Source organism: Tachypleus tridentatus, chromosome 1, assembly GCF_004210375.1.
Source record: "Tachypleus tridentatus isolate NWPU-2018 chromosome 1, ASM421037v1, whole genome shotgun sequence".
NCBI lineage: Eukaryota > Metazoa > Arthropoda > Merostomata > Xiphosura > Limulidae > Tachypleus > Tachypleus tridentatus.
In genome coordinates this window covers 154005492-154126797 of record NC_134825.1, presented here as the reverse complement: position 1 = coordinate 154126797, position 121306 = coordinate 154005492, and the positions used below count along the sequence as shown (strand labels likewise).

The 121306-nt window shown below is 32.0% G+C and overlaps 1 protein-coding gene across 1 annotated transcript; it reads right to left on the bottom strand.

The window, feature by feature from the left end:
- Positions 1 to 13717: 13717 nt before the first annotated feature.
- On the bottom strand, positions 13718 to 95537 carry LOC143255946 (potassium channel subfamily K member 13-like). Its single transcript, XM_076512452.1, is given in 3 exon segments — positions 13718 to 14296; positions 14299 to 14673; positions 94655 to 95537. Coding segments are annotated over 3 exon segments (1266 nt in total). The 5' UTR covers positions 94995 to 95537; the 3' UTR covers positions 13718 to 13745.
- Between the last annotated feature and the right edge of the window lie 25769 nt (positions 95538 to 121306).

The following is a 121306-nucleotide window of genomic DNA, read 5'->3' as shown; positions in this document are numbered from 1 at the left end:
GGACATAGAGCGACCACCATCGGTACAGACGCCAATGCACTTAGTCCAGTCTAAGTTGTTTTCACACAGAAAAGTGTCAAGGATTTCAAACAAGTCTTGAGCCTTTGTACTTGCACGGATATTTTTACAAACGAGAAGATCTTCCACAATTTTATCACAATCCACGAACCATGTGTAGCAAATCAAATGAGCATCTTTGTTACTATCCATCGCCTCATCTAGCTGTAACCTGAATTCCTTTCCATTTCGTTTTTCAATTAGCTGATTGTTGAGGTCTTCAGCAATGTGTTGGATTCTATGACTGATAGTGTTATTGTATAAAGGCACCTTTTAAAGCAATCTTCCCACAGATTCACCAACCATAAGTTCACTATATTCACTGCAGCCGGTAAAATTAGTTCTTTTGTAATGGTGTGAGGTTTTTTTACATTTTTCAACTCTATATGCCACCTTGTAGGATGCTAGCAAAACATTGCTTGGTATTGATGGCTGTTTCAAAAATGTACCTTTTTGTTTTTTCAATTCTTTTAACTTTTTGGTAAAATAATCATAGGATTTACTAAACATGTTAGGATGACTGGTCTTTAAGTGGCGTTTTAGTTAACTTGGGAGCATGCACTCTGAAGCCAAAACGTTTAGACATAATACACACTCTTCATGATTGACATCTACCGAAGTAAAATCAAAACCTAGATAACTATCGTCATATTTCCGATTTTCCGTTTCTTCACAACTTTCCATTAGTCTGTGATTTGCCATCCTTTTCTTTACTCCCATACTTCTTATTAATGTTTAAATAATCCTTCCATTTTTATGCACAAGGACTAAAAATAAAATAATTCGCTAGACCTCGCATACACTTGATCCTTCAGTAATTTCGATTATTGACGGATCCGGAGAGTTGATAGGCATTCACATACAAAATCTAGGAAACTAGAAAGTTTGAGAAGTTACTGGCGTAGCCGAAAGTACAAGTAAACAAAAGCATATCTCAAACATTTTAAAACGTCATCGAAAGGAATGTAGCGCTATATATTGTTAAAACTGTGAACTACTTCGAGCTAGTAGTTCGCGCGGTGTCCAACAGATGTCGATATCGCTGTATTTCCCTCGAAAATATGAAATATTCCGAGGGCTTACAGTTTGAGAACCATTGGATTAGCTGATTCATAAAACTTCTTATCTTTCTGATTACATTACTAACAGTTAAAACAGTTGCTTCGAAAGTCAGCCATTGAAAAAAATTAGCATTTTTCATTTTCTAAACTGTAGAACAGAGTTTTATAGATGTTTAAGGAGAATTGTTTGGTTGACATATGAACAGCAAAAAGAAGCACTGTGACCCTTACTTTCCAAGCGTTACTCCTATGGCACATACTCCTTTATGGTCCTTATAAAAATGAAATTATCATATAAATTATTATGGAATCGATAATTTGTTGCTAGCGTTGATGGTAACCTGAAACCATTAATATGAAAATACGGTGGACGATCTGATAATATGGTTCTGGAATAATCTTACGAAAATGAAAGCAATCACAGACTGAAGTAAGCATACTTTGTGCGGTTAGATACAACATACGTGCACGCAAGTCTAATACACAGAAGTACCAAAGAATATAAAATACTTTCAATACAGTTGCAGTAAAGATGCTTGAGTTGATGTTCTTCTCGCGTTTGTGCTGCCATCTAGGGGTCACGAAGTCTCATTATCTTGGGTAAACACATATCTGTAGGGATGTCTGCCTACTTATAACGCTAAAAACCGGATTTCAATACCCGAGTGTAGCAGAGTACAAATAACACACTGTGTAGCTTTGTGCTTCATTCTAAACAAACAATTCCAAAAATAAGTAACAAAGTATTACACATTCTACAGTACATGTCAATTTCCTATGCTAAATTAAAGATCAACTTTCTTATTGCACTTCAGGAAAAATAGTACCCTGATAGGCCAACATCTGACATAATTTCATAGATCTTATTTACTTACAGAACTTTCCTGAACGAACTTGCAATGCTGTGCATAAGTCGATGCAACCTTATGCTATAATTCCATGTGAAATTAATTGAGTCCAATAGTCTGTTAGCTTTGTAGCATTTTCCCCGACGTTCAAAAATAACGTTCAGCTAACGTTAACCTAAATATATAAATATTTGGTGTTTATCCGTGTCAGTCAGGTTTCATGACTCTTAGATGGCAGGACAAAAGACAGAAGCACATCAACTCAAAGCATATTGTTCGTCATGATGCTTGTTTGTTTTTAAATTTCGCGCAAAGCTACACGAGAACTATCTGCGCTAGCCGTCCCTAATGTAGCAGTGTAAGAGAGAGAAGGCAGCTAGTCATCACCACCCACCGCCAAAATCTTGGGCTACTTTTTTACCAACGAATAATGGGATTGACCGTCACATTATAACGCCCCCACGGCTGAAAGGGCGAGCATGTTTGACGCGACGGGGATTCAAACCCGCAACCCTCAGATTACGAGTCGAACGCCTTAACCCACCTGCCTATGTCGGGCCTCGTCATGATGTTAAAAGTAATTTCACATCGCTTAGTACTTCTGCTACATTAAACAGATGTGCATTTTGTATCTGACAACACAAAATGTGACATGTCTGGATAATTATGACTTGTTTTAATCTGTGATTACTTTCATTTTTGTGAGATTGTTCCAGCAGGTGGTGTTTGAGGGCGTGATTAACACTGATACTGTTTCTTAAGGCCCGTTTGTTCATATTTAATTGCGTTCTTGAATGTCATGTGCGTATACAAAAGCATGTACAATGTTTTAGACGAATAAGGAAAACAAATGGTTTGGCATAGAGATGCATATGATTCGGTAATGGTAGAAGTAATGGGCTTATACCACATTGAGAAGGGAACATGTGTTTTGTATTTTAATAAGGATTGCACAGAATGTTTCGGTACAGTGCCGAACTGATACTTTAATAACAATGTGATTGTTTCACTTAGAGAGACATCAGCTTACTTGGATAATCAAGCAACACCAAACGATTTTGGTTTGATTTGTTTTGAATTGCACTCAAAACTACACGAAAGCTATCTGTTCTCGCTGTCCTTAATTTAGTAGTGTAAGACTAGTTATCTCTGCCCACTCCCAATTCTTGGGCTACTCTTTTACCAACAAATAGTGGTATTGACCATCACATTGTAATGCCCCAACAGATGAAAGGGCGAACATGTTTGGTGCGACGGTGATTCGAATCCGCGACCCTCAGATCACGAGTCGAGTAATTTATCCATCTGGCCATGCCGGGCATCGTCAAATGAGAAACCAGTATTTTTATTGGTGTTCAGCGAAGAAATAAATTTTAGTTGTATTATTTCTCAAGCAGAAAAGTATCCATCTAATTTGATTCATTTATTTAAAACAATTAGATAAGCGTTATAATGTACAGGTCAATAATTTACAGACGTATCTAGAAGAAAGGTCAATAACTTACTAAAGTATCTAGGAGAAAGGTCAACAATGTACTGACGTATCTGGAAGAAAGGTCAACGACGTACTGACTATGTAAAAGAAAGATCAATAACTTACTGACGTATATAGAAAAAAGGTCAATATCGTACTGACGTATCTAGAAAAAAGTTAATAACTGACTGACTGTGTAGAAAAGGTCAACAACTTACTGATGTATCTAGAAGAAACGCTAATAACTTACTGACGTATCTAGAAGAAAGGTTAATAACTTGCTGACGTACCTAGAAGAAAGGTCAGTAATGTACTGACGTATCTAGAAGAAAGGTCAATATTGTACTGACGTATCTAGAAGAAAGATCAATAACTTACTGAGCATGTAGAAGAAAGATCAATAACTTACTGATGTATCTGGAATAAAGGTTAATAACTTACTGATGTATCTAGAAGAAAGGTTAATAACTTACTGACGTATCTGGAATAAAGGTTAATAACTTACTGATGTATCTAGAAGAAAGGTTAATAACTTACTGACGTATCTGGAATAAAGGTCAATAACTTACTGATGTATCTGGAAGAAAGGTTAATAACTTACTGATGTATATGGAAGAAAAGTCAACCTTTCAAAAGCGCTCGGGTTATAGGGTTTTTATCATATTGTATGAAAAATTATTGAACCTACGTGTTTTTCTGACATCATGAAAGTATATATTAGTTTGTTCCTGTTTAGACCATTTGATTAGGGTATTTTAGTGTTTTGTTTAGTTTGTATAATTAAGGCGTTGTTTAGTTTGTTCCTGTTTAAACCATTTGATTAGGGTGTATTTTAGTTTTTTGTTTAGTTTGTCTAATTAAGGCGTTGTTTAGTTTTAGTTTGTTCCTGTTTAAACCATATGATTAGGGTGTATTTTAGTTTTTTTGTTTAGTTCGTCTGATTAAGGCATTATTTAGTTTGTTCCTGTTTAGACCATTTAATTAGGGTATTTTAGTTTTTTTGTTTAGTTCGTCTAATTAAGGCGTTGTTTAGTTTGTTCCTGTTTAGACCATTTGATTAGGGTATTTTAGTTTTTTGTTTAGCTCGTCTGATTAAGGCTTTGTTTGTTTGTTCCTGTTTGGACCATTTGATTAGGGCGTATTTTAGTTTTTTTTTTTGTTTAGTTCGTTTGATTAAGGCGTTGTTTAGTTTGTTCCTGTTTACTCCATTTGATTAGGGTGTAATTTAGTTTTTCTCTGATCAGAATATATTTTAGTCTGTTCTTGTTTAGTTCATCTGCTTTATTTCAGTTATGTTTTATATTCGTTACGATTAGTTTTATTTTGCCTGGGGTTTTACCGTTCTGTTTAGTTCATTACATATTTTTCCATTACCCCTACTTAGTTCAGTTTCCTTTCAGAGTTTGGAAACAGTTTTATTTTATTATTTTAACTCTTCCTGTGTACAGCTTCGTTTCTGTATAAAGTTTTAAGTTTGTGCTAACACGCATCAATTTTAGTTTTGTGTTCAGTTTAAATTCAGTGTTATTTTAATATTACATTACGTTAGGGTTTTCTTCTTTAATATCACAATGTAATTGTTGACCGTAGTTGTGAAATTTGTATAAACATTTTTACGTTTAATTTCGACTTTACATTTCATTTGTCTGTGTTTTGATTATGTAACTTTGAATTCGTTTTTAGTTTAATTTTAATATCCAGTTTAAATTCAGTTATGCTACATCAGTTTATGACTTTATTCAATTGTACCTGATTTAATGTTGGCATTCTTACTGTTTTTGTTTCGATTTTTTATACGAGTTCATTTAATTCGTTCTCTTTATTTTTAAACCTAGCGGTTTGTTGACGTAGCTTTATTTATTTAAACTTCTACATTTGTCTAGTTAAGTTTACTTAATTTCATTATTGAATTTTATTACAAATTAGATATTTTTGTTTTACTATTTGTGTTTTAGGGTAAAAACCCAAAGCGACGAACGTTTATGTTTAACGTAAAAAGTTGATCATTTAACGATTAATTTTAAGGTTGTGATCTGGAAATATATTGTGATGGATTGTTATAGTTTAAACGGTTGCTAATTTCATCAGATATGTTTTTCTAAATTTTTGTGCATATATTTTGGACTGTTATTTAGTAACATCCTTATAAACAGGATGCGGAAACAATTTAAATTTTCCTTAATTCTGTAACTTAGATGAATGTTACGTACAACATTGATTGTCCTGCAGACTTTCTACCTGTTAAGCCCTTCAAGTGCAGTGATACTCGTCATGAAAACTGGCACAAAGGATTCTAAAAGTTATTAAAATCAGGAGATTACCGCTCACGAATAAGTATAGTGGTGTGATCGTTGATGTAACATAGAATTGTGGGATACTGCACACTAAGACGTGTTTTTCTCTCTACTGTCATAACAGCTAAAACTTAGAAGAAAACTAGACAAGTCAAGAATTATCTTTTGTAAGGAAAACTGGCCACAAAATCATGGGAGTTTACACACGACAACAAATAAAAAACTGTGTTGTCACTAACACCAGTATGTAGGATCTTCAATAATTGTAATACAAGTTATTTCAGAGAAATGTTTGTTTGTTTGTTTTGGAATTTCGCACAAAGCTACTCGAGGGCTATCTGTGCTAGCCGTCCCTTATTTAGCAGTGTAAGACTAGAGGGAAGGCAGCTAGTCATCACCACCCACCGCCAACTCTTGGGCTACTCTTTTACCAACGAATAGTGGGATTTACCGTCACATTATACGCCCCCACGGCTGGGAGGGCCAGCATGTTTAGGGCGACTCGGGCGCGAACCCGCGACCCTCGGATTACGAGTCGCACGCCTCACGCGCTTGGCCATGCCAGGCCGACTTCAGAGAAAGAAAAATAATGAAAATAATTTTAAATAAATTAGCTGAGTTCCCGAGGTTGAATTATCTAAAAGCCAATTAAGGGCGGAGATAGCTGACTTTATTTTAACTGTAATTTATGTTAAATCGAAGTATTTAACACCTATAAAAGAAAGCTGCTGTATTCAGTATATGCATTATCTATATTAAATAAACCAAAACTATGAGTTTGAAATTCACAATTCACTGTGAACATAATCGATACATGAAGTTTTCGCGTAAACTGAATTTTGGCATCTTATAAGCGCTAAATATTTTAAGCGAACAAAATTGTAAAAAAGCATATAAAATATTATGTAACTTAATTAACTATTTATCAATAAATTAATCTATCATAGGAATATATCAGTTTGTTCGTATGCCTAATAGTCATCAAACCTACTTCTGATGAATAATTTTCAATATTAATTTGTTTTTCTTTCTCTCCTTAAAAATCAAACTGTCATTAAATAATTTTAATTTTCTAAATCAGTGTTTGATAAAGTAAAGATTCACAGGCCTACCGGCACTACACTTAATACTGGTGATCAAATATACTTTGAATTTGAACTGGAAAAAAGGTATTCTTATCAATTTACCCCAGCCTGTGTCTTATTTAAACAAATTATTCATTAATAAAACGTACGATACAAATATTTTGCTTCATCTCTTGTTCGTTTCTTACTAAAAAAAAAAGAGCCAATTCATAGAATGTTCTATATGCCGCATAATAATTTATAGTTTTCTGAGGAAACAATGGACGACTTGTCTTCGAAAAGTACAGTATAGTAAATTTAGTGTTTCAGCTTCTCGGGAAGCTTGCAGGGTTAAAATAGACGCCATTGTAGTTTCTGACTACCATTTTTTGACTGTGTATTGTTAATTACCATTGGTTCAGAAATGTAATTTAGTACCACGTCACTTTCATTGAAGACAGCAGAATTTAATAGACAAATTTCTACAGGCTCAGACTTCGTTAAGTGGGATCCATAGACTCACATTAGTTGTAAATTTTGAAATGCAATTTTTATTATACTTATAATGTAAATATTTCTTCGTGCTTAGTCGTAACTTGAGCAAAGTTTTATTATTATTTAAAATTATGCTTTGCTATAGGATTGGATTACGTTTAATAACAGTGTGGTGCAACTTGGGTGGGAAGTGTCACCCATGGGGTTGATAGCACCTCATGGATTTTATTTTAGGTTATGATGCTCAGACAGTTACATTTTTACACTTTCTTTACTCAAGTGCTCCCCCCAATGGCACAGCGACATGTTTGTCAACTTACAACGCAAGAAACCAGGTTTCGATAACCGTGGTGGGTAGCGAACAGATACCCCACTGTGTACTTTTGTGGTTAATTATAAACAAACAAGCACACACACAATATGTTACTTCCAGGTTACTTTATTAAGCCACTTCATCTCCACAATAACAGCCGAAAATTGATATTTTAGGTTCTACACTGGTGATTTCTCATTTACGCCAGAGTCCAGCATGGCCAGGTGGCTAAGGCACTCGACTCGTAATCTGAGGGTCGCGGGTTTGAATCTTCATCACACCAAACATGCTAGCTCTTTCAACCGTAGGGGAGCTATAATTCGTTGGTAAAAGAGTAGCCCAAGAGTTGGCGGTGGGGGATGATGACTAGTTGCCTTCCCTCTAGTATTACACTGCTAAATTAGGACGGCTAGCGCAGATAGCTCTCGTATAGCTTTGTGCGAAATTCAAACCATTTCCATCAGGCCTATTATGCCCATAATGGTTACACAGCTGCATCAGAATTGCAGCGAAACTTGAAACAATTTCCAAAATTTAAAATTTCCGCTTCTATTTTTACCTTTTCATTGAAAGTATTTATCATGTGATAATTCAACTTATCCATATATATATATATGCTAATTTAATCGTGAAAGGTTAATGTTTAATTTTTATCAGTGGTTTGACTGTATATTTTTTTAATTCACAGTTAATCTGAGCTCCATACTATAATTTGAATTTATGCTATTTAGGTTTATTATTCAGTTTATTAATTTTAACACAAAGTTTCTTAATGGATTATCTGTGCTGTTCTTATCATGGAGAATCAAACCATTATAAGTCCTTAAACTCACCACTGACTCAGAGGTGTGTTAGAAAAGACTGTTGAACGTAACAAGGATCACACAATTCAGTAAAATTTAACATGGACCAATAAATAATCATTTAAAAAAATCTTAAGATACGGCACGGTTTATAAAAGTAAAAACTGATATACCTATATTATGAGTTTAGCACTCCGTAGTTGTAGATGCGTCCAAAGAATGTACGTTAGTTCTTAGACAATTGCTTGAGAAAATTCTGTCACGGTAAATGCATATTATACGATTTTCTTGTTTTGTACATGCAAACAAAAACAGTATTTTGTATTTTATGGTAAAACTACTACGATCATCAGCCACCTTCCCTTATTTTGAACTAGAGGTGAAAGCAGCACTCACCAATAGCTTTTGTAACACACCTGATGCTTAACATTAGACAAATTTTTGTTGTGTTACACGAATTCGAATCTAGCTTGCCAGCTTCGAAATACATACCTGCAAGTTCTAACACAGGTCTAGCTTATAGCTAGTTCTTATAAACAAGTGGTGTATTACGACAAACTATTCAGATGTTGACGACGGAAGACTTTCGAAACGTCGTCCTCTACACTCGTGTCTCCACAACAGGCAGTTGACGTCCATTCTACAAAGTTTCATCATGAACTCTCTGACTAAACAATCTATCAAAGAACATTCAGGTGTTGGCTTCTCCGTTAAAACAAGATGTAGTGAACATTTACAGTTTCGACTAAAACTGCGTTTTGAAAGAGGATGCAACGAAAACCATGTCATATAAATAGGAGCGTATATATACATATACATATATATATACAGTTAAATTACGTAACCTTGATTCAGCGTTAATTATTTCAGCTTGGTTTGGCAAACGCACAAAACTATTCAGCTATCCAGTGAATATCGTGAATAGCCTAGGAGTTAGCACGGTCAGACTATGAATTCGATTGTTGATTCTTGGCTACTTGTTAAACAACGCAACACGTTCCACTCTTTAGAGTTATGGTTGTGCTACAAGAATGACGGTTAAACAACTATACAGTCAGTTAAGAATAGGCCAAGATTTAGCAGAGAATCTTATCGGCTAGTTGCACTACTTCTAATCCATCGGTTCAAAATCTGAGACAGACATACGCAAATGACACTTATGTAGTTTACATAAAATTACTAGAAAAAAAAACACCTAAGAAGACCGCGCACAGTGCTAGGCACTGCGCTTTATGGATGTTTATAAAAGTTACTCTACAGTGAAAGACAAAATAATTAATTCTAGTTTTTAGGCTGAGTTTCCTAAGGATATCACCAATCAAATTATTGTTTCATCAATAATACAGCCGACAGTAGCATCTTCTCACAAATATTTAAAAGAACCGAGAGTCACAACGGTCACATCTTATTAGTTTTATATTATTGGGTCATCTCTCCCAGTGATTAGCTTTTTGAATACGGTCTAACGAATTGGTTATTCCCTTAGAATTTCTTGCAGCGTCTGAGCAGTCCGTTGCCTTTGGATGTTTTGTTTGTTTAGAATTTCGCGCAAAGATACACAGGGACTATCTGCACTAGTCGTCCTTAATTTAGCAGTAAAGACTTTAGGGAAAGTAGCTAGTCATCACAATCCACCGCCACCTATTGAGCTATTCTTTTACCAAAGAACAGGGGGACTGACATTATAACCCCGCACAGTTGAAAGGGCAAGCATGTTTAGAAGTGAGGGGATTCAGATTGCGAGTCGAGCGCCCTAACCGCCTGACCCTTGGAATAGTTACTTGTTGTCTTTAAGGTAATATTTCTGTGACATTTTGTTTAATCAAAATCTAAATACTCTTGTGTGATCTAATTCGTCCTCGTTATTCAAAATATAAGTCATATATTTTATGTATTTTACTTAATTTATTGTTATATGTTTCATATAATGAAAAATGTAACATTTTAGATTTATTTCGCACTAGAACAACTTGTTTTCGGTATACCAAATGAAATTGTTTTTTCTTTCCGCAGAGAAATTTATAATAAATTACATGATAGGAAACTACTGTTCCTTCCAATTATCTGTTTCTCCTTCGTGTATTTTATCGCCATCTTTAAAAATATAAGGAATTTCTGTTGGTCTGTTTCATGTTTGCAAGCACTGTCTTATAAACGAAGCTACTCGACGGCACAAGCAGGTAGTAATATGCAGTTTATTTTTAGTGTGTACACATGTTCAGCCATTTTTATAAAATAATTATCACTCGAAATAGTCTGTTCTCTATCTTCATATTATTACTCATAAAAATTGTTTAGTTAACCCTTTGTTGTATTTGAAATATACTTATGTTTAGTTGATTGGGATTATAGCATGTAAATGTTATAGTTCAAACTGTATCGGTTTTCGTTTCTTGCTTCTCTAACGACGAAGTCTAGAAGTAAATTATTCATTATGTCATGACAAACAAGATTTTTTATATTTATTATAAAACGAGTTTAGGTTTCACATAAATATATTTTTCAGTTCTTTCCTGGATGGTTTATTTTGTGAATTGTTTGTGATTCTATTTATCAACTGTAGAAGTAAGGTTCCATATGCCGCTCGTCATGTTTTTTGTATTTGTTATGAATTTATTGTTTTTTTAACGGAATAATCACAGAAGGATACTCACACAGCTATAATTACTTATTTCTAAATTTTTAAGTAGCTGTAAAATAGGCTGACATTTTTGTAAACGAGTTTCTTCCAGCCAAGGTATTAAGTATGAATAACATTAGTAACTGTTTTGTGAAATAAAAAAAGCCTTTTGGAACCATGTTTTTAAACCAAATATGAAACATTTAGTATATATATATATTACTTTTATTTATATCTGTATATGAGCAGAAAGAACGTAATTGATAATTAGTTCAAATACTGCACGCAGTTCCTGGACGAACAGGTTTCATTGGCAGACTGTACATTTCAGTTATTGGATTCTGCCTTTGAACAAAAAATACTATCTGCTCTTAAAAAAATGACAGTACGAAAGGGTTCTCTATATTGTACTACTCATAATCTGGGCTTCTCTGTTATTATATCAAACATAATTACCTTGTACAGTTTCGGGATGAAGAATTAAAGTATTAGACTTTCTTTGTGCTGAAAGAATTGGTAAAAAATATATTACTTTAAAACATCTTTTAAGGAAACATATGTGAACAGTTTTCTTAAAACAATTCATGTCACAACATGTCTTGATATTCATTTACGTTTAAATATTTTTTTTTTTTCAAAATCCTAATTTTAAGTTATTTGCATTGCAAATGAAACATAATTTCTGGCTTTTTTAAAGTAAAATCTTTGTTGATACAACAATTCTTCAATGAAACACACATCTAATGTAAGAACTAAAATGTCAAAGGACTTTGAAATTTCAAGTTAGTTTATTTACCTGTTTCATTAGGTAGATATTAAGAGTGTTTTTCGCAAAATGAAACCAACAAAACACAAATAAACGGACATATTCGTCCAAACAAAACACTTTAATAAGCGTTGGTCCATATGAAATACTTGACATGAAGTGTGTGTTGATATATACTTTCAATAGGATTTCTGCTACAAGTAAATTACGTACCTATTTCTCATATTCGACTTTACGTATGTAATATCAATGCCTTAATTAACCTTAATTATTTAGTATTGCAAAGAATCTTTAATCCTCGAGGCAAACAGTATATGTTTAGTTATCACGTTAGTATGTTGAATTAGCACATGCATTGCTTTAGTGGTTTTTTTTTTTCATCTAATACCAGAGAAAAATGTGTCTATAAATTTAGTGAAAGAATAAAAATGGATAAAACAACTACGGGTGAAAGAAAGACAATGTAGCAAATAGTTCAGCCAAACGCCTACCCCTTACCGCATCTTTTGACCGTTTTCATTGTTTTCGTGTTTCATAATATTATCTCGTTCTGGCTTCGTTTCTTTGTAACTTGTATCATAGCAACATTTTGGAAATGACGTTCACGATGTTTTGTAATGTTCGGAAAATAAATATATGGTAGTTTAACTAAATAAAATCTGAAAATGTTAATACTTATATACACAGGTATTAGTGTAAATAATAAACTAACAAACTCTACTTTGAAATGTTCACATTCAGTTCATAATTTCATACGCAGTAAATGAACAATATATTAAGTTTCTCAGTAGAGTTTTGAAAGGGTTAAACACCGTATGAGTGATTTATAAATATATCCTTCACAAACATCGGGATGCCATTGGTTTGATTTTTCTACCACACTAAATGCCATTAATAGCACCTGTACACACAACAATGCGTATTTTGTAATTCAAATACATCCTGGAGTAGAACGAGTCTTTTACTTGGCACTTTGTATGTTGAAATGCTTCCATTTCAATCTCAAGTGGTGCTTGGTAGAAATGGTCTTGCTGTACAATAAACTGTAAAATATATCTTTCTATGTTTTTATTTTCATTAATTATAAGATATAGTAAGAGCTGGAAATAACAGGAGTTAACTCAGCTCAGCTGATAGTGATATAAATATTTATTGATAAAGATATACGAGAGAAAACTTGTGGCATATAATAAAAACTAAAAAAATGGACACACTGAACATTTGTTTTTACAGTGAAGCTCTTTTCTTAGTGAAGCGGGAAGAAGTCACATGCCTGAGTAACCTGAGTTTATCTTACAGAACACGACTGTCGTTCTATGAACTTGTTTCCAGTTAGAAAAGGGGTTCTTTCGAAGACAGTCGGTAGAGCATATTTGACGATAGTCTATCAGGATAGAAAACAGTGTTTTACGTAAAAGCGTATAAGTTGAATAATAGGGTATTTTGCTCTGACTACTAAATCCATCGATTTTCTATGTCAGCATCTCAGTGTTCAACTGTCGATCTCATAATGGCTGGTACTGCTGTGGATGGTTGATCACTAGGCTATTATACTTGTAGAAGGCGTTTGTAAATACAGCAGATTTTTTTGTTTCTTGATATTTTAAAACCGACGTCTGATAATAATTTTGTTCTGTGTGATTATTTCTATTGAAAGTTATTTCCCAAGCCATTTTCTTCATATTTTGAATGTCAGGTCTAGTAGTTAAACACTTAGTGTATTCAAAATCATTTATTAAAATATTAACAAGTTATTTGGCTTTTCTTAGCATCTCCAGGAACGTTAGCCAATACAAAAAAATGTATTCATGTCAAGATTACTATGACAATCAGTCACCAAGTGCTTGTACCCTCGGATTGTGTTAAGACAGTATCAAGTAGATACCTTAAAAAACGTATGATTATGCGATGTTCTGTGCATAAACACAGCAACTAAGTTCTCTTAAGTATTTAGGCTAAGTTCTCCCCGAGTTTCCTAGAAGCAATAGCCAAAGGTCCGACACTTCCAGGTTTGAACTCCTCCACTGATGGTCTAGGTGGAAGAATGATGGCGCGGCCACGAAGAGCTGATTCGTGAAGTTCCTTCTGCATCACAGCCAGTGAAACTTTGTTAGACTTGAGAAAATCCTGCATAGAAATCATCTCATCAGAATTCCTTCGCTCTCCTTCGCTATCGTAGGTTGAGTCTGGTTCGTTGATTTCCGCCGCTGTTTTAGGAGGAGCCGTTCTATTGGTTTGTTTAAGGTGTTCTGGGGTAATAGCATTTCTGCGTCCTCGAGAGATGGGAGGCCTGATTTGAGCTTTAGATTTTCTAAGGCTGGAGCAGCGACAGTCCAATTTCTTGATAACCCAGTTGAGAAACTGTTTGATAACTATAGAGATAACGTTGAAGAGACTGTACATGAAACAAGAACCACATACTATGAAGATAAAGTTTCCTAGCCGGTACCACTCCACATTGTTATAATGTGGCTGCTGGCTTGAAACGTAGTCTCCAAATCAATTGTAGCAAAAGCTACGAAACAGAAGTAAAGACTTTCGAAGTAAGTCCAGTTTTCCACAGGTGAATAAAGCGCAGAGGCACAAATGGCCAAAAATACACATCCCAAGAAAAGATATAACATAACCCAGTATACAGAAGGCTTCCATTGGTCCAAATTATCTTCATAAGAAATCTGCGAGTCTCTCCGATCTCCCCCGAACATACCTTTACGTCGTAATTCCATCTCATGGAAGTATCTGAGAATATAAGCAAGAAACGTAATAATTCTTTCCAGAAACAGGTTGAAAAAGAGAAATGCACCTGAACACCCAAGAAATCCGTAAAGAATCACCAAGATTTTCCCTTCTATCGTTTGAGGTGTAGTCATTCCAAAACCTATAAATAGCATGGATAATAATTATTGAAGATATTCACGATTTTTAAGCACATAAACATTAATTATAATAATCTATAATCACAACCACACAATTAAATAATCGATTAGATGAATATGATTAACAAAAAGTAAAAAAGTTAAAAATAAAAGGAAAACTGAGATATTATTTTTCTCATTTATTTCACTGTAACGTGAAATCTTTTACATAATATTAGATACTTTTGAAAATGTAAAATAAGGACAGTATTTTTAGATGAATACTTAACTAATGCAATTTAATTCAAAAGTCTAAACCTCAAATTCAATTAACAACAGACTAATATCACGTTTCATACAAAGTTATCATTTGGGCACTTTCGATCGGTAATGAATTTAAAACTCTGTTGCAGAATATTTGGTGCAAAATTTATGATTATTAACTATTAAAATTAATATAGAATTGTAATTAATAGTATCAAATACATCAGAAAATAAGACAGACAGATAAACAACAGCCTTTCTCTAGTTATTTTTCACATGATTAATAAATGAAATTATATACCAGAATAGCCAATATTGTTAAATGAATATTAAACAAAAGTGACATACATGACGCTAATGATAACTGTTATAAAGAGTTAGAACCTGCAATTTTAGGAAAGCTGCATCTTATTCCTCACAAAGAAAAAATTAACTTCTGGAAAAGGCTGGCTCTTGGCTTTTTTTTTAATTGCGATTAAACTTTTTTTGTAATTAACGTATTCAGCAAATACACTACAAAATATTTTCGAGAAGTATTTTAAATCAAAATTCATAAGCTAGATAACATTCTTAAGGAAATATTGTTGCATTATTAAATTATGAATGGTATTAACAGTTTTACCAAATAATTTTCAATAAATTGGTATAATATAACCTGTCAAAGACAAAAAAAAATCTGGACAAAACGCACGGGCCAACTTCATATAGAAACCTAATTACAAAGAACTAAAGTTTTAGAAATGCTATTGAAGGTATCTCTATTTCAAATATAAGATTTTTACGTGACAGAAGAAAATGATAATTATAATAAGCATATACAGATAAATATATACAAAAATACTTGCACTTGGTGAACGTTCAATCTATTTCGTCAGGTTAATGTAATGACATTTAGTTGTTACTTTGGAATAAATTTATTAAAATTGAATGATTTGGGGAATTCTATGATATCTTATCGAAAGAAAACTGTTTATAGTATCAAAGAAAACATTTAATTACTACATAATTAGTGATTGGCTTATTTTAATTAATTATATCTTCTTATCCTCTAAATGTAAATTACACGAGTTGATATTACATTTGAAAGTTATTTAATTAATTTGAACAAAATATTCAATTAGTAGAAAGAAAAATAGTCTACTTAAAAACCATTAAAATTAATAAAATCTGTGATTCATGCAAAATGAAATAAGTTAATTGAAATATACGAAAATAAACTATTAACGGTCTAGTGGTCAAATATAAATAAACATGTTTGAATAAAGAGAAAATATAATCAGTTTTTATATTTAGAAAGAAATAACAAATTCGAAATTGTAACTGGTAGGAAAGTATATTGTAAGAGCTTCAAACAAAATATCTTGGAAGTTTCTGTGTGATATCCAGAATACACACTGCTGGCCCTTCAAACAAAATATCTTGGAAGTTTCTGTGTGATATCCAGAATACACACTGCTGGCCCTTCAAACAAAATATCTTGGAAGTTTCTGTGTGATATCCAGAATACACACTGCTGGCCCTTCAAACAAAATATCTTGGAAGTTTCTGTGTGATATCCAGAATACACACTGCTGGCCCTTCAAACAAAATATCTTGGAAGTTTCTGTGTGATATCCAGAATACACACTGCTGGCCCTTCAAACAAAATATCTTGGAAGTTTCTGTGTGATATCCAGAATACACACTGCTGGCCCTTCAAACAAAATATCTTGGAAGTTTCTGTGTGATATCCAGAATACACACTGCTGGCCCTTCAAACAAAATATCTTGGAAGTTTCTGTGTGATATCCAGAATACACACTGCTGGCCCTTCAAACAAAATATCTTGGAAGTTTCTGTGTGATATCCAGAATACACACTGCTGGCCCTTCAAACAAAATATCTTGGAAGTTTCTGTGTGATATCCAGAATACACACTGCTGGCCCTTCAAACAAAATATCTTGGAAGTTTCTGTGTGATATCCAGAATACACACTGCTGGCCCTTCAAACAAAATATCTTGGAAGTTTCTGTGTGATATCCAGAATACACACTGTTGGCCAAAATCTTAAGGCCAATGAACATAAAGAAAATAATATGCATTTTGCGTTGTTAGACTCAACCACTTATTTGAGAAGAGCTTCGAAAAATGAAAATAAGAAAAGGGAAAATAAAAATAAAACTTTTTTAGCATTTAATGGGGAAAATGTAAATACTATGAAATTAGCCTAAATACTAGCTGGTCAAAAGTTTAAGATTATACTGATTTGTGTCCAAGCATTAGCGTTGTCAACATCTCCCACGGACATCTCCTGTGTTACATTGAGTAAAAACATTGCAAAGGCTAAAACGTTGACAGAGTTTGAACGTGGCAGAATTGTCGATCTGCAAAAGCAAGGTCTCTTTCAACGTGCTATCGCTTGTGAGATTGGGCGTAGTAAAACTGCTGTTGCAAATTTCTTAAAAGACCCTGAGGGATACGGAAGGAGAATTTGAAGTGGTTGGTCCAAGAAAATTTCGCCGGCGTTGAGCAGGAAGATTCGACGGGTTGTCCGGCAAGACACCAGCCGATCGTCGAACCAGATTAAGGCCCTTATGGACGCAGAATGCAGCTCAAAACAATAAGACATCTACGAAAAAGGCTTTAAAACAGTAAATATCTTCAAAGGCCACGCCTCTTTCCACACCAAGAAACAGCTCGGTTAAACTTTGCTGAGAAGCACCAAACATGGGACATAGAAAAGTGGAAGAAGGTTTTGTTCTCTGATGAGAAAAAAATTAACCTGGATGGTTCAGATGGCTTCCAACGTTACTGGCACGATAAGGATATCCCACCGGAGACATTTTCTACATGACACAATGGAGGAAGTTCCACCATGATCTGAGGTGCTTTCTCCTTTCATGGAACAATGGAGCTTCAGGTTATACAGGGTCGTCAAACAGCAGCTGGCTATTGGCATGTTGAAGGCCCTCGCTTGTGTGTAAATGACTGAATCTTTCAGTAGGACAACGCTGCAATCTAATGTGCTCGCAGAATAAAGTAATTTTTCATGACGAATAACGTGATTTTTTTGGACCATTCAGCGTGTTCGCCCGAACTGAAAATGTTTGGGGTGGAAGAAACATTAATAACTTACTAATGTATCTGGAATAAAGGATAATAACTTACTGACGTATCTAGAAGAAAGGTCATTGACGTAATGACGTAACTAGAAGAAAGGTCAATAACTTACTGAAGTATCAAGGAGAAAGGTCAACAATGTACTGATGTATCTGGGAGAAAGATCAAAGACGTACTGACTATGTAAAAGAAAGATCAATAACTTACTGACGTATCTAGAAGAAAGTTCAATATCGTACTGACGTATCTAGAAGAAACGTTAATAACTTACTGACGTATCTAGAAGAAAGGTTAATAACTTGCTGACGTACCTAGAAGAAAGGTCAGTAATGTACTGACGTATCTAGAAGAAAGGTCAATATTGTACTGACGTATCTAGAAGAAAGATCAATAACTTACTGATGTATCTGGAATAAAGGTTAATAACTTACTGATGTATCTAGAAGAAAGGTTAATAACTTACTGACGTATCTGGAATAAAGGTCAATAACTTACTGATGTATCTAGAAGAAAGGCCAACCTTTCAAAAGCGCTTGGGTTATGGGTTTTTTATCATATTGTATGAAAAATTATTGAACCTACGTGTTTTTCTGACATCGTGAAAGTATATATTAGTTTGTTCCTGTTTAAACCATTTAATTAGGGTATTTTAGTGTTTTTGTTTAGTTTGTCTAATTAAGGCGTTGTTTAGTTTGTTCCTGTTTAGACCATTTAATAAGGTAATTTAGTGTTTTTGTTTAGTTCGTCTGATTAAGGCGTTGTTTAGTTTGTTCCTGTTTAGACCATTTGATTAGGGTATTTTAGTTTTTATGTTTAGTTCGTCTGATTAAGGCGTTGTTTAGTTTGTTCCTGTTTAGACCATTTGATTAGGGTATTTTAGTTTTTTGTTTAGTTCGTCTAATTAAGGCATTGTTTAGTTTGTTCCTGTTTAAACCATTTGATTAGGGTGTATTTTAGTTTTTTTGTTTAGTTCGTCTGATTAAGGCGTTTTTTAGTTTGTTCCTGTTTAGTCCATTTGATTAGGGTATATTTTAGTTTTTATGTTTAGTTCGTCTAATTAAGGCGTTGTTTAGTTTGTTCTTGTTTAAACCATTTGATTAGGGTGTGGTTTAGTTTTTTTGTTTAGTTCGTCTGATTAAGGCATTGTTTAGTTTGTTCCTGTTTAGACCATTTGATTAGGGTATATTTTAGTTTTTTGTTTAGTTCGTCTGATTAAGGCGTTTTTTAGTTTGTTCCTGTTTAGTCCGTTTGATTAGGGTGTATTTTAGTTTTTATGTTTAGTTCGTTTAATTAAGGCGTTTTTTAGTTTGTTCCTGTTTAGACCATTTAATTAGGGTGTATTTTAGTGTTTTTGTTTAGTTCGTCTGATTAAGGCGTTGTTTAGTTTGTTCCTGTTTAGACCATTTGATTAGGGTATATTTTAGTTTTTTTGTTTAGTTCGTCTGATTAAGGCGTTTTTTAGTTTGCTCCTGTTTAGTCCATTTGATTAGGGTGTATTTTAGTTTTTATGTTTAGTTCGTCTAATTAAGGCGTTGTTTAGTTTGTTCCTGTTTAGACCATTTGATTAGGGTATTTTAGTTTTTTTGTTTAGCTCGTCTGATTAAGGCTTTGTTAGTTTGTTCCTGTTTGGACCATTTGATTAGGGTGTATTTTAGTTTTTTTTTTTTGTTTAGTTCGTCTGATTAAGGCGTTGTTTAGTTTGTTCCTGTTTAGACCATTTGATTAGGGTATTTTAGTTTTTTTGTTTAGCTCGTCTGATTAAGGCTTTGTTAGTTTGTTCCTGTTTGGACCATTTGATTAGGGTGTATTTTAGTTTTTTTGTTTAGTTTGTTTGATTAAGGCATTGTTTAGTTTGTTCCTGTTTAGTCCATTTGATTAGGGTGTATTTTAGTTTTTTCTGATTAGAATATATTTTAGTTTGTTCTTGTTTAGTTCATCTGCTTTATTTCAGTTATGTTTTATATTCGTTACGATTAGTTTTATTCTGCCTGGGGTTTTACCGTTCTGTTTAGTTCATTACATGTTTTCCCATTACACTTATTTAATTCAGTTTCCTTTCAGATTTTGTAAACAGTTATATTTTATTATTTTATCTCTTCCTGTGTTTTGTTTCTGTATAAAGTGTTAAGTTTGTGCTAACACGCATAAATTTTAGTTTTGTGTTGAGTTTAAATTCAGTTATGCTACATCAGTTTATGACTTTATTGAATTGTACCTGATTTAATGTTGGCATTCTTATTGTTTTTGCTTCGATTTTTATACGTGTTCATTTAATTCGTTCTCTTTATTTTTAAACCTAGTGGTTTGTTGACGTAGCTTTATTTATTTAAACTTCTACATTTGTCTAGTTAAGTTTACTTAATTTATTTATTGAATTTTATTACAAATTAGGTATTTTTGTTTTACTATTTGTGTCTTAGGGTAAAAACCCAAAGCGACGAACGTTTATGTTTAACGTAAAAAGTTGATCATTTAACGATTAATTTTAAGGTTGTGATCTAGAAATATGTTGTGATGGATTGTTATAGTTTAAACGGTTGCTAATTTTATCAGATATGTTATTCTAAATTTTTGTGCATATATTTTGGACTGTTATTTAGTAACATCCTTATAAACAGGATGTGAATGTTTGAAGTTATTCGCAATGACGGCCGTGCTACTCACTACTGAGACCTCTTGTTAGACATTTCTTACCTTGTTTAGGACTTCTTTTTTGGCATGGTCTTAATCTCTTGACCAGCTATTATTTAGGCTAATTTCATTATGTTCGCATTTTCCCTATTAAATGCTAAAAAAGGTTTCTATTTTCCCTTTCCTTATTTTCATCTTTCGAAGCTTTACTCAAATAAGTGGTTGAGTCTAACAACGCAAAATGCATATTTTTCTTTATGTTCATTGGCCTTAAGATTTTAGCCAGCAGTGTATATAATTTTGAAATAGCTTTTGTGCAACAAAAATCAGCCATTTATAAATAGTTAATGAAATGATTTATTTCAATACGAATATGTTTTAAATAGAAATATCTTTTTAACTTTTTCTTTAGTTGATGAAATTTTAGAATTATCATTATCAAATGGTTAAAATTAGAAAAATATAATCACTATTTTCATTAATAAAGTTTAGTAAACAATTTGGCTTAAACATAAATACGTATAGGAATACAACTATGTAAGTTATTCTTGAAACGTCTTTACATATTTGGGTATAAAATCCTCAACATGTCTTTATTACACTAATATTTCCAGTTATAAGCCAAAAATTAATTAATGAAAGCCTATACTAGAAAAGTCAATATAGTAATTTGATTCTTACTTTAGGTCTTATACAACAAAAATAAATTTTGGGAGGCATTTCTACCACGTACATTTTTATCAGTTACCAGAAAGCTTAATAGCAACCAAAATTATTTGATTTGGAATAACAATCCACACATTATGTATACGTTCTTTCTATTAAAACTGTCACAAAACACTAAGATTTATGTTCAAATCTTTCACTATGTCTATTGAAATTACAACAGAAGAATATCCTCACCACACACACATTGGTTCAGCAGTAAGTCTGGAGGCTCAAACTGCTAAAATCGAGATAGCCCATTGTGTATCTTTATGCTTAACAACAGACTAACAGAAAATCCATATAAAAAGAAAAGAAGAGGGAATCCTCACTAGCTGCGACATTTGAAGTTCTTTTAAGCAGAATAAGAGTAAATTAATACGTGATACCTTTGTTTCTCATTTAATTAGTTGTATTTTTGTGCTCCAGCAGTACAAATTGTATATTCGATTTAATTTTGTTACTTATCAGAATCTCTGCCAACCTACCCTAAAACTGAAATTCTTTGAGGCAGGATTTAAGTTAATTAAGCTATGGAATATTGAACGTGGTGATATACACCAATGGAAAGCGTTTGGCCTCTTGAGAGGGGGAGGTCTCATAGATTATTTTACTCTAATTCTGTCTACAATACTTTCAAGTGCCTTGGCTATTCAGGATTCCTCATTGTTTTTATTGGCAATTGCCTATTTGCATATCTGTTTGGGAAAACAGATGTGTAAAATTTAAGTTTTAAGTTTTACATCTCCATAAACTTGAGAATCAGCAGTTACTTTCAAAATTTTTAAGCTAAAAAAGAAGAACATTTTGTGTCAGAAATGTAATAGAATACAAATCATTAAGAAGGAATGAAATTAATTTAGATATTTTATATAGATTTCAAATAATGGAGTATATAATTGGAATGGAAGTGTTTATCAACCAGACAAAATTACAGGTGAGTAAAATAAAGAATGCTACCAGAAGTGTTGAATGTGGTTGAAAAACATGACTCAAGGTTAAGTGTGGTTGAAGAACATGACCAAGAAGTTGAATGTGGTTGAAGAACATGACCGAAAGGTTGAATGGTAGTTAAAGGAACGTGACTGAAAGGTTGATAAGTGTGAACAAAATGTTTGCTTATGGTTGAATAACAGAAGTTTATAAAGATATAGTGGGTGCAAAGAATATCATTTTAAAGGTTGAGATTAAAACTTAAAAGGTACAGACAACAAGATATCTGTATCAGAGCTCATGAGAAGCAGTTAATATTAGGCTTCCAACTGGAATCTGAACTGGGAATGAGTCACTTACCGTAAGTACAAGTTCAACATGAGATACTTTAACTTTTACATTCTATAAGTAAACAAAATTTACATTTAACTCTCATTATAGAAGTAAAATTATCTTAAACACCAGATGAAAAACTAAGTACTTATCCAAAGCAACACTATTGTTTGCACTATTGAAACATATCGCACTACATCATCTATATAAATAATACGCTTGCGTTTGTCTGATCGAGAAATTTGCGAGAAATGTTTAGCTAACAAAAAACAAAAAACCACACAAACAGATATAGTAGTTCTGAATCCGGTTTCTGTTTAATTAAACTTTTTAATGCAACGAGAATGTTAAACAATGACACAATATCATTTTCAACAGGTGACGACTGTGTTTGACTGGCTTCGACTTCAACTTTTTTGTTCTTTTATTTACAAAGTATTTCACACAACACTTAATCCGCATGCAATTTCCTTTAAAACTGTATATTACACTGAATATTTTTTTTTTTTTTTTGGTTTTGAGAACTTATTTAGGCCTAAAATATGCGTGTGCAGTTCGTTAAAAACCGTGTGATTGTAACTTTGTGATCATGCACTCAGAAGTTTTTACATATTCAGCAAAATTTTCCTTGATCGCAATTTACATTTATTTTACTTTGAAATAATCCAGCTTCCGTTTCTTTCAAAGTATGCTATACACATCTTTTATCTACTTTTATTCTGTTTTTTAGTTTCTTTGTTTCAAATGGTTAAACAGTGTCATACACTAAGTCCACACAACTGTTTTATACTCGTCAGACAAACAAACGGACATAGGCGTAACGTTATTAAATAAAGCCATACGTCACATAAACAAAAACGTATGTGACGTATGACTTTATTTAATAACGTTACGCCTATGTCCGTTTGTTTGTCTGACGAGATATAATATTTTTATACAGAGCAGGACTTATCCTTATCGATCTAAACAGACGATGTCTACAACAAAGCGGAACATAAATGCCGGATGTAAAAATTATAGAATAATCGAGCGAAAGACATTAAAACTACCGTAAATGTTCTGCGGATCGCGGCTAGTTCATAAATACAACTCGTCTTTAACACCAAGTGATTCACAAAAAAACATTCTTATCTTACATACTCATAGATAATTCAGCCGATTATACTGACAAAGTAGCGTGATAAGCATATTAAAAGTTATTTGAAAATTTTAAATGAATAAGTGAAATAAACTTACACAAACGACACTCCAAAATAACAACAACTATGCAACCTGCTCTTTTTAATGGAGTAGAAATGAGAAGGTGCCTTGTGTTATCTTCATGAACTTGGTATACATGTATAATTCATTTTCCGTTCTTCCACCCCAAATGCCTCAGAGACCAGGAACTGACACGTGATAAGCTTATGGATGTTCTCAAAGTAAAGAGTTCAATAAATGTTGTTGAACTATCAATAGAGCTTGAAATGATTAAAGTTACTAATAACAAAGTAAATTCAGTACTGTTGAAAAAATTACAAAAAACAACAACTGACGTATATTACAAAGGTAAAAATGATAAACATCACACTATCAAGTCACACCGTGACTATAAAATCCCATGGTTTTTTCTCGACAATTACTTAGCATCTACGACTGAGGTCTCAGAAAAAGTGGAATCACTGAGATAAGAGAGATGTCGTGTTATATGAATGGCAAGTGTACCGTTAAGATCAAGATAAGTAAGATAAGATGAAGTTTTACAATATTTGTATGTGTAAGAAATGAAAATGCATGCTTTAAAGAGAAAGTTTAAAACATTAAGCTAACATACCTAGCATCCTTCCTCATATTTTAAGGTAAATATTAATGAATTTTTCTTTTAGCGAGAAGAAAACCTTACTGTTAGTAATACTAAAATGGTAGGATGATGCAGTTAGACGTGGTTAATACACGAGTCTGCAATGGTTTTAAAATCTCAAAAGTTTTACATATTTTACAGTATTTTCTGTCAGCTGTATCCGAAAATCGTATCCATTTTTCTTTATCATGTATATATTTTTTACAAGACGTCATATGGACTTTTACATAAATGAATTACTTTCATTGAAATTGGGTTACACTCTTTTTATGCTTAAAAGTTTGACAACCACTGACTATAGATTTCTCTAGACCAATCGCGACGTGAGAGTCTTATTGATCGTTCTAGAAGCCAAACATAATAACAATAGAAAATGTTTATCGTAATAAAGGAAATAATAATTTGATCAACGTAAGAGTTTTTCTTCCCTCGATTTATAAGAACTCCTTACGAAATATTATTTTCAAATTCTGCGTAGCTGAATTGTGGAAAATGTGTTGTTAAAATCAAAACAACCTTTATGAAGTTTAAATTCACAGCCTGTTTTATCTTTATACCTATCCAATAGTGGGGGATATTATTGTTAATAATAACAACTAGAATAAAGAAATCTGCTAATAACCATATCGTTTATCTAGTTATAAAAATAAACTTACAAGAGAATCAAGAAAGAAGCCCCCCAGTGACATAGTGATATGTCTGCGGACTTACAACCCTTGAAACCTCTACCTCTTTGTGCTTAATTACAAATAAACAAGCCAAGAAAGATGATTAGAAAAAATATGCATTTTTAAACAGAGAAAACTTTGGAAATACATTATAAAACACATTGATAAATTTATACAAAATATTATAAAGACTGGTCAATACCAACTATTATAAATATTTTTTTACGTCGGCCAGTTTTGTGTATTTTTATATAATGTTAGATTGCACGTTACTAATAAATATTCCTGAATGTGTGTGTATTTCTCATAATAAAGTCACATCTGGCTATCCGTTGTGTCCATCGAGAGGATTCGAGCCCCTAATTCTAGCATTATAAATTCGAAAATTTACCGCTGTCTCACCGGGAGACAAATATAGTTGAACTGTTGTAAAAGTGCACTATTATGATTGCGACTTGGTTACTGCTAAGCACAAAAGCTACCCACTAGGCTATCTCTGCCCACCAGAAGTATCACAAATTTATTTTTAATGTTGGAACCCACAGACCTGCCGTTGAGCCACTAGGAACATTTTGAGTGTTATGAAACAAATCGAAGAGAGAAATACTTTGACATTTTGAAAACATTGTATCGTGCACGAAATGCGAATTTGTAATTATTTATATTACAATTTACAGTGAAAGTTGAAAGAAACGCCTGAGGATGCTTTTACTGATGTGATAGCGAACAGGTTATCGCTTTCATTTGTTTACTTAGGTTTATGGAAAAATACGTTTTCCATCATTTCTCCTCTACTCATGACAAGTAATATAATGACGAAGGAACGGTGCCAGACAGGGTTACTTTAAAGTAGCTCTAAACTAATTATCTAAGTGGCTAGACACGTGAATAACACATGCTGATATCTGAGTGATCCGTCAACTGTAAAGGTCTGTGAAAACAGTAGAAAGAGACCACGGCAGAGAAACCTTGATCACATAACACAGGGTTCTCAGACCTCGTGATTCGAGCAGATGAAAGTGTAACAGTGTAACGTCAAGCACGTTCAACTTGTCAGTGCTATCTGATAGAAATGCAAGTGGAAGAACAAGCGAAGTGATAAAAACTGTTATACGTTTACGTTCAGACCTTTCTTATTAACAAATCAGCACTGCCATGAACTCAGACAAGGTTCATAAACCAACACTTTCAATCAAATCATCGAGTTCATTTTATTGGTATTATTATATTCATATTTCGTGATTTACTAGAAAATGTAAAGGAATGACTAAAGAGCACAATAGTCACATATATTAAGAAAAACGACAAGTTTATGTTAAAAAATGAATTGAATTTTAAATAAAGTTTATAAAGTTATTATTTTGCTAAATATCTAAAAAATAGATTTATTTAAACCTTATCACACGAATTATTGTCAGCTAGAAACCGTCGATAAAACTTTGCAACTCAGAGTAAAAGTGACGTCACAACAAAGGTTAACGATTTTTCTTATTACTGTCAGTCTGGTCCATAATCAGGGACTGATAAGTCCATGGTACAAACAGTAAATCAGCGGTAAGCATAAAGGCTCATTACGCTCATAACCGGATTTCGATACCCGCATAGGCTTTGCGCGTAACAACAGTAAACAAACTCTTTGAACAAATGTTTGTATGGAGCAACTTCGCACGCATTTCATTATATGTCTAATCAAACACAATAAAAATTCTTAAACAAAGGAGTCAAAATATTGATTGGGTGTTTTGTTAAATTTCAATAACAAAAATCAAAGTTGCATACTTTCGCTGGCAAATTATTCACCCTGTGGAGATTTGAATAATTACACTTTTATTTATTTTCTGGGAAGAAATTAGACAAAGACAGTCCTATAAATTTTCTGCTCAAGTTTCTTTTTGTCTCTAGAGTGCTGGTGCAATTGTAGTAGTTAATGCCTTTGTCCAACAGTAAGCCTGACATAAGGGTATTAGGATTTTGAAATTATGTATCAAACAAGGTAGCTTGACGATATTAGTAAGTGCAGTACTTTAATATTCAAAACTGTGATCATAATATTTTATTGTTTAACGTAAGTGGTTTCCTCACACGATTATATTGTTTTTTTTTTCAGTTTTATCTCTATTCACAATGTTTAATATATTACGTATTTCTCTGCAACGAAACATTTATATTTATAACATCATTTATAACTATGCTGTCTGATTTAGACTAAAGTAATAGTTCTATGAGTTAAAAGGAATAACTCAGTTATTAAGAGATTAACCCTAAAATATCACAACAATGTTTGAGTCTATTTGTGATATTGAATTGTTTGATACTTATTTCAACAATATACCGAAACGTTGTCGTCTAACACTTGTGTTTCTACAACAGTTTCCGTACATTCAATTGAAACTCAGTGTCTTAATTCAATAGTTTATCTACTGAGTTACACACAGCTTTTCCATCTTTTCCTATCTATCTGCCTACCCATCTCCAAATAATTGGGTGTTTCGATAAATAACTCGAGGGAGCAAGTCGGCACTTGCTATAAATTATTGACGATATATTTAAGTAAAAATCATTCAGCAAAATGTATTTTTATTTGTCTATCTTCAAATCTTCTTGTCGCTTCAAAAATTGGAATTTTTTAGACATAATTATATATTCAAAGTGGGTCTTTGTGATAAAGAAATTCAGTGGTTAGGACGTACATGTGGTTAGAGTTTGTTTACTGAGAAATGCATTGTAATTTTTATCGGTTTTCGGGGAAATACACTGACTAAACAAAACGGATCGTCATAATTTTTTTTTTAATAACTGCTTATTTAACGAAAAACTTGAGTAAAACACAGCGTTTAAAAATATATAGTATTGTAGTTGTCCGTCTTATAGAAGAAACAGAACTAGGATTCTCACTATTTTTCTAACTACAATTTTATTTCGCACAATTGGAAATGCTATAAAAAGAATTTGAACAGAATAAAGAAAATTGCTTTTTTCTCGTGTGGTATGTATGCTTGTCACAAACTTTAAAGCTGCTTTAAATATGTATATCTTTAGTTTGTTTTTTTTAATTTTTAGTATGTTTGTTGCAGAGGATTACACTAATCCTGCTTAGGGTTTGTAAGTTTATGCAATAATCATTTCCTTTCTTATGTAATAGGCTTTTATGCAAAAAAGACTTAAATGTTGCAAGTAGAAGCCTAGTTTTGATTAATTAGAAAAGATAGTTACTATTGCAATAATGCTAAGTTTAGGTATGTTTTTGTTGCCATTGAAGTTTTATAAGGAGCGTGTAAGCTTTTAGAAATCAGTTAGCTCTAACTAAAGAGCTGCACCCAGACTGAGATGGCACAGATCTTGGAAGTTTAACAGTAGATTGTGGTGTAAATAGCAGGCCTCAGGAGACCAAGCCAGAATTGCTGAAGGATTAATGGTGCAGTAAATGAAAGATATCTGTAGAATGTAGCCCTCAAAACCTGCTCCAGCAGGATTAGGGGCTGCATGAACAAGTTTTAGCAAGCCACTGTAGAGCGCGTATCCAGTCAACATGAACAGGCTCCACGAGGCTAGACTTAGGTCCAGGATATCAATTAAAGCTCTTGTACTAACCCCAAGGAACCGAACGGCATTTGCCCAGAAACACGTCATCTTGGCTTTGAGCAACTGACTCGGGCACTGTCCACATATGAAAACATTTTCTGTGCATCTTCAACTGATCGACACGTGAGGGTCTGGAAACCTAAATAAAAGCAATATTCAGCATCTAGCATTGTTTTTCATGATTCCTTTAGGAGTAGCTTAATCATAGACTGTGTTGGAAGTTACTTGTAGAGTCGTAATATGGGATGATGACTAGACGGTCCCTGACAGAAAGGCGCTATCGGGATGAGATTCCTCTGACTGCTGTTCGCCTTTTAGTTAGTGCTGCCAGGGATTAAACGGTGTATCACCAGGATTCACCCACCACTAGCATCACGCATCAATGTTTCAATATGAAGGAATAGAGATACTAGACCGGTCTCCCAACTTAATTAACATAAATGTGATTGAGGATGCGTGGGACTTGCTAGCGAGAACTTTTAGAGACAGACAACCAGCTACTACAACTGTCCAAGAGCTCAGAGCTACCCTCTTCCAAAAATGGACAATGCTTTAACAGTAAATTATTCTAAGTTTCATCTATAGTATGGGGAACAGATACAAGGAAATAATAAATAATAGACAAGGACTCAGCTGCTACTAAAACTCAGTTTATTAAGTTTTGTTTTTATTAAAGATTTTTATGCAGCCAAATATTGTCTTTTTCATTAATTTCGCTTTTTGTTACTTGAAAAATGAATTTTTTACTTGCTTGCATTATTTACCTGTGATATTTGTAACTAAGATTTCGTCCATATTGACGCCTCTCTGTATTTTAATCTTTAATTTCTGTGAGTAGTGAGTGCACACACATATGTGTGTCTGTGTCTGTATATTAGACGTTTGTGAACCAAGTAAAAAAATATTTGCTCTGGAAATCTGTTTGAGTAGGACCTGTGAGAATATAAGTATGATGACATTTGGAAGCAGCAAAGCCATTGGCCTCGGTTATAAGCGTTTTTCTGGAGATGATGACGCGTTACGAAAAATACGAATTTTGTACTCAAACTAAAGAAACTAGTCACAACTAAATATATTCAATTTTGCTCAAAAGGTTGTAAATGTTTCAAAACGAGTAACCTACCAACATTGCTTTAACACTACTTTGAAAACTGTTAGTGCTCAGTTTTTGACAAATATTAAGTTAAGAATCAATAGTTCCTTACGTTTACTGTAGAAAATTGAGAGCCACTCAGTTTTAGTTACCGTCAGAGTTGTGATACCAAGGAAAGTGTAACTGGAAATCATACCTTACGTCATTGTACTACCTGGTATTAGTGCGCTAGCTCCCTCTATTTCAAATAAGCTGAACCAAGAAACCCGAGATGAAATAAGATAAAACTTACAATACCAAATATTTTTAATATACAACATATATAATAAGCGTTGTTTTTGCTTGCATTTTCTTAAAACTTCTCACATTGAACTAACCACCGGCTTTCAACGGTTGATATTTTTCAAGACCAGTCTTGAACTTATTTACTCTATACAATAACTAACCACCAGCTTTCAACGGTTGATATTTTTCAAGACTAGTCTTGAACTTATTTACTCTATACAATAACTAACCACCAGCTTTCAACGGTTGATATTTTTCAAGACCAGTCTTGAACTAATTTACTCTATACAATAACTAATTACAGGTTTCTAGGGTTCATAATTTGTCAAGACCTGTATTTAATTAATCGATTCCTAGCATTGAAATAAGCGCCATATTTCTACGCTTTGTATTTTGTCAAGATCAGATCTTAGCTGACTGACTTCTAACATTGAAATAAATACCAAACTTCTACAGCTTATATTTTGTCATGACTCATAATTAACTAATTGACTACTAATATTGAACTAAATTCCATTTTTCTATTATTGTTATTTTTTTTCAACCTTCTGACTTCAAACTGCTTGCTTTTTCCGTCTAAGTTTATTCACCGACTCACATATACACATGTTTGAGTTGCCGTCGTCAGATGAGGGAAAAACACGTTTTTTTGTTCACAAGACAAGCATACCAATATTTATATGTTTGGCTGAAGATGGCAACCACCTGTGTCAGTGCTGCTGTTCGTATTTCAGAAAGGACAGTATACGTTATATAAACACACGAAAGTGAAATTCAATAGTAAAAATAAATAAATAAAAGTTTAAAGCTATACATTTACTTTTCTTAGCCTTTAAGTATCATTTTATGACTATGTAACATTAGATCATATCATTTTATTAATTTAAAAATATAATTATGTACCTGTAGTCTGTCTTTTAACCTACTTCTGGTAATATAATGAAGTTAAGTTTAATACAAATAAGATGAGAGAGATTTCTTAACATATTCCCGAGTATGTTTGAAACTCTATTACTTTACTAATTGTAAGATTAAACTGACACGTAAAATTAGGCATTAGATATGGTTTCTCTTAAAGAAAGAAATTGTCCTAAATGCTTTATCAAATTAAGACCTTAAACTCCATAAGAATAGTTTTCTTTCTTAATACTTATAAAAGTTTATTCTGTATTTTATGTTGTCGTCTAGCAGCCAGGAAGAACATATAACACAAAAAATAATCTTAGCCTATCTCTAAAAAAATATCTTTCGTCTGAACCAATGAATCAGTTGATTGTTTCAAACATAGGATCTCACCTATGTATTTAATATATATTACATCTTACCTATGTATTTAATATGTATTACATCTCACCTATGTATTTAATATATATTACATCTTACCTATGTATTTAATATGTATTACATCTCACCTATGTATTTAATATGTATTTTATCTCACCTATGTATTTAATATATATTACATCTCACCTATGTATTTAATATAAATTACACTTCACCTATGTATTTAATATAAATTACATTTCACCTATGTATTTAATATATATTACATCTCACCTATGTATTTAATATAAATTACATTTCACCTATGTATTTAATATGTATTACATCTCACCTATGTATTTAATATAAATTACATTTCACCTATGTATTTAATATATATTACATCTCACCTATATATTTAATATAAATTACACTTCACCTATGTATTTAATATAAATTACATTTCACCTATGTATTTAATATAAATTACATTTCACCTATGTATTTAATATAAATTACATTTCACCCATGTATTTAATATAAATTACATTTCACCTATGTATTTTAATATGTATTACATTTCACCTATGTATTTAATATAAATTACATTTCACCTATGTATTTTTTATATATTACATTTCACCTATGTATTTAATATAAATTACATTTCACCTATGTATTTTAATATATAAATTACATTTCACCTATGTATTTAATATAAATTACATTTCACCTATGTATTTAATATATATTACATCTCACCTATGTATTTAATATAAATTACATTTCACCTATGTATTTAATATAAATTACACTTCACCTATGTATTTAATATAAATTACATTTCACTATGTATTTAATATAAATTACATTTCACCCATGTATTTAATATAAATTACATTTCACCTATGTATTTAATATTTATTTCATATGTAATATTACATTTCACCTATGTATTTAATATAAATTACATTTCACCTATGTATTTAATATAAATTACATTTCACCTATGTATTTAATATAAATTACATTTCACCTATGTATTTAATATAAATTACATTTCACCTATGTATTAATATATATATTACATTCACCTATGTATTTAATATAAATTACATTTCACCTATGTATTTAATATATAATTACACTTCACCTATGTATTTAATATAAATTACATTTCACCTATGTATTTAATATATATTACATTTCACCTATGTATTTAATATAAATTACATTTCACCTATATTATTTAATATGTATTACATTTCACCTATGTATTTAATATAAATTACATTTCACCTATGTATTTAATATAAATTACACTTCACCTATGTATTTAATATAAATTACATTTCACCTAATATGTATGTATTTAATATAAATTACATTTCACCTATGTATTTAATATAAATTACATTTCACCTATGTATTTAATATATATTACATTTCACCTATGTGTTTATTATATATTACATTTCACCTATGTATTTAATATATATTACATTTCACCTATGTATTTAATATAAATTACATTTTCACCTATGTATTTAATATAAATTACATTTCACCTATGTATTTAATATAAATTACATTTCACCTATGTATTTAATATATAAATTACATTTCACCTATGTATTTAATATATTACATGTATTTAATATTTACATTTCCTATGTATTTAATATAAATTTTCACCTATGTATTTAATATGTATTTAATATAAATTACATTTCACCTATGTATTTAATATAAGTTACATTTCACCTATGTATTTATTTATATATTACATGTGTATGTATTTAATATAAATTACATTTCACCTATGTATTTAATATATATTACATTTCACCTATGTATTTAATATAAATTACATTTCACCTATGTATTTATATATATTACATTTCACCTATGTATTTAATATAAATTACATTTCACCTATGTATTTAATATATGTATTACATTTCACCTATGTATTTAATATAAATTACATTTCACCTATGTATTTAATATATATTACATCTCACCTATGTATTTAATATAAATTACATTTCACCTATATTATTTAATATGTATTACATTTCACCTATGTATTTAATATAAATTACATTTCACCTATGTATTTAATATATATTACATCTCACCTATATATTTATATATAAATTACTATGTATTTTTCACCTATGTATTTAATATAAATTACATTTCACCTATGTATTTAATATAAATTACATTTCACCTATGTATTTAATATATATTACATCTCACCTATGTATTTAATATAAATTACATTTCACCTATGTATTTAATATAAATTACATTTCACCTATGTATTTAATTATAAATTACATTTCACCTATTACATTATTTATTACACTTCACCTATATACATTTATTACATTTCACCTATGTATTTAATATAAATTACATTTCACCTAATATGTATTTTATATATATTACATTTCACCTATGTATTTAATATAAATTACTACTTCACCTATGTATTTAATATAAATTACATTTCACCTATGTATTTAATATAAATTACATTTCACCTATGTATTTAATTATATATTACATTTCACCTATGTATTTAATTATAAATTACACTTCACCTATGTATTTAATATAAATTACATTTCACCTATGTATTTAATATATAATTACATTTCACCTATGTATTTAATATAAATTACACTTCACCTATGTACATTTTTAATATAAATTACATTTCACATTTATGTATTTAATATATTTATGTATTTAATATAAATTACATTTCACCTATGTATTTAATATAAATTACATTTCACCTATGTATTTATATAAATTACATTTCACCTATGTATTTAATATAAATTACATTTCACCTATGTAATTTATTATCACCTATGTATTATATTTTACCTATGTATTTAATATAAATTACATTTCACCTATGTATTTAATATAAATTACATTTCACCTATGTATTTAATATAAATTACATTTCACCTATGTATTTAATATAAATTACATTTCACCTATGTATTTAATATAAATTACATTTCACCTATGTATTTAATATAAATTACATTTCACCTATGTATTTAATATAATTACATTTCACCTATGTATTTAATATAAATTACATTTCACCTATGTATTTAATATAAATTACATTTCACCTATGTATTTAATATAAATTACATTTCACCTATGTATTTAATATATAAATTACATTTCACCTATGTATTTAATATAAATTACATTTCACCTATGTATTTAATATAAATTACATTTCACCTATGTATTTAATATAAATTACATTTCACCTATGTATTTAATATAAATTACATTTCACCTATAAATTGTTTATAATATATTACATTTCACCTATGTATTTAATATAAATTACATTTCACCTATGTATTTAATATAAATTACATTTCACCTATGTATTTAATATAAATTACATTTCACCTATGTATTTATATATAAATTACATTTCACCTATGTATTTAATATAAATTACATTTCACCTATGTATTTAATATAAATTACATTTCACCTATGTATTTAATATAAATTACATTTCACCTATGTATTTAATATAAATTACATTTCACCTATGTATTTAATATGTAATTACATTTCACCTATGTTTATTATAATATAAATTACATTTCACCTATGTATTTAATATAAATTACATTTCACCTATGTATTTAATATGTATTACACTTCACCTGTATTTAATATAAATTACATTTCACCTATGTATTTAATATGTATTACACTTCACCTATGTATTTAATATAAATTACATTTCACCTATGTATTTAATATAAATTACATTTCACCTGTGTATTTAATATACATTTCACCTATTACACTTCACCTATGTATTTATAAATTATAAATTATAAATTTTCACCTGTATGTATTTATTATAATTAAATTACACTTCACCTATGTATGTTTAATTTATATAAATTACATTTCACCTATGTATTTATTTCACCTATGTAATTACATTTCACCTATGTATTTAATATAAATTACATTTCACTATGTATGTATTTAATATAAATTACATTTCACCTATGTATTTAATATAAATTACATTTCACCTATGTATTTAATATAAATTACATTTCACCTATGTATTTAATATGTATTACACTTCACTATGTATTTAATATAAATTACATGTATTTAATATAAATTACGTTTCACTATGTATTTAATATAAATTACATTTCACTATGTATTTAATATAATTACATTTCACTATGTATTTAATATAAATTACATTTCACCTATGTATTTAATATAAATTACATTTCACCTATGTATTTAATATATTACGTTTACATGTATTTAATATAAATTTCACCTATGTATTTAATATATAATTACACTTCACCTATGTATTTAATATATTACATTACATCTCACCTATGTATTTAATATAAATTACATTTCACCTATGTATTTAATATAAATTACATTTCACCTATGTATTTAATATAAATTACATTTCACCTATGTATTTAATATAAATTACACTTCACCTATGTATTTAATATATTACATTTCACTATGTATTTAATATTTCACCTATGTATTTTATAAATTATTTCATATACATATTCACCTATGTATTTTTAATTATAATGTATTTACATTTCACTTCACCTATGTATTTAATATAAATTACATTTCACTATGTATTTATTATATGTATTTAATATAAATTACATTTCACCTATGTGTTTAATATAAATTACATTTCACCTATGTATTTAATATAAATTACACTTCACCTATGTATTTAATATAAATTACACTTCACCTATGTATTTAATATATATTACACTTCACCTATGTATTTATTATATATAATTACACTTCACCTATGTGTTTAATATAAATTACATTTCACCTATGTGTTTAATATAAATTACACTTCACCTATGTATTTAATATAAATTACACTTCACCTATGTATTTAATATATATTACACTTCACCTATGTATTTAATATAAATTACATTTCACCTATGTATTTAATATATATTACACTTCACTATGTTTTTAATATGTATTACACTTCACCTATGTATTTAATATAAATTACACTTCACCTATGTATTTAATATATATTACATCTCACCTATGTATTTAATATAAATTACATTTCACCTATGTATTTAATATGTATTACATCTCACCTATGTATTTAATATATATTACATCTCACCTATGTATTCCTGTGGCTTTTTTATCGTCATTTTAAACTTTTTACCCACTTTTAAACATTTCTCTTTAGTACTTGTTTGTTTTCTAATATGACCCTCTTTAATATTATACTAAAACTCTGATCTGTCTTTCTTTCATTTTGTATGGGTGTCACTGATATCGTTTTCTTTGTTTTCCATCTCATACATACACTGTTTTCAGTCAAACTTTAATTATTTTTATTTTATTTTGTTTGACTATCCTTGCTTTGTATTTATTTTATTTTTTCTTTAAATGTTACGTGGTGCCACGAATAAGTTTCTTATACGTTGTATGTGATTTTTTTATAAATCACAGCGGTAAGTCGTCAAATTTACAACCCTAAAATCAGGGGTTCAATTCCCCTCGGTCTTATAAGAAAAACACACTTCTTTATTATATACATATTTGCAAGTTAACACGTGTTCGTAATTTATCCTTCTTGTATTAATACGTTTATTTAATTTCATACCTGTTCATGAATCTCTATTAATGTTGTACTGCACTCTTCACATGTTTCATTATTCTGTTTTTCTGGATATAAATATTGTAAATTTGCTTGTAATTTTGAATGTGTTTTGAAAGTGTTTTTTTTTTTTCATGTACAACATTCTACTTTTATATTCCTACCGTTGTTGGAGACGTCTGTCAGATGTTTCACTCTCACTTTTCAGATATTCCCCCTGATATGTTTGTTTATTTTAGAAGTAAAACACATTGGACTATCTGCCGTGTGCATCGAGGAGAATCAGACCCGGATTTTTAGCATTGTAAGTCTGCTGCCCATCTGGAAGAACTCTGATGGATCTCACTTTAAGTCTTTAAATGTGCTCATCGTGTTTCTCATCGTAATTTCTTAGATATGATTTTGAGACGGCTCTCCTTAATAATTAGTTTTGTATGTCTAACGTATTTTTCCTTTAATTTCTTATATTTCTTTTTTAATTTCTCAGTTTCTTCTCTGATATGACTTTCGTACGTTAGAAGGTTTCCAGATATGTCTCTTCTTAATTTTCCTTTTCATGTTTGTTGTTCTTGTAAAGCAACGCTTAAACTCCAGGTTTGATTTCCCACGGTGGACACAACAGACAATACAATGTGATTTTCACTAAAAAAAAGCAACTACATTGGCCTGACTGTGCTTTACCAACCGTAAGTATTAAAAACATAATTTTCGTTTTATAAGGCCTCATTTGTGCCGCTGAATCACCAAGCCTTCTTTTTATGAGTCTTGTGTAAGTGCTTCATGGACTCGTGGATTTTGCTCACGTGTCTTTGATATATACATGTTTTCACTTTGTCGTGTTTATTTTTTTCATCGATGTTGAATATTTGGATGTTTATTTGGTGTACCTCTCACTGACTTTTGTACGAATTTTGGTAAATTTTCATTTTATCATGTTGATCTCACTTAGCTTGTTCCATATATTTTTTCAATGTTTTTGGTTAAGTCTGTTTTTTTCGTTTTTAAATATTTCAATTGTGCTTTTATATTAGATTTTTAAATAAGTAATTTTCGTTCAGACCTTTGTCATGCTTTTCTTGACCTTTTAGCTATCACATGTATTTCCATGCTGTTGTCGGATGAATCTCCCAGTGTCTTTTCTTATTCTTTGAAAGATTTTCTTGTTTATTTTTTACCTTTTATAATTCTTTGACATATCTCCCTTTTATTATGTTGGTCGTTCTTAGACGTTTCTCTGTTTAATGTTATTTCCTTAGTGCCACAGCAGTATGTCTGCGGACTTATACCCGTGGTGAGCAGAGTACAGATAACCCTCCCTGTAACTTTGGGCTTAACAACAACTGTTTAATGTGTATAATTTTCTCTGAAGGTTATTGGTTATTATCTTTAACTATGTTTCCGATTTATGTTTTCCATTTATATTCGAGTGTTTATCGAATTGCAACACTAATAATAATTATAACCATTTTTACAACTTTCGTTATAACACAATGATCGAACTTATCTGACATTTTGGTGCGACATTATGCGACTTATTTTGCATAATTTAAGGTTTAAGGAGATAACGTTTCTCCTTTCTGTGACGCACGTAGAATAGATTCAGGTTTAAGCTATACAATTACGTTAATGATCTCCAAAATGAACAGTTGAGGAATAAATCGAAAGATACGTTAGCTGCACAAACTATAGTAACTATTTCGAATCCACAACGATTGATTTTAACCACATAACTCAGGTTAACTAAGTTTTTTGTGGCCATATAAGACTTTAATTATATTATACTTAATTCCAAAGAGAATATTGTCACGTGGCACACGCTAAAGAAGTTTTATGTCTGTGAAGTTCATAGTAATTTGAACCAAACATGAAAGAGTAAATAAGCAGATCTACCTACCTTGCTGTTTTACCAAAGCTGGAAGTTTTAAGCTTTATTTAAATATCACAATACTTCAAAGTTGCTTAAAAAGAAAGAGATGAATATCGTTATTATTTCAATATCGATTATAAGTGAAAAACAGGGTTATGATATTAAATGACATGCTTTAAAACTTTGGATTTAACAGTTGAAGTGGTAGATTTGTTAAGTGTTGTTAAACATTATCTACTGTTTACAAAGTGTAGTGCTTAAAATATCTCCAGCTACTCATTCAACCAATATACACAAACTGGTGAAGAAGGTTTCTCTTTAAACCCACTTCAGAAAACCTGTGGTCACATGTTCAAGAAAAATAAAAGCATAGAGTGAAAATATTTTGATTCAAATGAATTTCAGCCTTCAAAAAAATAAATAAAAAATCATTTCATTTATTCATTCATACAAAACTTCTATATTTAACTACGAGGTGGAATAAAGATTGACAAACAACTGCAGATGTTTCCCTTCAAGAAACATAAACTTCCAAGATATTCCGCAAGAGAACTGTCACGTTTGTTTATAAATAGTATACTCAACCGTGGTGTAAACAATTGTATGATATAACCCGAACGTGACAGAACAAGTCAGTGGGCGTTCTTGACTTTAGTACCACGGGAAAAAACAAACAAACGCAAATTGACCACTGTAGTTAAAGAAGTGTCTGCGTCAAACTTTGTTTTTGACACGTTTAGTCTTTCAGCACTCACGATTTGTTCGATCGAGTGTCTGTTGTTAAACGTAAACTTACACAGTGGGCTGTCTGTAATGTACTTCCTACGAATATCAAAATCCTGATTTTAGAGGTATGATCCTTTGGAGATGACTTTGAGTCATTGGAGGGCAGTTACTTATGTCTATGAACACCAGAAATGTAATTCATTTAAGTATGTTTAAGCTGGCTTTAACAACTGAATTTTCAAACTTTGAGGTGTGAACTACTACGTAATTAAATTCAGTAATTCGTGCTCATTAACATTAAGATGCGTTTGTTAGCTTTTCAAAGCTTAAGGTCTTATATAGACCTGCTAGTTTTTTTGCACATTTCACTTACTAGCATAGTAAAAGTCGTTTCACGAGGAAATCATATTTTTCTTGTTATGGTAGTAAAAACACTTATGTTCAAGTTGTTTCATGGGGTTTGTAGATGTAACTTGTTTGGATAATAAAAACATCATATGCAAGTTATTTCCTTTGATTTGCACATTTCTCTTGTTAGGGTGCTAAAACAGAGGTGTGGCCAAGTTATTTCATAAGGTTTGCACATTACACTTGTTAGAAAGTAAAAACAGTTGGGTACGAGTTGTTTCATGAGGTTTGCAGATTTAACTTGTTGAGATAATAAAAACAGTTATATCCAAGTTACTTTCTTTGGTTTGCACATTTCTCTTGTCAGAGTAGTAAAAATAGTTGCGTACAAGTTGTTTCATGAGGATTACAAACGTTAAAAGTTTATTTATTTTTGGATATTCTAAAAAAAAACAAACTATTTAAGGGTTGTCTGCGTTAACTGTTTCTACGTTTGAAGAAAGAGACTAAAGCTAGTTAACAGCATTTAATTGGTGTATTTTAGCATGACTGTCACCCTTATAACGCATTCGTTGTCTTAAAATGTAAAGAGCAATTTTTAATTGTGTTTTGGGGCAACGAAATCAGACTGTTGGATTCACAAATCCATAGTCCACCATACTAATGGGCCACGATCGGGCCTGCTAGGGTATTAAGAATATATATATATACACACATAGTATATAATAGTACTCTCTGTTGTACATGTATGTGTGTTTTCTTACAGCAAAGCCACATCGGGCTATTTGCTGAGTCCACAGGTATGGATGGATCTTTATCCAACTTGGTATAGAGGTTTGTTAGGTCCGTGCGGGGATACAAAAAATATTCACTTTTGCATTTTGCATGTTGCGGTTTTATGGATGCTTTTGCGTTTTCTTATACTATCTCGTCCCCTGTTGATTAATGTTCACTAAGTTTTATGTTTTGCGGTTTTTTACGGGTGTTTTTAAATGAAGCAACTTTTCACGTCCTAAGATAACCTTTCATTAGCAACGAATTTGCATAACTTCCGTCCAGGGGCGGGTACTCCTCTTAATATATAATATATAACATTACTCATGCAATGCATGATGACATGTATCACTAGCTGCAGAGCCACATGGTGATATTCGGTAGAAACATTGGCTTATAGCACTCCAGAGAAAGATATTTTATATTTTTAGGGAAATCTGATTGCTTGACATTTATAAACTAATCAATCACATGATTATAACCACTTTCTGTCGCACACGTTTTTGTGAAACAATAAATCTTTATCTTCAATCACAGAAAAAAATGAAAAAAGTATTTTTTCGTGTTAGTTATAGAGTTTATTGAGGAAAGAAACAGGACTAAAAACTGAAACGTGTCTCGAAATTTCAAGTACAGGTTTTCTATAAGATGTTTTTCTTGACTGACCCCGTGGCCAGTTGTACATAGAAACAATAATTAACCTTTTAAAGTAAATACTTATAAAGAATAAACTTCGTTTATCTTTTAACGTGATAATAAACTGACTTGAATGAGATGTCCATTTGACTCGTTTCAAAGAGATATTTGAATTATTTGACTTTGTGACTCGATCAAAAATTAAACTTTACAATTTGATTATTGCAGCGTGACTAGACTAATTTTTTCGAAAATGGGCCGAAGGCAGTCTTCAGGGGGTCATCTGTTTCAATCACTCTTATCTCATTATACAGTAACTAGTGATGTGGTGGTCAGAACACAGATAGCCTTTTGTGTAGCTTTGTGCTCAATGACAAACAACAACAATAAATATAAAATTAAACAAAAATCAATATTTTGAAGATTATTTGTTGCCCCATACGTAGTAACATTGTAAAAGTTGTTTCTATTGAGGTAGAAATAAATAATCAAGATAAAAAAATCGCACATAAACCGCTGTGATAAAATTAAGTTGAAATAAAGGAGAAGGGATAAAGATTAATGATCTTGATAAAACACTTAGTCAGAATCGAAAAGTTGTATATAACGTTATAACATATGGATGCGTAGAGAATAAACCGTTTTTTAGATTTTGAACATATTTTAAAGACGCAGAAGGTTTTACAATAAACCGACAGTTGTCGTAGATTACTATAACCAACAAACAAACAGCCTGATACACAAAACTAAGACTCTTTTCAAACATTCGAAATGTCTCAGATTGATCATACAATGACATAATGTATCGTTTTTGACTAGAATCCCTGGATCTTAACCGAATAAAGGTCTGTGGAATGAATATTCTTACTCCTCATAATAAATGGAAATTTTTCTAAGAATTGGTTACAATCACAGAAGGCCCGTGAGATTTGTACCACTCCTAGGTCATGCTATTAAATGGGATTCTTATAACAAAAGTAACAGCTTAATATATGAAATAGTGTTTGATTAGACTTTTGGCAAATTACAGTCTTTTGAATTCTTCAGGAAGGCGAAGTTCATAATACTTTTAAACAGAAATAAAGTGTTAGCACAACCTTATCCCAAAGTTGGAAAAGCATTAAAAGGTATTTTTACTTTTTGGAGCTACGTATTAATACAAATTCGTCTTGCAACATAAGATCTTCAAATAATCTCCAAAACAACTTCCGAGAATCGACAAGAAAGCTGTATTTCATGGTATGGATATACTACACATAATACTTTCACGGTGCTGCCACGTGTTTGGATATTAACGATATATAATATAGAGAGGATTAATGAGATATAATCTGTTAGAGGTCGTTCTCTTCGTGTATCAAATCACAAAATATAACGACAAGCAAAAATGAGATATTTTTTTTATATTCGTTTCTCCTTTCTAACATTAAGCTTCAAAACAGAATTCATCGGAGAACACTGAAAGTCAAGGTAGTTAAGAATAAACGTCCGTTGTGATATGTTTATTATTATGAAAATGCTTATTGAGAAACGCTATGATAAATGTATCTACTAATTAATACTGTAATGGCGCTTCTTGATGAAAAAGATGTAATAAAGGATTTATAATTATTAAGATTTATATATGTTACGTACATAATTCTGTAAATATTGCTCATGCTCGCTTACATAATCAAAGGGTCATAAAATGATTAAAGATTTCTTTGAAATTCCTGGTTATAATTAAACTGACATCCTCTGTAAACAAAATAATTAACATCCAACATATGATACTTAAGCAATTGTACAGCCTCTTTAAGTATAGAATATTGTTCTTCGCTTACTTTATCATATAGAACACATAGGATGTTTTCTCTCCTAGTTTATGATGTGCAGAATTTAAGCTAATGTCTTACGTATTTCATAATATACAATATATAGGCTGTTCTTTTATCTCTCTGGGATAGACCGTATAGACTTTCTCCTAAAATGGGATACCCAACATGTAAGTTGTATTCTTGTCTATTTATGAAATAAAGCTGCTCTTCCTTGTCCTATTTTGTGATATATGACATCCAAGGTGTCCTTCCCCCTAAACTTTGATGTACATAAAAGATGTTTCTCTCCGATTTCTTGATGTGCGTAACGTACTTGTTTTCTCGTCTATTATTATGATAGATGTCATGTGAGGTGACTTAACTATATTCTGATATACGAAAATACGCTGAGTTTTATTCTTATGTTGCAATGTATACATGTAGATAATTTTGTATTCTACTGTTTGGTACACATATCTAAATTTTATTTTAATTTTTTTCACAAAGGTCGTTTTTTCACATAGGTTCTTTTCTATTCTAAAGAATTCAGATTTGGATTTGGTTCTTCCTGGAGAATAAAACAAACTTTGGTAGCTCAATAATATTAGCTCTTTGGTTTGTTTCTTTACTTGAATCACACATCTTGTTAGTCCTAGCAAGTTTTTGAAAATCTAATAGCAATAACAAAACCTGCAAAACATCAACTCGAGAGAGCAGTCATTTTTAGTAGGTCACAGTAGTTGATCTGGAAACTTTCAAAATTTAAATGAAATACTTTTAACTGTTTTAGTGCATTCTAATCGAAATTAAAAGTTTGGATTTTCCTCTTCTTGTCTTAGAAATTCTCGAATGTTCTGCAGTGCTGAGTTGAAGCGTGATGAATAATAGAATAAAAATTGAAAAACGTTAATATCATTGTTACTTTTCCTTAGATACTAAGTAATATTCAAAACGAAGAATATTCATATGTTTGGAAGAAATGAGCTAAAATATTTCGTATTAAAAATACTGGAGTTGTGAAAATAAAATATAAATTCTGAGAACAATTGTGAGAATTGATATGATATTAGGGTATGAAAGTAAACTGTTGTTATGATGTTAAGGTATAAAAGTAAAAACTGTTGTTATGATGTTAAGATATAAAGGTAAACTGTTGTTATAGTGTTAAGGTATAAAAACAAATTGTTGTTATGATGTTTAGGTATAAAGGTAAACTGTTGTTATGGTGTTAAGGTATAAAAACAAATTGTTGTTATGATGTTTAGGTATAAAGGTAAACTGTTGTTATGGTGTTAAGGTATGAAAGTAAACAGTGTTGTTATTATGTTTAGGTATAAAAGTAAACAGTGTTGTTATTATGTTTAGGTATAAAGGTAAACAGTGTTGTTATTATGTTTAGGTATAAAAGTAAACAGTGTTGTTATTATGTTTAGGTACAAAGGTAAACAGTGTTGTTATTATGTTTATATATAAAAGTAAACTGTTGTTATGATGTTAAGGTATAAAAGTAAACTGTTGTTATAATGTTAAGGTATAAAAGTAAACTGTTGTTATGGTGTTAATGTATAAAAACAAATTGTTGTTATGATGTTAAGGTATAAAAGTAAACAGTGTTGTTATTATGTTTAGGTATAAAAGTAAACAGTGTTGTTATTATGTTAAGGTATAAAAGTAAACAGTTGTTATGATGTTTAGGTATAAAAGTAAACTGTTGTTTGTTATGGTGTTTGTATAAAAGTAAACAAAGTTGTTGTTATGATGTTAAGGTATAAAAGTAAACTGTTGTTATGATGTTGTTACTGTTGTTATGATGTTAAGGTAAATAAAAGTAAACTGTTGTTATGATGTTAAGGTATAAAAGTAAACAGTTGTTATGATGTTAAGGTATAAAAGTAAACTGTTGTTATGATGTTAAGATATAAAAGTAAACTGTTGTTATGGTGTTAATGTATAAAAACAAATTGTTGTTATGATATTAAGGTATAAAAATAAACTGTTGTTATGATGTTAAGGTATAAAAGTAAACTGTTGTTATGATGTTAAGGTATAAAAGTAAACTGTTGTTATAATGTTAAGGTATAAAAGTAAACAGTTGTTATGGTGTTAAGGTATAAAAGTAAACTGTTGTTATGGTGTTAATGTATAAAAACAAATTGTTGTTATGATGTTAAGGTATAAAAGTAAACTGTTGTTATGATGTTAAGGTATAAAAGTAAACTGTTGTTATGATGTTAAGGTATAAAAGTAAACAGTTGTTATGATGTTAAGGTATAAAAGTAAACTGTTGTTATGATGTTAAGATATAAAAGTAAACTGTTGTTATGGTGTTAATGTATAAAAACAAATTGTTGTTATGATATTAAGGTATAAAAATAAACTGTTGTTATGATGTTAAGGTATAAAAGTAAACTGTTGTTATGGTGTTAATGTATAAAAACAAATTGTTGTTATGATGTTAAGGTATAAAAGTAAACAGTGTTGTTATTATGTTTAGGTATAAAGGTAAACTGTTGTTATGGTGTTAAGGTATAAAAGTAAACAGTGTTATTATTATGTTTAGGTATAAAAGTAAACAGTGTTGTTATTATGTTTAGGTATAAAAGGTAAACAGTGTTGTTATTATGTTTAGGTATAAAAGTAAACAGTGTTGTTATTATGTTTAGGTATAAAGGTAAACTGTTGTTATGATGTTAAGGTATAAAAGTAAACTGTTGTTATGATGTTAAGGTATAAAAGTAAACTGTTGTTATAATGTTAAGGTATAAAAGTAAACTGTTGTTATGATGTTAAGGTATAAAAGTAAACTGTTGTTATGATATTGAGGTATAAAAGTAAACTCTTGTTATGATGTTAAGGTATAAAAGTAAACTGTTGTTATGTTGTTAAGGTGTAAAAGTAAACTGTTGTTATGATATTGAGGTATAAAAGTAAACTGTTGTTATGGTGTTAAGGGATAAAAGTAAACTGTTGTTATGATGTTAAGGTATAAAAGTAAACAGTGTTGTTATTATGTTTAGGTATAAAAATAAACAGTGTTGTTATTATGTTTAGGTATAAAAGTAAACAGTGTTGTTATGGTGTTTAGGTATAAAAGTAAACAGTGCTGTTATGATATTAAGGTATAAAAGTAAACAGTGTTGTTATGGTGTTTAGGTATAAAAGTAAACAGTGCTGTTATGATATTAAGGTATAAAAGTAAACAGTGTTGTTATGGTGTTTAGGTATAAAAGTAAACAGTGCTGTTATGATATTAAGGTATAAAAGTAAACAGGGTTGTTATGGTGTTTAGGTATAAAAGTAAACAGTGCTGTTATGATATTAAGGTATAAAAGTAAACAGTGTTGTTATGGTGTTTAGGTATAAAAGTAAACAGTGTTGTTATTATGTTTAGATATAAAAGTAAACAGTGTTGTTATTATGTTTAGGTATAAAAGTAAACAGTGCTGTTATGATATTAAGGTATAAAAGTAAACAGTGTTGTTATTATGTTTAGGTATAAAAGTAAACAGTGTTGTTATTATGTTTAGGTATAAAAGTAAACAGTGTTGTTATGGTGTTTAGGTTTTTATAAAGGTAAATGAAAGAAGAGCATCCATTTAAGATTTTTTTTAATTTAAAAAAATATAAAAGTTGTATTTTTGTACACATTTCCATTAAATAGTAAAGAATACAAGCCAATAAAAGTAGGAGGTAATGTTAAAATTGTAATTTCATGGAAGTGAGTTCTACAGCTTTTATTACAAACTGCCACCTGCTAGGGCTGTCAATTAAAGTTTTGTTAAAATTATTGCCTCATGAAATAGTTTAAAACCTTCAAACTACGAATAACATACTCATGATACATTAGGTACCATCTTCTTCACATATTCAGTTGTTCAGTGTTAGTTCCAACGCTTAACAATGTCCGTTCAAATACCCATGATGGCTTAACAAAAAAAAAAAAAAAAACAAATTTTCTTGCTGTGTCCCTTGGAGCTGCGATAAATAACGGAACTCTCCAATTTTCAATCTTGTCTCAAATGATACTAAAGAATAAGTCGTTAAGGCTTTCATTCGTTATATATGTTTGTTGGTTTCTTTTCTGAACTTTGATGTGATGCAGCAAAACAATTATTCAGGGACTCCCACAAACTGTGATTACTCGCCAATACTTCTGACGCTTTAGCTGCCCTATTTGTAAACCAGTAAGCTGCAGTAACTTAAAAATTCAGTATACGAAATTTCTTATGGTAAAGTTCTAGCGATCGGATTGTTACGGTTAGTAGTCTATACCATCATGTAAATCTAATTATTAGACACTAATTACTCATCTATCGTCATCTACAGGTAAACCCTGGAAAAAAAATAAGTGATGGTGAAAGCTGGGAGGCCTGGCATGGCCAAGCGCTATAAGGCACGCGCTCGTAATCTGAGGGTCGCGGGTTCGCATCCGAGTCGCGCTAAACATGCTCGCCCTCTCAGTCGTGGGGGCGTTATAATGTTACGGTCAATCCCACTTTTCGTTGGTAAAAGAGTAGCCCAAGAGTTGGCTGTGGGCAATGATGACTAGCTACCTTCCAGCTACGGAAAGCTGGGATTCGAAACCCAGTTTTCATAAAAGTGAGGTTGACATGCTCATTTGGAGTCACCTAATTTATTTATATGCCAGCGAGAAAGCTACGTAGATTTTATCAAAGTTTAGGTTGACTTGGCTAAATGTGTCACCACTTAGATGAGTTTAGAAGGCTGGTTTTATCTTTACGCCTATATTTTATAATTGTCCCCCTTTTATCTCGGGTTATATTATATGGAACGATGGACTATTATGTTCTATATGACTACTATGATCATTAATTCTTCATATGGTAAACACCGTAAATAGTATTTTACCTCTCAACCACTGGCTATAGATTTCTTCAGACCAATCGCGACGCGAGAGTCTTATCCATCGTTCTAGAACCCAAACATAATAAATATTATATTTAACAAAATGTTCATTGTGATAAACGAAATAATAATTTTATCTGAGTAAGAGTTTTCCTTTGCGATCAGTAAAAAATCATTGCATGATAAAGAAAAATGAATATAATTTTCGAAATCTGGGTAGCTTAATTATGAAAGATTAGAGTTATTAAAACCAAAACAACTTTTGTAAAGTTTAAATTCGCAGACCTGTGTAATCAGACACAAACACACTCCACTCTGAAGTTGAGATCTATCTATAAGAGACCATCATGATTTGAAAATAGACCAAAACTAAAATGGGACATGAACAACACGCAAGAAAAAGAAAGATGAAATAAACAATCTACATCCACTTAACTGTTGTTGGTGCTTTTGAATTTCGTTTGCAGTTTGCAAACAGTTTGCGTTTGGAACACCCTTACCATCAGACCATGCCAAACTTCACCTAAATGACAATATACTAGGTAAACCTAGCACAAAATTTAGTAAAACCAGTATATTCCTCTTGATAGCACTGAAATAAATTATTTGGTTTGAGACCTAATTAGTTAGGTCACAGACAGTTGTATAATACACTAACCTCTCTATCAAGACGATCCAGGAATTAATCAGACCACTATGACTGCAGCATGACTTCATTAAAAACAGTAGCAAACTACGGCATAAAATAGTAATTTGTATATATGAATAATAGCAGTAGCTAATTCATAATAGTTAGACATCAGTGACCGCAAAGACAAGTCAGACAAGCTATCAGCGCTAGCCGTCCCTAATTTAGCAGTGTAAGACTAGAGGGAAAGCAGCTAGTCATCACCACCCGCCGCCAACTCTTGGGCTACTCTTTTACCAATAAATAGTGGGACTGACCGTCACATTATAACGTCCTCACGACCGTAAAGGCGAGCATGTTTGGTGCGACAAGGATGCGAACCCGTGACCCTCAGATTACGAGTCGCACGCCTTGACCCACCTGGCCATGCTGGGCCGACCCTTCAGCTCACACTTTTCAATCATACTTGTAACTGGTAAAGAGTAGCACACGAACTGGCTATGGGCGGCGTTCACCAGCTAACTGCATTTCCTCTAGTCTTTCGTTGTTAGTTTAGGAATCGCAGGGTTGCGGTTTCTCTCGGTGGACATAGCAGATAGCTCGATGTGGCGTTGGTATAAAAAAACACGCATAAGTACAAGCAGCAACACTCTTGAATAGCATTAGGAAGATGGTCATTGTGATAAACTAGCTCTTATTGAACATTAACCCTTATAGTAAACTAACTCTACTTGAATATTAATCTTATTTATTATCGTGAACAGTATCAGGTGATCCTATAATTACAACACTATGATTCCATTGGAAAAAAGAAATTATATTATTGGTTAGGATCAGATACACCAGATTACGAGTAAATAAATTATGGAGAAGTTCTGAGTAACCAATTTAAGGAAAAACTGAATTTTACGACAGTTTAGTGGACATCCTGTGGCTTAGCAGCAAGCCTGAGAGCTTATAACAGTAAAGAATGGGTTTTACTATCCGTAGTGTATATATTACAGATACCCCGTTTGAAGAATACTTCTATTTATAAGCATTATTGTTTTCTCTGCCAGTGCAAATGTCGTTCATTGGTTCGTGGTTACACTTGAGCCTTTGTTTGTGTATTTAATGTCACGTTGTTTTCATATAAGTGTTAAAATCGTAAATAACCTGGAAATTTAGCTTAAATTCATAGACTCACCTTTTCATCTGTCAATTGAATAAAGACGTGTACTTATTGATATGTGTTTCATTTCGTTAAAATTAGTTCTTTTTATTATAGTCTAATCATATACATATACCGAATACACTTAAAGTCTTACCTTCTATATATACCGAATACACTTAAAGTCTTACCTTCTAAATATACCGAATACACTTAAAAAGTCTTACCTTCTAAATATAACAAATACACTTTTAAAGTCTTACCTTCTCAATATACTGAATACATTTAAAGTCTTACCTTCTAAATATACCAAACACACTTTTAAAGTCTTAACTTCTAAATATACCAAATACATTTAAAGAATCTTCTTCAGCTTAGGCATATCGCCGCAGACATCCTTCACATTACATTTTAGATAAACGGACATTTCTCATGATTGCGTCTAAACTTCGAAAATGGAAAATATCATTATGAACAAATAATAGGAATAGTGTCAATATGTACATAATTTATATGAAGTATATCAAACAGAGATACGTTTTGACCAAAAACTTGTTTAACAAACCAAATTAGCAGAAAGACAATCAACGTGTATTTGAACATGTTCTAACAAAGTAGTGCCCTAACAGATAGTAACTTTGAAACATTGTCCCTAAATATTTTGATTGTTTTTTGTATGATGTTGAAGGCGCAGATAGCCCTTGAGTATCTTTGCTTGAAATTCAAAATCAAACAAATAAACAATGATGTTGAATTTTATGTTGTTCATTTCACTTAAGTAACAATAACACATATCTTGATGTCAGAACGAACCGACGTATCAGTGCTGACAGAACTGATAACTTTATGTCTGAATGAACCAACGTATCAGTGCTGACAGAACTAATAATCTGATGTCTTAAAGAACCAACGTATCAGTGCAAAAAAGACTTCATAACCTGATGCCTACTGGTGTCTGAATGAACCAACGTATAATTACTGATGGAATTGATCATTTGATGTCTGAAAGAACCAACGTATCGTTACTGATGGAATTGATCATTTGATGTCTGAAAGAACCAACGTATCAGTGCAAACAGACTTCATAAACTAACAATCGTAACATTGTTAAAGTTCCAAAGAAAATGAGTTTATATAGATACGAAAAGAAAATATTCTAAAAATTTTGTAGATGTTTGTTATAACTTTCTCAAGAATTGTTTCAAATTATGAAATTAAGTAAACTTTCCATAACTAAGTGTAAACTATCTCACATTAAAAAAATTCACTTTTTTAAGTACATGTTTCTTCACCACGAATTTATAATGTACATAGAATAGAACTGCATTAAATGTCTTACTGTTTTAAAGAAATAAAACTATCATATTTTGGTAGTTAAGAAAGGCACACAATTTTGTAACGTCCTTTGCAATACATGAAATTAAGCTTTAATATAATTTCTAAATCTTCCAAAATTTATTGTCCTTTTTTCATGGACGCTGTATTAAATTTAAACTTCAAAAGATTTCCCAGGAAAACATGGTGTTGTTAATTTCATTCATTTAGATTTATGGTTGAAACTCCAATTAGTTATAACAAAATTTGTTTTGGTTAGGAAATGTTTAAAATAAGATATTAGCATAAACGCTTGTTTAATTTATAATAATGTTTTAATAACGTTATTAAATTTTACAAATTAAAGACTTACAACACGTAAAGACAATGATTTTTTATAATCATCTACAATTATTCTTCATCATTCATAAAATGTACCAAGTATCTCTTCATCTTCACGTCCAACAATAAAAATTCAATATTTATTAGCATGAGGAATTTAAAGCTTTGAAAAAAATGGACTTCGATAGCAAGTAAAACGGAGACGTCTTATAGGGTTTCAGAAGGTGGCTAACTTCTCACTAAGGTAATCTATCATTCTTCACAAACTAACCGATTTACTCTGTTGATAACACTAAAGAAATATTCATCCTTGCAGTGAATTACGTTTAGGAAAATCCCATAAACTGTTTACTGTATGAATATATTGGCGTTTCTGAGAATCCCCGGGAAATGTCAGAATATAATTACAACTTTTAAATCCCGACTCCAGGGTTTATCTTATTCAGGTTTGACATATTTCATGATGCCCTTTCATGACAGATCATATGTTAGAAACTGTGAATTTAAAGGTCATAATGTAATGGTTGCTGTATTTATTTAAATAAAGTATCTAGAGAAAATATCAAATAGGGCAGTCCGTTCAAAAGCACGAATATGAAAAACATAAATCTTACATGCAATAATTTACAATATGTAATGGATTTACGTAAAAGGTTTCGCTTGTCTGTTAGAAATAACGAATATATAATAGAATATTTTTGTCTGTTTGTTGTTAAGTCCAAAACTATACAATGAGCTATCTATGCTGCCCCCACTGCAAGTATCAAAACACAACTTTTAGTATTATAACTTCTCAGACGTAACGCTGAGTTACAGTGGGCCAATAAATTATCTACCAGTTCCCTTTAATGTCTCCATCAATCCGTGTGCTTAACTGCATATTAAAAATAAACTTCATTCAAACACTCTTCATTTTAGCTATTCGGAAATTAAATGTATATACATATGACATTATTTTCTAACCTGATTTTTTTCATGCCTTTTGTTGGATCATATACATAAGGTTTGGACATCCTGTACAAAATTCTACCTGATGATAAAAATTACTATTTTTTTGTTATTCAAACCTTCACCACAGTAAAAAAAACAAACATAAAACATGAAGTATTTTTATGTTTAACTATTTTTAAATAATGTGAATGAATAAATATGTTACTATCTAGAGTATTTTACACTAAAAATGATTTATATTAGAGACAGATGTTCAGTGGCACAAATCCATCTATGATTTAATCTACTCTGGAATATAATTTTCTAACGTAATTTATTTACTGATCTTTTCTATATTACAAATATGTTGAGAGATATCTTCTTTGTTCCTGTAATATATTCATTTAAACTGACAGAAAGAGAAATAAACAGAAAAATAAACAAAGACTTATAGGTAGATAGATAACAAGATCAATGGACGAATGTGGTTTCTACTTTTGCAGTCACCTCCAAAACCTAGGGTACATTTTATAATTCCACAAAGCAGCTTGTACCCTGGGATCTTTCAGTTGATGCAGCGTTTTCTGTTTAATTTGTTTTTGTTTCGGTTTGTCTTTGAGTTAAAATAAACTACTATAACTAGTCAGAGATTTGGATTTGCTGTTTTTAAAGCAGTTCTTCCTTATGATTTTACTTGTTCTACTATTTAACTTCATTAAAATGTATCTATTTTCACTTCAATAATCAATATACACATTTATATCACATAAGAAAATAAATAGACATAATAAAATTACTCTGAACGTAAAATCTCAAGAATGTTTCTGTATACTAAACTATCGACGTTTCTGAATCCAGTTTTTTTAATAATTTAAATTTACCATTTGTTTGGTTTAAAATCTCTTCATTGTTTTCATTATTTAAATGAAGATCAATTTACTATATTTTTCACTGACTTCTCTATTTATAAATCATGGAGAATAAAGAAAACGGATTTTCTCTTTTCTCTAGTAAATAAAAATAAAAAATGAGGTTAATTTAGAATAATTTTAAATTCTCTTCGACGTTGTTATCTTTATTAGATTTTATCGTGGTTTAAAGAAATACAGAGAAATTAAAGCGCTGATATACACATTTGAAAATAATTGCAATTATAATTCGAACTGGTTGGTTTATGAAATACACGTTCGAAATGACGAGTTTTGAAATTGGTTAGTTTATTATTTAGAAATATATCATTCAATCCACTTTTTTTGGAGAAGTGAAAATAAAGTGTTTCTACTGACTCAATGAACTTCCTTTCAAGCAAATTGTGTGAAATCATTTTGAAAAATTACCTATCAAAGTCTTACGAGGCTCTAATATCTGAAATAAAACTGTTCATTTGATCCGGAATCAATACTTTACCTTTTAATGATAAAAAATGATTGAAGACGTTTCCAAACTGTTATTAGTTCACAACATTTCTCTTTCTACTTTCTTTGAATCAGTACTAAAGGCTTTCCCAAATACACTTAAACTAATATTATTCCGTGATCTGACCATGATAGATAGATGAATAGATAGAGGCCTTTACGAACGAAAACAAAAATAAGAAAATATATGAATAAGTTAATGCAGTTGTTTCTTCAGTTAGTAAACAATCTTACAGAGACCACAATTAGTTCTTATAAGCTTGCCTTCTAAAGGCGGTGGGCGTTTCTTGCTATTGGAGTATATGTGAACTTTAAGATCAAAACAGTAGAATTTAATAAGACTGATGTATTTTAAACATTAGAAAAAGTTCGAAAGATACTTTAATCTTGGACTCGTATTGCTATTGGACACTTTAACAAATTTCTGAGAGCTCAAGACTCGACTATTTATTCTACTTCGTTTGAATCTAAAACACATTTATAGAATTTTATAGAAATTTTATAAAAAATTTTTATAGAAATGGAATAAATTCCAGAATATAGATTTTTTCCATACCTGTACTTTACATCATCAATAAATATATTACGTTAAATATTCTTAATTTTAGAGTCTAATCTTCCTAACCGATTTAAGACATTTTTTATAAATGTGTTTTATAATTAAAACCTATAAAAATGGACAATATTTGCTTTAACTTTGGAAGACAATTTTCTTCCCAGTACACATACATATAAATTGTACACATTCCTCTAACTAGCGTTTCAACTACGTCTTTCTGAATTATTTGATTGGTCTAACGCATAGCTTTACAACGAGCTTATATGTGTTTTGTTTACGGTGGGGAATCATACCTCGGGCTTTAACACTTTAACAGTTATAAAAAATACCACTGACCCATGGGAGAAACATCTGTGCGAAAGAAGTTGAAAGCGTAAAATAACTTAAATGTAGTGTGAAACAATGTTCATCAAGACAAGTGTTCACACCCAACACCTGAGTCAACTTTCAGCTTCATCTGAAATTATCATTAGTATATTTATTATGATTTACTTGAGAAGCAAAGCTAAAGTTTGTAGAAAGTTACTCACACAGTAAATGATAAATCGTGAAATTTCTTCAAGTTTATACCTGTTTTTATTAATATGGAAGTTTGTTTTTTTACTTTTTTCCTGAATGAAAAGGAAGAAGAACAGCAGATGAGTTTGTTATTGATCACAAAGTTAAATAACGGACTATCTGCACTTTGCTCATCGCGGGAGTAGTTTGTTATTAATCACAAAGTTAAATAACGGACTATCTGCACTTTGCTCATCGCGGGAGTAGTTTGTTATTAATCACAAAGTTAAATAACGGACTATCTGCACTTTGCTCATCGCGGGAGTAGTTTGTTATTAATCACAAAATTAAATAACGGACTATCTGCACTTTGCTCATCGCGGGAGTAGTTTGTTATTAATCACAAAGTTAAATAACGGACTATCTGCACTTTGCTCATCGCGGGAGTAGTTTGTTATTAATCACAAAGTTAAATAACGGACTATCTACACTTTGCTCATCGCGGGAGTAGTTTGTTATTAATCACAAAATTAAATAACGGACTATCTGCACTTTGCTCATCGCGGGAGTAGTTTGTTATTAATCACAAAGTTAAATAACGGACTATCTACACTTTGCTCATCGCGGGAGTAGTTTGTTATTAATCACAAAATTAAATAACGGACTATCTGCACTTTGCTCATCGCGGGAGTAGTTTGTTATTAATCACAAAATTAAATAACGGACTATCTGCACTTTGCTCATCGCGGGAGTAGTTTGTTATTAATCACAAAATTAAATAACGAACTATCTGCACTTTGCTCATCGCGGGAGTCGAAACTTAATTTTTAGCTCTATATGCCCAAAGTGGAGGTGAATTGTGAAAAAAAAGTGAATACAGACGCTAAATGTACTCCTTCATTTTGATACAAACAAAGGCTGATTTCTACTTCTTCCAATGTTGTTGTTTTCTTCTGTTATTACTTCTCAACTTGTTTTCTTCTGGACTTGTTCTTCAATTTTTCTTTACAGCTCTTTGAGTTCTTCTTCTACACATACAACTTTGTTTCTCGTCCTCTAGACTATTCTTCGTTTCTTCTTACTTTCCAGATGCTTGTTTTCTTCTTCTTCATATCAATTCTGTTTCTCGTCCTCTAGTCTATTCTTCGTTTCTTCTTACTTTCCAGATGCTTGTTTTCTTCTTCTTCATATCAATTCTGTTTCTCGTCCTCTAGACTATTCTTCGTTTCTTCTTACTTTCCAGCTTGTTTTTCTTCATATCATTTCTCTTTCACGTCCTCTAGATCGTTCTTCGTTTCTTCTTACTTTCCAGATGTTTGTTTTCTTCTTCTATATATACAACTTTGTTTCTCGTCCTCGAGACCTGTTCTTTGTTTCTTCTTACTTTCCAACTGTTTGTTTTCTTCTTCTTCATATAAATTCTGTTTCTCGTCCTCTAGACCATTCTTTGTTTCTTCTTACTTTCCAGATGTTTGTTTTCTTCTTCTATATATACAACTTTGTTTCTCGTCCTCGAGACCTGTTCTTTGTTTCTTCTTACTTTCCAGCTGTTTGTTTTCTTCTACATATCAACTTTGTTTATCGTCCTCTGGTTCTGTTTTTCGTTTCTTATTATTTTCCAGATGTTTGTTTTCTTCTTCTACATATCAAATGTGGTTCTCGTCATCTAGACCTGTTATTCATTTCTTCTTATTTTCTAGAAGTTTGTTTTCTTCTTTGTGAACATTTATGTAATCATGTTGGAAACTACTCATGCATGTTCTGTAAAGTTGTCTAATCACTGAATGATTCAGATTATGTCGCATTATAGGGAAGTAATTGACATCGTACACATGTAATAATTTTATGCCACTTGTTAACTCTGTTTTATGTAAAACTACTTATATCACTAGTTAAAGTTAAAATGTAGGTAACAGAAACTTGTCGAACATCCTCTAAAGTCTCTCATTTTATTTGGATATTGATCTGTTAACCGTTAACGGTTTCAATTATTCAATCTGAGCTTTGAAAGCTCTACAAAACATAAGAACGTATTTTTCGGATATGTTTTTCGCCAAATTTGTTCCTCCAAATAAAATGCTATAAAACCATACGCAAACCTTTGCATAGTTGTAACTACTGGTATTGTGTTTCTGCACACTGAGTTATATTATACGTACACATATTAAACTGTACTCCAACGGCTAGCTTAGAGGCTTATATTACCAAAAGTTTGGGGATTTTTGCGATGGGCACAAGGCAGATAACCCATTATGCAGTTTTGTGCCTAACAGCAAATACTTCTAAATACTATCACAAGTACTAAATAACTCAGAACAATAGAATATGTATCACGTTTTCAAATTTAGGGTTAAGAATTTCACACTTCGCTTCTTCCTGCGCAGTCGCCATGTTGTTATTGATATGACCAACCTTGGCGCCACCTTGTGAACAGAAACTCGATAGTGCTCGTTGCAAGTTCTAAAAAGTTTCAGCATCGCTGCTTTCAACGTTGTTGTAGCATTTAAATCTAGTATGAATAATTTCGGAACACTTTGTATATATTTACACGGTCAAGTTATATTTTTTATATCAGATTTTGAGTAGTACTGTAAACAACAAAACCAGAACTTAAAGAATGAAGGAAAACTTAGTTTATCTTTGTAAAAAATAAACAACTATTATCGATAAAAATGGACTTATTTTGAGAACATGAACTACTATAGTTATTGACAATTATTAAACAGCGATGTGTGTTTATTGTTCAGCCATCAGTGCTGTGGTCACTACTGGTATCGAAACCTGATTTTTAGCACTATAAACTCTCAGACTTCCCGTTAAACTGTCGGAGGAGGAAGAGGTGATCCACGCAATCTTATTTAATTAGCTAATAAATCAACCACTAAAGGCCACGCGGAAGGGAATTTCACAAGGTGCAGAGCAGGTTTCATTGTTTTTGCTAAACTGTTTTACATCTCTTTGAATGTCTCTCTCTTCTTGTTTTACATAGATGTATACACACACACATTCATCTATCTATATAACTGTCTATAACATTTCGCCGGATAAGTTAAAATACAGTTTTATAACTTACTTCTTTAAGGCCCCTCTTGGCCTAATGATTAGCGTGTTGAGTTGCGGGATCGTATATACCAAGGTTACAGACGTAATGTCGTTTAATACACTCGGCAGTTTCATTTGTGAACATATTTTAAATCTCGACATTCCGTTAAAAGTTGTGCTTAGGGCAGTGGATGATGCTGACTAGCTTTATTCCTTCTGTACAGTTTAGAACGGCTAAAACCAAACTCCAGAGTCTAACCTGGTCGTTTAGCTTTCGTGTAACATGAGATACTTCTCAGGTTCAGAATTCCAACTCTGGTGTTTCTTGTTGTTCATTGAAAACTTAGTTCTGCATAATTTAAAACGTGAGGTTAGTTTTAATTATTTTCTTATTTTTTCTACACGGGTTAGGACTATGTTTTAATGTAAACTAAAGCTTTGCCAAGTTGTTCATTAATAATCTTTGTAATAAAAATATATGAACAATTAATTACTACTTACTACACGGTTTGAGGATATGCTGGAGGCATATCTAGAATTGCTGATGAATTAATTTAGGGATTGACTGTTCAGGAGATATGTTTGTACGTTTTATCTCGAAGTTACACGACAGAGTATCAGCTCCCTATCCATCTGTGAGAATCTAACTCCAGATTTAAGCGTTGTAAGAGATAAAGCTTATCGCGGACCCACTGGGGAAATGCTATGTGTAAGATATGTTAGTTCTTGTTCCGTAAGTTTAAGCAACGAATGTATACTTTCTACCCGACACTGTTTTACTTTCATGGTTTGAAGTACGTAAAATAAAGTTAGGGATAGAATAAAAGAAACCTAGAAAGCGATACTACGTTCAGGAAGATGTAGTGTAATGGACTTTTATTTTCGTCATTGACTTCTTTGCTTCAGACCCTCCACTAGCACTGCAGACTTACAACACTAGAAATCGGGTTTCAAGTCCTGTGGTATACAGCGCACAGATAACTCTCTGTGTTTCCTTGCGCTTAATTACAAATAAACAAATCTTTCTTTCAGTTCATTTAAATAGAAGTAAAGATTATCTAACAAATTAAGTCGGATACAAGTTTGTGGTGCACAATCATGCATTATATATATATATAATGTTATATATAAGTTGAAGTTAAAAGAAAAAAACACAAGTAGAAGGTATTAAAGAAGAAAAAAAACACAAAGAGAAAAAATATCACAAGCATGAACATGCAACGTTAAAAAGAAACATTAATAGGTTTGCGGCTCACAACTCTTTGCTTAGCAATGTCGTAGATTTATCAAAACATGTACAACGACGCTAAATCCCCGGAGACATAAAACAACAATCAAGCGTCACTACCGCAAAACAAACCAATTAAAGCTATTTGTTTCTATTGTTATCTTCAAGTAGGTAAATCTTGCCTTAATAATGCATGTATCATTGTTGTCTTTTACAAATACATAACTTTCTTTATCTCATCAACCTAGTAATTTACGGCTCCTAATAATGTTTAACTAATGCCATAAATCATCCAAACACCTAAAATCATTTTCCAATGTTAATGGTTAGTAAATGATTATACACCGAAACCAAACAAATTCCTTACATTATACCAAAATGTGTAAGATTCTTTATTAATTTATTTTGCTTTCCAAACGGCATTGATCAGCTGTAAATTCGGTGAAACTAGTCTTCAGTAATAGAAGTAGAGAATCAAAAATAGATTAGGTCTCTACGTTATCTTTTTTTTCTCAACCGACATTAGGTGGGGAAAAGAAATTCATACAGAAGTAAGTACCCACTTAGTTCTCTGAATAATAACGGATAATTTATGTTACACGATATTAATAATGAGGAAATAAGTATACATAAAAACAAATATATAACTTATTGAAATTTTTGTTACATAATATCTTGATTTTCATGTTGATCATACACATAGTAACTAGCACGAAGTGTAGTTCGACTAACGACTAGAAAAATATCATAATTTTAAACATCACCAACTGTTCAGGATGTAGTGATGTAAGTATTAGGAGTTCTAACAAAACATTGACATCAGGCCTAACGATTTATGTTGCATATCGATGATTATTTGCAGACACTAGATTGTTTATTAAGTTTAGCAACACCTGCTGGATCCTTTACTCACCAAACCACTACCTTACACATTTTTTAGGCTAATCTCAACAATGAAATCAAATATTATTCAGCATACCGTTATTACGTAACAGCTGTTAAAACAGGGAGCAATCACAGTAAAAGAAAAAGCCATTTTCTTCAGTTCGTCTTTAGAATTTCTGATAAGACCCGTTGATGACAAATAATGTTAATTTTTGTGTTTGAGTGAAACACAAACAGATAAATTTAAATATGAAAAATTATCAATTTTTAAGTTCAAAAGTTAAACCCGGAAGGTTTGGATAATAAATCCAAAGGTCCAGATTATCTCCTCAGCAATTACTAGAAATGAACTTTAACCAGGTATTAATACTTTCAGTCTCAGTGGCACTTTATAGGCACGTTATCACAACAATAATGTTTCAAAAATTAGGCGAGGAATAACAATCAGCAGTAAACGTCACTATAAGGGTTTTATTCAACCCTTGGAACCGAATAACAGAAGTTCCACTTTTGTATTGCGCCCACAGTCAAATGTTATTATCGTTAGTTCTGGTCGATGTACTTCTCCCGCGTCGTCTTAAAAAATTAGTCCTCCATGATTTGACAGAAGCCAACATTAGAGCAAGACAAGACTTTTGCACTTCTCTGCACTCTCGTGAACGTAACTCACCGTTTTTGGACAGGTTAGTGACTACAGATGGAAAAGGGATATTTTATAAAAAATGTTAAGTTCCGCAGACAGTGCAGGTAATGGACCTCCACCTTAGGAAAGTCTTGTTAAGCGTTTGGTGGGATATTGTTGGTGTGATCCACTTTGAGTTGCTGCCACTCAATGTAATGATTACATTAGACTTCTATTGTCAACAGATAGAACGCTTGAATGTTACACTGAAAGAAAAGAAGCCTGCTTTGATCAGTAGTAAAGGTATTGTGTAACACCAGGATAATACTCGGCCCCATCACAGTAAGGATCACTTACTGCAAAGATTGAAGAGCTAGATTGAGAAAACGTCCACATACTCCTTTTTCTCCAGACCTTGCCCCATCTGATTATCATCTGTTCCAAAGTTTGTTGAACTATCTTGACAGAAAAGAGCTTGGAACACATGAAGATGTCAAAACTACCCTCTCTATATTCTTTCTCCTCCGAACCCACACCAATTTTATAGAAATGACATTCAGAAGCTTGTGAACCACTGGCAGGGAGTAATTAATACTTATGGAACATACATTATTGATTAAATAACATTAAAAGCATTTGAAATTCTTTCTCTTTTTCTGAACCTAAAATCGGACATTACTTAAAGGATGACCTGATATATTGATTAATAAATGAAACTCATGTTATACTAACTTATAACTAGATTTTATTATTTTCATCTAAGTTTAATCCTGATGTATTTTTACGTTTAATTGACTGTTATAACAATACGTGTTTCATCTAAGCATTGCTTAATTTTTCAAATATTATTCGGTTAAACCCAAGATATCAACGTGTTAGTTGTTAAATTTAGATTATTTGTCATTATTATGCCTATCTTTAGTGTGATTGGATTTTAATGTACAGTCGTTTATTTTATTTTACTGAATAAACTTTGAACCGTTTCTTCTTACTAAAATGACTTAAGTGTCTCAGACAGATGGTTTCTTCACAAAGCATGTCAGTTTGTTGTTTCCTCTAAGTCTATATTAAATTACATTAGGGTAATTGAATGCAACTGTTAGTCCAGATGTTAGTTTTTTCACTCAACATTTTTAAGACAAATAGTTCACTTTACTTGCACTCCACTTCTTATTAGTACTCGAGTCAGTATACTCGAAATTGATTAAGAAGGACAGAATATGTTAAATATAACTTAAAGATTATTTGCTGCTACGAATAGCGAAACTTGTCAAGTGTTAGTCCCTGAAAACCAAAGTTGGTTTCGTGTAACTGGCATGATATCTTGGTTAGGGCACCAGACTTGCAACTAGCGGTTCGTGGGGTCAAAACTCGTTGTCAAACAGTTTATTGCTTTCCGTTATGGACATGTTATACTGTGACGATCAATCCTACTATTCTTTGATAAAGATTATTTCAAGAGTTGGCGGTGGGTGATGGTGTTGACTAGCTGCAGTCCTTCCAGTCTACCACTGATAAATTAGGAACGGCTAGCGCAAATAGCCTTCAAGTAGCTTAGCGCAAAATTCGAACAAACAAAGAATACATCAATTTCAGTTTTGATTCTAAGATAATTAGCGATATTTGGTATTATGATCTATACTTGGTTCAGTAATTTTTATAGTTTTTTTATTCAACAGTCAGTGTAAAAGAAATTTTGAAAAATATTGAAATTAATAATTTTTGCTTGAGATAGAGCAGATTTTGTGGATTTGTTTGTAGTTAAGCACCATGTTCCACAAAGGGCTAACTATGCTCTGTCCACCGCAAGTATCGAAACCCTGTTTATAGCGTTGTAACTCCATTAACATGCCGCTGTGCTACTCGGGAAGCGAAATACCTCGAAAGCGCCAATGGTAATATGCACTATTAACTGTAAAATTCATTGTATTTTTCTTTATAATTCGTACGTTATTGGAGATTATGTAATAAAAATTAAAGGTGACAAATCCACAAAAACTTTGGTTAATAAATAATTTAGAAATTCTGTTTTAAAAAAAAGCCAATTAAATCCATTGTTATTTGCCTTATTTAAAACAACAGTGCAAAATAGTGCTGTATTTTTCGTTTTAACCTTTTTTTTAAGAAACTTATTCAACCTAATTTAAATGTTATTCATCTAAATTAGTTTCGGTTTATGTGTAAAAAAATAAGAGCACTTTATTCATACAAAGACTAACAAACGTTTTTGCACTATTCTACTATAGAATATTCACATCAAACCTTTCCGTTAACTAAACAAATTCTCAGCCTACATAAAACACTAACCTTTCTAACAATGTATATATATGTTTCCTTATAGTAAAGCCACATCGGGCTATTTGCTGAGTCCACCGAAGGGAATCGAACCGCTGATTTTAGGGTTGCAAATCCTTAGACTTACCGCTATACCAGCGGAGGACTTCTAATAATGGCTCTGTTCTTAACCATGTAATACTACACATGATTCGTTTATGATCATGTACTAACCGAACATTTTATTTCAATCTAATTTTATCTTTCGCCATTTGTCAAAACTGAAATTTTGTCTCATCTCAAGAAAACCTATTCGGTGTTTTGTATTTATACACAATCTTGATTGCAAAATACGTATACACTTAATTCACTAAAAAGTAAATGTTTAAATATACATATATATAATTTTTCGAAATGAGTTATCTGGGTAAAAATTCTCTTCTTTTGGCTACAAATACGTGTTTGACATGAAATCATTTAGTGCGTGCATACCTTCAACATGAATGTTAAGTTCATCACAGTATTGATTTTTCTGACACCGAAGAGATATGTGAAACATGGCGTAACCGTGCAATGGTTAACAACTCGCTCTGAGTGAATATGATATTTTAATTTCTTTCACAAATATTTTCGGCAACTCTGTAATTATAATACTTTACAATGCAAAATTTTAAGCAAATAACCACTTGTTTTTCAAAATTTTTCAAAATTTCTCGTAAACACATATATAACTGTATTCACAGTTACATGGAACAGTGTATACAATAATATTATTAAATATCGATAGCCTAACTTACAAACATTAAGACAATAATATTGTTAAATATCGATAGCCTAACTAACAAACATTAAGACAATAATATTGTTAAATATCGACAACCTAACTTACAAACATTAAGACAATAATATTGTTAAATATCGACAGCCTAACTAACAAACATTAAGGTAATAATATTGTTAAATATCGACAGCCTAACTAACAAACATTAAAATAATAATATTGTTAAATATCGACAGCCTAACTAACAAATATTAAGACAATAATATTGTGAAATATCGACAACTTAACTAACAAACATTAAGATAATAATATTGTTAAATATCGACAGCCTAACTAACAAACATTAAGACAATAATATTGTGAAATATCGACAATCTAACTAACAAACATTAAGATAATAATATTGTTAAATATCGACAGCCTAACTAACAAACATTAAGACAATAATATTGTTAAATATCGACAGCTTAACTAACAAACATTAAGACAATAATATTGTTAAATATCGACAACCTAACTTACAAACATTAAGACAATAATATTGTTAAATATCGACAACCTAACTTACAAACATTAAGACAATAATATTGTTAAATATCGACAGCCTAACTAACAAACATTAAGGTAATAATATTGTTAAATATCGGCAGCATAACTAACAAACATTAAGACAATAATATTGTTAAATATCGACAACCTAACTAACAAACATTAAGTTAATAATATTGTTAAATATCGACAGCCTAACTAACAAACATTAAGATAATAATATTGTTAAATATCGACAACCTAATTAACAAACATTAAAACAATAATATTGTTAAATATCGACAACCTAACTAACAAACATTAATACAATAATATTGTTAAATATCGGCAGCCTAACTAACAAACATTAAGGTAATAATATTGTTAAATATCGGCAGCCTAACTAACAAACATTAAAATAATAATATTGTTAAATATCGACAACCTAACTAACAAACATTAAAATAATAATATTGTTAAATATCCACAGCCTAACTAACAAACATTAAGACAATAATATTGTGAAATATCGACAACCAAACTAACAAACATTAAGATAATAATAATATTAAATGTCGACAACCTAACGAACAAACATTAAGATAATAATATTGTTAAATATCGACAACCTAACTAACAAACATTAAGACAATAATATTGTTAAATATCGACAGCCTAACTAACAAACATTAAGACAATAATATTGTGAAATATCGACAATCTAACTAACAAACATTAAGATAATAATATTGTTAAATATCGACAGCCTAACTAACAAACATTAATACAATAATATTGTGAAATATCGACAACCTAACTAACAAACATTAAGATAATAATAATATTAAATGTCGACAACCTAACTAACAAACATTAAGATAATAATATTGTTAAATATCGACAACCTAACTAACAAACATTAAGACAATAATATTGTTAAATATCGACAGCCTAACTAACAAACATTAAGACAATAATATTGTGAAATATCGACGACCTAACTAACAAACATTAAGATAATAATATTGTTAAATATCGGCAGCCTAACTAACAAACATTAAGATAATAATATTGTTAAATATCGACAGCGTAACTAACAAACATTAAAAAACTCTTTATTCTTCTAGTATACCTTTATTTTTTTGTTCTGGTCCAGGAACTTCTGATGGTGACAGTTATAACTACTGACACGGGAAGAATAGGGTGTATAAAAAGTCAGTCATAAATGCAAACTGATTAGTGTTAATAACTGAACATAAAAGTAAATGAGAATATAAAATATTGTCCAATCTTTAAATATATCTTACCCCAAGAAAGATGATAAAGCTATATTAAAAGTATCCGAAACATTTTCATATAAACGACTCTTGGAAAGTACAAACCATAGAGCTAACAAAGGTAGACAGTCTTGGTTTTGACCAATCGCCCGAAGTCTCCAAAACGTTTACAGTGAAAACAAAGACTTTTTGAAAAACAGTGCTTTGTGCTTAATTATAAACAAACAAACAAAACAAACGTATCACGTTATTTGTAGCATATTGCACTGTTTTTCAAAGAGTCTTTGTCTTCAATTTAAACGTTTTGGGTTTCGATACCCGTGGTGGGCAGAGCACAGATAGCCCATTGTGCTCTGTCCACCACGAATATCGAAACCCGGTTTTCAGAGTTAAGTCCACAGACATACCACTGTGCCACTGGGGGGAAACGTGACACCTTAACAATAAAAAAATACATAAACGTGAACGTTTGAGGATTCAACTTTATAAGGTTCTGTCAACTGGGAAAGTCCCTCCTCCAACTTCAAGAGGTAGACCATTTATCACTTTGGATCATCCTCTCAGTACACCTGTCCTTCTGTGTGTCTCTTCAACATCTATCATCGTCTTTAAATTTTTTCAAACAGTTTTTTTTTTGTATTGAATATTAAACAAATATTTGAATCATATGTAAGTTATCAAAAATTGAAAATATTAAGGTAACCGGCTTGGAACTGGCTATTCACAATGTTCTAGTAAATCTCTTGTACAAATTTGGTTACTGTGTAGACTGCCAAAGTTTACTAAATGCCAAATATAGAACGTTAACGCTGTCATCGAACAGACAAAACCTACACTCGATATATGTGTGTTTTACCATTTATTTGGAAAAGGAAATGTATCTTCTTTGCAACTGATTATTCGGATACACCATTTGGCAACTGTACACTTCTTGCAAGTACTACAGATGTTTTCTAGAGAGCAATCCTTAACTACAAATCTATGACGTACCTTCAGCTCACATCCATAAGTACATCAGCCACATTATTAAACGATATATCATATTTCACTGCCAACCTTGAATCCTGCAACATCAAGATAAGCCCTAAACTAAAATAAAACTCACAGACTTGAGAAATTCAGGCCACTGCACAACAAAGAATTACTTGCAGAATCTTTACCATACGACATGTGATTGTAATAAACTTTATCTTAAAGCATTATATTCAGACATATATCCAGGATATTGATAGATAATCGTAGAAAGGTCTTATATTCTGTACTAACTATTTATTTCAGTAATTTCTGATTACACATTTTAGCTTGCACATCATAAACTTTCTCTTGATAGAATGCATGTCTGTGTTCCAATTATATCATACAAAAACTTGCTACTCCAGTTTTGTACATAGAGCGAGTTTAAGATAGTGGCCTAACACGACGTAAAAAGTAAAATGACACTATTTTGCTGAAACTCTAACCTTTTGTCACATTATATTTATAATGAGTGCTATAAACTAAAATGCAATCGTCATGGGATCAAGTATTGATATATATGTAACTACATTAAAAAAACAGTTGTTATTTGTTAACATATTAAAAATTTTAAAGGATTTCAAACTGATTTGTTTAAATTTCTCTGGAAAGAGGCCTTAGAAAATAAAACTTTCAAAACAGTTAAAAATCGAATTTGTTATATAGAGGAAAACGTTGAATTTAATATAGAGAAATGGAATTTTTAAAATACAACAAATTACTTTAATTACAGCTGCATAGAAACTAATGACAATGTCTACAATTGAAACAGATCTAATTACTGACATAAATTAACCACTTACTTTAATTTCCGCAAAACTTCCTGCTTAGCGGCATATGTGAAAATATGAAACTAGTTTAGATCGTCACGCAAAGCAATAAAAACGTGGCCAAGCCACTTGATTTTAGTAGTAACACGAAACGTTATATGAAACTTCCTATGACACTGATCAAGTTAGAAGTCTTGTATTATTATAGTTTTCGTTCAAATATATACAGTTTTCTTTTTACCTCAGTATCCTCTCCTCACATTTCTTATTGTAATTTACATTATAATTTATTTTCATTAAATTTTTGCTTATTAACCCATCATTCCATTTAGAGATTTTATGCTTTCTTGTTTCGCATTATTAGTCCATTACCATTCGTTATATTATGAAAACACCTTTCATTTTATGAACTGTTTCTTCTCTTACGTTATTAACCCACTCTCTCTTAATAATATTATATCTCTTCTAAATCACCCTGTTATTACTTTTTCTTATTAGCTTCTTTGCCTCAGTGCTATTATACATGTTATCTTTTACCTTATACAGCTCTGTCAGGTTACTTCCATCCCCTCTTATTACCTATTTTTACGTACTGTATTTTACCTGTTAACGTTTCAAAGCGACAGTTCTAATCACCTTTACCAATTACATTTGTTACAAACTGAGATCTGGAAAAATGATTTTATTAATAACACGAGATTTAGAACTGTTTACTTTGAAGATAAACACTGTGTGTGTGATAATCATGTGGGGTCTGGAAAACTGATTTTGTTCACATCATGAAATTCATAACTCTTTATTTTATAGATAAAACTGTGTGTGTGTAATGATCATTTATGGACTAGAGATTCCGAATTCTTTACTTTGACAGTAAAAAAAAAAACCGTATGTGTCCCAAACCCACCTAAAATCTGATTAACTTGTGAGTTTTACAACACTAAGTTTAGACTTGTTTACATCAAACTGCTGTGACATTTACGTTTGCTCACATTAGAAACCTAAATGGATGGTAGAATGACAGCGTTATAAGATTGAGATATACATGTACTTGCCAGCATTCACTTATTTGTTCAGTTAATATCGGCATTTAACTGTAATATAAGGGCAGTACTTGACGGTATCCATCTAATCGATGGATCTATGCATATATTCACTCAGCCACTGGAATATTGTCTGTCGGTATCTATCCAATTACTGGAGCGATAGACGTATTCACACAGCCAATGGAACACTGTCATTCGGTATCTGTCCCTCAAAAGAGGATGTAATTGTGGATTTTCATTCAAATTTATGGAACACTGGTTATTAGTATTAAACCAGCTGCTAAACGGCAACTGTCAGTATTTTCACAAAAGAGGACGACGCCTGTCATTATCCACCAAACAACAAAACAATGGCTGTCAATATCAACCCAAATTCTGGAACAGTAACTGTCAGTATTTCCATAACCACGAAATTAAACTATGTTTTGTTCATACAAAAGAAAATTACAAAAAATACGTTTCAAACCACAAACAAAAGTGCGTTTTATTATATTTATGTACTCAGAAACCTTCATTTACAATGTAAGGATATCTAGTTATACCTTCCACTTTATGCAACAAAAATATCGTGTTAGTTATAGAATGAAAGGAAAATCGTGTTCTCGTATTCTTGGGTCAAATACGTGTGAAGTAGAACGTGAAGCCATTTAAGGCAATGTTTACATGGTGAAAAATACAATATATATATCATTCACAATAATTATTTTATTACGTCGAATGAAAAATGTACCATTTACGACGATAATTTTATAGTGTTAAACTCGAAATATGCAATTTAGAAAAATTCCTTTGTTACGTAAAACGCAAAATTTACCTTTTCTTAAAAATGACTCGTATAAAGCAAGAAGCGTACCGTTTTTCACTTGGCTTATGACGTGAAACATAAAAGGTACAGTTCTTAACAGTTTTTATGACGTAAAATGCAAAAGATACCATATTAACTATCTGTATATGGGAATTATCAAATTATAAATTTATGATTTATATTGAGCTTTTGGATATTACAATTCATCTAAATAATTAAGGGGGTGTATTCGAGTGTATGTGACCGCCATAACTCCGAGAGGAAAAAGCCTATAATCTGAAATTTTGCAATCATACTAAGTGGACCCTGAAGTTATGCATCTAGGTATTATTACTTATCCACGTCCATACACGTGTGCTCATGCGCTTCCTTTATTGAGGTAAGCGAGGGAAAAACCACATAAGAAAGAGCCTGTGGCTTACTTAGCACCAAGAATAAAAACATAGAAATCTAAAACTTTGCACTTATAATAAAAAGACCCTGAGGATGTGTACCTGGGTATTATTACTTATCTATGTGCGTGGGCGTGTCTGTCTCTCTATGTGACCGTCATAACACCAAGAGGACAAAACCTAGAAACCTGAAATTATGCACCCATACTAAGCGGATCCTGAGGGTGTGCATCGAGATATTATTACTTATCTTATGCGTGCGTATCCTTTTAATGAGGCACGTTAATAAAAAGCCACATAGAAAATAAACGGCTTCTTATATTACAAAAAGAACTCATATACAGACAAACACGCACGTGAGTGTGCTGTGTGTACGTATGTCTCTGCGTATGTGTGCCCTCCATAGTTTTACACAAAAAAAAGTTTTTAATTTTGTAGTTTGTATATTTCATTTTATATTTTCAGCACATAGCTCTTAACAATAATATTATGTTATACTTTTATTCCTAAGCACCATGATATAAAAGTCATTTCTGAAGCTCATTGTTACCCAAACGCACTGGCTTTTCTATATATCAGGAGTTTATTTTATAATAACATTATTATAGAGTATGTTTATATGTCTGTCTGTGAGTTATTTGGGAAAATACCTAATATCGTCTAAGATGAAGCACTGCAGCAGTAAAAATATAAATATAAATGTGAAATATTTAACGCAACGATAAGGTTCTTTGATAGCAAATAATTCTTAATTTACTGCACTTTCTTTACGGCTTTTTTATTTTACTGAAAAATAAAAATGTTTAAAATATTTTTACTGTTTTCAATGTTACAATAAGTCCAGAATACATTGACATAGTCATTTAGAATATACCAACTTAATATCCTGGGCGATTTCTTTCCAGCGTCAATATCATTCGAAACATCTTAAACTCGCTTTGATAACGTTTTGACCTTTCAATGGGAAATCTTTCAGGGCCACATTTCTTCATTGCTTTTCAAGTGTTAGCTGAGCTTTTATCATTGTTCAGGTGAGCATTAGAATTGTTGTGAGAAGCGTTTCAAGCGAGGTCCTTTATCTATTTCTCGAAAATTCATAATACTTTCTAACAGGAATGTTATCGCAAAATTGCGAGAACTGAAAACTAGTTTTATTCTTTCCTTAGCGTGTCTTAGAAATATAGCAAAAACAAAATTAAAAGCTATATATTTAATGCGTCGAATCATTGATCAACTTGGAATAATTATTTAAAAGTTGAAAAAGACATAATGTGTTTTATGAAGGTTTACTTGTTTCACAACAATTAGAAATTGTATTAAATGTTTTACAACGGTATCAGGATGCTAATAAATGTTCTAAAACAGTGAAGTTTTGCTAATAAATGTATATAACAGCACAGTTATGCCAATAGGTGTTTTACAACAGTAATAATAGAGTAATAAGTGTGTTACAACCTCACAATCTGGCTAATTAATTCCAGAGTAAGCTATAGTTTGATTCAATTATTCTGTTTGTTTTAAATTTGTGCTTTACGCAAAGTATTGTTGTAAGTATAATTTTAGAGGAGGTTACTTTAAATTAATTCATAGAATCATATTACATATAATTCTAAATGATGAAATATGTAATTAAGTTCACAGCGTCTACTGGTTATCTTACGAATGAGGATTATTTATCCAATGAATGATAATTATCATTTTAAAATTCACACGTTTCAAATGTTTTTCCCCTTCCCAAAAAACGCCCAAAAAAACTGTTAGACTTCAGATACAATGTAACTTTCTACTGCTTTTAACAAATTTATGATTATTTAAATATTCTAAGAAGTAACGTAACAAATGTTTATCAAATGTAACACGTGATAAGTAATTGTACCACAAGTTGATTAATAATAATACAGAGGCTGACTTTATAGACGGATCTATAAAGTGTAACAGAGGTTGATTAAAGTAACATAAGTTAACTGGATTCAAGTAAACAAATGAAGTATTATATACTGATATCACTTCGAAAATACAAGCGAAAAACAATAGATAACTAAAAATATCTAATAAGTAAAATAATGAAGGGTAATTGAAAGTACATGGTTCACACTATAAGCATAAACTTGATATGAAACATGTATTTGAATTTTTCTATGTTTCTAAACTACTTAAGTAGAAAACTAAGAAATAATTTGGTGTTTAAATAAGGCATCTCAAAGTAGTGGTAATCAGTTTGTTAAAATTTTAAATATTTTAAAATGTTATTAATATTTAATAAAACCAGAAATCGTTAAGAAATGACAATTTGTCTAATATAATCTGAAAATATTAATAAAGGATAAGTAATTTGAGAAAACCTGAACCATTTAAAAAAACTATAATCATTTTAACGAATCTGAAGACACAAGAAATGATCTGATGAATTAAAGTCTTTGGGAGAAAGTAAGATGTTCTAAAGACCCAAGGAAAAAAATGAGAAAACTGACAAAATCTAAAACATCGTGTAGTTAGTAAGACAAAGACAAACAAGCAACGTTGTTCACCCACTTAAAGAGGACTAAGATAGCCAAAGATGTCTTAGTGCTATTTGTGGAGCATTGTACGAGCTTCAAGCTGACTAGAGAGCCCCGCATACATCCTCGCTAATTATGTCAAGGTTAACACAAACATATTAATTTGGTTTACTGCAGTTCGTTTTACTTAAGTGGAAAGACTTTCTAATGAAGGGTAAACAAAATAAGATAACGTCCAAATTTAAATAATTGGATTCCAATATCACAGACAAGAAACTGAAATATCTAATTCAGAAGACAAAAGAGAATACATTGAATATTGTGAGTTGGCAAAAAGAAAGAAAAAAGAAATCTCACAGCTGAGAAAGAAAAATGGTGTATTTATTAGATTTAGCTCTAGCTAAAGAAATGAACGAAAACTGAAAGGCGTGGAAAAGAAAGTCGTGTATAACTACGCAGAAAAATATTGCTAAATTAAACTTACATTGGACAAAAAAGTAAAAATGTATTAGCAAAGAAAACAAGAAGCGAATGGAAATCTTTGTGAAGTAGCTTCATTGCCAGAGAAGTACAATAAATTTTAAATACCTCTAAATAAATTAGATTTAATGCTAAATAATTAAGAGATTGATATTTTAAACAGAGATCGAAAATTTTCATTTTGTTCAACAAAAGGTTTGAAAAGAATATCACAACTGAAATTGAAACAGATTTGAAAAAAATAAATGATGAAAAAACACATATTTATAGATGTGAGGTCTGTACTTTGTTAAATAATTTTCAATTTAAGGTTAATAACAAATATGATTTTGTAATTTTGCAAAGATTGAAGGAATGATATGTTGTCATTTGCAAAACAGATAAAGGTGGACAAATTGTAATTCTTAATAAAAATTATTACTTTTCTAAAGTTTAAAAAAAGGTTTTTATAAGAATATTAAAGTTAATGCTATAAATGTGTGTGATTTTCTTATAGCAAAGCCATATCGGGCTATCTGCTGAGTCCACCGAGAGAAATCGAACCCCTGATTTTAGCGTCGTAAATCCGTAGACTTACCGCTGTACCAGCGAAGAAATAATGTTATAACAAAACTTCATGATATAGTTAAAGAATAATTAAGAATTATATAACTGTAACATCTCATGAAAAGGGACAGTTTAACTCCAAGCAACTTTATTTTATTATATTATATGCCTTACCTAAAGTTCACAAAATGTGTAACAGTTTCAGACCTATTGCATCCGATTCTAAGTTTTAAGGGATAAAACGAATATACTGTTAAGAATTCATTCGAATTTATGGAAAGAACTGAGCGTATAATGTTATATCAAAAAGATACTTTAATGTCGTTTGATATTAGGTCAATGTTTACCAAAGTACCTTTTAAAAAAGCTATTGCACGTTTCGAAAAAAAACTGAAAGAAAATAAACTTGGTTTTACAAATAATTGCTATAATTAACTTTGTAGAAGTATGTGCTGATCTGTGTTTTTCAGATTAATTAGAGTGTGTATGTGTGTGTCTGTGTTTTCTTATAGCAAAGCCACATCGGGCTATCTGCTGAGTTCACCAAGGTGAATCAAACCTCTGATTTTATCAGTGTAGATCCGGAAACTTACAGCTGTACCAGCAGGGGACAAATAATTAGAAAGTTTATAAACAGAACAAAAGTTAAGCTGTGGATTTTCTTTTATTTCGATTATTATGTGATTTATTTATGGACAGTTTTAAAAGTGAAGCGCTGGAAGAAGCGGATAAAAACCTAAGTATGATTAGAATACGTCGATGACACATTTTTGATTTGACGACATGGTAAAGACGAGCTAGTTACTTTTACTAATTACCTTATTAGCAATGATAATTCCATAAGATTCAATTATGAAATTGAGACAAATGGTTGTTTACCTTTTTTGGATGGCTTAGGGCAGTGATTCGCAACCTTTTTTATGCCCTGCACCCCTTAAAAAATTTTAATATGTTCTCGCATCCCTCACAGTAATTATTTATTTAGGAATAAAGGTGAAGGTGGCCAAAACAAATGTTATCTCGCATCCCTAGTTGGGAACCACTGGCTTAGTGAGTAAAAATAAATTAGATACTACCATTTACCTCAAACCTTTTTCTGTAATCATTCCACCATATCACATTAAGGCTCAAAGAAAACACTACTGCTTCTCACTCGTATCTGAATAGGATACTAAAATTATGTTGTAAACAGGATGATATAAATAATGAGTTATTATTAATGAAACACACAGTTGTAGTTTGTTTGTATTGTTAACATACACAAAGCACTGTATATGCTCTGCCCATCACAGATATCGAAACCTGGTTACTGGCAGTAAGTTTGCAGACATACCACTGTACCATTGGGGGGAGGCATGTAGTAACATATTTTAATCCTGATGTTGTTAACAGAAGTGTTAAGAAAGTAAGAAACATAAAAAAACTGTTAAGTTAAAACTATTTGCTGAAAGGGTAAAAAAAGAATGTTCGATACTATCATTTATATCAGGCTTATCCTATCAAATAATAAAAAGTAAAAACAAATGAATATTCTTTCGATATATAAACCTATAAACATGGTTGCCAGATTCTTAATACAGTTGAATATAAAATATATTTAATGGAAAAATCTGGTATGTATAAGATATGATGTGAATACAAAATAACTCATATAGGACAAACTAGAAGAAATTTAAAATTTAGAATTAATGAACACAAAAGAAATGTGAAAAAATAATATCCATATTTCCTCTTAAGCAGAACACATCAGTGAAACTAACCATACAATTCAATGGGAAAAAAATTGATATTTTAGCACAACCTCGAAATTTAATTAGTGTGAAAAAATGTGAATCTATTGAGATAATTAAATATAAAAAGTAAGTTTAACTTATTAGATAAGGATAATGGACCAGATGGAAATGTTGTTAGTAAATGGTGCGAAATTCTTTAATATGTAAATCTTTTCTGTGGTAATTGTATAAATATGGGTTATATTGTGCAAAACATTGCACTCCTGAAGATAACGCATTTATATACGTCGAAACGTAGTGTATGAGACTATATCTCAGGACGGCTGATATGGATGTGTTTGTGTGTGTGTGTGTTTGTAATAATTTTGTATACATATATATATATATGTGTAAATATTAACTCTTATGATATTTCTTTCTGTGTTTCTTTTTAATTATTAACGGCCGTGTATATATCCTTTTATATATTTCTCATTATTGTGTCATGTTAATTTTGTATATTGTGTGTTTAACTTGTTAACTCTGTATATATCTAATTATATGTATGTATATATTTTCCTCATTTCATTAATTTGGTTTCATTTTTTCCTTTTTTGATTTTCATTTGTATTTTCTTAATTTTGCGTTTTTTATTTTTTTTTTATATACGCGATGTGTATATATATATATACACGTGTATTTCTTTCTGCGGTGTATATATATGTAACGTTTTTGTTTGTTTTCTCTCACACTGTATATATGTACAGTGTATATCTCTAATGTGTTTTTTTAAAAACTTGCCATGTTCTTTTGTTATGTTTTCATTGCTGTAAATAAATCCAAATTGGTTTATGTGTGTTTGTTTTCTTATATTAACCACATTAGGCTGTCTGTCGAGTCCACCGAGGGATATGGGTATTAACACTTTTACTAACAAAGCAGCGAACAACGTTTCGACCTTCTTAGATCATCTTCAGATTAACAAAGAGAGAGTTTCCAACTGATCGTTGCCTGGCAACGCCCCCTATGATCCGTACCAGTTAAATGTTAGGTTATTAATTTGTGTAGGTTCAAAGGCGTTCCTTTATATTGATTTGATTTTGGTTTTAGTTGTTGTATAAGTAGGGCTTTTTTGATTTTGGGTTTGCTTATATTTGTTTCCCTACTCGTCATGACGAGTGTATGAAACTGGTTTCCAGTCTCTTCGGACGTTTTAATCTTGTATAGTAACTTACTGATGTTTTAGTACTTTTAAGACAGGGAACTGTTTTATTTTTAGAATTGTGTATTGAATATCTCTTGTTTTGTAAAAAAAATCAACCATGAGTATTTTTTTAAACTGGAAAGATTGTTTGATAGATAGATAGGTAAGTAGGTAGATTGAAGTTAGAATATTCTTAAAGTTAAATATGTTATACTGAAACGTGTGCAAACTGGTGATATTGCAACTGTATCCAGTGAATAAAACATAAATTTGCTTTGTGTGATATGCTGTCCCACATAACTCTTAGCTGAGTGTGTAATAACAGTTTAAGTATACAAAGAAACAACCAATATCCCGTAGACTACAAGTACAAACTCGATACTTTAGTATCACTACTGACCAGTTATTTAGTAATTAGTATTGAGTTATTGTAACTCGAATTTTAGAGTTTTTTTTTGGCATGATTATCTTGGTAAAAGTAATTGTACGCAACAGTCCAAAAATTCTCGTATATCTGTTTTTGTAACACAGAGAGATTCTTAATATTTTCTGCATTAGATAAACCCACAATTTAATTGTGAGTCGAAAACTTGTAAAATTGTAACTGTATAGAACGAACGTTATTTGAATAAATTTTATTGTACAATTTTATAAAGAAGTCTCCAAGTTTAATTCTTGTAGAGTGGATATGAGACGTGGTTTCATTTTTATTTAGTGTATTGTTTAGCTTCGAAATTATATGTTAATTATAATTGAGATACTGTCAGTGAAAACTGTAATGTCCGTAGAAAGAAATGGAACTAATGAAAGAAATAATTCATTTCAATAATTGTTTTTGATATAGAAGAATTATTAAGTTAACTCTTAGCTTATTTTTAAATTAATTTTTTATTTATTTATTCTTGTTTTATTATACCAATAGATTAAGTTTTACGTATATCAAATGTATTTGATTTTATGTTTTATTCTCGATCTCAGACTTATAATTATAATTAACAACTCTGGTTTTTCATGTTTCATGCATAGCTAAGTGATAATACGCTAGCATCAACTTGCATGAAACTAAAGCTATCCAAAAGAAGACCTTTTTTCTCAACGAGTATTTCAACCAGCTCATAAAGCTAATTTCTTGTAATAAACTTAGCAGAACAAAAACATTTATTTTCTTGAAAATAACAGTTTTCAAACTAATTTCCTTCTCTAAACCACAAAATAAAATTGTCCAAAACATTTTAACTCTGAACAAAGTAATATTGTTTATTAAGCTTGAAACTGCAGTTGATAGTTGTTAAATAAAACACTTGCTTTATGACGTAAAGGCAAAGTCTAAACGTTTTTATTAATTTACAACAAAATAAAATTAAAGTTTAATATTTATACTGACTAAACATCATGTTTGACTCTTGAGAAAGCTCTGAAAAAGCACGCTTACTCTCACGACTGATGTACTTTGTAGCACATTCATTACCAATTTATATCTTTGTAATATAATACCAATTGGATTAAGCAGACATTGCTTTATGAAGATTGGAATCCTACTTTGTGAAATCATTACTATCAAAGAAACGGGAAAATATACAAACAACAGTAACATACTTTACAAAACTGGCTCTTAAATGAAGAGAAGGGTATACAAACATAATTAACGTACTTACAAAACCACGACTGTTATATCAAGAGAATGGTACACAAACATCATTGAACTTATGCAATTTCTTGGCAATTTCTTTGGTTCGTGACCTTCTTCACAGAATATGCTCGCCCCTTCAGTCATGAGGATGTTATAGATAAATTGATTAATTATTATAAATTAAATACCACTGTTCGTTGGTAACATAGTAGCCCACGAGTTAAGGGTGGGTGGTAATGACTAATTGCCTTCCCTATAGTGTTACATTGCTAAATTAAGGATGGCTAACGCAGATAGTTCTCGTGTAACTGTGCGCAAAATTCAAAAGAAACAAACAAAAATAGCATAGAGTTAACTTCTGCTTGTTTAAAAGCTATATTAATTTACACCAATAAATAACGTCGTTAGGATTTCGCAATTAATTTTTTGTAACAATTAAAAAAGAGAACTACATAAGTAAGGTCACTTTGGTTCTAAATGACTTACTAATGAACTGAAACGTAACATCCGAGCCCTAATTCTTATACATAGTATCCTAGGTATATGCAATTCTAGAACACAATATTAAAAACAAATATGAAATATAGTTGCTGGAGTTATCTTAAAGTTGGTCTACAGCGGCTCAGCGGTACGTCTGAAGGCTTATGATACTAAAAATCGGGTTTAGATACACGCTACGGGGAGAGCATAGATTGCCAGTCGTGTAGTTTTGAGCTTAATAGGCAATATTTTAAGATTTATATCCAAAAGATAAATAGTAGCAATAACTTAACAAAGTTTAAACAGAAATAAAGTGTTCAAAGTATATTAATTTCTTGTTCTAATCCACTGCGAAAAACACGTTTTTTATAACATTCGTTTCTTTATTTGTACAGTGTTTGTTAGTCCCCAGTAGTATGACTCGTTATGAGACAAGGCTAAACGTTTTATGAGAAATCTGCTATTTTCGCACCATGCCTTTGCTAAAAAACACGTACTAAGATAGGACATGTATTTTTGGTTTTGTTATCTACCTATGTTACGCTTGCCTATTGATTGATATTCCTTCCAAGATTATTCAACTCACTTCCTGAAAGCAGAACGACATATTAATAAAGTAACATAACTTGTGGAGAGCTGTGTAAATTCTTTAACTGCGAGACCTGCAGTAATTAAGATGGTTGAAAATATTTTAAGCTATGAAAACGTTCCTATTACGTACAATTTTGCACTTAGAATTCAAATGTTTTTGGAAGAATGAGCTTTATATAAAAAAAAGACCCACGAGCCTTGTTTTGTCAGAACAACTGGAAAGTTTTATGAAGAATAAAATAAACGAGGTTTGTTTCATTGTTTTTTAAATCTTTTATAGTAAAACACGAAGTTATGCACTCCCACCTCGACCGCCAAGTCTCTCTCTCTGGTGTTTGGGTATATATATTTTGTATACCCAGGAAGATCAGGTACATCAGACCTCTTCCTCCTTCCATTACATTGTTGGAATGGACTGATTAATATGTAATAATATCAACTTTAAACTGGTCCTTTTCAGGGCAATGTTCATTTATATTTTTCTTTTTCTTAAGTCTAGTACGTTGGTGGCTGTTTTATTTTTTAGCATTATTTTATTAATTATTATTATTTAAATTTGATTTTATCTAAAGATCAGATGTACAAATTTAACGGGGAGAGGTGTTGGAAGCAATAGCACCCTGGATATTGATATGTAATACTGTGAATTTATCCATGTTTAACAGAGTTCATGATGTATGTTAACATTTGAGGTAGGTATTTCTCAATGTTTTTCATAATTATTTTAATGATTATATCTATTAGACTATTTTCATTATTTGGATTTGTGTATTCTGTCAATATTTCAGAAAAGGTGGAAGTAATGGCATTGATTAGTGTGTTATCAATATTCATAGGTGTAGTTTTGTGTCTTCAGTTGTTTTAGGTAAATCTTCATAACTTGTTGATGGTTTTTTCTGCATGAATGATGTTTTCTTGACTACTGCAGCATACGAGGTTTATTGTGTATTTGTGTTTTCTGGTACTTGAGTGGTAGTTGGTTTTGATGGTTCGTGAATTTTGTTTGTTTGTGGCTTGTTCGTGTTTGGATTTTTAAGTTCGTATAAGTGTGTCTTAATTGATTTGTATCTCTGTCATCTTTTATAATTTGTCGTGTGTTCTTTCCCACAATTGCAGCATTTAGGTTTGGGGTTTAGTTTGGTACATTGAGATATGTGGTGATTTTCTCCAAAGCGTGCAGTTGCTTGGCATGCTGCTGCTACATGTCCAAACCTTTGGTAGCAATGTATTACAACCATTGATGGTGTTTTGGTTTGATCTACTGTGTACTTGTGATACCACTTTGTGATACCATTATTTATTAGCTGGGTTATGTCTTGGGTATTTTCTGTAACTACTTTAATTAGATTAGTTGGTTTTTCAGTTATATTAGAAATTATTCGTTCCACTGAAACGTGTTTTATGTTTAATTCATCCTTAATATCCTCTATGTCAATAGATTGGTGCAACCCCCTGATTACTAAATATTTGGGTGTTGGTCTAGCTACAGGTAAGTGTATAGTTATGTTTCCTGTTTTAAAAGCGTCTGAAGGCCATTCTTTCAGTCATCTATTTAAGTCAGCGGGTTCCTGTCCTCACCGCCAAGTATTTGTTTGTTTGCTTGTTTTTGAATTTCGCGCAAAGCTACACGAGGGCTAATGGCGCTAGTTGTCTCTACTTTAGTAGTGAAAACTAGAAGGAAGGTAAGCCAGTCATAATCACCCACCGCCAACTCTTGTATTGCTTTTTCCAACGAATAGTGAGATTGATCGTCACTTTATAACGACCCCACTACTGAAAGGCGAACATGTTTGGTGTGACAGGGATTCGATCTGAGTCCAACATATTTTCAAGATGCAGCACATTGTAAAAGTAGTAAACACTACTGTTAAAGTCTGAGATAAGCATTTTATTTACTGCTAATGAGGACTTAGTATTCTGGAATTTCAGTTTTTCTTGGTGTAGTAGCTTAGTTGAGTAAAATATTTGTCCAGCAAGCAGTCTCGAGCTAAATCCTACGCCATCTAATTTTTTCCTTCTTCAGAATATTTCTATTTTAATTTAAAGTTTAATAAAAAAACTATGGTTGGAATCGAAGCCATTTGTTTCTTTAAACTGTAATGTCTCAGCCTAGCATTAAAGTTTATTTCTATCTGATCTTACACTGTAATAAGAGAAGTGTTTTATTTCATTTCTAGCGTACCTAAAATGGATTTGTTTGTTTTTAATGTTCACGCAAAGCTACACAAAAGCTATCTGCGCTAGTCGTTCCTAAATTAGGAGTGTAAGAGTAAAGGAAAGGCACCTAGTCATACTATCCACCGCCAACTATTGAACTACTCTTTTGCCAACGGATAGTGGGATGATCGACACATTATAACTTCCCTAAAGCTATAGAGTGCACATCTTAAACCATGATTCTTTAAAGCTTTTGTGTAATTCTGTGCTATTTTTGTATAAGATATCAATGGCATTTGATATATAAAAATTATTAGCCTTTCAGAAAGTTACTCAGAAACTTAGTTCAAACCAACACTGGTTATTGAACTATCTGGTCACATAAAAAGATACTTAGAAATTATTTATACATTTTAACATTTTTTTTTAATTGTTGCTGTTCTTATGCACGTGATATTTTCTAGCAAAAGGGCTTTTACCATTGTTATTCAAAAAAGAATTATTAACAGGTCACTTAAATAATTTAAAAAGAACCATTAATAGGAAGCTCATATAATGCAATAAGAACCATTTATGGGACACTCAAATAATTTCAAAATATCATTAACAGAACGCTCAAATAATTGAAAAATAATTCTTAATAGGACGTTTATATGACACAAAAACAACCATAAAGATGTCGTTCAAAAACTTCATTTGATTTCTGTTGTAAATAAACATCTGTTACTTTACTTCATAATTATTTCCTCAACTTCAAACTTATTATAACTTTTAAATATATTATCAACGTTTAAATGAATAATTTTATTCAATGTGCACATTGAAACACTTTTATAGTTGAAAGCAAGACGAGTTGCATGAAAATGATACATTTTTGAAACGCTGTACCACCACAGTGTTGAATATTATAGCACAAACTTTATCTTACAATAGTCACGATTTATCTGATAGTTTATTGTAAATTAAAGTCCAAACGTCTATCATATTAGCATAAACAGAAATGACTGTTACCAGTAATACTGCCTCTAGTTGCAACTCACGGAGAAGATCGTAATCGCTCTTTAACAACAAAAGCTAACAATCTGGCGTTTAGTTTAAGATCTTTCTTGTCCAATGGATCCCTCATAATGCCCTATATTATAACCGCACTGAAACAAACAACCAAAATTCTTTTGATTTTCCTCGCTCAACTGTCGAGTTCCTAATAAACGCAATGACAAAACCAACTGTATTTCGTAAAATAACTGCATTATGTATGTTTTTAAAGATTACATTCTCTATTCTGCCTCTTACTGTTTCCACCCAACATGGCCAGGTGGGATGGCGCCCATCTTGCAACCTCAGAGTCGCGGGTTCGGATATCCGTCCCACCAGATAAGCAGACGTTATTAAGTGACGGTCAATCCTACTATTCGCTTTGTAAAAGAGTGTTCCAAGAGTTGCCGATGGATGATGATGACTAGCTACCTTCCCTTTAGTCTTTCACCAGTAAATTAGAGACGGCTATCGCAGGTAGCCCTCGTGTAGCTTTGCACAAAATTCAAAAGAAACCAAACTCTTACCATTTCTTCCCAAACATAAGAGCATATAATAGCACTTTAATCACACCATGTCTATTATATCTAGGGTACTAGACGGCGCTACAGAAGAGAAAGGTGTTCGAAAGATAAACTGTTATACTGTTATGGACTTTCGAATATTATCTAATATTAATGTAAAATAACAAAATAATAGCTAGATTTAGTAAGATTGGTAAATAAAAATAATGGGGTTAAAGTTTAATCAAAAGTAAGTGGTGTAATTTGTACTACGACGTTAGATTAACCGTAGGACGTGTAAAGGAATTTTTACTAGTTTTAAGTTACGTTGTGATTCATCTTACTTGTGAACTGTAAAACAGGTTAAATGCATTGTTTTATTAACTAAATCCGATCTGAGGACTAGTTAATTATCTTTTCGTGTTTTAAGGAGTATTTTCAATGCTCGAAGTAGAGTGTGACTCGCAGTACGAACATCCCACTTCCCTAAATTGGCATTCCCTCCTCCTACTTCTCGTGCACGATCACCCCGTTGCAATGTGTAATTACTGACCACATTATCCCGTATAAAATGAGCAAAGCTTACGAATTTTTCAATGTACTAGTGCATAGTGCCATAGTTAGTCGCTATATCGTAATGGACTAATTAAGCCTCCTCTTTCCATTCACCCTCACGTCTCGTACGTTCTGTCACGTCTGTGCTACAAGTTTAATACGCATTTAAAACTGCTTTAACTTCAAAAGTTGCCAGAAATATTAAATTTCTAACTTGTTTGAAAAATAAACTTTTATTTTAAAAAAATTATTATGCTCGCGCAGTGTCGTTTTTTGTAAATTTTGTACCTTTTGTACTCTTGGTGCTTATCTGGTACAACAATATTGTACTTTTGAAATTAATATTTAGCAATATTTAATAAAAAAGATTGGTTTCGAAGGTTAGTAGGTTACGCCTGTAACACAGCCAACTCTGAAATCAATTGCTGCTGATATACTTGTGAGAACAGTTTATTCATTGTAGTGAGTCAGGCAGGACTTTAACAGCTTTCGGGATACTTTATATGCTTCTTGTTTATGTGTATGTATACTTTTCTTTCTTACTATAAACTAAGTAACAAAATATTAACCATTGAAAAGTGGATCACGAGAAAAACGCATAGTTGAATGTAACGTCGAAAGGCCTACATCACGTTCATGTTCGGCGTCTGTAACTCACGAAAGAAATATTCATGAACACTGTAAACACACTGATACAAACATCTGGAAACCAACACCCAACGCCTCTGTACCCGATTTTGATATGACTGACATCACTAAGTGTTGGTAGATATGAACAGTTTGAAGAAAAACTGCTTGAATATGAATGACTTTACACAAGACAATGTAAACTTGGTTGTCATGTGTATAAGAATATTTCAACGTTAGGTGCTAACAAAACGTAAGGCTTAGGTTTATGCCGTAAATGGCAACAAAGAAACAAGAGTTAAGGAATAGAGTATTGAAACACAATAAGAGCACTGCACACAAAAAGAAATCACTTATGCAGCTTCCAAAACAGCATTGAAAAACATGTTAGCCAAACAGAAACACTCGTGCCTAAATTCTATTTGTTGTGTATTAGAAACTGTTTACAGTTTTTGCAAAGCTGAAAGTCCATTTACTGACTTGCCTAGTTTTGTAGATCTTCAAGTACTCGATGGAATTGACATAGATGTGACTACTGTTCTGCAGATATCATTGTTAATATTTCTAAAGCTATCAGAGAGAGAAATAAGTGACTTTAAAAATAAGCAAAATACTCAAGGTTGGTATAATAATCGACGAATCGTCATCAGTTATTAAAAACACATCTTAATTATTTGCACCAAGTGCAGTTTCCAGGAGTATCTGCAACCACGAGTGTGTTTTTAGATCTTGTTGAGATTGAAATAAATACTGCTGCATAATTTGTGTCAGCTCCACTGACGAGACTGAATAACCTTGGTTTTATTAAAGAGTAATTTGTCTTCTTGTTGGGTGACAGTTTGCTCTTGACAGTGCATCAAATATGTCAGGCAGAAAATCTGGTGTTGCAACTAATTTACTAGAAATATTTCCGTGTCTGATTGTATAGTACTGTGCAAATCGATATTTGCTGTCCAAGGTGCGTCATAAGAAAATGTTATTTGATAAGCCATACAGCCAAAAAACCGTAATTAACTAAAACACTGTGCATCTTCGTTGAACATGCAGTTGCTAAAGCGTGGGCATACGTTAGGAGTCGAGAGGGTGGCATCTAGTGTTCGCCCTGTCAGGGCTGTATGACGGTATTTTCCAGCATTTTAGTAACTTTGAAATTACTGGTAATTACCTTAAATGCAAATCATTACAGAGAACTTAATTACGAAGGTTTTACTGATATTTCGTTTGTAAGCAATATGGGTTTAATGTTGGGTGCACTCACAGAGTTGGAAGATTTGTCGCTGGAACTACAAAAACATACAAACTAACTGATCGAAAGCATCGAATATTTCAATCCATTATCAACAACCCGGGAGAATAACTGACGACAGCACAGGATGCTGCAAATACACTAGATTTTGTAGTGTAACTTAGCACACTTCACAGAAGATCAAGGCCCTCTATCACCAGTAAATTTATAAATCACTTGTGGATAAACTTGCTATGAGGATGTTTTGAATCGGAATCGGTAGCTTTACATTAAAAAAAAATAATATTTGAAAACAGTAACGATGTTATATTTAAGGAAATGATGAAATATTAGATCACACAAAGTGGTCCATTAATCCTGATATTTGCTTTGGTGATAAAACCGTTCTCTGTCTGAGGGAACGTTTTCAAGTATCAATGAACGATTCATTGCAAGGGTTTCGACAATTCACAGATGATAAAGGACAAACAATCCCATCAAAATTAAAACCGTTGCTGTCTGTGTTAGTTCAGCTACATGAACACTAATCTTACTACTTCAGGTCTGCTTTTCACCAGGCTAACTGGACCACCTTATCTAATCTTCAAGCCTGAGGAGTATGTGAAAATGTGTATCCAAAAGGGAGGGCGCAACGCAGATTAGACAGCTTGCGAAGCGTGGAATTTTAAGACTAATATTCTATCGGGTTATGAATTGCTTTATTAATTGTTTTAAAAGTAAGATAACGTACTTGAGTTTTTTTATTTTCTTAAACAAACTTTTCTTGTTGCTCAATGATTTGTGTGCTTTTGCTAATAAAATACTTGTTTTACTTTCAGGAATTTGAAAACAAAAGTTTTAATGAGGAAAAGAGCTTCCAAACTTCGAAGTACGAGACAATGTAATCGTATGTAGAACCTGCTTCATTGCAGCTGTAACTAAAACATTAAATATATTAATATTTCCACCCTTTGAATGCATCGTTTTAATAATGTTGAAAGTAAAATCATAACACATAAGATGTGCAGACTAGAAGAATTATGCATCTTTATTAAGAATTCCAAACAATGAAAAATGTTAGTACACTCTAAAGGTTAGGCTTAACATAAGCGTTAGGCTTAGCATTAGTAGCAACAGGTTATTGTACCCACTCTTCGAGCAAATTATTATCTTGTGTACTTGATTTTAATCTACATCCATTAATTTAAGTTAAGTTTATGGGTAGGATATAAATCAGTCTAAATGCATTGCATTATTACTATTAATTATATTACGTAAAAATCAGATAAAGTAAAAACTGGTTATTTGTCAATTCTATAAAATTAAATATGAACTTAAGTTAAGTTTATGGGTAGGATATAAATCAGTCTAAATGCATTGCATTATTACTATTAATTATATTACGTAAAAATCAGATAAAGTAAAAACTGGTTATTTGTCAATTCTATAAAATTAAACATGAACTTAATTGCTTTAGTGTGAAAAAAAGCAGTGATAAACACTAATATATTTTACTCTAAAGCGTTAGGCTTAACATTAGTGGCAATAGGTTATTGGTTTTACATTTACTGATGATTAATGTTGATTATTTATTTCCAGGCCACAAATACAATAGTTAATATTGGTGTTGGAGAAAGGCATTCCAGTTTTTATAGGTGTAATAGGTGCAATGAGCTGGTTTTATTTCGGAATTTGAAACTGGTACGTACTTTTACGGAAGCTAGTACTAATAATAGTAATGAAGATGTATAATTTTGTGCAGCATTTCAGATTGAAGGAGAAATTGGAGTTTATCCTGATTAAAGTATAGGCAATGGATAAAGAGAAGGGTAAGCTGTGGGAAATGGCAGAACGATTTCAAGAGGAGTTTAAGGTTTTAGATTCAAAGGATACATCAGCTAAGAGTAATATCATTAAAGAAGCCAGAGACAGCATGAAAACTAAAAGCGCTGAATTTAATTGCAACTTGTTTATTCTAATGAGCTTCTGCTGATGAGGAACTATTAGTGCAAAAGAAAACAAAAGGGTCAGAGAAGGATGTGGATGATAAACTTAAGGAGGTTATAGTTATTGGTGATTCCTTGAAAATAAATAATATAAATAGAATAGTTTGTGAGGTTAATAGGAAAAAAATAATAAGATTATGTTATCCAGAGACACAGATGGAGGATATAGCTAACAAAGCAAGAGATTTGATGAAAACGGCTACAGTGCTGCAGTTTTCGTTGTGTACTTAGGGACTAATTAAATAGGGAAAGGTAGGTCATAGAGGCTAATTAATGAGTACAGTGGGTTGATAGAGGCATTTAAAGAAAATGGCCATTGTTTAATCGTGTTAGAGATACTCTTGAATTAATTGTGAAGACGAAATTATGAGTAGGTCACTAGGAATAAATTTTAGTCTTAGGTTAATATGTATGAGCAGATAGGTTGGTTGGATTTGTGGGGTCAGTTTAATGTGAGAAATTCATTTTTTGGTATGGATGGTTTGCACTTAACTAGGGTAGGGAGCAACTTCTTTTTAAGAGCTATTAATTCAGCTGTAAGTTAAGATTTGAACAAGAGTAAAAAAGTGTTGAGTACCAGGATAAACTAAATACAAGAAGGATATACAGAAAGGTTTAGCATAGGAAATTAATACAGAAGTGTATGGAATAAAACAGATGTCTTTAGGGCATTGGTAGGATGGAGGATTTTTATATAATGGAAATAATTGAAACGTGGTTAAACATGGATGATTTTGATAGCAAAATGTATTTTATATACTCGGTTATAGGCTATTTAATATGGATAGAGTACTTAAGAGAGGAGAAGGCATGGCTTTGTATGTAAAATGCGAGTAACATCTTGAAGTTGAAGGTATCGAAGATAACAGCAAGAAGATTGAATCTATTTGGGTTTATATTGACAGATAAAAAGAGAAAAGGTTTTTAGTCGGAATACTTTACAGGTCATTAGATGATACTGATGAATTTAGTGAGAAACTTTACAGAGCGATTAAGATTTCACCTGTTAATGAGGTCATAAATATTGATTAATTTAATCTCGGACATATAAATTTGGACATGTTAGAATCAAACCATGAGAATGAAATATTTATGAAAAGTGTTGAAGACAGTTTTATTCATCAACTGATCAAGGAACCTACTGGAATATTAGAAACGATGTTATTTTAGATTTATTTTTAACTTCTAATACAAAAATTACTGAGAGGATGGAAACTGGGGAACATGTGAATGTAAGGGATCATTGCTCCATTAGGTTTCACGTTTTGCTGTATATATAGATCTGGAATAAGAATTGTTTTTCAAATTTCCAAAAGAAAAAATCTGAAGGGACTTGACAAGAATCATCCGTTGGGGACACTGATTAAATGTGAACATATTTAATTATTCAATATAAATATATTAGTCATACAAAGAAAAGAGTGGATGCAAGTAAAAAATCAGGTTGGTTCACAATGGGTAAAAAAGATACAATTAAAGCGTAATAAATTTTAAAAAATAAATGGATTGGTATGAAATGAGATTCAGAAGATTACAGAAAATCAAGAAAGTTAATGAAACAAGAAATTTGGGCATCACAAAGAATATTGTTTCTGGAAAACTAAACATTAACAGTAAGGATTTACTTAAGTACATTAAGGATAAAGAAAATACTAGGATGGAGGTAGGACCCTTGAAGGATAATAAAGAGTGACTAATATCTAATGAATGTTAAGTGGTTAGGTAATCAACTTTTGTGTTTTTCGGTTTTTACTAGGGAAGATTTAGGCAGTATTTCTTATCTTGAACAGTTTATAGGATCGGACAATAAGAATGCATTAGTCCTGAGGCTGTTAAGAAAAATTAAGAAGTTTAAAAAATAATAAGACTCCTAGGCAAGATAGCATTTTCCCTAGGGTTTTGAAGCAGGTTAAAGATTGGATATGTGAGCCATTTGCTACTATTGAATATCACTTGCTATCATTGAATGGAGGATAGGTGCCAAGGGAGTGGACGTTAGCTAATGTCATTTCTCTTTTTTATAGGGAGGTAACAAACATTGCCCAAATAATTACAGATCCATTAGTCTTACATTATTTGTGGGAAAAGTTTTGGAAAGTCTGATAAATTATTGCTTTGAAAAGTAGCTTAACAAAGTTTAGAATGTTATTATGTCGCCGACATAATTTCACAAAGGGAACATTTTGTTTTACAAATCTTCTGACATTCTTTGAAAGAGTGACTGCTGGTATAGATGAGGATAAGGGTGTAGATTTGGTTTATCTGAATTTTCAGAAGACCCGTGACAAGGTGCCACATAAAAGGCTAGTAAAATAATACGATTGTGGGGGATAATTAGATGTGGCTGGATAGAAGGAAGCCGAGGGTCTTCTAAACAAAGTTCAGTGAAACTGGATTAATATCATAAATAAAGTTCCTCAGGCCTCATTCTCGGAACCTTCGCCCTTTTCTTATTTACATCAGTGACATAGATGAAGGAATGGTCAAAAAGTTGCTTAAAGTTACAGATGAAATCTTGGGTGTCGCTGTCTGTGACAATGTTACTGCTTTTCAAAATAATTTAGATCATTTAATGAGTTGGACAAATAAAAAACAGGTGGGTTTTAATTATAATAAATGCAAAATAATGCATGCTAGTTATCATAATTTGAATTATAATTATAATTTAGATAAGGATAACCTTAACAATGCCATGAAAGAAATAAATCTTGGTATAATGATTGATCACTCTCTTCCAAGCAGTGGTAGAGCGAATAAGATTTTATGTTGTGCCTATAGAAATATTAAATACAAGTCTAAAGATATTACAATTTCATTGTATGGGTCATTGGTTAGGCCACGTTTGGAGTATCGTGCACTGTCTTGGACTCCTTACCTCAGTAAAGATATTAAATTGCTGGAAAGGGTTCAGAGGATGCTTTCTATAACAATGACCGAGATGAAGGATTTGTCATTTGAGAAGATACTAATATATCTGAAATGTTTTTTTCTTGAAACAGATGAGTTAGAAAGGATTTGATTGATGTGTTTATTAAGATTGTAGAGATAGTTGACTGTGTTGCTTCACCATTTTGTCATATTTAATGGTGGAAATAGTAGGACTAGAAACACAGATATAAATCTTGGAGATGTAGGAACCATCTTTAGATAAGACAGTTTTATTTTTGTAACAGAGTGGCTCACCTTTGAAAGCGTTGCTTTCAGAAGTTGTGGAGGCAGCATGTTTAAGTAAGTTTTAAAAAAAAGCTTGATATACGTATGATAATGACTGATTTTAAGATTTTTAATAGTGTTAGTTTATTTTAGAAGATGTAACAGTCGGGATGGATCAATAGATCCATAGTCATCCCTAAACATTATATGATATCCACTTTCGTTGGCGTGTTCCTGAACATAACTTACTGAGTAATGTAAGACACAAAATGACAATATTTTTCAGCTTTGGTTTTTTTGTTAGATATTTGGGGAATATATGGTTACTTAAACATTAAGAAACGTAATAATAAATAGTTTTGTTCGCAAACATACTTAAAGTAACGTAAAACACTGAGAAGTGTAATGGTTCTCAACTTCTTTGTAAACATACCTAACATAAAACACTTATTGATCTAAATATTCTCAACTGTATTAAAGGTAAAGTGAAACAATAAGCTATGTGACTGTTTTAAGTTTAGTCTGCAAACATACTTGAACTATTAAACAACACGACTTTTTAAGTTTACATTGTAAAATATACAAAGATAAATTATTAAGATTTGTGATATTTTATAATACTGTCAGTAAAGATACTTAAACATATTGAATGAATTAAGGTAACCTAAAAACCTTGACGTTTCCAATTAATTCTGTAAGTATAAAGTATCTTTAAACAAGCGACCACTTTATTTTATAACACGCTAGGTAATTTAATGGTTAATGAACTATTCTTACCAAACAGGTAGCATAAAACACTTACTGGTCTGTAAATATACGGTAATATCAAACACTAAGTGACGAAATGGTTTCCATGTCTGTGTAAACAGAATGCTACGTAAACAATAATTAACGTAATAATTTGCAATTGCGTCTGTAATTATACTTAATATATCCTAAATAATTAAGTAACGTAATAACTAATATAAAGTAATTTGTGACCTAATTACTTTTAGTTTACTTTTTAAATATAATTAATATAACCTATTACATTAAGTGATATGAATGTATCAATAAACATATACAATAAGAAAAACACACAGTAAACCAAAACACTAAGTGACATTATTTTTCTGAGATTTGTCTGTAAACAAAAGTAACATTAAACTCTTAATACTTTTGGATTACTCTGTAAACATACTATAAACTTAATATATAAAATGGCATAAAGGTTTTACGTTTAATCTCTAACGATACTTAATGTAACCTAAATCACTGACTGATATTATTGTTTTTAATTTAGTCTGTAAACACATTAATATAACCTAAAACACCGACTGACGTTATGGTTATAACCTAGTCCATAAACATACTTAATTTAACCTAAATTACTGACTGACGTTATGGTTATAACCTAGTCCATAAACATACTTAATTTAACCTAAATTACTGACTGACGTTATGGCTCTTAACTTAGTTTATTGTTTGTTTGTTTCTGAGTTTCGCGCAAAGTTACTCGAGGGCTATCTGCTCTAGCTGTTCCTAATTTATAAGTGAAAGACTAGAAAAAAGGCAGCTAGTCATCACTACCCACCGCCAACTCTTGAGCTACTCTTTTACGAACGAATAGTGGGAGTGACCGTCACATAATAACGCCCCCACGGCTGAAAAGGCGAGCATGTTTGGTGCGACGGGGATGCGAACTGGCGACCCTCAGATTACGAGTCGCACGCCTTAACCAATTTGGCCATGCCGGGCCGATTTAGCCTATAAACATACTTAAAGTAACCTAAAACACTGACAGATCTTGTGATTCTTAAAATAGTCTATAAACAAACTTAAAATAACTTAAATACTGACTGACGTTATGGTTTTTAATTTAGTCTCTAAACATACTTAAAGTAGTCTAAAACATTGACTGACGTTATGGTTCTCAATTTAGTCTGTAACACATTGATATAACCTAAAACAATGACTGACGTAATATTTTTAATTTAGTCTGTAAACATACTTAAAGTAGCCTAAAACACTGACAGATCTTGTGATTCTTAAAATAGTCTATAAACAAACTTAAATTAACCTAAAACACTAAATGACGTTATGGTTCTTAATTTAGTCTATAAACATACTTAAAATAACCTAAATACTGACTGACGTTATGGTTTTTAATTTAGTTTATAAACACACTTAAGTAATCTAAAACATTGACTGGAGTTATGGTTCTTAATTTAGTTTGTAAACACATTAATATAACCTAAAACAATGGCTTCGCTATGGTTTTTAATTTAGTCTCTAAACCTACTTACAGTAACCTAAAACACTGAATGGCGTTATAGTTCTTAATTTAGTCTCTAAACATACTTAAAGTGATCTAAAACATTGAGTGGCGTTATGGTTTTTAATTTTTTTAGTTTATAAACAAACTTAAAGTTAACATAATCCCTTAACGATCTAATGGTCGTCAGTTTTATTTGTAAATCTTCAACACTGTTTAACATAATGTCGTTACAGTTTGTCTGTAAATGTACATAGAATATTGTAAAATATTAAATGATGTAATATTTTCTACTTTTCTTTTAAAAAAACGTAAAATAGCCTGAAATAATATATGATCTAACGGTTTTAGTTTTGTTTGTTAAATGCAGTAAGCTAACACACTAAGTGATGAAACAATTTTGAAGATTATTCATAAGCTCTCACTAACATAAAGCAGCTAGTGAGCTTACAGTTTATAATTTATTCTGTATGATTGAGGTGATATCAAACACTTTGTTGTGTAATGATTTGTACTTTAAAATTCAGGCAGAGTTAACATTACCAAAACATTAGGGGATGTAATGTTGTCAGGTTGTTTTTCTTTATACGTATGGTAAAATAAAACTGTAGTTGACCTATGAATAAACGTACACGTAATATTTCATAGAGATGCTTAAGGCACTACTTATGGTACTGTTCTCATGGGCTGTGTTGTTTTACTAGAAGTAACATTAACATAGATACTTATACCTTGCAATTAAAAAGCAAAATAAACACAATTTGACATAAAATCTGAACCAGCAACAATAGAAACTTTAATTTTTGTTGAAAAATAGATACAAACTTTTCAAGCGTACCAACTCAATATTTTTTTCCGTAAATTAAATTGAAAATAACTACAGTAAATTTATACCTTAATGTGTAGAAATCAAATTTCAGGCTTTTTGTTGTTCAGAACAAAGCGGCGCAATGTGCTATTTATTTTGTGCTTGTTACAAATAAGGCCCGGCATGATCAGATGGTTAAGGCAAACGACTCGTAATCTGAGGATCACGGGTTTGAATCCCTGTCGCGCCAAACATGCTCGCTCTTCCAGCCGTGGGGGCATCATAATGTGACAGTCAATCTCACTATTCGTTGGTAAAAGCGTAGCTCAAGAGTTGGCGGTAGGTGGTGAGGACTAGCTGCCTTCCCTCTAGTCTCACACTGCAAAATTAGGGAAGGCTAGCGCAGATAGCCCTCTAGCCCTCTTGTAGCTTTGCGCGAAATTGAGAAACAAACAAACAAATACTACAAATATCTAAATCCGGTTTCTGGCTTTATAGGCCTTCATACTTACTACTCAGCCACTTGAGGTCGGGGGGAGCAAATTATACTCGTAAATAAATCTTCATATTCTAAATAAAACTATTTGAATCCCTGATCATAACATAAAGTATAAGTTGCATTCATAGTTTATTAATAATATATTGCTAAAGTTTTGACATGTTGACATTAGTATAATGGTCTTTTGTTGTATAGTTTGATGAAATATATGAAATTTAAAAATTTTGATCAATGTAAAGTAAAAGTGATATATCAGTTTTAACAAAATGGTTACTTCAACTACTGTGTCTCTCTGATTATCACTGAGGTTATATCTGATACATATGCATACGTATCTTTATTTAAATCTACTGCAATGCATAATAATATCTGTTTGAACTCATAAAAACGTTGCTATAAACTGATAATATGTTTACGTTATGTAAAAGTTTACATTTTAAGTGTTTACAAACTGTTTGTTGTTTTTTTCATTCACCCAGAACTACACGATGGCTATCTGTGCTAACCGTTCCTAATTTAGTAGTGTAACACTAAATGGAAGGCAGCTAGTCATCACCACCCGTTACCAACTCTTGGGTTACGCTTTTACCAACGAATAGTGAGATTGACCGTAACATTATAATGACCCCACGGCTGGAAGAGCGAGCATGTTTGATGTGACGGGGATTCGAACTCACAGCCCTCAGATTACGAGTCGATCACCCTAACCACCTGGCCATGCCGGGCATATTTACAAACTAAGTTCTGAAATTTATTTATATCCGGTAGGTTTATAAATTGTATATAATCTATCAGGTTTAGAAAATTATTAAAAACGTACTTTGTAAATATGTTTTTAACCTCTTAAAATAAATAAATAAATATATATATTTAAATATAAATGTATACATATTAAATATTTAATATCTGTTTGTACACGTATATAACATTACTTATTTCCAATTCTAATCTACCAATGTTAGTAATCGCTAATATAATAACGCAGAATACACACATATATATATAATACATTTGCCAGTGCTAGTGATTAATATCAGAACGAACAATATATATGTACATATATAATACATTAGCCACTGATAAACAACGATAGCTGTTAATATACTCACCAATAGTTGACACAACGGTTCCAACAAAGTAGAAAGCTCCAGACATATCCCAACGAGGACGTTTATTCACTAATCCAGCCTGCGAAGCGTATCCAAATTCCTGCAGTAGCTCTTCCAGGTCGGTCTTGTTCACTGTTTCATTGTACTTGACCCAAAAATTGGCCAGTACCTTTTTGTAATGCTGGCGGCTAAGTTGCTCGTGCCCACTTTCTGCGAAGTGGAAGGCTACTGCTCCAAACAGCATATATACCACCATACAAATAGCAAGTAGAAGAAAACGCGCGTTGTCCTCGTGCAGATGAATGATTTTACAACAGCCCCGTTTTGTCTGGGCCATCATAGCTCTAGGCCTGGCCTTACAGTTCAAATAAATATAAATTATACATTTCTCACGAACGGACAGATATCCAACTGTTAATAGAAGGTCGTGTAAAGAGAACCTTTTCCATTTTTTGAACACTTTGGTGCAACTAAGAAATCTCAGGGCACTTGGTTTGGAAACACTAGTGGAAACAGTAATTCCTTTTAGCTTGCCGACACCGATTAAAACTCTGCATGGCCATACTCACTTGATAGAATATAATTCAAATGGTAGAAAGGGTGACATTTTTCTGGGGTTGAAGAATCCCTAAGATGCATTACTTTCAACAAGACGAGTAATACTCTGTTGCAAATTATCTCTGAAAAGGAAGCAAGAAACTGCTTTTGTTGAACTTTAACTCTTGTTTGCCAAGTGCATGTGAAGTTGAATGTTAGAGCCATATAGCACGCTCGAGTGGAGATTACTTGCCCACTAGTCATGCTTGCTAACTGTCTAGTATACTGAAAAAAATATTCAGTTTCATGTCAACAAGTTCATGCAACCACGTGCTGTTCTTCAGACTCGTCCTCAGCTCACTCTGACTGACTAAGTTGTTGTCGCTTGTGGCTCAGGAGTTTCGATCTCAGCGCCTCTACACGACTACACGAGAATTTCTGTCAATCGATCAAGATTCGAAAGGCCGAAAGAAACAAATATTTTCCTGTGCTGATTCAGAGTGAAGCAGAGAAGAGGTATGGTTAGAGGTTAGCAGAGTTTGAAGAGACAACTCTGTAGTCAGTTTTACTTAAAGTGTTTCATCTATCTAATGGGAGTCATCTGGTCTTCTCTTTTGTCGGAATAAAAAATATGCAGTTGTTCTTATAAACTGGGCTAGTCTTTCAGATAACACTTTACACATTAAAGTGATAAAAATATGCCTTGAAGCTACTCTCATTACAACGTTGAAATAATTCGATTAACGTTAGAAATCTCACCTACATTACTCGTAATTCACTTAACTTTACTACCAAGCTATATTATTTAAATATGAGGTATATATTTAGAAGACTTCTAAGACTTTTTTGTAGAATATGGAATGTAATGAAGTAATACTGTTTTATGGCTACTATCTAACTGTATGTTATTAACTGATCATTATCCGCCTGGACACGATTTAGTTAAATAAAACATTTAATGGCCAAATAACTACGTGTTATTAACTAACTATATGGATGTCAATTTCTCCCCATCATAATGTGTTATCATGACCGACCTTTGATCTTCGGTGTTAACAATTGGCCACAATTCCATGTTAACTTTTCTGCTAACTACTTAATGGGTATCTAATATTCCTCCTATGTCAATATGCAATTTATATAGTTTCACGTGATCAAAATATAATGACAAATAAAAGCATCTTGCCAACATTTGACTATTACTATGAAATTAGCTGGTCCATGTATGACTATTTCTTAACGATCTGCCATCAGCAGACAGAATATTATTTGAATTGTTACTGTCCGCCCATAGGTAAACTTAAAGAGCCAATTACTGATTACGTCTAAGCAGCTGACTCATAATCTTACCACAATCAGACGAACCAGGAAACAAAAGAAAGGATATATTTTTGAACTATTTCACCAGAAATCAGTAAAGATATTGTTAAAATCAGTCCATAATATTTAAGCAGATATGAAAACACAACACTGTTTTAATACACAGATGCTTAGACATTAGTTTTATGTTAATAAAGTGAACTACAGTTCAATGCTGTTTGGAGACAAGGCTGAATGAACAATTTGTGTTTTCATAATCAGGCAAAACGAAAAGTCACTGTGATAAGAACCAGACTGAAGAAACAGTTATTGTTTTGAGAACCAGATAGAACCAAAAAGAACGAACAGTCATTGTTTAAGAACCGAAAAGAACGAACAGTCATTGTTTAAGAACCAAAAAGAACGAACAGTCATTGTTTCAAGAACCAAGACACGAGTTGTAATTATCGCGAGAGTTTATTTTCGGTTCAATAAATATATTTTTTATGAAACATACAGATGTAAGATATCTTAATGTTTCTAATAAACTTAACTATGACTGTTTTTTATGGTTAATAATCAGTATAACTCATACAAAACTAATGTTTTAACCAACTCACACTATTATCATTCAAATTTTCATCTTGTTTGTATACTGTCATATGTAAATTTTTTACCATTTTTAACAAGCAGATATGGTGGATCTTTATTGGTCGAATAAGTCACATGATGTACCATTATTATTTTAGCCAGCTTTCGTTACATTCTTGATGACGAGAAACCCACTTGAAATAAAAATGTATCTCAGAACGCCTGATGAGTATTAGCAACCATACCAGCCGTTCTGAGATACATTTTCGTTACATTTCTCTATTGCTTCAATACAGTAAGCGGACCCCTACTCTCCACAAAAACACAGTATATCAACCTATCGGTAATGTGAAAGTTAAAATTTCAATATTTCAATAAACTAGAAGAAATATTTCATACTTGTTTGAACCAACAAATATATAGGATATTGGTATGGTGTGAAAGTCTATTCCAAGCTGGCGAAGCATTGTTTTTTGTTTGTTTTTGAATTTCGCACAAAGCTACACGAGGGCTATCTGCGCTAGCCGTCCCTAATTTAGCAGTGTAAGACTAGAGGGAAGGCAGCTAGTCATCACCACCCACCGCCAACTCTTGGGCTACTCTTTTACCAACGAATAGTGGGATTAACCGTCACATTATACACCCCCACGGTAATTTATTAAAACTATTTCCAGACAATTATGAAAACATTAATAAATTACTCTGGTTGTTGTCTGGTAATGGTTTTGATAAATAACTGTGGCTTTTTTCTAGTAATGGTTTTAATAAATTACTCTTGTTGTTGTCTAGTAATGGTTTTAATAAATTACTGTGGCTGTTGTCTAGTAATGGTTTTAATAAATTATTGTGGCTGTTGTCTAGTAATGGTTTTAATAAATCACTGTAGCTCTTGTCTAGCAATGATTTTAATAAATTACTGTGGCTGTTGTCTTGTAATGGTTTTAGTAAATTACTGTGGCTTTTGTCTAGTAATTGTTTTAATAAATTACTCTGGTTGTTGTCTAGTAATGGTTTAATAAATTACTGTGGCTGTTGTCTAGTAATGGTTTTAATAAATTACTGTGGTTGATCTCTAGTAATGATTTTAATAAATTACTGTGGCTGTTGTCTAGTAATGGTGTTAATATATTACTGTGGCTGTTGTCTAGTAATAGTTTTAATAAATTACTGTGGCTGTTGTCTAGTACTGGTTTTGATAAATTACTGTGGCTGTTGTCTAGTAATGGTTTTAATAAATTACTGTGGGTGTTGTCTAGTAATAGTTTTGATAAATTACTGTGGCTGTTGTCTAGTAATGGTTTTGATAAATTACTGTGGCTGTTGTCTAGTAATGGTTTTAATAAATTACTGTGGGTGTTGTCTAGTAATGGTTTTAATAAATTACTGTGGCTGTTGTCTAGAAATTGTTTTAATAAATTATTGTGGGTGTTGTCTAGTAATGGTTTTAATAAATCACTGTAGCTCTTGTCTATCAATGATTTTAATAAATTACTGTGGTTGATCTCTAGTAATAATTTTAATAAATTACTGTGGCTGTTGTCTAGTAATGGTGTTAATAAATTATTGTGGCTGTTGTCTAGTAATGGTTTTAATAAATTACTGTGGCTGTTGTCTAGTAATGGTTTTAATAAATTACTCTGGTTGTTGTCTAGTTATGGTTTTAATAAATTACTGTGGCTTTTCTAGTAATGGTTTTAATAAATTACTCTGGTTGTTGTCTAGTAATGGTTTTAATAAATTACTGTGGCTGTCGTCTAGTAATGATTTTAATAAATTACTGTGGCTGTTGTCTAGTAATAATTTTGATAAATTACTGTGGCCGTTGTTTATTAATGGTTTTAATAAATTACTGTGGCTGTTGTCTAGTAATGGTTTTAATAAATTACTCTGGTTGTTGTCTAGTTATGGTTTTAATAAATTACTGTGGCTGTTGTCTAGTAATGGTTTTAATAAATTACTGTGGCTGTTGTCTAGTAATGGTTTTAATAAATTACTGTAGCTGTTGTCTAGAAATTGTTTTAATAAATTATTGTGGCTGTTATCTAGTAATGGTTTTAATAAATTACTGTGGCTGTTATCTAGTAATGGTTTTAATAAATTACTGTGGCTGTTGTCTATTAATGGTTTTAAGAAATTACTGTAGCCGTTGTCTATTAATGGTTTTAAGAAATTACTGTGGCCGTTGTTTATTAATGGTTTTAATAAATTACTGTGGCTGTTGTCTAGTAATGGTTTTAATAAATTAATCTGGTTGTTTTCTAGTAATGGTTTTAATAATATTACTCTGGTTGTTGTCTAGTGATGGTTTTAATAAATTACTTTGGCTGTTGTCGTTTGTTGTAACAATTGAAGAATATCTCTGTTGCTTTAATAAACTCACATGATCATATTAACCACCAATGTATCAGACATTGACTATATCAGTAAATAAATATTGTAGTTTATCACACTATTTATCAAACGTTATATTACTTAATTTACTGAACCAATTTACAATTAAAAAGATGTTGATGCAGCTTTAGCGGTATACATTTGTGAAATATGTCATCTCGTTTGCCAGTCCAACTTTCCGTATAATATGGTATCAAAAATGATGATTCATGAAAGTGCTTATATAGTGTATTAACCAAAATACCTTCCCACCCCGTGCGAATATTGGAGCATGCTCTGATAAACTAAATTGAGTATTTAGCATTTCACAGCTAAGAATCGCAAATCACATGCCAGCACAAGTACTTCACACGGAAGACTCCAAAATGGTAGACTTCATCAGCGGACGTTAACATGTAAGTCTCTCATAACAATCTTGAAAGTACAGTTTGAGCTGTCATGTTTCCTTGAACACCGAAACTGAGATGAAGAATAATAGAAATAAATCACATAAAGTGATGAATCTCTGAGATTATTATTTCCTTCACGTTTGATATTAACATGAAGAATTATTTTTTCGTTTTTTTTTTATTTCGCGCAAAACTACAAGAGGGCTATCTGTGCAAGTCGTCCCTAAGACTACAAGGAAGGCAGCTAATTATCACCATCATCTCTTAGGCTAGCTTTTACCAATGAATAGTATGATTGACCGGTACATTATTATGCCCCCACGGTTGCAAGGTTGTTTCGTAAGACAGGGATTCGAACCCGCGACCCTCGGATAACGAGTCGAGCGCCTTAACCACCTGGCCAGAAAAAAATATAGAGGCATGTTTGTACTTGGTCTAATGAAGAAAACTATAAATCCATTGTTTTATTAGGCCTTTCTGGATAATATTTTTCTGTTTAAATGTTACGAATAATAAATTAAATCTCCTTCTTTTCCCATAATGTCCTAATTGTTTACCAGTTAATTTTGCAGACAAGATTTTTTTCCAGAAGAGAGGAGGATGATATCTCTGTAGGACGGAGATTCGAACTCATAATCCTCCGATTGGCAGTTGAGCGTCGTTACTACCAGACCGTCGACTTTAAATGGAAATAGCGTTCAAAATATTTCTTGGCCATCTAAACGTTGACATTTCTTACGTTGATATAGTTGAGCTTATTGGATCATTTTGGAATTCTAAATGAAAGAATATATCTTGAACTGTTGCTACACTTGACGTTCTTTTTTAAGGAGAGTATTGGGTGGACTTATAGGACGTTAGATGTGAAATGTTAATTTAAGAGGTGAGGTTGTGATTAACGTCTAATGTAAGCCCATTCTTGTTAAAATATAAGTGAAACACAACATTCTCTTTTCCAAGTATGCTGTCCAAAAGCATTCAGTAGTACAAAATGGGTAACAAGATAATCTTTGAACTCAGTAGTAATAGTGAAACATGACAACATACATTGTTGAACTTCTAAAGCTGTTATTACTATACAAGTAAATCGAATAAAATGAAATCAAAAATACATAAAAATATCATTGCAAAAATACATAAACAATAATTAAAGATGTCAATCTCTATAACTTCCTTGTTAAGAACGTTAGGTTGTCATCTACATATGTCTCGGTGTACGGAGGTATGAAATTATTTTGTGTTTTTAAGTGTTTCTACAGCTAATGACATATTTCTGATACAGTAAATAGTACTTTAACAGATGACTTTTATATAAGGTATTGTGATATTCGTTACGATGTTGCATTAGTTTAAAATGTTCCAGTATTAGAGCATATTAAACTAGGCCTGGCATGGCCAAGAGTGTTAAGGCGTTCGACTCGTAATCCGAAGGTCGCGGATTCAAATACAGGACGCACTAAACATGCTCGCCCTTTCAGCAGTGGGGGCGTTATAATGTAACGGTCAATCCCACGGTGGGTGGTGCTGACTAGCTGCCCTCCCTCTAGTCTTATGCTGCTAAATTAAAGACTGCCAGCGCAGATAGCCCTCATGTAGCTTTGTGCGAAATTCAAAAACAAATAGCATATTAAAATCTGTTTAACGGTCTTTTTATAGCTTCAAACATTTTTATTGTTACATGCTCATTCGCAAATTCAAATGATACGACTGTTTCAACACCAGCATGCATGTTAAGCTCGTGCTTAAAATAAGATGATAAATTTTGTCTTATTTATAAATTAGAAGTAATGGAAACAGACAATACATTCTAATAAAGATGTTTTATCGATACGTTAGAAGTTAATGAAGCAATATTATTGAAATATTTATGGATAGAAACACATCGTGATGAGCGTATATTAAACAAAAGTTTGTAAAAATTAAATATATTTTTTTCGAGAGTTAACGTTGATCCAAGAAATATTCATCAACTGTTTCTTCAATCAACATTTCTAAACATAAATAACGAAGGTACAATAAAAATTTGCCTGCTTACTGTTTAATGTTTATAAAAATTTACTTTAATTTTGCATATATAAAGCATCATATTCCATTCTTTATTGTTTAATGTAAGATTTGAGCGAAATAGCACTCTATCTGCAGTGTCAGGTTATTGTTATAACACATTAATTATTTTTGCTCAAACAAAAATCTTGATTTTATAGAGTGAGATATTCAGTGAAAATAAATTGATTTTTTCTTTTAAAATATCATATTAAACAGTATCAATACACTTATATACTGTGCAGATATTTTAAAATGATTTATGCCCCCCGCTGGTACAGCGGTAAGTCTTCGGATTTACGACGCTAAAATCAGGAATACGATTCCCCTCTGTGGACTCAACAGATAGCCTGATTTGCCTTTCCTATAGGAAGACAAACAAACAAAATGAATCGTTTATAAAAATGATGTTAATAATATGTATATCTTATATACATGCTAAAAATATTGCCAACATGTTCAGAATCCTCATATTAGCAAAACCAAGTTATACCACTGTTTAATGCCTTACATGGCCAGGTGATTAGAGCCCTCGATTGGCACTCTGAGGGTCTCGGGTTCGAACATTCTTCCCACCAAATATGCTCGCCCTTTCAACGATAAAAGCGTTACAGTGTGACGATGAATCCCACTATTCGTTGTTAAAAGAGAAGCCCACGAGTTAGGGTGGATGGTGATGATTAGCTGTCTTCTCTCTTGTCTTTCACTGGCAAATTGGGGACGACAAGCGCAGAGAGCCCTAGTGTAGCTTTGCGAGAAAATCCAACTAAACCAATACCTAAAACCTACTGATGCAGTTGCTTTCCAACGATATGTTTTCAAGCGAGTGGTTTAAATGGTTCAATAATAACTTTTCATCGCTACACATTGTTGTTTAACATACTTAAATCACAGATTATGTTAACTGTAAGTAACGACACTACACTCAGCAGTAATATGTCATTATTGTTTGCTTCAACATAGTTAACTATTTTATGAACGTAACAACCAATATTGGATGTTTTCCGAAGTGGTTTTACAAAAGTTGTTTTCCACATGACATGAACACGAGATCGCTATGAGTTAAGACAGATTATATTTAATCTCCAAAAACCATTTAAGAGATCAATGTATGGTATTGTGGTTTTTAAAGAGACGGAAGGTGTGTCTTTGATGGCTAAAGATAGAGCAGTTCAATTTCGCATCATCTGAGTTTCCATGGTCCATAAGTTAATGTTTTGATTATTTTGTTTTTTGCTGTTTTTTTTAAATAAAAGTAAAGAAAACGGTTTCTCATAAAAGAGAAACTCAGCTAATCAAACAACAGGAGCTTGGCGATCAAAATGGGGAACATAAAGTTGTAACAATCCCATAAATTCTTACGATAATAAAATATCGGTGGTAAAAGAAATGGCAAGGTGAATAACTTATGCTCTAATATTTATCTAAGTTGGAAAAATATTATACTGAAAACACTTATCTCTATCTCTATCGCTCATCTCATGTACAACGTGGCGAATTTAACAACTTACTCACTGCATGCAATTTTCCAGTTCAAATAAAATATTATAAAATAACTTATATCACCGACGTCCCTCGTAAAGTCGTATTTTAAGGCACGAGATCGTTGACAGATTTTATATTTATTCATTGTATGATAATATTTTCTGTAGTTAACACGAGGTGTACTCGCAAAAGCTAGCACACTGTTTAGAATTTCATGTAGATGTACACATTGTGAGGTAATAGACTAGAGGGAAGGCGGATAGGTGACAAAACCTCCTTCAACCTTTAGGACTACTTTTGTCTGATTGTCACTGTTGCAACGCATTCATAATCTCAAGGTTCGAAGAGTGGTTTCGCTGCTATTTGCTGCGAACCATAAATCCTTTGATTCCCAATCCGAGCACATTAACTAATAACCAAGCCCTGCCCGTACAGGAAAATGCATAACTTTTATCAACATCATAAAAATCATAAATGTTCTTTTTAGCTGTATACATATTATAAAGTCACCTAAACACATATCAAATATTTTTTTATTCACAGTTAATGCTTTTATTTACAGCTCCATGGTAGCTCAGTGGTAACTCTGAGGGATTGTAACACTAAAAAGTAGGGTTTTGTTACCAGCAATAGGCTAAGCACAGATTACTCATTCTATATAACATTCTGTGTTTAACACCAAACACTGTGCTTAATTAACACTTTGTAGCATCAACTTCTACAACAGTCACAACTGTAATGACACTAATTTATACTGAGAATAAATCTATAAATTAATAATGTTCACGGTGATAAACTGTTGCGCGAGTTATTTTAGATTTTATTTGAAAATGCACTAGACATAAACGCGCCATTGAAATAACCGTCACGTTTGAACTTTATTGTGTATTTGAGCTTGTCCGCAATGTGACGATAAAGGATAACAGACAGACCAACATTATTTTATTCTCTGTCAAAATTCGCTTTTGGTTCTGGTTGGTCAAGTACAGAAACCTTTAGTAAATCTTCCTTTTATCAACACTGGAAACGTTCATTCGATTATCGACTCGCTGTATCCGCCGTACTCTGCACGACTAAAGATGTCTTGGACAATTTATCGTCCCAACTGTCAGGATTGTGAGAAGAGAAGAGAAGTCTAGGAAACAATGCACGTTTTCAATTGTTTTATAATTTTTATCGACAGATTACTTACGGTAGTGGAAATACACCGAGGTTTTGTTACTATCATTTTCCGGATAAAAAATATTTTTCCGAATGTTTGTGTTTTCTTACGGCAAATCCACATTTGGCCATCTGCTGTGCCTACCTATGAGAATCGAAATCCTTATTTTAGCGTTGTAAATATTTAGAGTTACTTCAGAATACGATAAAGATTGTTTCAAATATTTCTCCGAAGCTCATATTTGTCTGTCAAGAAATATAGTTAAGTTATTTTATTTTGGTAATATGCAAGTGTATAGATACTTTCGGCATATTTTAACATGGGCCATATCCAAAATAATATTAAAAATAGATTTTATTCAGGTCCATACACAAAATATTTCCAAGTGTTTAAGGCACTGGACTCGTAATCTGAGGGTCGCAGGTATGAATCCCCGTCACACCAAACATGCCGTAAAGGCGTATAATGTGACGGTCAATCCCACTATTCGTTGGTAAAAGAGTAGCCCAAGAGTTGACGGTGGGTGGTGATGACTAGCTGTCTTCCCTCTAGTCTTACACTGCTAAATTTGGGACGTCTAGCGCAGATTGGCCTCGAGTAGCTTTGCGCGAATTCAAAACAAACCAAACCAAACCAATACATTTACAACTAAGAAACTTCATCAAAGAATGACCTTGCTAAATGAGTACCTAAAAAGTACTGCAAAATTTAAAACCAGTAATAACGAGTGATAGTCTCAATGTTATGTGTTTAATCAACGTTTAGAAAGATTTATTTGTGCCTAAATAGAATCGTACATACATTTTAGTATAACCACAGAAAATTAAACATTTAAAGAAGCAAACACTAAATATAATTTGGCAAGTTTATCGCACTCGGGTATAACTTGACATATTATATTTGGTGTTTGATAAATATTTGCGTCTCTTGTGCCCTACTGTGGGAACGCTTGCCTGTTTCTAAATGTAAAACCAAAATTTGAAAGTAAGAATAGCTGCCATATTTGTTCACTTGCTCTTTGCTGTTTTGATGTTTGCTACCCGTATAATTATGTTGCCCGGTAATATTGTGCACATGTTTTAACAAACATTGGAAACTCGACATCGCACAGACAACTGTTGTTGACTTTTATTTATTACTGTCTTTACGAAGAAGGTTGTAGCAACAGTATCAAACAACCCGTGTGTTTACTAGGCAGTTTATAGCCACAGGTCATGCTAGATCCACAACGTTACGTAAAAACCAGTATCTGTACAGCATGGCCGTACGAATTCGTTGGTTTGCCTTTGTGAATTCATTAAATACCTCAATACAGTAAATGGAGTGAATATTATCAAACAACCAACAAAAACAATTTAAGTTTCTGAAAGTAATATTTTGTTTGTTGAAATGTGCGCAAAGTTACACGAGAATTATATGCATTAGCCGTCCCTAATTTAGCAGCGTAAGACTAAAGGAAAGGCAGCTAGTCATCACCACCCAAAGTCAACTCTTGGCATACTCTGTTACCAAAGAATAGTGGGACTGAGCATCACATAATGACAGCCCCACGACTGAAAGGTCAAGCATGTTTGGTGTAACAGAGATTCGAACCCCCGATCCTCAAATTACGAGTCGAGTGCCTAACTACCTGGCCGTGCCGGGCCACAGTACATTTTGTTCAGAAAACTAAGACTGGGGTATACATCAATAGACATTAATGCATCTTACTTCTCTAAGTATAAGTATATTAAAGCTTTATAATCGACGGACTCACAGATGGAGATTACCTTAAGATCAGGTTGTTTCTTATGAAAATATAATTCAGAAAGTATTGCTTCACGTAATTTGACACGTTCACAAGGGACTTCCTGTAGGTTCAGTTTCTTCTTCACAGCTCCAGTAAACGCCCTCATGCAACTTCAGTTTCTCCTTTTTACTTTTTTAAACTTAATATTATTTTTAGTGTTTAGTGGAATCTTAAAAGTAACTGAAAAATGACTCAATTTTATGGAAGTGTACATAATAATTTGCTAGTGAAACACGGTTCAAATCCGTAAAGCTATACACTTTCTATCCGAACGAAGACAAATGACTCCGGTTTAGCTGGATATACAAACACCAAAGTGTGGGCAAAGACGCCCAGAACAATGTTGTGATCTCTGCCTCGAGTGTCAAGAAGGTTGTTGTCAGGATAAAGCTAAACACTTTTATATAAGACTCTTGTTATTAGTACCTACTGGCCGCTGTAGAGGGATTCGTATTCACAAAGGAAATAGAACCCACACATGCATACTGTGAACCAACGACACCTTCGCCCCGTTATAGCTGATCAGATAGTTAACAGTACAATTTCTAGCACTCGCTTTAGTGTACAGTCTCATTTGTAGCACCTGCTGTGTTACGATGTTATACTTTAACGTCTCACTATTTGAGAAACTCGATAAAAACAGCCATTTTATGATAGTTTTCTGGTCATTAAAAGCATCTCTGATTGAGAAGAAATCCAAGAGAAAGAACACGTTTCTTTGACAACCTTTCTCTTTGATTACGTTGTATTAAGGAACAATTCTTATTTTTGTTCTAAGAACAATCAATTCTTTTCCATTATCTTGGTCGTGATTAGAAGGAAATAGCTCAGATGTGAACTTTTTAACAACCCTGTATTATCTCACATGATTAAATTTGTATAGCTTCATTTTTGTACAAAATTGTTATTCTAAAGTAATACATAAGGTGGTCTTGTTAAGAAATTTGGGTAAGAATCTGATTACTCAAGAGTCTGAACTGTTTGTTTGTTTGTTTTGGAATTTCGCACAAAGCTACTCGAGGGCTATCTGTGCTAGCCGTCCCTAATTTAGCAGTGTAAAACTAGAGGGAAGGCAGCTAGTCATCACCACCCACCGCCAACTCTTGGGCTACTCTTTTACCAACGAGTAATAGTGGGATTGACCATCACATTATAACGCCCCCACGGCTGGGAGGGCGAGCATGTTTGGCACGACTCGGGCGCGAACCTGCGACCCTCAGATTACGAAGCGCACGCCTTAACGCGCTAGGCTATGCCAGGCCCAACAAGAGTCTGAAAGTAAATATATTTCATGACACTTTAAAAAACAATAAAATATCCTTTATCTTTAAAAGTAGACCGTTTAATTGTCTTTATCTACAAATGAATAACAAAGATAGTACTCTTACATACACTCATTATTTGTTTTCTTTTTCTGTTTTATTTTATTTTTTTGTATTATCTCTGATACTGGTGTGTTGCTAACGGTGCTTACTGTACATCCGCGTACTTACGTCCAATAAACGTGGCCGAAGAATGCCAAACCAAACAAAAACATCAAGGTTTTGTTTGAATATAAATAGTTAGCTTTTGTTAACTATTCGCCATGACTTAGTTTTCCTTGCTATAAGACCATGGTTTATGGCAAATCCTTATGGCCAGTCATAAGTAGACGCTGATCGTTTTTGTTTTTTTGATCAGTATAAGACGTAATAATTATGGCTACTCTCTCTCTCATGCATCACTGAGTTTGAGTTGCTAAGAGACGTGGATGGAAGTACAAATATGTAAGTACACTATTTAAAATAGGGAAACTCCAATAATCACAACATTACACGCATGCATAACCATAAGTACCGTGTGTACATTTCTTTCATAAAACACTGGGAGTACTGATCAAGTGTAAAAGTTAAATTTTCACTTGCTCACATTTGTGACTTGAAAGCTATATGAAAGGAAAAAAACAACAACAACATAAAACGAATATAGAGAATAATTAGGTTGAGCTATATAAACGTGACACCGGTGTCCTCTGGTTATAATTACACCATATTTTTCGATCCATTAACGTCTCCGGTTCAAATGTTTTTCTCCTCTCTTCTATATTCACCTAATACGTGTTGATTTTCTGCCAAGTCTAACTTATTGTAGAGACAGTCCATCTTGTAGTTAAATATATAACTTTTGGATGTGTAATTAGGCAAAATGTAACTCATCACCGTAAAGGTATATTAAATTTTAAACATTACCCGTTACTAATACCTAGAATGCAATAGGAAACAGAGAAAAATAATTATATTAAAAAAAGAGAATTACATTTTGGAATTATTAGCTGGTTTTATTACTTTTTGTTATATATCAAAAAAGTGCGTTGTGATTTGTATGTAACTCTCTATAGATACCTAAATTTGAAATACGTAGTGGAAAAAAAATACCCCGACGACGTATTATGAATTAGTAATCTCCAAAAGAGATAAATCTACTCATCTATTCATTAATTTGATTGGATTTTTTTTCAAATTCACGAAATTATATAAAATATAAAAAAATGGCTACTGATTCAATACAAACACACAGTTTGACCTAATGTTTATTTTATGGTGATACTTTGAGAAAAACACACATTATTTCCTAGTTAAAGTAGCATTTACTATAGTAATACATAATTAATATAGTAAATTATATATAGTTTATCAAATTGTTCAAAATGAAGATCAGTTAACAGCAGTCTACATTTTTACCAAGGAATTTCAGAAATTAAAAAGGAAAATAAACGGATAAGTAAGAACTTAGGTAAATTATTCCACAGATCATATTTGAATTTTGACAAATCATTACACAGAATGTGTTAAACAAATATTTCAGATACTAATATTCTCGAAACAAATTAAAGTTAAAAATCAACAAAACCTATATAAACTTTTGAAGAAAAACAATTACCACAAGTTGAAGGATATTGTGTTCACCAGGACATCTTTTCAACTTTTATATCATTGTGTTAATCGTTTGTTGTGTCATTTTGGGGCACTAATTGTCACTTGGTAGTATAACCCTTTCTAATTATACGAGAGTGGTAAGAGACCTATTCCAAACGCTGCTTTGAAGCAAAATGAAAGAGATAATAATGACAGACTATGAAACTTAGATTATTAATTAACCACAAACTAAGCCGTCCTTATTTTTAATTTCGGTACAGAGTTTATCTAATGCTACACATAAATACATAAGCTTGTCGGTACTAAATCTAAAAATAAAAAACTTTATAAAGCACTAATTTAAGGTAATGCTCTAACATACGTCTTACAAAGGTATTTCCACAGTTGAGCTAACGTTGTTTGATTGTGCCTTATATAAAAATGTATGTGTTAATTTTCTATCAACCTAGGGGGACCTGGCATGGCCAAGCGCGTAAGGCGTGCGACTCGTAATCTGAGGGTCGCGGGTTCGCATCCCCGTTGCGCCAAACATGCTCGCCCTTTCAGCCGTGGGGGCGTTAGAATGTGACGGTCAATCCCACTATTCGTTGGTAAAAAGAGTAGCTCAAGAGTTGGCGGTGGGTGGTGATGACTAGCTATCTTCCCTCTAGTCTTACACTGCTAAATTAGGGACGGGTAGCGCAGATAGCCCTGGTGTAGCTTTGTGCGAAATTCCAAAAACAAACAATCAACGTAGGAGTTAGGAAATTACGATCTATGTTTATTAGAAATAACAGTTCAGTAGGTGGATAAACAATAAGATAAAGTAAAAGTTTAGATAAACCTTGAATGAAAAATGAACGAAACGTTATTACTCGTGACAAATGTTTCGAGAAGCTTAATCATTCTCCAAACTTTATTTTCTAAAACGTAGGTTCCTCATCATCAAGTCTTGAGCTAAAGTAAATTTCCTGAAGATGACAGTTCCATAGAGTGATAAACACTAAGCTAGAAGTAAATTTTATAAAAATAATGGTTCCAGGTAGAATAAAAAAAGCTAAAAAATATTCGTTTTTGTTGCAGTTAGCAATTGTGTATAAAACAAGAATGGATGCACATTTTTGTTTGAAATTCTGATTCTAAGCAAAGTTTTAGCTTAAAACAAAAGATATTTATTGCTCGTATCGGTTCTATTGAACAATATAAGTAGATAAAGTTATTTGTTTAGGCTGAACGTTATGTAGACAGATAAAATGTGAATGATGTATATGTTACGAGTATATAGATAGATAAAATATAAACGAGATGCATATTTATGGGAGATGATGGATTTATATGGAAGGAATTCAGATAAGACGATCCCCTTCAATAAAACGTTCGAAACTGTATATCATTAGTTATGACGTTCTGGCACTTAGAGAGTTATTACACGTAACTATCCTTCAAGTGAATTTGTGCATAAGTATACTGGTAGACGAGGCCGAATGTTAAGTCCCCCGATGAGACAGCGTTAAATCTATGGATTTACTAACTTGAAGTTCTATTCCCGGAGGTGGACACAGCATATAGCCTAATTAGGCTTTGCTTAACAGAAAAAGCAATCAAATGTTAATAATCAAAGCGTGACCGCATCTTTTTTAACGAACTTTAAGGTAAGATATGCACTGTTTAAACAAAAATTAATCATGGGTACACGTAGTTCAAACTGTTTTGTATGACATGCAGTTGCTCAACAATGAGTGGAGACGTTAAGATTAGTGTGCTGTCGTTACAGATAATGAGCACAGTGTGGTGTTTTCATAGCTCCAGTCAGGAACATTCAACCGATAATATAAGTTTGTTAAATGTAGCATGTATTTTAACTTACAGTTCTTAGTATTCAGATGGGGGTATTTTATCCAAACTTATAGATGAAACAGCTTCCAGGACCGAAAAGTGATTTTGTTTTAATATCTACAAAACAAGTCTACGTCCAACCTGTGTTTTAAGTAGAAGTGATATTTATTGTAAACAAGGGTTCCTTTTCAAACATTTAGATATTTTTCATGAAAGTTATCTTAACTGATAAAAACTACATTAAAATGTAAGATGGATCCCTTCCCCCAGTATACGGCGAAACGTCTGCGGGTTTAAAACGCTAGAAACCGGATTTCAATATCCGTGATGGGTAGATACGGATACCCATTTCTGTAGCTTTGTGCCAGGTGGTTAAGGTATTCGACTCGTAATCCGAGAGTCGCGGGTTCGCATCCCCGTTACACAAAACATGCTCACCCTTTCAGCCGTGGGGGCGTTGTAATGTGACGGCCAATCCCACTATTCGTTTGTAAAAGAGTAGCCTGAGAGTTGATGGTGGGTGGTGATGACTAAATTAAGGATGATCAGTGCAGATAGCCCTCGTGTAGCTTCGCGTGAAATTCAAAAACATAAAAAAACAAAGTCATCCTTCAGATTTATATCAGACTTAAGTAAAGTAAATAATAAAAAGAGATTCCTTGCTTCACGTGATTTTTCCCCATTGTTCTTCAGCTCAGATTCAAGGTATCATGACAGCTGTTTTTTCTATCGTTTTTTACTTTTGGACAGTCTAATCAAATATAGGATACATAAAACAGATTTTTTTAAATATACGAGTCGTAATAATTTTACAAAAACACGTAAACATCAAACTATAGAGTATAAATAAAATACCAATAAAATAAATTGTTAAAACGCACAAGTGAAATTGTATTCTTAATTGTGCAGAGGTGAAGAACGAGGCCGTGTTGTAATATTGTTATCATGATGATATATAGAAATGTTAAAATTATATCTAACAATTAAATAACATTGAGTTAACATAAATTAAAAGGAGAAACTGAAGTTGTATGAAGGCGTTTACTGGAGCTGTGAACAAAAAACTGAACCTACAGAAAGTCCCTTGTGAACGTGTCAAATTACGAGAAGCAATACGTTTTTAGATTATATTTTCATAAGAAACAACCTGATCTTAAGGTAATCTCCATCTGTGAATCCATTGATTATAAAGCTTTAATATACTTATGCATAGAAAAGTAAGATGTATTAATTAATACCTGTTGGTGTATACAGCAGTCTTAGTTTTGTATACGAAATATACTGGGGCCTGGCACGACCAAGTAGTTAGGGTGCTCAACTCGTAATCTGAGGGTCGAGGCTTCGAATCCCCATCACACCAAACATGTTCGCCCTTTTAGACGTAGAGGTGTTATTATGTTAAGATCAAGCCTACTATTCGTTGGCAAAAGAGTATCTCAAGAATTAGCGGTGGGTGATGATGACTAGCTGCTTTTCATCTAGTCTATAACTGCTAACTTAGGGACGGCTAGTACAGATAGCCCTCATGAACCCGTCCCTAATACAGATAGCCCTCATGAAGCCGTCCCTAATACAGATAGCCCTTATGAAGGTTTAGGGACGGCTAGTGCAGATAGCCCTCATGAAGCCGTCCCTAATACAGATAGCCCTTATGAAGGTTTAGGGACGGCTAGTACAGATAGCCCTCATGAAGCCGTCCCTAATACAGATAGCCCTTATGAAGGTTTAGGGACGGCTAGTGCAGATAGCCCTCATGTAGGTTTGAGATATATTCAAAACAAACCAACCTATACAAAATATAATTTAAGTTATATGTATATACGCGTTGGTAATAAAGATTTTATAGAATGATATAATACGTTTTTATGTTGAAGATAATTGTTTCGTATGGCCACATAAAACAAAGTTAATGTATAGGGTGTGTGTTTTCTTATAGGAAAGCCACATCAGGCTATCTGCTGAGTCCACCGAGGGTAATCGAATCCTTGATTTTAGCGTTGTAGAGTTACCCCCCGGTAGGGGACAAGTTAGTGTAGAAAGATAACAAGTAAAAGAATGGATCATTTCTTCAAGATGGCGAGATTATAATAATTACAGTTATCTACATGAGTTATAAACATAACAAAACGTGAAACTTTTGGAAGCGGCTAATCCTATTAAATTCGACTTGTATCCACCCACCCTCCGTAGTTTAACGTAGCCTTAAGTCGATAGCTACAGATACATAAATATCGTTCTACTTCCACACAATATCCGGAGTTCTTGACGTCAAATTAATGACGTTCCTAGTGCAGTAATATATCATACGTTCGGGTAAATCCTCTTCATTTCTCTGGTTCTTAACGTGTGTTGTTTCTCAGAGGAAGAAAATGTAACCACAATTGCGTTTTTGAATATTAAGTGTTAAGAAAGAACTTGCTGGAAAGGCCTTTAACAGCATTTAATGTAGCTATAACACTGAAAAAAAAACGTTATTAGAAACTATAGCTTATAGAAGTCTTTCTTGAAATCAAACTCGAAAACGTTCGTGTACTTCATGTACGCTAAAAGATAATATTCTACGTTTTCACTTTTTCTGTAAAAATCTTCGTTAAACGTTATGCCCTGATGATGGTTTAATTTACTCTCTTATAACTTCACTGCATACAACAGTGTCCTTGGAGAAAGGTTCGTCAGCTACATTTCATTGTCATATGTTTAAGCTTTTCGTGTACCTTAATTTTAGTGTACAGAGACCAGTTAAGAGCTTTTTTTTTTTTAAACACCACTCTTCGAATAATATTATATACTAATATTTACAGGACGAGACTACAACTTCTCTATAAACATAACAACAGAGAATCCTCAGTAGCCGCGGCACTTGAAATTCTCTTACACACAATTAGAGTAAATTAATCTATGAGAATTTTTTTTCCTTTTCATTAATTATACTTTAATGAGTTAACAATATCAAGCGCGTGTACCCGATTCAGTTTATTACGCATCAGGATCTCTACCAACCTCAAATCGAAATTCTTTCATGTAGGATTAGAGTAAATAAGCCTATGAGATCTTGGGCGTAGTCAAATGCATTAATCGAAATGGTTCAACCTCCTGAATGTTTGCTATTTCACTTCATCAAAAAGCATAGAGTGAAAACTGATAGCCAACAATCATGCTATACCTAATCAATACTCAAATTCTAAGGAAATAGAATACAAATCTGTGATTTCAAACAAACGAACAATTTTTGATTTATTTACTTGTAATTTTCATTATAAACATATTTTAGAAAATCACATCTTACGGAACTTGTAAATAATGTGCTTTTCTTTTATCTCAATAAAAACAAGGATACTAGCAGTGAAAACAGCAAAATACGTTTCAATTAAAAAAATTAAACAACCTTTGAACATTGCCTTGTATCTTGACTTAATGTGTAACTCGGTGATGGTGAGTAGGCCAGAACCAGAGATGGAACAAAACTAGCATTTCTCGTGTCACAATCTGAAAAACGAAAGATGGAACAAATCTGGCATCTTTTCTGGTGTTACAACTTGATGGGAAAAACACTAACAAACAAAAGAACTTACAGAAAGAACTAAGGTATTTACTTGTAACCGTGTTTGTTTCCAGTAAGATAAAAAAGTTCGTAACAGCTTATCTGTGCTCTGCGGGTGTAGAAACTCGAATTTTAGTATTATGAGTCTACTGAATTATTGCTGAGTTATCGGATGGCTGTAGGTAGCATAATGCCTAATGTACCTAAAATGGCAAGGAAATGTGAAAAACAAAATATCAAATATAAGTTAAACACAAATATAATTGAAAATACATTGAGAATGATTCTCTTTAGTAACTATTTTCCTTCGCAATATATTAAGAGAAGCAGACTTACAAAGGAAAAAGCTTTTAGAATGATATAGTTTGTTGGCCCGGCATGGCCAAGCGCGTAAGGCGTGCAATTCGTAATTCGCGGGTTCGCGCCCACGTCGCGCCAAACATGCTCGCCCTCCCAGCCGTGGGGAATTATAATGTGACGATCAATCCCACTATTCGTTGGTAAAAGAGTAGCCCAAGAGTTGGCGGTGGGTGGTGATGACTAGCTGCCTTCCCTCTAGTCTTACACTGCTAAATTAGGGACGGCTAGCACAGATAGCCCTCGAGTAGCTTTGTGTGAAATTCAAAAAACAAACAAACAAACTCACTGTTGAACGTTCTTGATGATACTGCATGATGGTCGGAGTAAATCGCACCTGTTCCGACCGTCCCCTCTTCGGACAAATTTCCATGTAGGTATCCTCATTAGCATTCTTGTATTGCGTATAACATCTCTAATGTTCGATTTTGAATCGTATTTCACTTAAACGAACAGTTCGGTATGTACAGAAAACACATTTCACTAGTTCTCGACTAACAGAAAAACATTTTATTAAATGTTATGATATTAGTCCAAAACTTGTGTAGGCTTCATTGTATAGTAATAGATGGCCTTATTAGATGCCTATTTCTAAAATACGTGCCAACAGAGAGAAGTACTTAGGCCTACTTTCAACATGTATGTAGTGCCGACCAAGTTCACATAGTAGATTGTTTGTTTTCTTGCCAATTTTACTGAAAGTAATTTAAATAATTATGTTGAGTCAACCGGCGATGGTTCTTATATTTGCGTATTTGTGTACAATATTAGACGTTGTGTGACGAGGGGCTTTGTATGATGTAGTAATTATTGAGTTTTGTACTGATTATATTTTATTTATATGTTTAAGTGCTACGTTTAACCATGTTCGATGATAGGTGGTACAATATGTTTTGTAGATTTTTATTGTATTGTCTGGAGAGGTTCTTTGGTTTTTGCCGGTTAGGTTTCTTGCATAATTTGTGCGTTTCTAAATTTTTATTAATTTATTACTTGTATGTTTCACCCACGTTAACTTCGTGTCGAAGGTTAAACCTAGAAATTTTATCGAAGTTGTGTCTGGAGAAATGTTCCCTTCACGTATAATTTTGGAGAATATTTTCTATGTTTTGTTTGTCTTTTGAATGTTAGTAACTTATTATTATTACGTTTATTTGATACGATATTTCTCAGATAATCTACTACAAATTTTTCCAAGGTTCATAATTCGCGCCATTTGTAATTTCAAAAACGCACGGTGACTTTGAATCTGTGAGTGCTCTATTAAAGCGACGTCAAAAAAGCTGTGGCTGTCGAAGATTAGTCAACTTCTGTCTCGTCCGTTAGAAGAATGGTTATGTAGTCATCACCACCCACAGCCAACTCTTGAGCTACTCTTTTACCAACGAATAGTGGGATTGACTGTCACATTATAACGCCCCACAGCTGAAAGGGCGAACATGTTTGGCGCAACGGGAATGCGAACCCGCGACCTTCAGATTACGAGTCGCACGCCTTAACACGCTTGGCCATGCCGGGCCTTCATCAGTGAGCAAAACAATAGCACCGACATGAAGAAGAGACCCATGTGAACCTGACCCTCCCTGGTTTATAAGACCAAAATCTCAACAATGGGGAAAGGAAGATTATCTGAGCTGTACCCGTTGCAGGGATCCAAACTTAAAAGTTTTAGTCTTATTAGCCCTCACAGGTCACAGGGGAAAGAAAAAAGTACCTCTCGTCTGCTTGCAATATTTGGTTTAATGAAGTCACGGGAACAAGAGACAAATAAAAAAATATTTGGTTTGAATTTCGCCCAAAGCTACACGAGGGCTATCTCCGCTAGCCGTCCCTAATTTAGCAGTGTAAGACTAGAGGGAAGACAGATAGTCATCGCCACCCACTGCCAACTCTTAGGCTACTCTTTTTATTAACGAATAGTGGGATTGATCGTAACATTATAACGCCCCCACAGCTGAAACGGCGAGCATGTTTAGAGCGATAGGGATTTGAACCCGCGACCCTCAGATGACGAGCCGAGTGCCTTAACCCCCTACCCATGTCGGACCGGCACCTTTTTCTCTTATATTAAACTTAAAATAAGTACACGTGAAATAAACATTAGAATAATCTAAAGGTAAACGAAAAATCGATTGTCTTAAAAGTCGAATTGTTGGAATCATGTAATTTCGTTTTAAAACAATTGTTAAAGGTCAACATTTTATCACATAAATAATAAACATATCTTTCTGACGAATATCAGCAATTCTGGGTTAAAAGCGATGACGATTTAATGTTAACCACAATATCATATATATATAAAGAAAACCACGAAATATGAATCATTACCATTTAAAAATCTTATATCAGTAGAACATTATTTTAAAAATGGGTTTAATTCTCGTTCCTCTTTTTCTTGATATTTTGTTATTTGAAGTTAATTGGCTGCGCAAGCTTTTAGTTTTTCATAATGCATGAAATATGGATACACGACCATTAAATAGGCCCGGTATGGCCAGATGGTGAAGACGCTGAGCTGGTAATCTGAGAGTTGCGAGCTCAAATCTCTCTCTCCCCAAACATTCTCACTCCTTCAGCCGTGGGGACGTTATAATGTGATAGTCAATCCCACTATTCGTTGGTAAAAGAATTGACCAAGAGTTGACGGTGATGTCCACCTGCATTCCCTCTAGCCTTATATTGCTAAATTAATGACGGTAGCGCTTTTCGCGAAAATTCGAATCAAATGTTCTGTACGTTAACATTTTAGGAACTTAGAACAAGTTCTGCCATTCCAATTTGTGAAGTATTGTATCATAGGTGAATGAGCCTTAACTTTATACATATAGTTCCACAATTACTCGTATACTACAGAAAACGAGACGAATTTTTTTATTAATATTATTTAAAACATTAACTGCAAGAAAACCAAATTCTATAAATTATGTTTTCAACTTGCTTATTTTCTTATACCATGTCATTGAATGTGTATTATAAATTAGTTGGAATCAAATTCCTACAAAATATGCAGATACTGTGCCAAATCGTTAGTACAAAGTCAAAAACTAGATTTCAGGCTACACTCAAAGAACAATGGAGGGTAAATCACAGACGAAACATTAATATTTATTAATCTTCAGATTTGGTACGACAGAAACTTAGTGGAAATGTTTGAGTTCAGTAAACAGTTAATATTTTAATGTCCCTATTGCTTTAATCACTGTAGACAGTCTTTCAGGTATTGTTGTAACATATTTAATCACAGTGTCCTATGAGATTTTAACTCAAGTGTCTCTAAAATATTTTTATAAAATTCCTTTGGAAGTAGCTTTTTATTTCTCAAGCTTTAGATCTATGAAATCTCAAATCTGTTTAATTGGGTTGAGATCGGGGCTCTGTTGGGGCCATTGCATCATTTGAATGACTCCAGCAGCTTCTTTATTGGCTGAGTAATTTCTGCACAGGTTGGATGAGTGTTTGGGGTCATTATCTTCTTGTTAGTAGAATCCTTTACCAGTAATACTGGGTGTACCATGACGGATCAGTATCTAACAGTTCTTGCTCTGGTCCAATAGTCCATCTATTTTACAAATATTTCCTGTCGTTTCAGTAGAAATAAAAAAAAAACATCGCTCAAACTATCACACTTCCTCCCCCATGCTTCTTGGTAGGTGCTATGCATTGAGATAAGTATCTTTCACCATTCTTCCTCCTTATGCTGTGAACAAAATATTCCAAACTTGGATTCATCCGTTTCATCCTTTTCCCAGTCATCGACAGTCCAACTTTTGTAATTTTTAACAAATTTCATTCTCTTTACAACATTTGAATATCGAAGTATAGGTGTTTTCTTTTTAACTTCTGCATGACCAAATATTCCATACATCAATATCATTGAGTTTAGGTGTTCTGCCTCTTCCTTTTCTATATTCAAACTTCCCTGTCTCGGTCTCATGATGTAGGTTGCACTTGACAGCGTTTGGGGTTATTTCGGGTCTGCATCAATCTATCGAAGAGTCCAACCAGCATCATATAAAGCTTTTATGCGAACTCTACTGACATTTCTCTACGCTTTTTGAGCGGTGGTATGACGACACTGTTTTTATCAAGGATTATTTGTGGATCGCTATTAAATTGATTTATTCTAGCATATACCGGTACCATATGCTGGCTCCTTGCTAGCTTCTTTCTATATAGTTAAGACACTGCATGGGGTATCACGACTGCTATTTCAGATCTTAAATTTAATCAGTATGTTCTTTCAAGCAGAAGCCTTGTAACATGTTCTTGATACAGGTATAGAGTAATTCTAAAGAATGATAAGTATTCTCACCCTGGTTCATTCATTTGTCAACAGGGATCAGTGAAGAACTGGCATAGTTTTGAAATTTAAATTCTGTGATGGAACGGAAAAATTAGCCCCAGAAAATGGAAAGATTAATAAAATCTTCTCTTGTCTTAACACTTTTGCACAGTAATATATATATATTTTCTGCTTTTGAATTCAAGTTTAGAAAACTGATGTAAAGACAAGATTAACACCATTGAAAAATAAGATTTACACAATCCTGTACAGTATTAATCTCAACTCTAAATATCTGAGAATGAGAGGAAAGCGTTGGCCCTTAGTTAAAAGCTCAATTTGTGCTTGAACTCTTAATGAAATGAAGAAATAGAGATTAAACATGAAAACATGAAGACAGTACAGTACACATTATTAAGTACATTCTGTAATTCATTAAATCTATTTAGTATATGCAGCGTGACTGAGGAACAATATTTAATTATTTATAGTTTTCTAAACAAATCATAACTTTATCGCCCTCCAGTGGCTCAGCGGTATGTCTGCGGACTTACAACGCTATCAACCAGGTTTCGATACCCGTGGTTGGCAGAGCACAGATAGCACATTCTGTAGCTTTGTGCTTAATTCAAAATAACAACATAACTTTATCATTACCAAAGCTGTTAAATGTAGATACACTATAATTTTGAACAAATAAAAACACCAAACGTGTGTATTAATGTTAAATCATATCGAAATTTAATAAAAATTCAGAGTAATTTCAAAACGATTGTTTGTTTCTTTTCAAATTTCTACGATAGCCATCCGTAATTTAACGGGGAAGTGTGATGGAACTTCGAACATGCGACCCTCAGATAACAAGTGGAGCGCCCTAACCATCTGGCTATGCCAGACCTTTTAATCCATACATTTAAAAACACCTATATATACGTATTTTATGAGTCATTGAAATTTCATAAATATGGAGTACCATTTCAATTACTTGTTGCTAACGTTGATCGTTCAGGTGTATAAAATTGCTAAATGTTTAGCTAAACAACTGTCGTTTTCATTAACACTAAGTCTTTAAACTTGGAAGTTATAGTATAAAATATTAGTTGATATCAAATCACTATTAAAACGTATATGACGTAAGTGAAATCTGAGAAAATGTATATATTTAACAATAACGTGTAAAGTCTATATATTTTGTTTGCGGAAATATATTGAAAACAAAATGAGGGTTTACTAATGGGCTTTGTTTGAAAATAAAATATTTTTTAACTTCTTCCATGAAACTGGACTTTGGATATTTGTTCAAACGATGTTTTTCTCACTTTTCAATTCCAACGGAAAGTTTACGAACTTAAAATGCTAAAATTCAAGGCTCGAAGACACGGCAAATAGTCTAACGTGGCTTTGTTTTAAAAATCAAACAACAAAATAAATACACTCTTAATGAATATTTTTTTATATTTTAAACTATGTAGATCGGCGTGTATAACTAATAATAAGTTGGACAATATTAATCAGTTATCATTTTTAGAAGTGTTACTAATAAGTTATCTGTAAGGTAATGTCAGGATAAAACTTAAAATGAGGCCAAATAGCGTGTGGATGTTTCTATTCTATATGTTACAACAAAATTCTTGTTTATAAAACAAGCATATAGAGAACGACTAAAATGTGTTAAGATAAGGGAAATAAGGTATTACAAAATAATTAAATTTTGTGGTTCATGGATTTAAAATTAATAAGGTGAGCAAATTTTACCTTGAACCTAAAAATTAATTAAAAGTAAATAAAACTTAATATATGCGTGTTTAATTTACCACAAACATCGGTAATTTAATTAAAATATGAGGAGAAGACATTTTATTAAAATCTAAGATTAGAATACATTATAAATACTGCAGACTGAAGGACAAGAATAAACTGAAAATAATAACAAATGATTTATGAAACACTTGAACTTCAACTTAAAGAGTTGTGGGTTCGAATCCCCGTCACAGCAAACATTCCTGCTCTTTCAGCCGTGGAGGCGTTATAATGTGACGGTCAATTTCACTATTCG